Source organism: Myotis yumanensis, unplaced genomic scaffold (genome assembly GCF_028538775.1).
Source record: "Myotis yumanensis isolate MYYU_CA2020_CCGP unplaced genomic scaffold, mMyoYum1.0.hap1 SCAF_2, whole genome shotgun sequence".
NCBI classification, from domain to species: Eukaryota; Metazoa; Chordata; class Mammalia; order Chiroptera; family Vespertilionidae; genus Myotis; species Myotis yumanensis.
The window spans coordinates 117,482,789-117,626,967 of NW_027223753.1; the positions used below are offsets into that span (position 1 = coordinate 117,482,789).

The window sequence follows — 144,179 nt, forward strand, 5'->3', positions numbered from 1 at the left end:
CCCCTGTCACACACAGAGCCACAGGGCGATCAGGGGGTTTGGGCGCTGCTCACTGTCACGCTGATCCCGGTGCTGGGAGGCATATTACCCTTTTACTATATAGAATAGAGGCCTGGTGCACGGGTGGGGGCCGGCTGGTTTGCCCTGAAGGGTGTCCTGGATCAGGGTGGGGGTCCCCATTGGGGTGCCTGGCCAGTCTGGGTGAGGGGCTGAGGGCTGTTTTCAGGCTGGCGGGTGACTGAAGCTCCCAACCGCTCCTTTTTTTCTTTTTTTTTTTATTCTGGGCCAGCTTTAGCTCTGAGGCTCGGCTCCAGCTATGAGACCTCCGCTGCTGAAAGCAGGGATCTGGCCTTTGTTTACCTTCTGTATTTGAAACTTTGTTACAACTCCAGCTCTGAGATCCCGGCTGACTGAAAACAGGTTTCTGGGGTTTGGTTTAGCTTCTATATTTGTTACAATGTTTCTTAGACTTGCAGCTCAGAGGCCGGCAGCGCAGGCGGGGAACATTGGAGTCCTCAGTCACTGAAGCAAGCAAGCCTCCCTGTTCGCTTCAAGCTGCCTGGCTGCCGGCCGCCATCTTGGCTGGCAGTTAATTTGCATATCGCCCTGATTAGCCAATGGGAAGGGTAGCAGAGGTATGGCTAATTACCATGTTTCTCTTTTATTAGATAGGATTAGCAATGACAAAAGGATGAGCAAATATTTTTGCTATATAAAAGCTAGAATTGTGTGTCTCCAGTTCATTTAAATTTTGCCTAATTTATAATAGCCAATAGCAACTATCATAGATATTTGCTGGCTGATACTAAAATAGAATATTAAAATTTTTAATACAGAAGCAATGCAATAGGGTTGGCAATGTAATTGGCAATACTAATTACTAGTAATTACATACTATTATGAATTAAACATGTGTTTTGAGAAAATTTAATAGAGACTATGGGAGCACTTTTTTGGTCTTTGCTATATAGAAAACAAAATGCTTACACTTCTGAACTCACCAACAATAATAAAACTCACTTGGATAGACCTACCAAATCGATACTGCACATTAATCGGTCTTCCATATAAACGAATTCCATTCAGCAAAGCTATGGCATAAGACACTGATTCTGGGTGTTTAAAGCAGACAAATCCAAAGGACTTCGGCTTTCCTTCTCTGTCTTTGCATATAGTCACTTTGGTTAATGGCCCAGCCTAGAAAAAACTTAAAAATTATTTTCTCATAAATCTAAAGATGTTTTTCACAAATAACTCAAGTACATTTAGTTTTAGATTTTAAAAAATCTGTTAGCAATAACAGCTTTATGTAGTTCTGCTAATAATAGATTTTCTTAACAATTAATATTACACTTCATCACACTTTCTTGGTACTTTCTGGCTCATCAAAAAACATTTATGGTGTTAAGAGTAGGAAATTGCCCTAACCGGTTTCGCTCAGTGGATAGAGCGTCGGCCTGCGGACTCAAGAGTCCCAGGTTAGATTCCGGTCAAGGGCATGTACCTTGGCTGCGGGCACATCCCCAGTGGGGGGCGTGCAGGAGGCAGCTGATCAATGTTTCTCGCTCATCGATGTTTCTAACTCTCTATCCCTCTCCCTTCCTCTCTGTAAAAAATCAATTAAATATCTATAAAAAAATAGGAAATTATAGGTAATGGGAAATTCTAGGTAATAGGTCTAAATTTTGAAAGGAATACTATAATACCCTTCAATTAGGTTTAATAAAACAATTTAGAGAGCATTTACCAGTGTATAACTAAAAAATGAAATGACAAACCCAATATTGGTTGAGTTATGACAAAAAACAAAACTAGTAAAAATTTATCACAGCCTAATTTTTTTCTGTAAGAAGTTTTTTCATCAAGAAATGTTTTAATATATAGTGGATTATTTATAATTAGTGAAAAATCAGAAAGGCTCTAAATCCAACTGGAGAATGTTATTCTGTGGTGCATTATTAAAATACTAGAGGCCCGGTGCACAAAATTTGTGCACGGGGCGGTGGGGGGGGGGGGGTGGTGGTGGCGGTGGTGGTCCCTCAGCCTGGCCTGCAACGACGCCAGCATCCCTTGCCCCGGCCTCCGGCCCGAGGCCCCTCCCCTCCCCTCAATCCGCACAGCCGGGACCCCTTCCCTCCACGCTGCTGGGGCACGGACACTGGGCTCGCGTTGCCAGGGCAACGCTGCCAGCATCCCGCCCCGGCCACTATGGGCACTGCCACCTTTGTCGCAGAGTGATGGTTAATTTACACATTACTCTTATTAGATAGGATCATATATGGACATATTCAATATGTGATATTGAACCTGTCATAAGAAATATGGAGTAAAAAAGTGGAGTCAAATATTATAAAACAAATAATTTTGTTAATTATACTAGTAACTAAGAAAAAGTTTGCATCACCATGGTAATGATCAGAGGAGGGAAATACATAAACAGCTAAGATTTGATAAAGAAGGGCTCAAACTTTTAAATTGTACCATAATTAAAACTGATTGCTTTTCTCTGTAGAGATGGATAATTGTAGTAAGAAACTGCTTTTAATCTGAAGAAAAATGTTAATTATCATCTTTCAAATGATGCTGTATTTTAGGAATCAGTTTTCTTTTCATTCTCTGCTTTCTCATGAACTAGCTCGTCCTCCCTTCTGGCTTCAAGGATCACTTCATCAAAAAATCTATTTTTTTCCTACTGATTTTCTTCTTTTGTGCCTCTTTCTAAGAGACAGTCTCCTGGAGACTTCCATGTGATTGTACTTCAAACTCAACATTTTGAAACTTAATTCATTATCTTTCCCCTGGAAATCTATACTCCATTCCTTAGTTAAAAGTACAAAGATATTAAAGCTTACTTTCTCACTTCAAAGGATAATCAGAAATTTGAAAGACACTAGTAAAAAGATAAATGCATTGTAACAAAACCAATTTTAATCAGTACTTTTCTACCACTGGTATTAAATATATGAAATCACAAAGGGACAGAATATCTTAAATGCTTTGAATTTTATAAATTCAAAGATGCCAAAGCATGTTGAAAGATAAAATTCAACAAGAGATGTGCTTGTAGCAACAATCACATTAGCTTAATCTTTTTATCGAAATAAAATACATTAATAGTGTTGTAGTTGTCAAGATTTGCTGGTTGGCTGGGTTGAAGCCTTTCTAAAAGATACCTCACTTTAGCAACCTCTCCTAGAACAGTGATTTTCAACCTTTTTCTTCTTAAGACACACATAAACTAATTACTAAAATTGTGCACACACCAAAAATATATTTTTTACCAATCTGATTTAAAAAGTTGTTATAATTTTGATTCATTCACACCAGATGGCTGTTGTTGTGTTGGCTGTTGTCATTTTTTTATTTGACAATCTAAGGGGAAAGAAGTCAGTGCCCCTGACTAAATTGTCAGGCACTGCATGTTTTAAAATTCTTGTGGCAGAGGTGGAAAATCGCTGTTCTAGAATAGAAAAGGACGTAGGCAAAATAAAAACATATGCTTGGTTGCCTTATCATTAGAAAAGATGAATATTTTGTTTGGGTAGACATAAAAAATGAGACTATAGATCCAGTCCTTACTGAGTAGAAATAACATGTGCATGGGGGCCTTCATGCCTTATTCCTCCCACCCCTCCTTTGTTTTTGGAGGCTCAACATAAAAAAGCCTTCTGGAGAAAAAGAACGATTAAGTTTCCCAACCCCCCTCTCTCCCTCCCTTTCCTCTCCTTTCCTTCTGTTTTTTTAGAGTGACAAGTTCTAATGATATTGGGGGGGGGGGGGTATAACTATAGGAAAAAGACAAGTATTAGAGCAGATTTTAAAAAGCAAGTTTTAAAAGATGGCAAGTTATTGGAAGGATAAGCTTAAAAGGCTTATACTTCATATTTTTCAAATATTAAAAAGGTTTATGTCCAGGACAGGAAACTGTATTCCTGGAAGGGACTGTCTCTATCAAATTGTATCTACTAGTATAATTAACAGAGGGGAACTTTAGTTCAGAGGCAAAGGGCCTTTCAAAAACTAAATGAAGAACCCTTTTCCTGGCTGCTACTCATACTTACTCATGGAAATTCAGGTTTTGCTATTGTCTCAATGGGAACTTGTCCTTATTCCGATAGGGGAACTCCCTCTTTCCTGATTTCTCTTGATGGTAGCATTAGCAGTACTGTCAGCAGTGGTGGCAGCAGCACACAGTGAGTGCCAGGCTCAGTAGTTTTACCTGGATGCATTTATTAATCTTCACACATCATATTGGAGATACTATTGCGCCCGAGCAACATTTCAGGAAATCGAGGCACTGATATTCAGTTACTTGCCCAAGGTCACATTGCTGACGTCAGAACTCACACTTAAAAACAAACAAACGAAAAACTTGGCTATACTATCTATCCGCTCTTCTGTCGATTATCCCAAATCCTGGCAATTAATTTTGTCTTCCCTTTTTAAAAGACCAAAGTCTACCTCTTAAACTGTATGCTTAGTACCTCACTTAGCGTTTGCCATGTAATTCTGGGTCTTTAAACGACGGAATGAACGGCTGAATGAGTATATCCCTTTCGCAAGTGAGAACCAGGTGTACAGAAGAGGAATAGGTGTTTACAGGAGGCAAGAGGCTCAATCCTGGAGGCAGCAGGTCTGGAATATTTCTGGGTCTTCCGGGCATGAGATAAAAGGAACCGACCAGGGAATTAATTGCTCACAGTCATGACTTAGCTGAGCAGATCACCTCAAATCTCACTTATCAGACACCTCCACGTAAAAGGGCCTGCGGATAAAGTAACGGGTGGGGAACCGTTTACAAATCCCATTTCGCGGGATGTGAGGCGTGAGGACGCTATTTTATCGCCTGAAGCAGTGACAGGGCGGTGCTCTGCCTTCGCCGAGCACAGCGCAGGCCCGCAGCCTCCGCGCAGCCCTCGCCCAGGGCGGGCCCATCACTGCCCGGCGCGGTGTGGGGCGCACCCAGCGCCACTTCACCCCGCGGCTGCTCACCTGGGGACGCGCGCCGGGCGGAGCCAAACCAGAGCCCCGCCAAGATTGGGGCGGAGAGGGCGCTGGGCTCCAAGGGTCCACGCACGCCCCGCCTCTGCGGCTGCGCTTCCGGCTGCGCGCGCCCCGCCCCCTCCGCCGCCCCTTCCCCACCGACGGTACCTGAAGGAACAGCTCGTAAAGGATCTCTTCCCGCACTCGGGCCTCTAAATTCCCCACAAACACCGTCCTGTCGGCCTCCTCCTGAGCAGGGAACATCCCTCCGGTCTTGGCGGAGGACTGAGGAGATGCCCACACGCCGCCCTCCTTAGCCGCTTCACGGCGCTGCCCGGGCAAGGGGCGGGGGCACTGGAGCGCCGCGCGGGGGCGGGGCCTGGCTGGGAAGCCACGCCCCCTCTGCCTGAGGAGCCAGCCCACAGCGCTGCACCCGCCCGGGACTGGCTGGGACTGTGGGGGGCAGGTGGGGGGGGGGGTGGGAATAAGTAAGGCCAGTGTGGAAGGGGTTTGCCCTGCTGCTTGTGGAGTGCCTGCAATATTTCTGGGCACAACATTATTCATTGATTCTAGATTTATTCAACCAGCATTTTATATAAAATTTCTATAGAGCTTACCTTATACCAGTGATGGCGAACCTTTTGGCTTGGCGTGTCAGCATTTTGAAAAACCCTAACTTAACTCTGGAGCCATGTCACATATAGAAATTTTTTGATATTTGCAACCATAGTAAAACAAAGATTTATATTTTTGATATTTATTTTATACATTTAAATGCCATTTAACAAAGAAAAATCAACCAAAAAATGAGTTGGCGTGTCACCTCTGACACGCGTGTCATAGGTTCGCCATCACTGCCTTATACTGTCAGGCTAATGGGGGAAAATCAGTTGCCAAAGAGTAAATGAATCATTAGGATTTTAAAATTATATTCTTTATAAAATTCTTTTTTGAAAGAATGAATGTGTGCATGTATGCATGGATTTGGCTACAATAGAATACTAAAACTAAAGTTTATTCACCTAGATAGCATTTCCTAGAAAAGTCTGAAAATGGCTGCAGAGGTTTTAGGTGGACACTAGAAAGCATTTGAACTTGAGAAAACAGCCTATACCAAGGAATACTAGAAAAGTGTATATAGCAAGTTTTGTGACTGAAGCCAGAATTCTTGAGAATGGCTGCTGGGCACTGTAACAGGATACAATATTTGTACCTTGTATTAGGACTGTACTTTGTATATTGTGTCCCAGTGTGGAGAATTGATTCCTTTGGGACAGCATGGATGGACCTGGAGAATATTATGCTAAGTAAAATAAGCCAGTCTGAGAAAGAATGATTTCACTTATTTGTGAAATCTAATGAACAAAATGAATTGATCAATAAAATTAGACCCAAAGCATGAAGGTATGGAACAGACTGACATACCTTGATGTGGGTTTGGGGAAACGAGAAGAGATAAACCAAAGAACTTATATGTGTAGCCCATGGACACCGGCAATAGGGTGGTGAAGACATGGGGGGCGGGTGGTAAGGGCTGGAAGGACAGGGGTAAAGGGGGCAAGTGGGAGACATCTGTAATACTATCAACAGCAAAAAATATACATAAAAAACACAAATAGGAATATTTTAAGATGCCAAACTCATTTGTCAAGTAGATAATCAAGAAGAATAAGTTAAGCCTTGGAAAATTATTCCATTCTATTTTTTAAGTACCTACTTCAAGTAAGCAGTGTGGTATGGTACATGGACTATAGAACACATCTTCAGCATGCTTTCCTTACATCTTTTGCCAGGATTATTTGACATCAGTATTGCATAAAGAAGTGGTCTCCAAACAGTTTTATATAGTAACTAGAGGCCCTGTGCACGGATTTGTGCACTGGTGGGGTCCCTCAGCCTGGCCTGTGGGGATTGGGTGGAAACTGGCTTTCTGACATCCCCCGAGAAGTTCCGGATAGCGAGAGGGTGCAGGCCAGGCCAAGGGACCAGGTCTCCAACATTCCCTTAAGGGTCCGGGGTGTGGGTGAAGCAGATTCGGGGCCAACAGTGCCCCAGCAGCAACCTAACCCACGGCCAATTCCGTGAGGAATCAGCCTCCCTCCTCTACTGGTTGGAGTGGCTGCTCCCTGGTGGTCATTGTGCATCATAGCTACCGGGCAAATAGTCGAACAGTCGGATGGTTGTTTAGGCTTTTATATATATAGATTTTGCAAATGTATATTTTATAAGCTGATAAGATACTAGTACTATACTATGTATGTTTTAAAAGTAATATGAATGAAATAAAGTAAATATAAACGGGGAAATAAAGAATTGATTCCTACTTGAGGAAGATTTTTAAAAGTCTTAAAAAATAATAAAGATAATTTAAAGAAAGGGGGAAGAAAACTTAGAATCTCAGTATTTTGGTAAGGCAATTATCTGTTAACTTGGCTTCCTTTCTGAAGATACCATATGTCCACATAGAAACCTGAAATCATTATGTTAGTATCATTTAAGTAATCAGGATACCATTTGGCCATTAGGTAGGCATGGAGAGAATTCACTTTGATTTGACAAGGCATGCTTTTGCTTGGTTGGTGGACCAAAAAATAAAAACATAAAAATAAATAATAATCTCTTCAAATGAAAAGAGACACATCTTTGGAACCCTGATTTCTAATTGAACTCTGACATTACTTAATTTTATTTTATTTATTTTTTTTTAATTTAAAATTTTTTATTGATTGATTTTAGAGAGAGAAAGGAAGGGAGAGAAAGAGATGGACATTGGTTTTTTTCTTCCACCTATTTACCCATTCATGGGTTGATTCTTGTATTTGCTCTGACCAGGGACTTAATTTTATGATTTTAGATAAGTAAATTTACTTTTTGGAATTCAAGTTCTATTTCTTAATTTGAATGAACTAATATAATTACTTCATTTAAAAGGTATTTTCTGAGTGCTTGTTATGTGCCAGGCACTGCCTTTAATCCTTGGGAAATACAAGTAAGTATAATGATCTGCCTTCCTGAAGCTTACCGCATAATGGGAGAGACATACTTAAATACAAAATAGTGTGCCAGCAACTTTACTAATCACCTTCAGTTGATATATCATAATATAAATCCTGTCTGCATTTGTTCTTTCTTTCCTCTGTCATCAACATTATTATAGTAGGGTAGAAAGGGGTGAAGGAAACTAGCATGTTATAAGTGTATAACAAATACATGTTCATCAAATGAATGCATACTTGCAAGTTTCTATTATGACTGCACCTATTGATTTTTAAAAATTCATTTACCTTATAAATCTTATCCAAACCAATATATTTCCTTATTAACTCCCTTCAGGCACTGCTTACCTGGGAAGTGTATCTTCAGGTTTTATTGTAATCTGGAAAATAACGTGCAAGATTCATATTACCCTGTCACATCGAAAACACAAAGCAAAAGGATAATTTATGTTAAATAGGAAAGACATATCTTTTGATTTGCATATACTCTGGTTAAGAAAAATCTCTTTTAACATGTATGACAATTATGTATTTTTTCTTCCCAGATTTTGAAATGATGTTGTCTATTTATACCTTGGTTAGGAAAGTGCAGTTGATACAGCTAAATAATATGAAAGGACCTAGGTTATTTGGTGGTCTTCAGTGAAATTTTAATGGACACAGACAACAAAGTGGTTAGAGCCAGAGGGAAGGGAGGGCGAGGCTGGCTGGAGAGGGACAAAGTAGGGGCAAGGGGTGGGGAACATCTATAATAATGTCAACAATACAAAAATGTTAATGGTGACACCCTTTTAAAAATGAAGTCTCACAAAATAATGATGAGGCTTCAGCAGCAATTACATTTTTCATTATTTTTAAATGAATAACCCATTCTGTTTGTGAATCCAATGAAACACCTCCCCAGACTGCAGACTGGTTTCTGTTGATCAAGGAAATAATTTAAACACTTCTTTTTGTAAAGTATATTTGGAAATTTACAGACTTAAATTAAAAAAAAAAAACAAGTTTAATTTTGAACTTGTAATGCATGTATTTAGAACAATTCTCTATTTTCCTTGCCTACTGAAGTTCATTGCTGGAAGGAAAATAAGAGAAAAATTAAGTAAATGTGTGAAAATAAAACCTATAATAATTGAAAAATATGTTTGCTATACTAAAAAATATTTTACATTTTCAAATTATAGATTTAGAGAGACAGGCTAGCATTTTAACGTTTAAAATAGCCACTGAGTTTGGGTTACATAGTGACAAACATGAAAAAGCCATATTTTATACTTGATAGTTTTATGGATATGAATTTCATTATTGATTTTATGGTGTATAAAGACAAAATAGTTTATAATCAAAATTAACATAAAACCCAACTTTTTCTGACTCTTTCCATTTCTAGCATTTGTTAACATCACATTTGCTCTAGGTTTTCAACAAATACGTTCTTCCTAACCACTTCTGAAATCCTGAGGTTAAGAGGAATAAAGAAAGATATAATTAGGTTTTTCTTTCCCTTAAATCCAACTTGTATGGTTGAATGTTTGTGACTTATTACGAAGTCTTTGACTTAAAAGTCTTTCTCACAATCACAAGCTAATTGGGTAGAAACAATCTACCTCACCTTTTCAACAAGCAGGGTGGAGCAAAGGTCAGGGATCTTTTACATTAAAACCTAGTAGACTGTAACAGTCCTACCAAAGAGAAACCTCACTGACTATCACAATTTCTTTTCTGGTGAATCTAAGTGCTTCTTTTATCAGATTCCAAATGAGAGTGTATATATTTCTCTGTTTGATGTGCTGGGCAAGATCTGGTAAGAACTTGATAATTTGTATTATCTTTAAAACTTGTGTATAAAATAATCAGTATGGTCTGTATTGTGGGATATAGACTGCAGACATGATATGAAAAATATACTATGATTATGGATACAAATGATATCAAACAGATTACTATGAAGAATATATATAGTGTGTTTTGGTAAAATACATATTTTGTTTTTCCTTTCCAGGTAATAGTAACTAGAAAACCTTTTACAAAAAGACATAAATAGAGAACAAATAGAAATGTTCAAGAGAAATTAGAATAATTAAATTTTTATGTAGATATATTGTCAACTGCCAAACAAACAAAGTAAATATACTACAATTTTCATTTTTTTTTTAAAAAAAAATTTATCCTATTATGCTAAAGTAAAACTAAAACTGATCTGTGGTAATAAAACAGAACTTTCTTCTCCTGGTATACTAGTTTATGGTAATAAAGTTTACTATTTTTAATAATATCACTTATTACTTTATGGCAATAAAGTAGAACTACTTGTTCCACTTTATGATAATAAGAAAAGTAAATTTAAAATTCATGATGAATAGTTTTTTGTTGGGATTTTACGAAAGCAGGTTTTTTCCCCTTTGTTTTGATTTCTTTAAAATTCTTCACTGCATACTTGAATCTCCTTAAAAATATAACCTAAAAATTCAAGTTATTTTTTGTTTCTCTTCCATTAGATATTTCAGGTAATCAGAAATTTTAGAAATGGTTGCTTTTTATATTCTGTGGGGAGGAGGAAACTTTCCTCTACCCTCAAGTTTCTTTCAGCTGATCTGATAATGACAGAGGCATGAGACAGAGTAACAAGAGAACATAGCTAAATTTAATACATGCATATGCATGGGAACCTTCTTTGCATACATGAGAGATTCAAAGAGCAAAAGAGAAAGCAGTATATATGACATTCTAAGCTAAGGATGAGGTAAGGCACCTTGGGCTTCGGAGGGAGGAAAGCCAGGATGACAAGAGCAGGTGTTTAGCAATTGGAAGATAGATTAAAAAAATATCTCTAGATAATCTCTTATTATGGGTAAGGCCCCTAATTAGAATTTCTCTAGATAGTTAAGGGGAGAGGGCAGAAGTTTCCATTAAGCCTATAGCATCTTGATTGTGTTTAGCTCAAGCAATCTGAATACCACAGAATGACATCTGAATCACTCGTCTACACTTCCAAAATTCAAATACAGGACTTAAATGGTACTAATATAGAGTTTATCATCAAATTGGAAGTTTCTTGACAGTATTTTATGTTTCTGTAATGTATAATAGTAGCACATTTACTTGAAAGTCAGAGAAATATGAAGTCTTAGGCTCCTAAGCTTGTATCATATCAAGATTTATATCATTTTAATATCACAGTTTTTACACCAAATTTATATGGTTGACTTTCTGAGATTATTATTATTTTTGTTACTTGCTAAACAGTTGCCTATATTTTCAATTGGAAAAACTCAGATATACTTACTAAGCGTGTTTCTGACTATTGACTAAAATAGAATAGTAGACCTTTTAGTTATTAATAGGAAATAAGGAAATTAAAGATTTCAGTGATTCCCAAAATCACTCTTAACCTATGCAAACTCTTATGCTTCCTTGCATTTTCTTTTTCTTGTTATTGTTGACATTATTACAGATGGCCCCCATTTTCCCCGCTTCACCCTGCCTTCACCACACTGTTGTCTGTGTGTTGGGCATTGCACTACACATATATGTTCTTTGGCAAATCCCTTCATCTTCTTTTATCCAGTCTGCCTTTAAAAAAGGAAAAATACTTTAAAAAACAGATTAGTCAAATGTGTTTTTTTAAAATTTCATTTATTTAATAGAATAAAAGGGGAGTGAAGTGGTAACTAAACAAACTGTATATAAATATGTATGAATATACATCAAAATTGTATGCATATGTATATATATATTCTTAGTATAGTTTCTGATTTATACATATTTTAGGCCTTGAGGGCCAGTCTCTTGCATCTATTCAACTCTGCCATCGTAATATGAAAACAGCCATAGACAATTTGTAAAGAAAGGAGTGTGGCTGGGTTCTGAAAAATTTGTATGGATGCTGAAATTTGAATTTATTATAATTTTACTTGCTATAAAATATTATTTTAATTACCTGAAAATATAAACACCATTCTTAGCTTGCCAGCCAAATTTGGCCCACAGGCCTACTTAGCCAACTCTTGTGTTTCAGTAAGTTGGAAGAGATGTAAAAAATAGATTAATTCATTCTCATTTCACTGTTGAAGAAAGTGAAATTCAGAAAAATAGAGTCATTTTTCTAAGATGGTAGAACTTACAATATGTGATATTGGACATCTAGAATCATATTTAAAATACAGACTCTCATCTATTGGTGGGAGGTGCAACCCAAGATTTTGGAATTCTAATACAAGGTATGGGAACCACACTTTTAGTAGTGGTAAGAGTTTAGAAACTTGTAGAACCTTATTTCCTAGGCTGTTTGCAGGGCAATGATCTTTTAAAAACTTGTGGAATTCTGAGCCCATTGTCTCAACAAATTCTTCATTGTTTTTCTCTAAAATGCATAAAAATATTTTTGATATGACTAGTAATTTATTTCAGTTGATTTACTTGAATCAGATGCCACAAATAATATTAATTTATTTTTAAAATTCATTAATTTACTCTACCAAATTTCTGGAAAATTTGGAAAATGTGAAAGAACATGGGATTGAAGTAGTGGTGGCTTGTTATCCCAGGCCAAATCATTTAACCTCCCTGAACCTCAGTTTTCTTACTTGTAAATGGAAGTAAAATCATAGTACTCTTTTTTTCTGTCCTGTGAAGCTCCAAGGAGATAACATAAATATGTGATTTGGTCAATTATAAAGCAGTATAAATTACTGTTTTCTTCCATGTCCACGTTCTCTGTTATTCTCTCAATATTCAGGTGTAAGGTGTTGCCATTGTGGCCTGTGGACCACCTGTATTAGGATCTCCTGGATTATGCATTTAAAAATGCAGATGTAGCTTTTAATCTAGAAACTCTGGGAATAGCCCCAGGAAGCTACATTTTCAATGACTTTCCCAGTCACTTTACACTCATTTTTAAACCCATATTTAGGAATTCCTGCTCTAAAGACTTACTTTATTTTGCTTGCATAGTCAGCTTCATTTTCAACAGCTTTCCAAACATGTTGCCCAGCTGAATTAGTTACTGGTTGAAAATCTCGATTTCTTAGGAATGTTAAATAATTATATATATTCTAAATGCACTTTGATTGCTTCAGAACTAGAAAAGTATATTTTTACATCATCTGATTTTGTGTTCTGCCACTAGCTTTCCGAGATTTTAAAGTTCTACCTACAGTTTTGCACCTTAACAGGCTTTATGGCCATACAAACCTCTGCCTTTGTAGCATCAAGTCAGTCAATTGCTTGTACCTGGAATTCTGCTGGCCCCAAAAGATTTTCATTTTTACTACACATGAATAAACAACTAAACTAGTGGATTTCTGATAGTCTCATTTATGTTGTTCAACTGTTTACATAATGACATGTGCCATAAATATGTCTATGCTTTTCAGATCTCACCCAGAGATGTCCTCTTGCTTCTAATTATGTGACCTTGGGCAGGTTGTTTAAGCTCATAAAACCTCACTTGCTCTATATATAAAATGAGGGAAAGGATAGCAAACATAAAGTAGTGCAGTGCCTAACATGGAATGATTGCTAATGATCATATACCATTATTATTGTTGATTGATTGGTACAACTGTTAGCAAATACATTTTGTTTTCAGAAATGAGGAAAGAGAAGGAAGGAGGTTTTCATGTGGCTTTTGAGAAGATAGTGGGGTTTGAGAAGATTAACAGAGGAAGAAGGGTTAAATCTTTTCAGAATGTGTTAAGATTGGTAGCTTTTTTAAAATTTATTAATTTATTTTTTAAATTTTATTTTCTTGTTTAAAGTATTACAAATAGTAGCACATATGTCTCTTTTTTTTCCCATTGACCTTCCCCCAGTCTCCCCTACACCCCACCCCCCAAGTGTCTTGTGTCCATTGGTTATGCTTTTTTTTTTTTTTTTTTAAATATATTTTATTGATTTTCCACAGAGAGGAAGGGAGAGGGATAGAGAGCTAGAAACATCGATGAGAGAGACGCATCGATCAGCTGCCTCCCGCACACCCCCCACTGGGGATGTGCCCGCAACCAAGGCACATGCCCTTGACTGGAATCAAACCCGGGACCCCTCAGTCCCCAGGCCGACGCTCTATCCAGTGAGCCAAACCAGCCACGGCTGGTTATGCTTATATGCATGCATATAAGTCCTTCAGTTGATCTCTTACCCCGCCCCCCCCAACCCTCCCCACCTTCCCGCTGTAATTTGACAATCTGTTCGATGCTTCTCTGCCTCTGTATCTATCTTTTTGTTCATTATGTTATAATGTTCTTTATTATTTTTAAATGAGTGAGATCATGTGGTGTTTTTCTTTCACTTCCTGGCTTATTTCACTTAGCATAATGCTCTCCAGTTCCATCCATGCTGCTACAAATGGTAAGAATTCCTTCATTTTTATAGCAGCATAGTATTCCATTGTGTAGATGTAGCACAGTTTTTAATTCACTCATCTGCTGATGGCACTTAGGCTGTTTCCAAATCTTTGCTATTGTAAATTGTGCTGCTATGAACATAGGGGTGCATATATCCTTTCTAATTGGTGTTTCTGTTTTCTTGGGATATATTCCTAGAAGTGGTATTACTGGGTCAAATGGCAGTTCCATTTTTAAATATTTGAGGAAATGCCATACTGTTTTCCACAGTGGCTGTACCAGTCTGCATTCTCACCAGCAGTGAAGGAGAGTTCCTTTTTCTCTGCATCCTCTCCAGCACTTGTCATTTGTTGATTTGTTGATGATAGCCATTCTGATAGGTGTAAGGTGGTACCTCATTGGTGTTTTGATTTGAATCTCTCAGATGATTAGTGACTTTGAGCATGTTTTCATGTGTCTCTTAGCTTTCTGAATGTCCTCTTTCAAAAAGTGTCTAGGTCCGTTGCCCATTTTTTGAATGGATTGTTCATCTTTCTATTGTTAAGTTGTATGAGTTCCCTATAAATGTTGGAGATTAAATCTTATCAGTGATAACATTGGCAAATATGTTCTTCCATGCAGTGGGCTTTCTTGTTTTGTTGATGGTTTCTTTTGCTGTGCAGAAGCTTTTTATTTTGATGTAGTCCTATTTATTTATTTTCTCCTTGATCTTTCTTGCCCTAGGATCTGTATCTGTGAAGATATTGCTATGACATATGTCTGCAATTTTGCTGCCTATGGAGTCTTGTAGGGTTTTTATGGTTTCCCATCTTACATTCAAGTCCTTTAGCCATTTTGAGTTTGCTTTTGTGTATGGTGTAAGTTGGTGATCTAGTTTCTTTCTTTCTTTTTTTTTTTGCATATATATGACCAAATTTCCCAGCACCGTTTATTAAAGATTCTGTTTTGACTCCATTGTATGTTCTTATCTCCTTTGTCAAATATTAATTGAGTATAATGGTTTGGTTGAATTTCTGGATCCTCTATTTTGTTCCATTGGTCTATATGTCTGTTCTTGTGCCAGTACCAGGCAGTTTTGAGAACTGTGGCTTGGTAATATAGTTTGATGTCTGGTATTGTGATCCCTCCAACTTTGTTCTTCTTTCTCAGGACAGCTGTGGCTATTCGTTTTAGTTTTAGTTTTGTTGTTTTTTTCCAGATGAATTTTTGGAGAGTTTGTTCTAGATCTTTGAAATATGCCGTTGGTATTTTAATAGGTATTGCATTGAATCTATAGATTGCTTTAGGTACTATGGACATTTTAATGATGTTGATTCCACCAATCCATGAACATGGGATGTTTTTCCATTTGTTTATGTCTTCCTCTATCTCTTTTTTCAATGTCCTGTAGTTTTCCAAGTACAGGTCTTTTACATCCTTGGTTAAGTTTATTCCTAAGTATCTTAATTTTTTTGGTGCATTGGTAAATGGGATTGGTTTTTTTTTTCATTTCTCTCTCTGTGAGTTCATTATTGGTGTACAAAAAGGCCATAGATTTCTGGGAATTAATTTTGTATCCTGGTACACTGCCAAATTCATTTATTAGGTCTAGTAGTTTTTTGATGGAGTCTTTGGGGTTTTCTATGTATAGTATCATGTCACCTGCAAATAAGGATAGTTTTACTTCTTTTCCAATTTGGATATATTTTATTCATTCTTCTTATCAAATCACTATGGCTAGTACTTCTAGTACTATGTTGAACAGGAGTGGTGAAAGTGGGCATCCATGTCTTGTTCCTGTTCTTAGGGAAAATGGTTTTAGTTTTTGCCCATTGAGTATGATGTTGGCTGTAGGTTTGTCATATAGGGTTTTTATTGTGCTGAGGTATGATCCCTCTATTCCCACTTTGCTGAGAGTTTTTATTAAGAAAGGGTGTTGAATGTTGTCAAATGCTTTTTCTGCATCAAGTGATATGATTATGTGATTTTTGTCTCTCAGTTTGTTTATGTGATGTATCACATTTATTGATTTGCGGATATTGTACCATCCTTGCATCCCTGGAATAAATCCCACTTGATCATGGTGTATGATCTTTCTAATGTATTGCTGAATCTGATTTGTAGAATTTTGTTGAGGATTTTAGCATCTATGTTCATCTAGGATATCAGCCTGTGGTTCTCTCTCTCTCTTTTTGTGTGTGGTGGTGTCTTTATCTGGTTTTGGGATTAGGGTAATGTTGGCTTCATAGAAAGAGCTTGGAAGTGTGCCTTCCTCTCAAATTTTTTGGAATAGTCTGAGGAGGATAGGTTTTAGTTCTTCTTTGAATGCTTATTAGAACTCCCCTGTAAAGCCATCCAGACCAGGGCTTTTGTTTGCTGGAAGATTTTTGATCATTGCTTAAATTTCTTCAGTAGTTATTGGCCTATTCAGGTTTTTTGATTCTTCTTGGTTGAATTTTGGGAGCCTGTATTTTTCTAAGAATATATCCATTTCGTCTAGGTTCTCCTTTTTGTTGGAGTAGAGTTGTTCATAGTATTTCTTCATAATCATTTGTATTTCTGTGGGATTGCTTGTTATTTCACCTCTTTCATTTCTGATTTTGTTTATTTGGATTCTCTCTCTTTGCTTCTTGGTGAGCCTGACTAGAGGTTCCTCAATCGTGTTTATCCTTTCAAAGAACAGCTCTTGGTTTTGTTGATCTTTTGTATTGGTTTTTAGGTCTCTATTTCGTTTATCTCCGCTCTGATCTTTATTATTTCCTTCCTTCTGCTTATGCTGGGCTTTTCTTGTTGCTCTCTTTCTAACTCTTTGAGTTATAGAGTTAGGTAACTTATTACTGTTGTTTCTTGTTTTTTGTGGTAGGGTTGTAGAGCTATGAACTTCCCTCTCAAGACTGCTTTCACTGTGTCCCAAAGATTTTGGATTGTTGTGTTTTCATTGTCATTTGTTGCCATGATGATTTTTATTTCTTCTTTGATCACTCTTGTAACCCAGTCATTGTTTAATAGAATGCTATTTAGCCTCCAGGTGTTTGATTTTTTTATTGCTTTTATTGTAGTTGATTTCTAGTTTTATGCCTTTGTGATCTGAGAGGATGCTTGATATGATATCTATCTTCTTGAATTTGAAGAGACTTTGCCTGTGACCCATTATATGGTCTATCTTTGAAAATGACCCTTATGCACTTGAGAAGATTGTATATTCTGTGGTTTGGGGTGAAATGTCCTGAAGATGTCAATTAAGTCCATCTGATCTAGTGAGTCATTTAGGATTGCTCTTTCTTTGCTGATTTTTTGTTTAGAGGATTTGTCCAATGGTGATAGTGGGGTATTAAAGTCCCCTACTATGACTGTATTGCTGTCAATCTCTCCCTTGATATCCTCCAGAAGTATTTTTATGTATTTGGGTGCTCCTGTATTGGGTGCGTATATGTTTACCAGAGTTATTTCTTCTCGTTGGATTGCTCCCTTTAGTATTATGAAGTGCCCTTCCTCATCTCTTTTTATGTTTTTCACTTTGAGATCTAATTTGTCAGATATAAGTACTGCTACCCCAGCTTTTTTTTCATTTCCATTCACCTGAAAAACCTTTTTCCATCACTTCACCATCAGTCTGCGTGAGTCCTTTTTTGTGAGGTGGGTTTCCTGTAGACAGAAGATATGTGGGTCTGGTTTTCTTATCCACTCAGCTACCCTATGTCTTTTGATTGGGGCATTTTATCCATTTACAGTTAAAGTTATTATTGATAGGTACTTGTTTGTCACCATTTTTATTCTTTATGCCTGTGTTCCTTTTTTGCTTCGTATTTCTTCTTTTTACAGCAGACCCTTTAGCATTTCTTGCATTGTTGGTTTGGTGGTAATAAACTTCTGTAGTGGTAATAAACTACTTTTGGTGGTAATAAACTTTTTTGTCTGTGAAGCTCCTGATTTCACCCTCAATTTTGATTGATAGCCTTGGTGGGTAAAGTATTCTTGGATTCAGACCCTTCCTTTGCATGACTTTGTATATTTCATTCCATTCCCTTCTGACCTGATGTGTTTCTGTTGAGAAATCAGTTGCTAGTCTGATGGGGGATTCTTTGTTGATAACTTTGTGTCTCTCTCTGGCCGCTTTTAAGATTCTTACTTTGTCATTGGTGTTTGCCAATTTAATTATAATGTGCCTTGATATTGGTCTTTTGGGCTTCATTTTGTTTGGGACTCTGTGAGCTTCTTGGATTTGCATGAGTTTTTTCTTCCCTATATCAGGGAAATTTTCTGTCATTATTTCTTCAAACAGGTTTTCTATTCCTTGCTCAGTTTCCTCTCCTTCTGGTATCATTATTATGCAGATGTTGTTCCATTTTGTGTTGTCCCAAAATTCCCTTAGGCTCTCCTCCTTTTTTTTAAGTTTTTTTTTTCTAGATGCTGATCTTCATGGGTGTTTTTTCTTACCTTGTCTTTAGCTCACTGATGTGGTCCTCCACTTCTTCTAGTCTACTGTTGATGCTTTCTATTGAGTTCCTTATAGCAGCAATGTCATTTTTCATTTCTTCTTGGTTCCTCCTCATTTCCTCTTGGTTTTTATACATATTGCTGAATTTATCTTCCATTCTTTTCAGTGACCTTATGACCATTTCTCTTAATCCTTTCTCTAACATATTGCTTGCCTTCATTTCGTTTACTTCCTTTTCTGGTGATGCTTCCTTTTCTTTCATATGTGGGCTGTTTCTTTGTCTCCTCATGATCTCTCTTCTCAGGGTGTCTGGTTATGTAGCTCTCTCTCTCCTGCATTGACTTAACGGCACAAAATACAACACAACAAGGCACAACACACAAGGCACTGAACACAAATGTATTCACGATATTAATAACCCCAAATAAAGGTGACCACCAGAAAAAAGAGAATTAGGGTATAGGAAAAAAATTAAAAAGGATTGCAAAAATGATATTGAGAAAAGGGGAAAAAGTAAGAGAGAAAAGAGAGTAAAATATAATGGGGGAAAAAACTATTTATATGGGGAGAAAACTCCAATAGAACAACCACTAATCCCCCAAAATGCAAACAACAAACACCCAGAGATGAATGCAAACAACAACTAGTAAAAGCAAGGAGAAGAAAAACAGAAGCAAAAAACAAACAGAAACAAAAACATAAAAAAGAGAAACAATCTCACAATCACAATAAAAAAACAATCTAATCAATAATCAAGCAAACAACAACAGGACAGAGAGAAAACAAGGCAAAAAAAAAAAACAAAATAAAACACAAAAACCTATAACAAAACAAAACAAAACAAGAACACAGTAACAACAACAGCAAAAAAACAAAAAAACAAACAAAAAAAACACCCAAAAAAGGAAAGAGAAAAAAATTTTTGGGTGGTGAAGAAAGAGAAGAGAGAGGGGTGTATGGACTTAGAGCAAGGGATCAGAAATTAGATATATATGTAGGATGATTTTTTAATGGGGGTAAAAATAAGGAATAGGTAAAATCTAAAGCAGGAATAAGGTAAGAGAAACAGAACAACAAAATGGGAAAAGTGAGGAAGAGAGTGTTGGCATAAAGGTAAAGTCGAGATAGAGTAAAATGATGCTAAAGGAAAAATGAAAATAGAATGTAGAACACTAATCCCAAAATAAAGAGAAAATAAAATGACACTTTAAAAAATACTGATTAACATTAAAAATAAAAATATAATAATTAAAAAGGTGAAATCAAGTGAGGGAAAAAAGAAAAAAATTAGTTTCTTAAGTAAAGGAGGAGAAAATAAAAATGCACAGTAGTGAAAGTCATTCACTTCCTCTACTGTTCTGTTTGGCATGCCTGTTTCCTGTAGGTACTCAGGACAGTATTGAAGTTCCCTGCGTTCTACTGCTCCTCTGTATTGTAAGCCACAGTCCTGATTTTCAAGCAGGCACTATTTCTTTTTTTCTTAGACTCCTTTATTTGTGTTTACACGAGGGTCAATTTGTGATTCAACCCCTGGGTGGCAGTGTTTCTGGATTGACCTCCGGAGCTATAAGTCCTCTCTAGCTGGTGTTTAGCTTTTGTTTTCCCTGTCGCACTTAATACTGGTTTCCGAGACTGGACTGCGCAGACTGGTTCTCTGATAGTTACTCCCCACTCTGATCCCCAGGTTCCACAGAAACAACTTTCTCCTGCGGTCTCTTAGAGTGTCCCCAGTTGGGTGATCCTATGTACTGGGTTTAGTAATCAAAAACAAGGATTTAATGAGAAAAAAAAGAGCCAGAGTAAGTGCGTGAACTCGCGACTTTTACTCTCTGGCACTGTGCCCTTTTTTCCACTGGCACTAAGCAGCTGATTTACTGGTAAAATTTCAGGGTGCCTTTTTGCTCCCAGTCCCTGCTATGGGTTGATTTTTAGTTCCCTTCTGCCGGAAGCCCTGCGAATCCCCTTCCACATTCGTGGATCACGCTAGCCCCAACGGCCGCGGATTTTGTGGGGCACAGACTTCCCCAAACCTCTAGATCCCATTCTCGAATTTCCCTCTCCTGCCTATATTGCAGACCTCACTTTTCCTAAGGCCAGTGGTCGGCAAACTGCAGCTCGCGAGCCACATGCAGCTCTTTGGCCCCTTGAGCGTGGCTCTTCCTAAGCCTTAGGAGTACCCTAATTAAGTTAATAACAATGTACTTACCTATATAATTTAAGTTTTAAAAATTTGGCTCTCAAAAGAAATTTCAATCATTGTACTGTTGATATTTGGCTCTGTTGACTAATGAGTTTGCTGACCACTGCCCTAGGCAAAATCTTACCTTTCCATGAGAAGGTGCAGAGCTCATCTGAGTCCATGTATTCGAGCTGCTAGAGACCCTGTGTTCCTGGGTTCATAGCTGGTTGCTGGGTATTGTGGTTGTAGAGACCGGGCTGTATAGGCTTCTAATAACAGCCACTTTCCCCTTCAAGGTGGCGTGGTCTCTATGGCAGAGCTCGTCGCTCTGGCGAGATTTCAGCAGCAGTGGAGGCTGCCTGGTCAGGGGAGCCCATTTCAGCAGTCCCCAACAGTCCCTTGGAGTATAGCTGTCCCTCACCCACAAATATACACCCCCATACATCCCCATGCTCTCCTTTTATTCTCTCCCTCTCACACTATCTTGCAGTCTGCCTTCCTGTCGGCATCCATCTTCCCCTTCAGGATTGGTAGCTTTTTATAGCTGAGTTTTGAGACCTCTCTGTTATTGATTTGGTCAATGCTGAAAGTTGCAAGACAGGCTAACTTGTGCCTGAAGGTTACCACCACTAAGATTGGGTTTGAAATCAAAGAAAGTTAGAATAACATGAGTTATTTGAAGAAACCAAGGCTCAGAGATGAGGAGAGAAAGAGAAATTGTTAAGTCATAAGAGATGTTTGAGAGAAGCTAGAGACTCTTGGGTCATAGCTCCCCATGTCTAACACACTGTCCACACATCGAAACTGTCCATTCGATCTCCTTGTCCTCTTCACAGTCATTCTCATTTTAATGGAAATATATTTCAGGGACACAGCTGAATGACTTAGAATGATTGTTCCTAACATCACCATATGTCTTTTATATTTTTAACAGTTTACTGCCAAAACCTCGGAAGATTTTTAGAATTCTCTCTCAGTGTATCTCTGTGTTGAAATATTGCTAGAGTTGTTGTGGCAGAATACACAGGACAACGATCAGCCAGCACTCTGAGGAAGGAAAGTTTAACCTTTATTTCGCAGATCTGCTAGTCCAGGGGAATTCTAGATCCAAAGCCTGAACTGAACTAGTGGGGAGGCTCTGACCTATATATCTCCTCCTGTGGCGGGCCCCTGAGGGTCCCCACAGCTCCATCCAAGTCAGTCTTGGGGGGCCTTGGGGTCATGGTCCACAGCTCTGCCCAAGTCAGTGAGAGTGGGGAAGTAAGACTACAGTTTTAACCAGATACTGAACTAGGTTGCAAGCCCGCCCACCCGCCCCCATTTTCCTTTTCAGAGTCATTATCTTCCTACATACTTGGCAAAGAAATACAATATTTGGTCCCTCTTACTGAGTTTCTAATTACAATATAGTTACTCAGTCTAATTCCCAGACTCTCAATGTCTTAGTTTTCAAACAGGATTTAAAGAATCAATACTTTTCTTTTTGTTTTAGATGTTTTTAATTTTTTGCTAATATTATTTTTGTTATCATTTTTAAATACCTGAAGTCTATTTAAACAACTTTTGTCATTATAAAACTAATAAATAATTTAGATCCAGAACATTCAGAAAATATTGAAATACAGAAAACAAAATAGAGAAAAACATAAAACATCTTCATTAATATTACCATCATTACAAATAACAATAAAGTAATTGTTTTATTTCCTACCAGCCCTATTACAATAAATATGTGTGTATGTATACAAATATGTATCTGTGTATATAGTATACTATATAATCCTATATGATAAAAGGGTAATATGCAAATTGACCAAATGGCAGCACGACCTGTCGCTATGATGTTCATTTTCCACCAGGGGGCAGACATTCAATACAGGAGCTGCCTGCATTGAGCTCCCACAGAGGGAGTGCCGCTCAGCCAGAAGCCGGGCTGAAGGCTGACAAGCCCAGTGGTGGTGGCGGGAGCCTCTCTCACCTCCATTGTAGCACTAAGGATGTCCAACTGACGGCTTAGGCCTGCTCCCTACGAACATCCCCAGAGCGCTCCTGGGCTGAAAAAGGGTGCAGGCCAGGCTGAGAGGACTCTCCCACCCCCCCCCCGCCCGCCACCCCCAGTGCATGAATGTTGTGCACTAGGCTTCTAGTACTGTATAAATATCATACACTCTTGATAACATTATAACTGTATACATGAACTATTAATTGCTGCATATAGTTCCTATCTATAGATATACCATAATTTATGTTTCTAGTTTCTCATTACCATATATTTAGTTAATTTCTAAATGTGCACTATTAAAAATTTTGTGATACATGGTGTTGATGGTCAATGTATATAATGGTAAAATGACATGGTAATATTGTTTAATTCATCTTTATTTGACTTTTAAGAAGGTTAGGTACCTTTTAGTTTATGAGCAATATTTTATTTTGTAAAATTGTCATTCACTTTGTGTTCAATAGGGGTATTTGCTTTCATTCAAAGTATCTTATACATAAGTATATTAATTTCTTCCCTACCTTTTATTTGAAAATATTTCAGAGGGAAGCTTTGTGGGAAGAGATTGACCAAAGAACTTGTATGCATGTATGCTGGAAGCTGGTCCATCCTTGCTGCTTGACACAGTCACTGCAGGGAAGAAACATCTGCACAGCATATGTTTCAAGGGACCTGGCGTATATAGCATACTGTTCTTAATATGTTTGCTCCCCTTAGCACTATGTGTTTTAACCAAGGTCACCTCTCCGAGAAAGGTTGTTTCCCCAGGTAGGGATTTTTCCCTGAAGTTAGGGAGGGGATAAAACCCCTTAACTAAGTGCCAGGCAGGCAGTTAATCACTTTAACTACAAACAATCACGCTTAAGCTACATAATCTTTACTCCCTGGAATGGAGATAAGAAACGCCCTAACCTTTGCAATAGAAATTGACAGGATTAAAATCAACTGGTATAAATACAGATGTAACAAGACAATAAACACCAGAACTTGGCTGGAGATCCTGGATAGAACCTCGCTGGAGATCCTACACAAAACCTGGCTGGAGATCCTGGAGGGAGAACCTCACTATGCTGATCAACTGAATGCTAGAGAACCTAGACAGAACCTGGTTGGAGAACCTAGCGACAGAAACTGGCTGGAGAACCTAGCAAGAGAACATGGCAAGAGAACCTGGACAGAACCTAGCTAGAGAACCTAGCGACAGAACCTGGCTGCAGAACCTGGATAGAACCTGGCTGGAGAATCTTGCTATGCTGATCAACTGAACCTGGCTAGAGAACCCAACTACGCTGATCAACTGAATGCAGCCTCCGTCTCCTTCCTTCTTTGCTGACTTCGTCCCCACCTTTGGGAACCCCTGGACCTGCTGGGGCTGGACCCCAACACATGTATGCATAACACATGGACACTGATAATACTGTGGTGAAGGTGTGGGGCAAGGGGCAGGTGTGGGCTAAAAGGGGTGAATGGGGATAAAAAGAGTACAACTCTAATACTTTCAACAATAAAGATTTAAAACAAGTTTAACAAGCATCTTGATGTGTTTCCCCTGCTAACCTCACTTTGAAAACTACTGTAGCAGCATATCCATCACAGAACATTTTAACTGGCACAAAGTACACTGGGAGAAAAGAAAGAAAATTATTTTCCTAGTTTATTTATTTTTTTGTTATTTGCCTAATGTACAGTGTTTTAATATTTCTAATGTATGCAATTGTATTTTTACTTTTTCCTAATAGGAGTTTCTCATTATTCCATGTTTCATCTTAATCTAGTGTACTTTTAAAAAAATTTTTCTTTATTGATTAAGGTATTACATATGTGTCCTTATCCCTGATTGGCCCCTAACCCCCCACTCATGCCCTCACCCCCCTGGTGTCTGTGTCCATTGGTTAGGCCTATATGCGTGCATACAAGTCCTTTGGTTGATCTCTTTCCCTTACCCCCACCCTCCCCTATCTTCACTCTGAGGTTTGAAGGTCTGATTGATGCTTCTCTGTCTCTGGATCTGTTTTTGTTCATCAGTTTATGTTGTTCATTATATTCCACAAATGAGTGAGAACAAGTGATATTTATCTTTCTCTGACTGGCTTATTTCACCTAGCATAATGCTCTCCAGGTCCATCCATGCTGTGGCAAATGGTAAGAATTCCTTTTTTTTTTTTTTTTTTTTACTGCAGCATAGTATTCCATTGTATAGATGTACCGCTGTTTTTTAATCCATTTATCTGCTGATGGGCACTTAGGCTGTTTCCAAATCTTAGCTATGGTAAATTTTGCTGCTATGAGCATAGGTGTGCATATATCCTTTCACATTGGTGTTTCTAGTTTCTTGGGACATATTTCTAGAAGTGGGATCACTGGGTCAAATAGGAGTTCCATTTTTAGTTTTTTGAGAAAATTCAATACTGTTCTCCACAGTTACTGCACCAGTCTGCATTCCCACCAGCAGTGCATTCCCACCTTTTCTCCACATCCTCGCCAGCACTTGTCATTTGTTCATTTTTGATGACAGACATTCTGACAGGTGTGAGATGGTACTGCATTGTCATTTGATTTGCATCTCCTGGATGATTAGTGACTTTGAGCATGTTTTCATATGTCTCTTGGCATTTCTTATGTTCTCTTTCAAAAGTATCTATCTAGGTCCATTGCCCATTTTTTTTATTGGGTTGTTTATCTTCCTCTTGTTAAGTTGTATGAGTTCCCAGTAAATGTTGGAGATTAAACCCTTATCGATGATAACATTGGCAAATATGTTCTCCCATGCAGTGGGCTTTCTTGTTGTTTTGTTGATGGTTTCTTTTTCTGTACAAAAAGATTTTTATTTTGATGTAGTCCCATTTGTTTATTTTCTCTTTTTTTCCATTACCCTAGGACAGTGATGGCGAACCTATGACACGCGTGACAGAGGTGACACGCGAATTCATTTTTTGGTTGATTTTTCTTTGTTAAATGGCATTTAAATATATAAAATAAATATCAAAAATATACATCTTGTTTTACTATGCTTGCAAATATAAAAAAAAATTTCTATATGTGACACGGCACCAGAGTTAAGTTAGGGTTTTTCAAAATGCTGGCATGCTGAGCTCAAAAGGTTCGCCATCACTGCCTTAGGAGCTGTATTGGTGAAGAAATTGCTTTGGCATATGTCTGAGATTTTGCTGCCTGTGGATTCCCCTAATATTTTTATGGTTTCCTGTCTTACATTTAAGTCCTTTATCTGTTTTGAGTTTATTTTTGTGAATGGTGTAAGTTGGTGGTCTAGTTACATTTTTTTGCACGTATTTGTCCAATTTCCCCACACCATTTTTTTTCCACTTTTTAAACTTTTATTTTACAATAATTATAGATGCTCAGGAAATTGCAAAAAAAAAAAAGTGTGCAGGGGGTCCTGTGACCCTTCAGCTACTTTTTCCTGATGTTGACATCTTAGGTAACTTAACTACTGGTATAGTACAATATCAAAACCAGGAAGTTGATATTGTTACAATTCAGAGCTTATTCAGATTTCACTCATTTTACATGTACACTGTGTGTGTGTATGTATTGCCCACACCATTTTTTGAAGAGGCTGTCTTGACTCCATTGTTCTTGCCTCCTTTGTCAAATATTAACTGAGCATAGTGGGTTTGGGATGATTTCTGGGTTCTCTATTCTATTCCATTGGTCTATATGTCTGTTCTTGTGCCAGTACCAGGCAGTTTTGAGAACAGTGGCTTTGTAATACAGTTTGATATCCGGTATTGAGATCCCTCCTACTTTGTTCTTCTTTCTCAGGATTGCTGCCAGCTATTCTAGGTCTTTTTTCATTCCAGATGAATTTTTGAAGAGTTCATTCTAGGTCTTTGAAATATGACATTGGTATTTTAATGGGGAGTGCATTTAATCTATAGATTGCTTTGGGTAGTATGGACATTTTAATGATGTCGATTCTACCAGTCTATGAACACGGTATGTTCTTGCATCTGTTTATGTCTTCTTCTATCTCTTTTATCAGTGTCCTGTAATTTTCCGAGTACAGTTATTTTACCTCCTTAGTTAAGTTTTTTCTTAAGTATCTTAATTTTTTTGGTGCGATGGTAAATGGGATTTCTTTTTAGTCTTTCTTCCTGTAAGTTCACTATTGGTGTGTAGAAATGCCATAGAATTTTTGGCTTTAATTTTGTATCCTGCTACATTGCCAAATTCATTTATTAAGTCTAATAATTTTTTGATGGAGTCTTTAGGTTTTTCTATGTACAGTATCATGACATCTGCAGATAAGGACAGTTTTACAACTTCTTTTCCCATTTGGATACCTTTTTATTTCTTTTTCTTGTCTAATTGCTATGGCTAGCACTTCCAGAACTATGTTGAACAGCAGTGGTGAAAGTTGGCATCCCTGTCTTGTTCCTGTTCTTAGGTGAAATGGTTTATATTTTTTTCCCATTGAGTATGATGTTGCCTACAGGTTTGTCTTATAATGCTTTTATTATATGACATTGAGGTATGATCCCTCTATTCCCATTTTGCCAAGGGTTTTTTTTTTTGTTTTTTTTTTTAATCAAGAAAGGGTGTTGGATTTTGTCAAATGCTTTTTCTGCATCAATTGATATGACTATGTGGTTTTTTCCTCTCAATTTGTTTATGTGTTGTATCACATTTATTGATTTGCAGAGTCTGGGACCCCTCAGTGGATGACCACCTGCTGGCTTAGGCCTGCTCCCCAGGGGATTAGGCCTAAGCTGTCAGTCAGACATCCCTCTGGCAGCCCAGGGGCCCTTGGGGGATGTCCACTTGCCAGCAGGGAGAAGGCCTAAGCTGCAGTCAGACATGCTTAGGGCTGCTGAGGAGGCAGGAGAGGCTCCCACCACCACCGCTGTACTGGCAGCCATCAGCCTGGCTTGTGGCTGAGCAGAGTTCCCCATGTGGGAGTGCACTGACCACCAGAGGGCAGCTCCTGCATTGATCATCTGCCCCCTGGCAGTCAGTGTGTGTCATAGTGACCAGTCATTCCGAGTGGTTCTGCTGTTAGGGTCAGTTTGCATATTACCCTTTTACTATATAGGATAGAGGCCTGGTGCACAGGTGGGGGCCGGCTGGATTGCCCTGAAGGGTGTCCCACATCAGGGTGGGGGTCCTGCTTGGGTGCCTGGCCAGCCTGGGTGAGGGGCTGATGGCTGTTTGCAGCTGGTCATATCCCTTCAGGGTGGGGGTTCCCACTGGGGTACCTGGCCAGTCTGGGTGAGGGGCTGAAGGCTGTTTTCAGGCTGGCCTGCGACTGAAGCTCCCAGCCTCTCCTTTTTTTCTTTTTTTTTTATTCTGGGATTTATTAACCTTCTATAATTGAAATTCTGTTGCTGTCACTGGCACTCCCAGGTTTGAGGCCGTGGCTGGCTGAAAGCAGGTATATGGGGTTTGTTTGGCTTCTATAATTGAAACTTTGTTGCTCTTGGAGCTGTTGCTTTCGGAGCTTAGAGCTGGGCCATGACAGGTGGGGAACCTTGGCTTCCTCCATCACCAGAGCAAGTAAACCTCCTGCTCGCTTCAGCTGCTTGGCTGCTGGCTGCCATATTTGTTGGCAGTTAATTTGCATATCTTGCTGATTAGCCAATGGGAAGCGTAGTGGCGGTATGGTTAATTACCCTTTTTGTCTTTTATTAGATAGGATATTTATAGTTATCAAATATCTTATATAATAAAAGAGAAACATGTAAATTAACCATGCCTCTGCTATGCTTACTAGCCAATCAGAGTGAGTATGCAAATTAACCTGACAAAGATGGCAGGTTAATTTGCATACACAAGCACCTGGCAGCCATGGCCTTGCTGGGAAAGTTCTGGTCCTGTGGCCGCTTACTCGCGCACTGGCACTGGGGAGCCAGGAGCAGAGCAGCGTGTGTGGAAGCTGGGGGCAGGGCCTGGAGTGCAGGAGCAGGCACCAGCGCCAAAAGGCCTGTGTCCCTGGGACAGGCATACTCAGGAGCCAGGCCACCCCGAGCCTGTAGCCCCGCACCTAGGCCCGGAGCGGCTGGGGTCCCGGAACATGACAGAGGGTGCACATTGGGCTGAGGGGACTCCTCCCACCCCTGTGTACGAATTTCATGCACCAGGCACCTAATATATATCCTATCTAATAAAGAGGGAATATGCTAATTGACCCTCATGCCATTGCAAAGATGGCAGCACCCACAGCCAATAAGGATGAAATATGCTAATTGACTGACCCACCATCAAAGATGGCAACACCGAGGCCAATAAGGAGGGAATATGCTAATTGACTGCCATGCCTTCAAGGATGGCGGCGCCTACAGCCAGAGATGGAGCCCAGTTCCCTCAGACCAACAGGGGGCGCCTGCCTCCAGAGTCCACCAGTCTCCTCAGCCCCCTAGCCACCCAGGGCTGGCCCGAGGTACAGGTAACCAGGGCCTGCTGAGGCTTGTGCTGCCGGCAGTGGCAGCAGCACAGGAGTGATGGGGGTATTGCCTTACCCTGATCGCTCGGTCGCCTCCCACCCCTGAGGGCTCCCAGACTGTGAGAGGGGGTAGACCAGGCTGAGGGATCCCCCCCTCAAGTGCATGAATTTTCATGCACTGGGCCTCTAGTATGTATGTATGTGTGTGTGTGTGTATATATATATATGTATATCCTATCTAATAATAGACAAACATGGTAATTAACCATAACTTCGCTACCCTTCCCATGGGCTAATCAGGGCAATATGCAAATTAACTGCCAACAAAGATGGCGGTTAACCGCCAACAAAGATGGCAGCTAATTTGCATACATAGGCGCAATGATGGGAGGCAAAAGGGGAAAGACGGAAGAATGGTGGCAGGCAAGAGCTGGGGGGCAGTGATCGCCATTGGAAAGCCCAGCAGCAGGCCAGGCGACACTGCCTGACCAGGGGTGCTGGTGATCGCCATGGCGATCGGAGGAAGAGAGAGCCGGGGTGCAGGACCCCTGGGGCCAGGGGTGCCAGCTGGCCTGTGGCCCCCTGATCTGTGATGGCGAAGGGAGGGGCGGGGCCCCAGGCGTGGGGGCACTCCAGGCACCGGGTGCAGCTGTGCCTGCAGTCCCCTGATCTGCTATCGTGAAAGGAGAGGTGGGGCTGCAGGCATGGCTGCACCCGATCCCCCTGTGCAGCCGTGCCTGCGGCCCCCGGATCTGCAATCGAGAAGGGAGGGGGGGGGCAGCAGGCACGGCAGCACCCTGGGCACCTCGTACAGCCCCAGGGTGCAGCCATGCCTGCAGCCCCCTGATCTGCGATCACAAAGGGAGGGCTGGGGGCGCAGGCATAGCGGCACCCGGGCACCGCAGCACCTGACATGCAAAGGTCGGGGATGAAATGACTTTTCCCAACCACATCTGCAAATATCCTGGGGAAGGCATCACTAAAGAGTTCACAACAACTCTCTTACTTGGCAAGGAAGAAAACAGTTGGCAACGGAAACAATCCATTACATCAAAGTTAAGGTCCCTCTGAGTAAAAAAGAATATTTCCAACGTAAAGGAGGGAGCAGGCAAAAATAATAGGTTCTCATGACTTCCACTGAAGATTGACCATATGACAGTCAAAACAAACATACAAATTAAAACAGACAGTGGACATTCAAATGACCCGAATCAACTGTCACTGTTTGTCCCAATAGCAGCAATGCTTATGTGATAATATAGTTTAACAAACATACAAAACAAGTCACATGATAAGAGAGGTTCGGCTTCTAAAGTAAATTGAATATGTTCTTTAAAAATTCTCATGTCCTCCCCTCTGACTATAATTCTTAATTTTCCAATCAGAAAATTACCCCAGGTGATCCAGTAACATGTAGAACTTCAGTAACCTAACTTATTTTAAAAAAACAAACATCCCAACCATTTTTAAAATATTTAAATTGATATTTTAGGGTTAAAATTATAGAAGATATTTAGATCCAAATATATTTTCTGAATAGAAAATATTTCAGTTTTTTATTTAAATAAATAAACATAAAAAATATATGTGACACATTTTCCCAAGGAACTCTGAATTAGTATCTTTCCCTCTAACTTTCTTCAAATTAAGAGAATCTATGGAGTTCCCTATACTGCACAAGTTTTAATGAAAGAAAATAAGACTTTCTAAGAGCATCAAATACATGTTCTGTTATTTACAAATATATATACTCCTCTCTCTCTCTCTCAAATATATTCTTACTGATTCAGAGAGGAAGGGAGAAGGAGAGAGATAGAAACATCAATGATGAGCCCTGGCCGGTTTGGCTCAGTGGATGGAGCGTCGGCCTTCGGACTGAAGGTTCCCAGGTTCGATTCCGGTCAAGGGCATGTACCTTGGTTGCAGGCACATCCCCAGTAGGAGGCGTGCAGGAGGCAGCTGATCGATGTTTCTCTCTCATTGATGTTTCTAACTCTCTATCCCTCTCCCTTCCTCTCTGTAAAAAAACAATAAAATATATTAAAAAAAAAAAAAGAAAGAAACATCAATGATGAGAGAGAATCATTGATTGGCTGCCTCCTACACGCCCCATACTGGGGACCAAGCCCACAACCCAAGCATGTGGCCTGACCTGGAATCAAACTGTGACTTCCTGGTTCATAGGTTGATGCTAAACCACTGAGTCACACTGGCCAGGCTCAATTCTTATTTATAAATTCATTCCAAGGACATATAGAGCTTGAAAAGCTTTGGAAGTAGTTTCAAAAAAACTAGCTTTTAAGTAACAAGAAAACAGTTATAGAAGAAAGTTTAAATTAAAAGGAAAAAATTGTTTTGATTTATTGAAGAGTGGGAACATCCTCCATGAAAATGTGTACCTTGACTGTGGATGGCTGGGAGGCCTTATCACATCTTAGGAATTCAAATGCTTTTTACAATGAAAAGAAAGAGATTTTCATCTCATTTCTCTCCCAGGGTAGATGACTGTCAATAGAAGGTGGACATCAATAAAAGGAGGGGCTTGCACAATCAATCCAGAAAGTCAGCAATCTATGAATAATCCAGAACCGAGTATTTATCTCCTCTGCCACACACCTTCCCTCCCAGCCAGTGAGCAAGATAATTACTCTCAAGTCAAGCTAAGTGCTCCCCAGTCACAGTGGCCCAATGCTGACATACAAAGCATACAAATAATTCTCACTCTGGCATAAAAGTGACAACTTTCTTGGAAGAAAAGCAGATACTGTAAATTTCTCAAAGTCTTCCTGAAACATTTTTTAAAGTAATTTTTACTTCTTTAGAAAAAATGCCATGGGAAACCACCTGTAATAAAATGCCCATTCTATAAAATAATTCATCTATACTAATAAAAGGGTAATATGCTAATTAGACTGGGAGACCTTCCAGATGTTCTTCTGGACAAAGCCATGGTGGCGGGCCGAGGTAGAGGCAGTTAGAGGCCAAGAGGGGAGGGCAGTTGTGGGTGATCAGGCTGGTGGGGAGGCAGGGCCATTGGGGGTAAGCAGACCAGCAGGGGGGCCAGTTGGGGACAAGCAGGCCATCAGTGGAGGTCAGTGGAGGTGATCAGGACAGCGGGGGGGCAATTTGGAGTGAGAAGGCCAGCATGGGGGCAGTTGGGGATGAGCAGGCCAGCGGGGAGGGAAGGTACGGGCGAGCAGGCCAGCAGGGGGGCAGTTTGGGGTGATCAGGCTGGCAGGGGGGGGGCATTTGGGAGCAAGCAGACTGGCAGGCAGAGTGGTTAGAAGCAATCAGGCCGGCAGGCAGGCAAGTGAGTGGTTAGGAGCCAGTAGTCCTGGATTGTGAGAGGGATGTCCGACTGCTGGTTTAGGCCCGATCCTTGTAAACTGGCAGTAGGACATCCTTCGAGGGGTCCCAAATTGGAGAGGGTGCAGGCCAGGCTGAGGAACATACCCTCCCCCGTGCACGAATTTCGTGCACTGGGCCACTAGTATATATATATTTCACTTAATCAAATTATTATTTGGGCATTTATATAACTTTTATTTCTCTAGTTTTGAAATAACTTATATTCGTTAATTTTTTAATGTGTGTGGGGACTCTTGGGAAAATCTCTAAAAAAGTGATATTACTTTGATAAAGTATATTAACACTTCTGTGAATTTTTTATATATTAAGAAAGAGTTTTTTTCACATTTTCTTACCAAGTTAAACTTTCAGAGTAGTACAAGCATATAATCTTATTAAAAATTGGTATTATATACTTATTCTGAAAAATAATTACAATTCTGAAAAACTATAAAAAAGAAAATATAAAGCAGCCATTGTTTCATAACTCAGCAATGACTACTACTATTGATTTGGCTTAGTAATTTATTTTCTGCCCTGTTTCCTTCTAGGTTGGATAGATAGATGGATAGGTAGATAGGTAGGTAGGAGGATAGATAAGATGAACATATGCATGAGAAGACTTATAAGAGGATATTTAAAGTGTCTTAAATTTTGGTGTGCTTATGCTTAACCCTGTGATTAATGACTTTACATTTAATATAATTGCTTATTTTATTAATATAAATCCTAGAAAGAAAATCAGGAAGAATAAATATTTTAAGATCATCTGTGTGATATACACACACATGTAAAATGTCAAAAGGATGCTGTATTATACATCAGTATCCATGTAAATGAATATTTGTTACATTTATCCTCACAAATATTGAGTATTAAAATGATTTTTCTACTATTGCTTAATTTGGTAGGAAGAAAAAGATAACTTATTGTTTTTATTTGTATTTATTTGATCCCTAGTCAGTTAAAATATATTTTTTCTAATGCTTATCTGTATGTAACTATTTTCTGCAGAATAATAGTTAAAGCTCATAATCAACTTATCTACTTTTATTGCTGTTCACACTTTATTAATAATAATAATTTTACTCAAACTATTGCTACTAGTATATTGTACAGATAAAATAATTCTTAATTTTAATCAATTTTATTTATTTCTATATTTTATAGTAAATTTTAAATACTTCTAGTTCAAAAATTCATTTTACATAATCAGCAAATCAACATTGTAGTTACTCAGTAAATTGTGTTGAAGTGCTAATGAAATTAAATTCTCCCCACCCTTCAATTTCAATCTTGCTTTTTGCAAGAGCAATGGGAATGGAATCCAATACTATATCAGTACTCAGCTTGACTGATTTTTTTTTTTTCAGAGAATAAAAGACCATGCCTTAAATTTACAAAGCTATCAATAAAGGATTCCTTCAGTGATTTGTTTAATCCCCACGTGGAGATGTTTTTGTTAATGTATACAAAGAACAACCTAAACTGCCCTGAGCCACTGTTGGAGCGGGATAATTCACTTAATGTTAAGTTCAACACAAGTAAGAAAACAGTCTGGCTTATTCATGGATACAGACCACTGGGCTCCATTCCATCATGGCTTCAGAACTTTCTAAGGATTTTGAATCATCATGATGTGAATATAGTTGTAGTGAACTGGATCCGGGGTGCTACAACATTAATTTACAGTAGAGCCGTTAAAAACACCAGAAAAGTTGCTGTGAGTTTGAGTGAGTGCATTCAGAAGCTGTTGGTAAGTCTGGAATGTTATGTATTATATACGTTATACAATATACAGTGTCTTATTCAAGACTACAAACTGTTAAAGAATGCTTTTTTCATACTTTTAGTGCTTAATGCCTTTTTCTCAGAATTCAGAATTACTGCTTGATGTGCTAATGTATGCAGCCATTCTTTTTTGTTTATGTAAATGGATAATTTTATGCCTAGACATGACCTGTCTTAATTTAAAAAAAATATGTTAAAGACTAAGTTATTGTGTTTTATCTTTTAGGATTTTAACTTGTTAACTCTATACAGATTTCAGGATAAAGTAATGGTTCTATATAGACATAGGGAATAAACTGTATAATCATTAGATACTTTAGATAGTTTTTCTAATGCATGGCTAGTATGTTTATAGTTTATAGCTAATCAAGTGTGAATTGGTAAAAAATAGAGAAAAACAACTGAAAAGTAGTTTATTTCTGCCAAACTTGGAGGCAGGTCTTAGTTTCATTCATATTTGTCCAGCATTTAGGGTCCAGGGTTGGGGTGAGTGAAATAAATTCAGGACAATTTTAGGTCATCTGCCTTTACTAAGTCAATCCATATGGAGATCCATGTCTGTTCCAGAGATAGGTGGTGGTGATGGGCACTCGAGAGAAAGAAGGATGATATTTGATTTGGGGGACATTCATAGCTTTGAAATCTGCCTTTGAATTGTGTTGTGCTTAACTTCCAAGTCTCTGCTCAAATTGAGCACGCATGTCACATCCAAGAAGTTACATGCAGTGGTTAGGAGCTAGACTGGAGGGTTTCAAAGACCCAATCCATCCCATCATCTGTGTGACTTTGAGCAATTGCTTAACCTCTCTGCCTCATTTCCTTAGCTATACATTTGGAATAACAAGACTTTATATCAATATTTAACTTTTAAATAAAATTAATTCTTAACCAGTGCCTGCTATATAATAATCATTGGCAAAAATCATTTATCCTAATTAATATTTATATACTTAAATGTGGACAAACCCAAACCATCCCTCTAGAGAGAGGTAATTGATGCACCTGTTTTTATGGATAGTCTATGAATTTCATAATTAATTTTTTTCCTTACAGCAGTGCTCTTTAATTAACATGTACTCTAAAGTATGGAAAATGTGAATGTGAAATAGAGAAATTTAGGAAAATTTGTAGTTTTAGATATTTTTCTAAGAGTGGCTTTGCTTGCAAAAGCTTCATCTTAAGGGGAAGAGATGAAAGGACCAGTAGTGCTAAACTTGAAAGTGATACTCCCTCAGGTTTCTGGGCACTGCTCTGAAAATTTTGAAGAAAATGATCACCCTGAGCTTGGAAAGCCTACATCTAACTTCTCATTAGAAGTAAATGCTCTATATCTTCAATAAGCCATCGGATGTGTCACTGTGTAAAATGGACCCTCACTTGCTTCTTGAGAACTTGGGGGAAGAAATTCTCCCTCATTTAAGCTCTTAATTGGCCTCCTCTCCCACCAAGGAGGGGTGTTTGAAGCTCAGAGAGGAGTCTAAAATTTGGGCTGGAAAGATCAGATTTCATTGTTCTTTGATGTGATCTGGGGAAATCACTCAAAAACCATGAGTCTCATTTTATCATCTCTGAAATGAGGATGATGATACACACTGTTCAGTCTTCCAAGAATATTTGACACAATCTGATGAGAATATATTTTGGAGTTAAACAGACTTGGACTAGAAGTACACATTTTTCCCTTTTAGAAATAGTACATTTGGCTTTGGGCAACTTAAGATCAAATGATATTTACTCTGCATTTATACATTCTAGGAAAAATAGGATAACAATAAATGACTCACAGAGCTATTGAGAATATCAAATATGAGATTTATAAAGCACTTGTCAAGGTAGCTAGTACAAAGTAAATCCCCAATAATGTCTAATTATTATTGTTATATAATGATTTACTAATTAAATGTGTTATTTTACATATATTATTCTAGATAATAGATAGCAGAGGTTATATATATATATATATATATATATATATATATATATATATATGCCTAAGTGGCCAGAACGACTGGAATGACCAGTCACTATAATGTGCACTGACCACCAGGGGGCAGATACTCAATGCAGGAGCTGCCCCCTGGTGGTCAGTGTGCTCCCACAGCCAACCTCCCCAGGCTGGCCAACCTCCCACAGTCCCTTCCCCCAACCCCCAGGCTGGGACAGGGAACTGGGGGCAAGTGGCGGTGGATTCAGCCCCTTTTCCAGGGGGGCTGAGGGCCAGCTCTCTCCTTGGGGCCAGTGGTCAACCTCCTGTGCCCTGTCCCTGCCCCCAGCCAGCAGACCCTGATTGACCCGCCTGCTCGCCTCAGTGGTGGTGTGGTGGCGAGGGAAGGAGGAGGGGGGAGGCAGGGTACAGCACAGTGGCGAGGAGCTGATGATCTGTGTCCAGCATCTGTTCCTTCCACGCCCAGCCAGGCAACCATCACCTCCTCTCTGGCTCTGCCCTGATCGGCCTGGCCCCAATTGTCCCTGATCGCCAACCAGGCCTAGGGACCCCACCTGTGCATGTATTTCGTGCACCGGGCCTCTAGTTTTTAAATAAAAATTTAATGTAATTATTAAAAATGTGTAGAGAAAAATCAGATATTTCATGGAAGAAGTTGAACAAAGATAGTTGTTTTAAAATTATAAAATCTTATTTTCTATCTTTCAGAAATGGATTAAACTACAAAAAATAACAAATTTTAGAATATTGATGCAAAAGGTATAATTTGTGATTTTATGAAATGAAAATTGTAACATTGCACTTTCTATTGCAGAAACATGGAGCATCTCTTGATAATTTTCATTTCATAGGTATGAGCTTAGGGGCTCATATTAGTGGATTTGTTGGAAAGATATTTCAAGGTCAACTTGGAAGAATAACAGGTAAAAATTTTTAAATAAAATTAATGTGTTCGCATATATTTAAGCATCAGAAGTTACTTTATTTAAACTTTAATAGATATAATATTTAAGCCATAATAATAATGCACAAATATTTATTTTTTCTATATTATATTCAAATGTTAGTATTTATTTTAGTTAGATTTAAAAGTCTTGTTTGGTTCTTAGATGAACATATTACCCTTATAGTATTGAAAAGAATCAGATCAACTTCTGCAGCCCCATTTGAATTTTAAAAACACGTTATAACAATACAAAGAAAAAGTTGTTCCATTAAATATAAAGCTTTTTTAAACTAAAAATATAAAAATGTGCTATATTTAATTTCAGAAAATTTGATGTATTTAAATTCTTTTAAAAATTTTACTTGAACAATAGGAGAGTTGGGAGTTGGTATTTAAATTTAAGGGATTCCAGATCCTCTCATATTTTCATAACAAAGTTACCTCATCCAGTAAGCTTGATTACCAAATAATGCTGACATGGATTTTCATGCTTCCCTTTAGCAATGCTGGTGAAATTTTTTAGAATTATAGATTTTTTTTGTACTGGAAGACTTCCATTTATGGTAGGGATGAATTGGCCATAAGGCCACAGAGCATGGCTGCATTGGTTGAGCTCTGTACATCTGTAGGATACGATGGAAATGGTGCTCCCTTGAGTTCTTGAGTCCACAACCACACAGCACAGCCACCCATCATGGGAGAATCAGGGCCATCTGGTCTTCCTACCTCTGAGGTGTAACCTAATTAGTGAGAGAATCTGAATTTGAATGCAGGGCTTCTTTTTCTCTGCTTGCCATCTTCTACAAGCATGTATCAGTTTTCTGGGGACAGTGACAGAAGTGGCTTAGCAGGCAGGGCAACATGCTTCTACTCCGTTAGTGTAGAGTTGTTACTGGAAGGTGGTATCCAGTTTCTCTCCCTGCCTGTGATGCCATCCAGCCAGTAAGGCCCCATTTCTCATCACCAAGTGGTCTAGGGGTCCAAGTGGTTTTCCAGACCTCACAGTTGACCTAAATGCCAGTCAGTGAGTATTTCATTTTAATTTTTTATTATTTTTAATGTTTATTTTTCAATTACAATTATATAATTTTCAGGTATACAGTATAGTGGTTAGATGGCTATATCATTTCAAAGTGACTTCCTCCAATAATTCTAGTACTCACCTGCCTCTAGAATAATGGTGACTTGAGAACTGGTAGGATATTATCCCTCCCCAACCAGTTTAGCTTTTTAAGAGTTAAGGAGATTGATGTCTATAGAAGATTTTTAATAATTTCAAGTGTAAATAAAAGGTAATAGAGTTTTTAGGGAAGTTAAGCAAAGGGGGAGAGGAGTGGATAACTAGTACAGATTGTTAGGATGTTTACAAGCTTTTATTATACCTTCCTTACCTTGATCAGTTTTAGTGTCATTCTCATTATACAGATGTGAAAACTGAGGTTAATTGAATGAATGTGAAAGTGTTAAAAAGTTAGCAACAGCTAAACCAGAATTTACATGAAGGTCTCTAGCAGCCAAAGCCCATATTATTTTTCAATCGCCATGCTAACTCAGTTTCAACTGGCGGTAAACCTACTTTATTTTAAGGTGTGTTTACTCACATATTAGTCCAATTTAAAAGGTTATACATGTCAAGCAATTATGAAAGTTTACAAGTCCAGGAAATGTGGTGCTTCTACATCAGAATCACTTATAGGAAGAGAGAATTTTCTGCCTTATTCAGTAAGTGGGCTAAATAAACAAGAATAATAGAAGGGCCTGAGATAATCAACATTATATTTTACTTTAAAAATCTCTTTTTAAGATGATGTGTCTTCCATTGTGTTTATTTTATCAAGGCATTGACTTTTATCTCCTCCCTCCTTTTTTTGGCACTATCCAGAAGATCATGAGGCTAGACCAGTGATGGTGAACTTATGACACGCATGTCAGAGGTGACACGCAAACTCATTTTTTTAGTTGATTTTTCTTTTTTAAATGGCATTGAAATATATAAAATAAATATAAAAATATAAGTCTTTGTTTTACTATGGTTGCAAATATCAAAAAATTTCTATATGTGATACAGCATCAGAGTTAAGTTAGGGTTTTTCAAAATGCTGACACACCGAGCTCAAAAGGTTCGCCATCACTGGCCTAGACTTTTTACTCAGAATTTAAAATATATCAGAAATGTATTCATATTTCATGGAACTTTTAATATATTTTTATTATGTGTGTGGTAAACTTTTGTGAGAAGTAAATGATAAATGTTTATTTAAATATAAACAGTAAAAAATGTATCCCATAGCCCAAATTACATCTGATGCCTAACATTATTTTAGACCTATAGATAGATCCAGGATGAACTAATAATGCGCAGGACTGGGATTGATTTTTCCCCCTTCAGAAGTTGTAGTAGTTATTTATTATTAAAGTTCTACCATTTTTTCCTAATTACTTCTTAAATAAAATTGCTAAAACCTACAATATTTTGTTGAGGCACCTCTAGTGATACTTAATACTGTATTGTTGATAAACTCTGAAAATTGATAAAAGTATCCTATATAATAAAACCCTAATATGCAAATAAACCAAATGGTGGAATGACCAGTCGCTATGACAAGTACTGACAACCAGGGGGCAGACATTCAAGGCAGGAGCTGTCCCCTGTGGTCAGTGGAAGTGCCACTCAGTCAGAGGCTGGGCTTATGGCTGGTGAGCCCAGCAGCAGTGGTGGGAGCCTCTCCCGTCTCTGCTACAGGTAGGCGGTAATGAGAGAGGAGTCCAAGACTGCGAGAGCCCTGGACTGCGAAAGGGGTGTCTGACTGCTGGTTTAGGCCCAATCCCCTAACCTGGCAGGCGGACATCCCCTTAGGTGTCCCGGACTTTGAGAAGGCACAGGCCTACGAATTTCATGCACCGGGCCTCTAGTTATTAACATAGTAAAGATACTTGCTATTCATCCAATTTTATTTATCTTTAAATTTGTTTTTAGACAGGTTTAAGCTAAAACTATACAGGTTAATATTTATGATGTAATAATAATGCAAGCATATGATCTGGTGAACATTATAGTAGAACTTGAATAATAGATTTATAGTTTCTTTGTTGACTTTCAGGACTTGACCCTGCTGGGCCAAAATTCTCTGGAAAACCATCAAATGACAGATTACATTACACTGATGCAAAGTTTGTGGATGTCATCCATTCTGATACTAATGGTAACAATGCAGGATTTATTGATTAATTATTTGAAAATAAAAAAGGTATGTAGACACTTAGAAAGGAGAACCTAAGAAGAGAAAGAGTAGGAGATAAAGTGATGATACATCTGTAACTATGTGTAGTGACTGTATTTTCCACAAGCTGTATTTTTTGGAGTTAGTGAAATCCTGTGGTTTCTATTGGCACTCTTTGCCTTCAGTGTCCCTCCTTCAGGTTTCAAGAACTATCATTTCATCCAAAAAAAATATTAAAAATTATAAAAAATATTTCATCTTGATTATTCTATTGAGAGTTTTATTGATTTGATCACAGTTTCCTCCATGCATATTGTATTTAAGTTACCATTCTCTCCACTCATTTTCTAGTTTTATCAACTGGAACTGAGCACAGCAATTCAGGCATAGGGAAGGAATACCTTTCCCTACTGGTAGGAAAATAATTTATTTATTCTTCCTGAAAATGTCTAATAGAATATTGATAGTTTTGGCCAGAATACATTGGACAGACACTTTCAATGAATAATTTAGATATTCATTGAAATCTGATACCTTTGACACTGATTATAATAATATTAGTGGTCTGGTGCATGAATTCGTGCACATTGAAAGGAAATTAATTAGAAGAAATATTTTAATATCATTATTTGCCATTTCTCTATAATAGAAGTGTCAGAGATGAAAGAAAATTAGTAAATGTATATGAAAATAATATATAAATTGATTAATAAATAAATAATAACAGCATGATATAACAACATTTAAAATAGGGTTGAATGTGTCCCAGATGGAGAGATGAAATCCATAACACTGCATTTGTGTGACTCGTGTCCTTACATTTTGTCAAGTATTATTGTTTTTGTTTTTTTGCATTTTTTGTTCTCTTTTATTTTTATTTTTTTATTGCTTAAAGTATTACAAAGGGTATTACATATGTGTCTTTTTTTTTCCCCGCCCTTGACAATCGCCTGGCCTCCCCTACCCCCCATTGTCTTATGTCCATTGGTTATGCTTATATGCATGCATACAAGTCCTTTGGTTGATCTCTTACCCCCCTCCCTCCTGCCTCCCAACCCTCCCCGGCCTTCCCGCTGCAGCTTGACAATCTGTTTGAGGCAGCTCTGCCTCTGTATCTATTATTGTTCAAAAGTTTTTGATGGTCTCTATTATCCATGAATGAGTGAGATCATGTGGTATTTTTCCTTCATTGACTGGCTTATTTCACTTAGCATAATGCTCTCCAGTTCCATCCATGCCGTAGCAAATGATAAGAGTTCCTTCTTTTTTACAACAGCATAGTATTCCATCATGTAGATGTACCACGGTTTTCTAATCCATTCATCTACTGATGGGCACTTAGGCTGTTTCCAGATCTTAGCTATGGTGAATTGTGCTGCTATGAACATATGGGTGCATATATCCTTTGTGATTGGTGTTTCTGGTTTCTTGGGATATATTCCTAGAAGTGGGATCACAGGGTCAAATGGGAGTTCCATTTTTAGTTTTTTGAGGAAACTCCATACTGTCTTTCATAGTGGCTGCACCAGTCTGCATTCCCACCAGCAGTGCACAAGTGTTCCTTTTTCTCCACATCCTCTCCAGCACTTGTCATTTGTTGATTTGTTGATGACAGCCAGTCTGACAGGTGTGAGATGGTACCTCATTGTTGTTTTGATTTGCATCTCTTGGATGATTAGTGACTTTGAGCATGTTTTCATATGTCTCTTGGCTTTCTGAATGTCCTCTTTTGAAAGGTGTCTATGTAGGTCCTTTGCCCATTTTTTGATTGGATTCTTTATCTTCCTTTTGTTAAGTTGTATGAGTTCCCTATAAATTTTGGAGATTAGGCCCTTATCAGATATGTCATTGGCAAATATGTTTTCCCATGCAGTGGGTTTTCTTGTTGTTTTGTTGATGGTTTCTTTTGCTGTGCAGAAGCTTTTTATTTTGATGTAGTCCCATTTGTTCATTTTCTCTTTAGTTTCAACTGCCCTAGGAGCTGTATCAGTGAAGAAATTGCTTTGGCATATGTCTGAGATTTTGTTGCCTTTGTATTCTTCTAGAATTTTTATGGTTTCCCGTTGTATATTTAAGTCCTTTATCCATTTTGAGTTTATTTTTGTGTATGGTGTAAGTTGATTTTCTAGTTTCATTTTCTTGCATATATCTGTCCAATTTTCCAAACACCATTTATTGAAGAGACTATCTTGGCTCCATTGTATGTTCTTGCCTCCTTTGTCAAATATTAATTGAGCATATTGGTTTGGGCCAATTTCTGGGCTCTCTAATCTATTCCATTGATCTATATGTCTGTTCTTGTGCCAGTACCAGGAAGTTTTGAGAACAGTGGCTTTGTAATATAGCTTGATATCTGGTATTGAGATCCCACCTACTTTCTTCTTTCTCAGGATTGCTGCAGCTATTCGGGGTCTTTTTTTATCCCAGATGAATTTTTGGAGAGTTCGTTCTAGGTCTGTGAAGTATGCCATTGGTATTTTAATGGGAAGTGCGTTGAATTTATAGATTGCTTTGGGTAGTATGGACATTTTAATGATGTTGATTCTACCAATCCATGAACACGGTATGTTCTTCCATCTGTTTATGTCTTCCTCAATCTCTTTTTTCAATGTCCTGTAGTTTTCTGAGTAGAGGTCTTTTACCTCTTTAGTTAAGTTTATTCCTAGATATCTTAATTTTTTTGGTGCGATGGTAAATGGGATTGTTTTTATAATCTCTCTTTCTGAAAGTTCACTATTGGTGTATGGAAATGCCTCAGATTTCTTGGGGTTAATTTTGAATCCTGCTACATTGCTAAATTCATGTATTAAGTCTAGTAGTTTTTTGAAGGAGTCTCTAGGGTTTTGTATGTATAATATCATGTCATCTACAAATAAGGACAGTTTTACTTCCTCTTTTCCAATTTGGATGTCTTTTATTTCTTCTTCTTGTCTAATTGCAATGGCTAGTACTTCCAGTACTATGTTGAACAGGAGTGGTGAGAGTGGGCATCCCTGTCTTGTTCCTGTTCTTAGGGGAAATGGTGTTAGTTTTTGTCCATTGAGTATGATGTTGGCTGTGGGCCTGTCATATATGGCTTTTATTATGTTGAGGTATGATCCTTTTACTCCCACCTTGCTGAGAGTTTTTATCAAAAATGGGTGTTGGATTTTGTCAAATGCTTTTTCTGCATCAATTGATATGACCATGTGGTTTTTTTTCTTTCAATTTGTTTATGTGGTGTATCACGTTTATTGATTTGCAGAAATTGTACCATCCTTGCATCCCTGGGATAAATCCTACTTGGTCATGGTGTATGATCTTTCTGATGTACTGCTGGATCCGATTTGCAAAGATTTTGTTGAGGATTTTGGCATCTATGTTCATGAGGGATATTGGCCTGTGATTCTCTTTCATTGTGTTGTCTTTACCTGGTTTTGGTATGAGGGCGATGCTGGCTTCATAGAATGAGCTTGGAAGTGTTCCTTCCTCTTGGAATTTTTGTAGTAGTCTGAGGAGGATAGGTTTTAGTTCTTCCTTGAATCTTTGGTAAAACTCCCCTGTGAAGCCGTCTGGTCCTGGGCTTTTGTTTGCTGGAAGCTTTTTGATGACTGCTTCAGTTTCTTCCATAGTTATTGGAATATTGAGATTTTTAGATTCTTCCTGATTGAGTTTTGGAATGTTGTATTTTTCTAGGAATTTGTCCATTTCCTCCAGGTTGTCTAGTTTGTTGGAGTAGAGCTGTCCATAGTATTTTTTAACAATCATTTGTATTTCTGTGAAGTCTGTTGTTATTTCGCCTCTATCATTTCTGATTTTGTTTATTTGGGTCCTCTCTCTTTGCTTCTTGGTGAGCCTGGCTAGAGGTTTGTCAATCTTATTTATCCTTTCACAGAACCAGCTCTTGGTTTCATTGATTTTCTGTATTGTTTTTTTTGGTCTCTATGTCATTTATTTCTGCTCTAATCTTTATTATCTCCTTCCTTCTGCTCACTCTGGGGTTTTATTGTTGCTCTCTTTCTAATTCTTTGAGTTGTCGAGTTAGATGATTTACTACCATTTTGTCTTGTTTTTTGAGGTAGGCATGTAGAGCTATAAACTTCCCTCTCAGGACTGCTTTCATTGTGTCCCATAGGTTTTGGATTGTTGTGTTTTCATTGTCATTAGTGTCCAGGATGTTTTTAATTTCTTCTTTGATGTCATCGGTAACCCAATCAATATTTAATAACATGCTATTCAGCTTCCAAGTGTTTGAGTATTTTGGGTTGTTTTTATTGTAGTTTATTTCTAATATTATACCATCGTGGTCTGAGAAGATGCTTGGTATGATTTCAATCTTCTTGAATTTGGGGAGACTTTGTTTGTCACCCAATATGTGGTCTATTTTTGAATCTGTCCCATGAGCACTTGAGTAGAATGTATATTCTGTGGCTTTGGGGTGAAGTGTTCTGAAGATGTCAATTAAGTTTATCTGATCTCTTGAGTCATTGAGGATTGCTGTTTCTTTGCTGATAATTTGTCTAGAGGATATATCCAGTGATGTCAGTGGTGTATTAAAGTCCCCTACTATGATTGTATTGTTGTTGATCTCTCCTTTGATATCTTCCAGCAGTTTTTTTATTTTTTTTGGTGCTCCTGCATTGGGTGCATATATGTTTACCAGGATTATATCTTCTTGTTGTATTGATCCCTTTAGTATTATGAAGTGGCCTTCCTTATCTCTTGTTATGGCCTTCACTTTGAGGTCTATTTTGTCCAATATAAGTATTGCTACCCCAGCTTTCTTTTCCTTTCCATTTGCCTGAAAGATATTTTTCCATCCCTTCACTTTCAGTCTGTGGGAGTCCCTTCTAATGAGGTGGGTCTCTTGTAGACAGCAAATGTATGGGTCATGTTTTTTATCCATTCAGCCACTCGATGTCTTTTGTTTGGAGCATTTAGTCCGTTTACGTTTAAAGTTATTATTGAAAGGTACTTGTTTGTAGCCATTTCTTTTTTTGTGTGGCTGTTTTCTTTCTGAGCTTTTTATTTCTTCTTTTTACACCAGTCCCTTTAGCATTTCTTGCATGGCTGGCTTGGTGGTGATAAACTCCCTTAGCATTTTTTTGTCTGTGAAGCTTCTTATTTCCCCTTCAATTTTGAATGATAGCCTTGCGGGATAGAGTATTCTTGGATTCAGTGCTTTGCTTTGCATCACTTTGTAAATTTCCGTCCATTCTTTTCTGGCCTGATGTGTTTCTGTTGAGAAATCATTTGATAATCTAATGGGAGATCCCTTGTATGTAACTTTCCATCTCTCTCTTGCAGCCTGTAAGATTCTCTCTTTGTCCTGAACATTTGCCATGGTAATTATGATGTGTCTTGGTGTGGGTCTTTTCGGGTTCACCTTGTTTGGGACTCTCTGGGCTTGTGTGACTTTTTTCTTCCCCACCTCAGGGAAGTTTTCTGATATTATTTCTTCGAATAGGTTTTCTAATCCTTGTTCATCTTTCTGTTGTTCTGGCACCCCTATTATTTGTATGTTGTTTCGTTTCATGTTGTCCCAAAGCTCCCTTAGGCTCTCCTCCTGTCTTTTAATTTTTTTCTCCAATTGCAGCACAGTTTGGGTGTGTTTTGCTTCCTTGTCTTCTAATTCACTAATTCGGTCCTCTGCTTCTCCTAGTCTACTGTTGATACTTTCAATGTTGTTTTTTATTGCAGCTCTATCGCGCTCTTCATTTCTTCTTGGTTCTTACATAATTTATAGATTTTTTCATCTGTTTCTTCTTGCTTCTTCCGTAAGTTATTGATTTTTCCATCTGTTTCTTCTTGCTTCTTGCATAAGTTATTAATTTTTTCATCTGTTTCTTCTTGCTTCTTGCATGGGTAGTTGATTTTTCATCTGTTTCTTCTTGCTTCTTGCATAAGTTATTGATTTTTTCCTCCATCCGGTTTATGCACTCTAGGACCCTTATTCTGAATTCTTTTTCAGTCATGTTGCATGCCTCTGTATCACTTAGCTGCTTTTCTGGTGAGTCCTCCTTTTCTTTCTTTTGGGGGTTTCTTTGCCTACCCATGTTTGATCTCACTGACATATCTAGACATTGAGTTGTTCAGTGGCTGGTCCCTGGGTGACAGTGGCTCCTTGGGCTATGGTTGCTCCTCGGGCGGTTGCGGTAGAAGCTGCTCCTCAGTTGGCAGCAGCTCCTCTGGTGGGTGCTATTCACAGCTGTGGTGGCTCTTCTGGCTGGTGTGGGGAGGCTTCACGTACAGCTGCTGTTCCTCAGACAGAGGGTGTGGTGCTCAGGAGGCTGCTGTTGCTTTGATCTGTGGCACTGCGTGGTCTGGTCAGCTCTTCAGGCTGCCTCCTTTAGGCTCAGTCCTCCGTGATCGCAGAACCCAGATCTCAAATCCCCCGGTGCCAGGAATCCCGTGGATCTCCTTTCATTTTTTTGTTTTTTAAAATATATTTCTTTATTGATTTCAGAGAGGAAGGGAGAAGGAGAGAGAGATAGAAACATCAATGATGAGAGAGAATCATTGATTGGCTGCCTCCTGCACACACCCTACTGGGGAATGAGCCCACAACCCAGGCATGTGCCCTTGGCTGGAATTGAATATGGGACCCTTCAGTCCGCACGCTGACGCTGTATCCACTGAGCCAAGCCGGCTAGGGCTTGTCTAGTATTATTGTTGATTACACTGTCATCTCTGAGTCTTGATGCAATATCCGTTCTTTTTCACCAGGTGAAAAAGAATAGGACACGTCATTGCATATAATGTAGGAAACAGGATCCTGATTTGTTTCATTTTAGTGACATTTGGATTATTGAAATCCTGTTTACAATGAACGATGCCAGCTTCTTTTGGCTTCAGAGGTACGTGTGGCAAAAGTTGGTCTTCAGACATATTCCGTCAGTGATGCCACTTTCTTTAGGCTTCAGAATGTCAACAAAAACAACCAAATTTATAATCGACAATGACAGATCGAAACACATGCTTGTGATTGGCGCCAGCGGGAGCTTTATATGTATTGTGCATGTGAGAGTCGACTTAGCCTTTTATATATATATAGAATAAACTTGTTTTATTAGACCTGCTTTATGATGTAGCTAAACTTTTTCCAGCCCAGTGAAGCACCCCAACTTCTCTTTCAGGTAATTGTCAGCAACACAGCAGTAAATATCAACACGAAGCAGATTATTATTGTAGATCATGCAGGGAGAACAAAGGATAAAATACTTAACTGTAGCAGTGTTTGACTATATTCTGTGCAGTGAGAAAACTTGAAGTCATTTTCAAGGTCCACCATTTCTTACTTCTTTTCATTTGGGTCAAGTTTCTAAACTTTCCAAATATCTGTTTTTCAGCTAATGAGAAGAAAATAGGATTCTACTGAGTCTCCTACCTACCTACTCCAGGACTTCTGTGAGGATCAAATGAGATGAGGCACATGAAAATGCTTCACAAACATTTGGTTAAACTGTAAAATGTTTGTACCTGGCTATAAAGCAAGTCATGTTCTTGGGCTGAAGAAACTCCAAGGAGGCTAGTCGCTAGGGAGAGGAAGCCGGGCATTGATACATGGTGTCATTACCTGGCGCCCACAGGGACTGTTTCCGGGCTGGACTGGGCTGTGGGCCACATTTTGCACCATGGAGTCTTGGAAGTGTCCAGTGCAATTAGGTGGGGTGTTGCTCCAGGGTGATGGCAGGGCCTGTGTTTCACTTGGGGGAAGCCAAGTGTTGGTTTGTCGGTGCCAGGCCCATAGTGCCGTTTATTTTTAAATGGCCAGTGCACATCATGGCAGCTCCTGCATTAAGCGTCTGCCCTCTGGAGGTCAGTGCACATCATAGCTTCCGGTTGGAGGGAAGGACGACATTTAGCCTTTTATACATATAGATTTATTGAACATTTCCTATACATCAGGCAATGCTTTAGGTGTATGTGAATTAATTATGGACTTCTTCTAGGTCCCTATAGATAAGTAAACACTATCATTCATGTTTTACCAATGGGGAAGCTAGGGTCAAGTCCCAAGACCAGCAAGTGGCAGAGGCAGAATTTAAAATGAAACCTTTGATTACAGAGTCTACACTTCACTAGTATGTTGCTCTGATTAAGGTGTGTTGTGGTTGTGGTCATGGGGAGGAAATGGTGTTAAGACAGAGACAGGAGAAAGTGACCCTTGGACTGCTCATACTTCCCTGTTTCCTCAAGTTTCTTTTTCGTTGGTCCAGGTAATTTATTTGCTCCCATATTACTCTGAATGTGCTTTGTGGCAATGCCTTTGTGAGGAATATAAATGCCATATATGCCATTGATAACAACTTTTCAGCTTCTATGTCTATATGCCAATGGACTGAAACTATAGTGGGAGCAATTCTGCTCCTTATTTGGAATCTAAGTTCACCTACAGTACCCAAAGTTTCATACTCTGAGTACAATAGCCCCAACATCTCAAGTCACCTTTATCTCTAGCTCTGTATATCAGCTTAACATTCCTACACACAGCACACCTGTTGCCCAATTACTCTTAAGTTCTTTGTCTGAACTATTCTTCCTGAAATCCCAATATCTAATCTGCCTACAGCCTTTTGAATTAGTTCTATATTCTTTTTCTTATTTTTGTTTGCATATCTTACTTTTCCTAATAAACTCTTTTGGATTGTCATATACAGTCATCACTTGGTATCCATGGGTATTGGTTCCAGGACCCTCTCAGATACCCAAATTCACAGCTGTTGAAGTCCCATGTATAAAATGGCACAGTATATGCATATAAGCTACACACATCATCCCACATACTTTAAATCATCTCTACCTTACTAATACCTAATATATTGTAAATGTTATGTAAATAACTGTGATACTGTATTGTTTAGGGAATAATGACAAGAAAAAAGTCTGAACTGTTCAGTAGAGTTGCAACCAAAATAGGCCTAACTACATAACACATGTCAGAAACAATGTAACGTATTTTTTTGGAATATTTTTGATCTGTGGTTGGTTGAGTCTATGGATGTGGAACCCATGGATATGGTGAGCCAACTGTACTCAGCATCTTTTGATGAAAAGCTGGTCATATCTTAGTTATCACTAGATGCCACAGAGTTGGTATCTTTGGTAATCTTTTTATGACAATCACAAATGGGGAACAGAGATTTTTTTAATATATATTTTATTGATTTTTTACAGAGAGGAAGGGAGAGAGATAGAGAGTCAGAAACATCGATGAGAGAGAAACATCAATCAGCTGCCTACTGCACACTCCCCACTGGGGAAGTGCCTGCAACCAAGGTACATGCCCTTGACCAGGAATCGAACCCGGGACCCTTGAGTCCGCAGGACGACGCTCTATCCACTGAGCCAAACCGGTCAGGGAGGAACAGAGATTTTGACACTGCATATTCACCTGACAATGTGGATTGATATCAGAAATACAGGGTGGGGAAAAAGTAGGTTTACAGTTGTGAGTACATGAAACACAAAGTTTATTCTTGTGTCATTATTTGTTAAATTTTGTATCATTTTCCATATGAACAACTGTAAACCTACTTTTGCCCCACCCTGTACACTAATAGTCTAAGGAAGCCAGGCACAAAATAATACATGGAGTATGAGTCAATTTATGTATTTTTTCAAAATGGCCAAATCTAAATTGTAGTGTTTTATGAGGTAAGCTGAGATAATAAAGAATATCAAAATGAAGGATTTTATAAATGGAAAAAAATGTTTTTTTTTAGAGGAAAGAAAAACTGGTGATTGGATAGGGTACACTAGGGGCTTCTAAGTTACTATTTCTTGACATGGGCATCAAGTGGCTCAGTGGCTACTGGCTTTATAATTATCACTAGCATCACGTTCTATGTTCCTTCCTGTATTTATGTGTTACATATATAATAAAAGAGCATTAAAAACCCACATCTGCTCTCCCCACCCTGAAGCCAAGTGAATGAATGACCTGAGCAGACCATGCTGCCCTGCCCCCTCCATATGATAAAAGGGACATAATATGCCTGAATTGGCTGCTTGTAAGTTAATAATAAATATATTTTGCTTCTCCATGATTCCTGAGCAGTCTTCTTGGTTTGACTCTACCTCAGTGGCAGATTGGAGAAAATTATGACTCTAAACCTGGAACCCTTACTCTTGGAGTTTCATGTTGAGCTCAGATATAAGGAAATTTTAAAGATCTCACAAACTATTGGACATTTTTTGGCCACATTTAGGAGGTTGTTCATCCTTGCTTAAATTCCACAAGTTAAGCAGATGATGGCATGTAAAGAGGGATTGGTTAGTATACCTTTTCCACTGTCACAATCAAATGACACAATGATTCACGGACTTCTAAGAGGTTCTAATAAAGCATCTAAATCATGCTGTCTCTTTCCTTATATACTGATTTCCTGTCCTTTAATGCACATGCCCAGTGTTCTCATGCCCTGGGGACACCTCACTAGTTGTTGTTTTGTTCTGTGATATACTAGAATTAAATCAAGTTGTTACATTTTTTTTAATCTTAAAATTTTTTTTTATTACTATTAACAGCTTGTGAAAACATTTCCCAAAATTTATTTTTAGTTCACAATAATGTCTCCCAGTAAATGTTTCACTATAAGCAGCACTTTATAAATGTTAAAAGTCCCTAAGAAATTATATTAAAGCTTACAGTATTTTGCAAGTTTATTATGAAACTAGAGGCCCGATGCACAAAATTTGTGCAATGGTAGGCCTACCTTTCCCTGGCTGCCAGCTTCTTGGTCCTGGCTTCATGGCCTCACTCCCCAGCCCCGCCCTGAACCTGCCTTGGCCTGATGCTGCCCATGTCCACTACCACATACCCCCGGTTCCCCAGTTCCCAGAGCCCCCTGATCAATGGCCCCACAGAGGGTGGCCTGAGCTTCACTCTTTGGGGCAATCATGGAGCCACCTAATTGATTGTCCCGCCAGCCAGTGGCCTGGGCCTCCCTCTGTGGGGTGATCATGGGGTGATGGCCTGGCCCCCCTGACCAATTGCATCACACCTGCCTTGGCTGGCCTGGTACCAGTACATGTCATAGTGTGGTCATCCGGATGGTCATTTTGATGTTTGGCTGTTCAGTCTGCCACAACCTTTGCAGCAGAGTTCAGGATCTGAAGGAGGGGCTGAGGCACAAATGAAAATACTATACAAGAAATATGAATTTAGAAGGCACGGGGGCCAGGTGGAAACCTCTCTCTAGGAGAGGCACGCCAACTTCTAGCCAGTCTGCTTTTTATTTACTTGAATACACATTTGCCCTTTAGCAATGCATACAGGCATATCAAAGGTAAAGTTTGGTAAACAGTAAAAGGATTATCAGGTTAGGGAATTGCCTTCAACCATTGAGTCCACAGCAGGGCAATATTATGCTGATTTTTAGCCCTGCTGAATATCAAAGTCCATTGGCCTTCCAATGGGTCTTTTTGCATCAATATGCTAACTACTGTTGGTTTTAGCCTCTGGCACAGTCGATTTGCATATTACGCTTTTATTATTATAGAAGAGCTTTTCTTGGGCGGTCTGTGGTGGCAATGTTTGATCTAATGTTTTGTCCACTCAGGAATGGTGTCCTTTTCATTTTCTAGAGGGTCATCTAACCCTTACTATCTACCTTAGTATTTATCTTTGTTATGCTAAATTTATTACTGATCTCTTTCAAGAATTCATTAAGTTGTAGGATAATTCTTCCACCTGAAGCCAAAGCATTACTATCTTATTTGGCAGCAAAGTTTATATCCAATTACCGTTCTGAATATTGTGAACTTGTTACCCTCTTTATAGACCTGGGTTATAGACTCCATTTTTGTAATGGACCCAAAATTTGTACTCTTCCTAGTACCCCAAGGATCCACAGATGTGCAGAAGCCCTTAAATCACAGCTACATATTTCATGTCATTCTGGCACAACTTGTTCCACCTTAAACAGCATTTTTCGATTTTTTTTTCCAATTTGTGAATCCAGCACCAAGTCCCATGCATTATTATCCAGAATAAGAGTAAGTCATCACACTTGCCTAAAAGGTCCTATATGACTACCCTTCATTTCTTCCAATGCTCCTTCTTACACATTATACTGTAGCTAACCTGGCTTCTTTGAGTACCCTGGGCATGCTCACACAGTTGTCTACTTGGCTCATTGCCTCACACATACCCTTCAGCTCTTTGCTCAACTCTTAACTCCTAAGTGGGAAATTCTATAACTAATTTACTTAAAAGTGCAAACTACCACTTCCACTAGTTACTTACTGTTCCCTTATTCTATTAATTTTTTCTATAGCACTTATCTGACATACTGTATTTTGGGTTTTTTTTATGTCTTACTTCCACTGTCATTTCCAATTTTTTTCATTTATGTTCATAGCACAAAGAATTATGATGGACCCATAGTAAACTGGTGACTGGTAAATGTATTGAATTGATGAACCATACTTTTCATGAGGAATTCATTTGAGGAATTAGTAACAGAAAAACTCATCTTCTTAAAAATTGCATTTATTTTATTTTCAATTTAAATTTTTAAAAGTCTCCTTCAATAGATTTATAGGAGAATTTATTTTACACAGGTGTTGTTGATCTGATTATATGCATTTTGTGATTCTTGGGTGCTTTTCTTCTTAGGTTTAGGCATTTTAGAACCCTTGGGACATATAGATTTTTATCCAAATGGAGGAGAAAAGCAGCCTGGCTGTCCTACAACAATATTTTCAGGTATACAAATAGTATTTTCACATGAATTACATATGATTCAAAATGATGAAAGGAAATCAGTATTTTTTTTCTCCTCTTAAACTGTGGGGCAAAATTTTGATCACTATTGCCATGAATCCGGAGTTATTGGTGAAAAATGGTTAAGTTTTATCCTTCTTAGTTTGTAAAGTTTACCAGTAGATATACTATATGATCATGGATGAGAACTAGTACACTATGGTTTAGCAGTTTTAGTTCTTAATTTTAACATTGGGAAAAGTTTTAAGTCATTGAAGGTGCACATGTAGCCAGCCAAGTATCATATACCACAAGTCTGGCCTCACAATTTAATCTTTACTGTCACCATAATATTGTATAAACACAGATTTATAAATTCTTGCACTTTGTTGTTTTGTACATAAATAGCTTAGAAACTTCTCCATGTATGGGATTGGGCTAACTTCAAAGCCTTAGAGAGTAATGCTCTAAGTTCTACAGTGATTAGGAACACATTGCTAGATGCCACTGCAGCAACAGAAGTTTGGTCAAAGGGATAAGGACGTGAAAAGTTGGCAAAGGAAAAGGGACATGATAATGTTTTTAAAATAATCCTCACCTGTGAATATATTTTTCTAGAGAGAAGAAGTGAGAAAGAGAAAGGGAGAGAGAGGTGAGAGAGAAACATTGATCAGTTGCCTCCCATATGTGAGTGGGGCTTGAACTAGCAACCTTTTGGTGTACAGGACGATGCTCCAACCAACTCAGCCACCTGGCCAGAATGGGACATGATAAAGCTTTAGTATTTCATAGTCATATTTGACATTGAGTAGAAATGTTAAGAGTGTGGGGTTAGAAAAAAGATGTATATACTAGTCATTAAGTATGACTAGAGGCCCGTTGCAGGAAGATTCCTGCAAGAATAGGGCTTCCTGCGGCCGGAGCGAAGCAGAAAAGGGAGGGAAACCCACCAAGGCAGGCTTTACTCCCGCCTCCGCCGCCCTGCTTGCTTCCCTCCTGCCTCCACTACCCCCCTTGCTTCTCTGCAGCTTCGCTCCCTTCTGCAGCTCTTGGGTTCCTTCTATGTTGTCTTCAGTCTTCACTCTGTGCCTGCATATGCAAATTAACCGCCATCTTTGTTGGGTTAATTTGAATACTCATCTGATTGACTGGTGGGCATAGCGGAGTGACACCAATTTGCATGTTTCTCTTTTATTAGTGTAGATAGCACCATGTTTGAGTTTGTTAAATTATTGAAATTAAAAAATTGCTGTTAATGATTAGGAAAATTTCTTATAAATATGATGTAAAAGGAATATTAAACTTAAGTTTTAATTTGTATGACTTATTTAGTTGCTCACAATAACACTGCATTGTAGTCAACACTTTAATATTCATGAAGCAGTATTGAGTAGAACTTAATTTTTAATTTTTCTCCAATTTTCTTGAACTCAGTCTAATGCATTTATAATTCTTTTGCTTGATTTTTAACACTTAAGGAATGCAATTTATTAAATGTGACCACCAGAGAGCAATCCACTTGTTCATGGCAGCTTTGGAAACAAACTGCAATTTTATTTCATTTCCTTGTCATTCATACAAAGATTACAAGACTGGTTCATGTATGGATTGTGACAACTTTAAGAAGAAATCATGTCCTAGGCTAGGTAAGAGAGATTATTATAATTACTATAATTCTTTTTGGGAAATGTATAGCATAATTGTATTAGTATTTTGCTGCTTCAAGCTTTCCTATTTATTTGTATGTCAACATTTTATGGAAAAATTATCTGTGTAGTAACCAGAAAAAAATAGTTCACTTTTTACTAAATATTTTTAATATGTGTAGTGAGGGGAACTTGATCAACTGCCTTTCTATTCTCAATAGAGTGGAAAAATTTGGTGGTTTCATGATGACCCATGTTCTTTATATTCAAAAGGACTCATTATCTATTTGTCATCCATCTACTAGTATATTTCCACTAAAGAAAGAGACTGGTGCATTCTTAGTGGCACTGAGATGTTTTTTAGTGTTAGGAGCAATTGAAGAGGTGTGAATCATAATCATAGTTAGCTTTTCATTTGCTATTAGCAAGTAGACATGACTCATACATGGTTCACACCTTCTGAAGTGATAAAGCTTGGTAAGAGCATTTAAGTGTTGCCACTTCTGAGAACTAAAGCCTGCCAGTGGGAAATTTGGTGAAAAAAAGATTCCACATAAAAATAGAATGTTAGAGCTGGAAAGAATCTCAAAGTCTGTTTGTTCAGAGATTCTAAAGAGAATAGCAAAACCCAAGCGTGTCATGAGCATGTCAACATCTGATCAGTATCATGACAAGGTCTGCCAGATATGCTTCCAAAGCCAAAGGGCTCAATTGAATGGGCAGCAATTACAAAGGCTGAACTGAACAGCCTCCCCCAATTTTCTTTAGCAGGAGGTTTACACTAAGGTACAGAGAATTGCTATGGAGGGATAGGAAATAAGCAAGCTTTGCCAGTTTTATTTTCTCGTAGTCAGTCCACAAGACGTTTTGTAGAATTAGTTTCTTCATACCTTATTTTGGGGGTTGCTTCTCTGGTCCCATTGCTTTTCTATATAAATAAGAAGCCTCCTGTGAACATATGGATTGCTTCAGGGTACAAGTGAGAACTAGCAATAAACCTCTGAATTCCCAGTTAAGTATCCTTTCTACTATATTCAGACCTCAAATTTAGAGGTAGCAATGTGGAAACAGATAAATACAAGAAGTGAGAAGCATTTTAATATGTACCTATTTGTATAATACATGTTCCTCATAATGTATGTATCTACAATATATATCACTTACATAATATATAGTGCATATCAATGCTACCTATACTATATATTATATATAATGTATACATAGGCATACTGTATTTATATGAATGTATATGTAGAAGTATTGGGGGCAGTACTCATAGAGCTAAATTTAGTGTTAAAGTCTTATCTAATTGATTTATTCTGATAACTTTACTAAAAAGAGTTACAGGTACGATTCTGAACTTGTAATACAATAATGAAAATTTGTACAAATGGACTGTAGACATATGGAGTACATTAAGTTCTGATAAGATTTCCAGGGAGTGGATTTATTTGTAAGTCTTCAATTTAAGACTTATTATTGTAATTAAAATATGTGAAATTTGAAAAGTTTTAAGTTATAAAAATCCATGAATAATAATAGCAATAATAATAATAATAATAATGATAATAATATACATTGATGCTTTAGTTTCTTTAGGAAATTGAAGTTTTTACATGCTATTTGATGGAAGTCCAATTTCTAATGTTCTTTTTCTCAAATATCAGGTTATCAAGCTGAGCTATGGAAAGATGTTTTAGAAGAAAGAATGAAAAGATCTCTTAGGACGACTGCGTTTTTGGATACTACTGGCATAAATCCATTCTGTAGTAAGTAAAAAATGTTTTTTTAATATATTTTTTATTTCAGAGAGGAAAGGAGAAGGAAGAGAGAAATGTAAACATCAATGATGGGGAGAATCATCGATCGGTTGCCTCCTGCATGCTCCCCACTGGAGGTTGAGCCCATAACCTGGGCATGTGCAAGTAAATAATAATTTTCCCAACATATTTATAATTACACAAGAGGAAAAATTTGAAGAACAAGAGAGAATCTTTTAGAAATGTATTACATAATGAATTTATAAGGTGATAGATAAGAAAGCAAAATTATTCTGTTTAGAGATGAAAAGCTTGAAGTGGTTTATAAATAAAAGTTTCTAGTCACAGTCATTGACTTTGGTTATTGAGGGATAAATATTTAAAATAGATTCTCATATTTAAACATATGTTTAGGTCAGTTGTAAATGTTTTGTAGTCACAGTTGCTATTCATTATAAGTATTATAATTCTTTAAACATTAGTGATGTCTTCTATCATCCAGAATTGGACCTGTGCATTTATTAACTTAAATTTTTATCAAGTTAAATTTAGATTTACATATAGATATAAGAAATAATACAGAGAGACCCTGTGTACACTTTATCCAGTTTTCCTCAATGGTAAAATTTCATAACACTGTAAAATATAATATCACTGCCAAGATACTGACATTGATACAATCCATATATCTTATTTATATTTCTGCAAAGAATATGCGTGTGTGTGTGTGTGTGTGTGTGTGTGTTTAGCTCACACATATAGAGTTATGTATTTACAACCATACTAAAGATATGAAATAGTTTTATCACAAGTATTCCTTGGGTGGCACTTTTATAACCACATACAACATCTTCCCTCCAATCAGCTGTTCCTAACCCCTATTATCCATCAATAAATTCCTAAAATTAGATTTTGAAAATGTTACAAAAAGGGAATAATTCAGTATGAGACCTTCTAATTGACCTTTTCCCCCCACACAGCATAATTCTCTGGAGGTTCATCCATGTTTTAGTATGTATGAATAATTCATTTGTTTTTATGCTGAGTAGTATTCCATGGCATGTGTGTACTATAGTTTGTTTAATCATTCATCTGTTGAAGAACATTAGGTTTTGGCTATTATTAATATAGCTGCTGTTTAAGTTTTTGTGTAAATTTAAATTTTTATTTATCCTATATAATAAAAGCCTAATATGCTAAGTGTCGGTCATTCAACCAATCAAAGCATAATATGCTAATGATATGCTAAGGCTGCTCAACCATTTGCTATGATGTGCACTGAACACCAGGGGGCAGATGTTCTGATTGGTAGGTTAGCTTGCTGCTGGGGTCCAGCCAATGGGAACTGAGCAAGATGGGCCAGACACGCCCCCCTCCTGCAGTCCCTCCTTGGCTGGCCAACCTCCCGAGTCCCTCCCCAGCCTGATCATGCACCAGTGGGGTCCCTCGGCCTGGCCTGCACCCTTTTGCAATCCAGAACCCCTTGGGGCATGTCAGAGAGTCAGTTTTGGCCCAATCCTGCAGGCCAGGCTGAGGTAACTCACTGGTGCACAAATTTGTGCACCAGGCCTCTAGTCTCTTATAAAAGTCCAGGAATGCAATTGCTGGCTGGGGTCAGAAGCTAATTGCAGATTCAACTTTATAAGAAATGTACAGTGTTTTTCAGAGTGGCAGTACCCTTTTACATTCCTCTCAGCAAGTGATTCAATTCCTCTGATTTCTTACTAATGTTTGATGTTACCATAATTTTAAAAATTGTATTCATTCTGATAAGCAAATAATGATACCTTAGTGCAGTTTTTATTTTTTTGTTGCCCTGACAATTGAATATATTTTCTATATATTCTCTTCAGTGTAATGAGTGTTTGTGTCTTTTGCCCATTTTTCAATTGGATTTTTTAAACTGTTGAGCGTTCAGGGCTCTTAATATATTTTTGATAGTATCCTTTGATGGATAATTGGTTTGCCAATATTTTTTTCCTGTCTGTAATTTGACTGTCTTTTTATCTTCTTCACAAGGGGTTTTGCAAAGTCAAAAGTATTTACTGTTGATGAGGTTTAATTTATCATTTTTTCCATTAATGGAACAAGCTTTTGATGTCAAACTTAGCCCTAGGTCCTGAAGATTTTCTTCTAAAGTTTTATGTGTTATATCTAAGTCTGTAATCCATTTTAGTTTAAATTTTGTATAATATTTGAGATTCAGATTAAAGTTAACTTTTTTTTTTTTTTTTTTTTTTGCCTAAAGATGAACCTTTTTATTAGGCACCATTTGTTGAAAAGGCTATCCTTACTTTATTGAAGTGCTTTTGCACCTTTATAAAGAATAAATTAAGCATATTTGCTTAGGTCTATGTCTACTGGGTCAATATTATGTTCTCTATTCTATTGCATTGATTTATATGTCTAGACCTCACTGTATTAATTACTAGAGGTATGTAGTAAGCCTTATTATCAGGTAGAATTATTATTTATTACTTATTTGTTTTTGTACTGATTATTTTAAATATTCAAAAGTATGTGCCTTTTAATATACATTTTGTGTACAAAAAATGTGACTGAGATTTTGGTAGGGATTACATTAAACCTATAGATCAATTTGGATAAGATTGACATCTTCATTATAAGTCTTTGATTCATGAACATTTGATATATCTCCATTTGCTATCAATCTTTGATTTATTTCATTAGCATTTTGTAATTTTCAGCATACAGATTCTCTGTAACTTTTGTTACATATATACCTAAATATTTCATTTTTCTAAGTGATGGTAAATAATATTTAAAATTTTGTTAACTTCATGTTCATCATTAAAATAAAAAAAGGGAATGAATCTTTTTAAAAGAACTTTATTATTGACTAGAGGCTCGGTGCACAAAAATTGTCACTTGTGGGGGGGGTCCCTCAGCCCGGCCTGTGCCCTCTTGCAGTCTGGGACCCCTCAGGGGATGTGCACCTGCTGACTTAGGACCGCTCCCCAGGGGATTGGACCTAAACTGGCAGTCAGACATCCCTCTGGCAGCCCGGGGGCCCTTGGGGGATGTCCACTTGCCAGCAGGGAGCAGGCCTAAGCTGAAGTCAGACATCCTTAGTGCTGCTGAGGAGGCAGGAGAGGATCCTGCCACCACTGCTGTGCTGGCAGCCATCAGCTTGGATTGTGGCTGAGCAGAGCTCCCCCTGTGTGAGTGCACTGACCACCAGGGGGCAGCTCCTGCATTGAGCATCTACCCCTGGGTAGTCAGTGTGTGTCATAGTGACCAGTCATTCCGAGTGGTTCTGCTGTTAGGGTCAGTTTGCATATTACCCTTTTATTTTACAGGATAGAGACCTGGTGCATGGGTGGGGGCCGGCTGGTTTGCCCTGAAGGGTGTTCTGGATCAGGGTGGGAGTCCCGCAGGGTTTGCCTGGCCAGCCAGGGTGAGGGGCTGAGAGCCGTTTTCAGGCTGGCCACACCCCCTTCAGGGTGGGGGTTCCTACTGGAGTGCCTGACCAGCCTGGGTGAGGGGGTTATGGCTGTTTGCAGGCTGTCCACTCCCCCTTCAGAGTGAGGGGTCCCTCTGGGGTGCCTGGCCAGTCTCGGTGAGGGGCTGAGGGCTGTTTTCAGGCTGGCCACAGCCTCTTCAGTGTCAGGTGCCCTACTGGGGTGCCCGGCCAGCCTGGGTGAGGGGCTGAGGGCTGTTTTCAGGCTGGCCATGGCCCTGGGCTGGAAGCAGGTATCTGGGATTTATTTATCTTCTATAATTGAAAATTTGTAGCCTTGAGTGGAGCTCAGGGCCAGCAGAGCAGGGGGGAAGCTTAGCTTCCTCCACTGCTGGGGACAACTTAAGCCTCCTGCTTGACAAATTAGTTCTACCATGCACTGGTTTCACTTGTCATTTTGCTGATGGTTTCTTGTGCTGTGTAGAAGCTTTTTATTTTTATGTAATCCTATTTGTTTTTCTCCTTACCTTAGTTTCATTTGCCCTAGGAGATGTATTGGTCAACATATTGTTACGAGAGATATCTGAGATTTTGCTGCCCAGGGTGTCTAAGATTTTTATGGTTTTAAGACTTACATTTAAGTCTTTTATCCATTTTGAGTTAATATTGTGTATAGTATAAGTTGGTAGTCTAGTTCAGTGATGGTGAACCTTTTGAGCTTGGTGTTTCAAAATTTTGAAAAACCCTAACTTAACTCTGGTGCCGTGTCACATATAGAAATATTCATTTTTTTTTTGATATTTGCAACCATAGTAAAAAAAAAAGATTTATATTTTTGATATTTATTTTATATATTTAAATGACATTTAACAAAGAAAAATCAACCAAAATATGTATAAAATAAAGAAAAACAGAAAAACAATGTACATTTAGAAAAAAACAATAATAAAAACAATGATAATCAAATGGTATGAAAACTAGAAATTAGTGACTTTTTTGGTGCTGAAGTTTGTCTGCTAATTCTTCGATTGCAGGTTCATACTTGGTGCACTTCAAGGCCAAGCAAGCGCCACTAGTTTCATCTGTTAGCCGGTTTCTTTTGTTCGTTTTAATATTATTTAATGCTGAGAACAAAGTCTCACAAAAATATGTTGATGAAAAAATTGTTAGCAAAGACATCGCTAGGTTTTTTATGTCGCTAAAAGTGTCAGGTACTCTGTTCCAAGCATTCAAAATTTCTTGTTCGTAGTTGCACTCTTCTTCATTATTCAAACGATTTTCAAGTTTCGACCTTAAGTCAACAAACACATGACTCCAAATGCTACCTTGAAAATCTGCAAGTTGCATCTCTAAATCATCAATTTGCATCCATTGGAAATCCTTTAATTCCAAAGTACTCTAAACAACTACTTCCAGATACTTAATTATTTTAATGGTCTGTTCTAGGCTTCTAAATTGGTTGAATCTTTTGCTGAAATGTTCAAATAACGAGTTTACTATATTCTGGTACATAAGTATGGACTCCATTACATTCGTTGTAGTGGCCTTCTCAAAATACTTTTTTATCCAAGGAAAATACTTACAAGTTTTAGTTTCAATATCTCGCTTGAAAATTTTGTTTACTTTCAAAAGATTTGATGTATCCAAACATAACGTCAATACTTTTGCCAAAACCTTGTAATTTTAAGTTCAGTTCATTTATATGAACAGAGAGATCTGTAAAAAACATCAAATTGCTGACCCACTTATGATCATTGATCTGAGGAAAGTTTGCCAGACCCTTATTCTCAATAAATACCGTAATTTCTTCAAAGCACTCCACAAATCGCTCAAGTACTTTACCTCGACTCAGCCATCTCACATTATTGAACATCAGTAGTCCACTGTAGGTTGAATCAACTTCCTGTAAAAGTGCAGAAAATTCTCGCTTGTGAAGGGGTCGAGAAGCTATAAAATTCACAATTTTTGTTACAACTGACATTAAATCATTCAATTCTGAGAATCCTGATTTGGCACACAACACCTCTTGATGGATAATGCAATGAAAAGGTACAAGTGGATGTCTAATAGCTTCCATAAACAATTTCAGGAATCCCACATTTTTTCCCACCATATTTGGTGCCCCATCTGTCGTGACTGACACAATTTTAGAGATATCAATGTTTAGGTCACTGAATGTTTTTATAACAACCTTAAATATTTCGTTTCCTGATGTACTTATTGGCACTGATTCTAACTTTATCAACTCTTCTCTCATCGTGAGACCATCAGAATATCTAGCAATAATGGCCAACCGAGCATTTGATGTGACATCAGTTGTTTCATCAAGAGAAATCAAAAAATATTTACAACTATTTAAGTCTTTTTTTTAATTGATGTTGTATGTTTTTGTTAAGATCTATTATTCTGTCTTTGATAGTATTTCTACTGAGTGGTAACTCAGAAATTCTTTTAATAATATCATCTTTATTTTTCATATCGTGAAATAGAGCTGGTGCACATTTTAGAAATGTTTCCTTAATTAATGCTCCATCACTGAGGGCTTTTCCATGCTGAGCTATGGAGTGAGAAATACAGTAACTTGCTGATGTTAAATTTATAGAGCATCTTACAAATTTAATGATGGAATTTGATTGACTTTTATAGAGCTGTAGCTGCCTGGAAATGTATTCCTTCCTTTCATAGATACTTTTTTCAAGAGCTGACAATGATTAGTTTCAAAATATCTCTTTACATTCCACGTTCTGCTTACTACCGTTTCATTACACAGTATGCACAATGATCTGTTGTTTCTGTCGACAATCCCGTACATCTCGGTCCATATGTCTTGAAAGGGTCGGCTACTGCTACTTCCACTTCCTTTATCATTCAATCTTGCTTTTTTATTTTTTTTATTTTCCATCACAAGGCTGCATAAATAAATAAATATAAATCACGGCGTTTTTTTTTTATAAAAAGTTGATAGGTTTCTTACCTATTAACTTTTTGCAGTGTTGTTGCACTGACTCCTGGTGCAAAACAATTCAAAGATAGCATGTATAACCAAGAAATATATGGCGCTGTAATCAATTATCCGACACGCAGAATGTCTGTTGCACTGTATATCTTTTTCTTCTAACCCTCCCACTCCTGTCTCCTAACAAACATGGCGATCAAGTGCGTCCGTTTGCCAAATGCACCCGAATGCTCGGGAAGCTTACCGGAGGCACATGTTGACAATAACGAGGCCGTTTCCAGAATTGGGCATTTTGTCACTCGAGTAAAAATAAAATGTCATGAGTAAAGATTATAGTGCAATTCTTAACCTTTTTATATTAATGTCAATATTGGAACAATGTATCTTGGATGTTTTCACTATGTATCTTTGCTACGCAACACCGATGTACATGTTTACATCCGGTTTTAGAATTGCATTATTGATCATGAGTAACGTGAGTAATAATATTACTCAAGTGATGCCCAACTCTGGCCTTTGTGAGAGACAAATATTTGAATTATGCAATTTTTTGTCTCTGTCGATGCGTGTCACCCAAAATGAGTTCGAGTGTCACCTCTGACATGCGTGTCATAGGTTCACCATCACTAGGCTAGGCCTTCCTGTACTATGTTGAGCAAGAGTGGTGAAAGAAACTATCCCTCTCTTATTCCTGTTTTTGGGAAAATGGTTTTAGTTTTTGCCCATTTTGTATGATTTTGGCTGTAGGTTTCTCATATGTCGCTTTTATTATGTTGAGGTAAGATCCCTCTATTCCCACATTTTATGAGAGTTTTTATCAAACATGTGCATTGGATTTTATCTAATGCTTTTTCTGCATCAATTGATATGATCATATGATTAATGTCTTGCAAACTGTTTATGTGCTGTATCACTGCAAATATTATACCTGGCTTGCATCCTCAGAATAAATCAGAATTGGTCATGGTATATGATCTTTGTAATGTATTGCTGGTTCTGTTTTGTTAAAATTTGTTGAGGATTTTAGCTTCTATGTTCAACAAGGATATAGGCCTGTAATTCTCTTCCTTTGTAGTGTCTCTATCTGGTTTTGGAATTAGGGTAATGCTGGCCTCATAAAAAGAGCTTGGAAGTGTTCCTTCCTCTTGAATTTTTGGGAATAGTTTGAGGAGGATAAATATTAGTTCTTCTTCGAATAATCAGTAAAACACCCGTGTAAAACCATCTGGACTAGGGCTTTTGTTTGCTGGAAGTTTTTTGATTACTACTTCAATTTCATCAGTAGTTATTGACCTATTCAGGTGTTCTGATTCTTCCTGATTGAATTTTGGAAGGGTTTAATTTTCTAGGAATTTGTCCATTTTATCCAGGTTGTCCAGTTTATTGGAATGTCATCATTCATAGTATTTTTAAAAATGATCTTTATATTTCTCTGGCGTCAGTTTTTACTTCATACCTTTGTTTCTGATTTTGTTTATTTGGGTACTCTCTTTTTTTCTTGATGAATCTGGCTAGAGGTTCACCAATCTTGTTTACCTTTTCAAAGAATCAGCTCTTAGTTTTATTGATCTTTTGTATTGTTTTTTAGTCTCGATATCATTTATTTCTCCTCTGATCTTTATTATTTTCTTCTTTCTAATTACTATGGGCTTTTATTATTTTTCTCTTTCTAATTCTATAACTTGTAGGGTTAGATAACTTATTAACTGTTTTTCTTATTTTTTGAGGTAAGCCTGTAGTGCTATAAACTTCCTTCTCAGGACTGCTTTCACTGAGTCCCATATATTTTGGGTTATTGTGTGTTCATTTTCATTTGTTTCCAGGATGTTTTTTATTTCTTTTTAAATCTGGTAACATATTCATTGTTTAATAGCATGCTATTTAGCCTCCATGTGTTTGTTTTTGAGCATTTTTATTGTAACTTATTTCTTTTTTTAAAAAAATATATTTTATTGATTTTCCACAGAGAGGAAGGGAGAGGAATAGAGAGTTAGAAACATCGATGAGAGAAAAACATCGATCAGCTGCCTCCTGCACATCCCCCACTGGGGATGTGCCCGCAATCAAGGTACATGCCCCCGACCGGAATCAAACCTGGGACCCTTGAGTCCTCAGGCTGACGCTCTATCCACTGAGCCAAACCGGTTAGGGCAACTTATTTCTAATTTCATGCCATTGTGGTCTGAGAAGATGCTTGATAGGATTTCAATCTTCTTGAACTTCTAGAGCAGCGGTTCTCAACCTGTGGGTCGTGACCCCTTTGGGGGTCGAATGACCCTTTCACAGGGGTTGCCTAAGACCATCATAAAACACATATATAATTACATGTTGTTTTTGTGATTAATCACTATGCTTTAATTATGTTCAATTTGTAACAATGACAATACATCCTGCATATCAGATATTTACATTATGATTCATAACAGTAGCAAAATTACAGTTATGAAGTAGCAACGAAAATAATTTTATGGTTGGGGGTCACCACAACATGAGGAACTGTATTAAAGAGTCGCTGCATTAGGAAGGTTGAGAACCACTGTTCTAGAGACTTAGTTTGTGTCGTAACCTGTGGTCTACCTTTGGAAATGTTCCATGTGCACTTGAGCTGTATATTCTGCAGCTTTGGGTGAAATGTTCTAAAAATGTCAATTCTATCTGATGTAGTGTGTCATTTAGGATCACTATTTTCTTGTTGATTTTTTGTTTAGAATATCTATCCAGTGATATCTGTGAGGCATTAAAGTCCCCTATAATGATTGTATTGCTGTGGATCTCTCCCTTGATATCCTCCAGAAGTTTTCTTATATATTTGCTCCTGTATTGAGTGCATATATGTTTACCAGAGTTATAGCCTCTTGTTGTATCAATCCCTTTAGTATTATGAAGTGGTCTTCATTATCACTTGTTATGGCCTTGATATTGAAGAGTATTTTGTCAGATATGAATATTGCTACCCAGCTGTTTTTCATTTCCATTTCCCCAGAAGTTTTTTTTTTCTAACCCTTCACTTTCATTCTGTGTGAGTCCTAATGCTCTGAGGTGGGTATCTTGTAGACGGCATATATGTTGGTCATGTTTTCTTATCCAATCAGCTACCATATGTTGATAAAGCATTTAAGGCATTTAAATGTAAGATTCTTATTGATAGGTACTTATTTGTTGCCATTCTTACTCTTTATGTCTGTGTTCTTTTTCTCTATATTTCTTCTTTTTACACCAGTCCCTTTAGCATTTCTTATAGTGCTGGTTTGGTGATAATAAATTCTTTTAGCCTTTTTTTGTCTGAGAAGCTCTTTATTTCACCTTTGATTTGGACTGATAGCCTTGCTGGATAGAGTAGTATTGGGTTTAGTCCCTTGGTTTTCATTACCTTGTATACTCCATGCCATTCCCTTCTGGCATGAAGTGTTTCTATTGAGAATTCACCTGACAGTCTAATGGGAGATCCCTTGAAGGTAACTTTCTGTCCCTGTCTTTTAGCCTTTAAGTTTCTTTCTTTGTCTTTAATGTTTGCCTAGGTGTGGGTCTTTTGGGACTCATCTTAGCTGGAACTCTCTGTGTTTCCTGAACTTGAATGATTTTTTCCTTCACTAGTTTAAGGAAATTTTCTGCCATAATTTCTCCAAACAGGTTCTCTACTACTTGCTTGGAGTCTTCTCCTTGTGGCACCCCTATAATGTGAATGTTGTCAGATTTTATATCATCCCAAAGCTCTCTTAAACTCTCCTCCTGGTTTTTAATTTTTTTCATTCCAATTGCTGCTCTGAATGGGTGTTTTTTTTTCTACCTTGTCTTCTAATTCACTGATTCAGTCCTCAGCTTCTTCTAGTCTACTGTTGAATCCTTCCAAGATGCTCTTTACTTCAGCTATGTCAGTCCTCATTTACAATTGATTCTTATTTATTCTTTTACCTGCTCTTTTCATGTTGGTGTATCTCTCATTAAGTCCCTTAATATTCTCATTATTTTTCTTATCATTCTCATTAAGTTGCTTGTAGTTCTCACTTAATTGTTTGAGCATCCTTATTACCATTTCTCTGAATTCTTTATATGACAAATTGTTTGCCTCCATTTCATTTAGTTCCTTTTATGGAGATTCTTCCTTTTCTTTCATTTGGGGGTTGTTTCTTTGTCTCCTGTTTTTGCTGTCCCTTTGTATTTGTTTCTATGTATTAGATCAAACTGCTATGCCTTCCGGATTTTGTGGGGTGGTCTTAAGTAATAAGTGGTCTGTGGGACCCACTATTGCATTCTCTTAGATCTTCTCTGCTGGGTGCTCTAGGAAAGCCCTTTACTTTAGTCATTTGGGTTCTCCTATTGTATCTGGGTATTGAATGTTACTGTCCCTTTTGTGAATGGAATCTCCTCTCAGGCTGGCTGACTATGTGGCTTACCCCCTATCATGTTGTGTGAGCTGCTGTAGAGATGCTGCCCAAACAGAACAAAACACAACAAAACAAAGCATGAAACAGAAGAATGAAAACAAAATTGTACACAAGACTCCTACAGCACCAACAAAAGCAACCACCAGAGAAGAGAGAACTAGCAAAGAGGAAAGAGAGCAAGAATGATAGAAAAAAAAGGAAGAAAAAATACTAGGAGAAAACAAAACAAAATAAGCAAACAATAAAAGCACAAACAAAAAACAACAAAGAGGGTTTGAATATCTAAATATGGAGCTGAAATAAAGAAAATAAGAATGAAGAGTTAGAGGAATAGGGGAAGGAAAATGTTTTAAAATAAAGGAGGGGGAAGATAAATGAAAAGATAAGAAAAAGGTTTGAAAAAGATAATAGAGGAGAAAGCAGATAGACCTAAAGGAAGAAAAAAAAAGACAAGAAAGCAGGAGAAAAAGAAAATAGAGAAACAAAACGAGTAATGGAAAAAAGAAAAAAAAAAAGGTAGGAAATGGGCAGAAGAAAATTAGATATATGAACAGAATAATAGACTAGAATAATAAAAAAATCAATAAAGCAGATAAATAAAGAAGATAAACTTAAAAACTGGGAAAAAAGCAAAGAAATAAAAAATAAAAGAGAAGAAAAAAGGTAGGAAAAAAAGATAAAAGAAAAGAATGATAGAAAAAAGAAAAGGAAAAGGTGAAGTGTCTCATTTCAGCCTACTTTAATGCCCCATGGAAGTTTGCTTTGGATCCTTCTGTTCATTCTGTCAGACAATTCTGGGCTTCCTCTTAGGTCAGTGGTTCTCAACCTTCTGGCCCTTTAAATACAGTTCCCAACTGTTGTGACCCAACCATAAAATTATTTTCATTGCTACTTCATAACTGTAATGTTGCTACTGTTATGAATCATAATGTAAATATCTGATATGCAGGATAGTCTTAGGCAACCCCTGTGAAAGGGTGGTTCGACCGCCAAAGGGGTCATGACCCACAGGTTGAGAACCGCTGTCTTAGGAACTTAGGTGCTAACCACTGTCTGACATTCTCTTTTGGCTTTCAGCAACCTGCTTGAAGCCCCAAGCAATCCACCAATCCACCCGCTTGTGTCTGTCTCCACAGGCCTTGGCTGCAAACAGGAGGGGACAATTTTTCCTCTAAAGTAGGTGTTTTAGCAACATGATACCCAGGAGACTTTCCCTGGTTCCTGGGGCTCCACCCCTGCTTGCTTTTGGCTGCTAGCTGCTGTCAATCTTAATCACTCAAAAGCCTGTTTCTGAAAGGGCTTTAGGCAGGAGAGGTGCTGTTTAGCTTTCAGGGAATATGATGGGTGTGTTTCCTGGCTCAGAGCTACTCCTCTGTAAGTGGCCCAAAATATTACTCTGTCCTTGGTTGGACAGAGATCCTTGTATCGAGACCAACAGGATTGGCTGGAAACCTGGAGCTTTTATCATTTTTCCCTTTCAGGGAAAATATCAGTCTAGTTCCCAGGATAGTGGGGCAGATGGCCCATCCCCCAATCCAGTCCCCGAGGGCTCCTTGACACTGTTCAAACCCATAAGCTTGACCTCTGCTTTTGTTTCCTCTGAAAAGCTCAAAATGCAGGGCACCTGTGGGTGAGACAGGCTATAGCCCTAGGGAGGGGCTTTTTCCTTTAACTTGCCCTCTGGCTGCTGGGAGCAGCTAGCTTCCCTCAGGAAAAATGCCCATTTTGGTTTGGTTTGGTTTGGGGGATGACTAAATGATCCTGGCTGCTGTTCCACCAAGTCTCCCTGCAATGCTTCCCATTCCAACCTCTCGTTAAGCACCTTGAGTCCATGTTTCCCTCCCTGCACCAAAGTCTCAGATGAGTAGTTGCAAATGAAAACTCCTAGGCTCTGGGTTTAGAGAAAAACAAAACAAAAAAACAAAACTGCGGCTTTTTTTCCATCCAGCTCTGGTCTATAGGCTCCAGACTCTGCTGTGGCCAGCAGCCCTCCACCTTTCCTGGCTGGATGTTATGGAGGCTTTGGGTCTCAGCTCTGGTGCTCTGTGCTGTGGAGTCCAGCCTGGGTTCCAGGCCTCTATCTTCTGAGGGAACAGACTCCCCCGTAGCTGGGAGTTCCCTTCTCACTCTTGGCCCACCAGCCTGATGCCCCTGGGAGCTGGGTCAGCTCCTCTTGAGACCTCACCCTTCTTACCGGTCTCCAGGTGTTTTGTGTCCTTCCTTGATACATGTCTCCTCCTAAGCTGGATCTCAGTTGGTAATTCCAGGTGAAAGTTCTCCAATTTAGTTGTATTTCCCATCTGGCCCTGGTACAAGGTACATGACAGGTCTGCCTATTTGGCCTCCATTTTTCTCAGAAACATAATTTACCTTACCATAGATGCATTATCTTTTTTGCAGTCAAATATTAGTTGAACAACACCTTTTATTAATGTTTCACTTTTTACCATTCTTGATTTTGTGTTGATATGGATAGAATACAGTACAGATAACAGAAGATAGAATCCATGACCTTGTGGAAAGAACAACAAAATTTACCCAACTCATGGAAAGAGCTGAGTGAATGCCAAAATGAAAAGAAATCTACTTCAAGACACACCATCAGTGAATTTGAAAGTCAAAGATAAAAAAATAATAATAATGGAACTGAATCTTTTGTTTGTAACTTGTTTCCTGGGATCTTTCTGAATTCACTTATAATTTCTTGGAGATAAATATATATATATTTACACATATATAATATGTAAATTAGGCCAGGGTGCCTTAAGAGTCATGACTGACTCAGGAGGAGGGGCTGGGCATGGGCCCGGAGCCAGAGACACAACACACTGGCCGGCCTGTCCCTGGCCCCAGTGGCCTGCAGCAAGGCCTCTGGGGCCCTGGAGTGGAGACACACACTCACACACAGGGGGGCCAGCCCAGCCCCAGCCCCAGCCCCAGCCCCAGTGGTGTGGCTGGGGCTGTTTCAGGCCTGGATTGGAGACACACACACACACACACACACGCACACACACAGGGGGGCAGGCCCGGAGCAGAGACACACACAGGGGGCCTGCCAGCTGCAGCGCGCCAGCAGTCCCGCCTCTGCACATGAGCTACAGAAGAAATACCTTTTCTTATGCTCATTGGCTAAGCTCCCTGTACACCACTTGCAATGTTCTTGGTAACTTGGGTAATAAGAATCCAAGAAGGTGATCTAGAGTTTTTCCACCTCACTCCTGGAGGAAAAAATGAAGGTCTGCTGTTGGAGGGGCTAAGAAATGTCATATCCTGCCCTGGCTGGTTTTGCTCAGTGGATAGAGCCTTGGCCTGCAGACCATAGGGTCTAGGTTTGATTTTGATCAAGGGCATATACCTAGGTTGCAGGCTCCTCCCTGGCTGGGGCCCAGGTCAAGGCTCATGCAGGAGGCAACCAATCGAAGTGTGCCTCTCACATTGATGTTTCTCTCTGTCTTTTCCTCTCTCTTCTATGTTCTCTAAAAATCAATGGAAAAATATCCTCAGGTGAGGATAAAAAAAGGAAAGAAAGAAATGTCATATCCTATGAAAGAGACATCTTGAAAATGCCTAAAGAAAGTTGTTATTTTTTTGTGGTGAAGGGACTGGAGTCCGTGAAAACACCTTGGTGTCTGTGGCAGCCGGCAGTAGCAGCAGTAGCGCGATGATGGGGGTGCCACCTTCCCCTGATCAGCCTGGTGGCCTCCTGCAGAGGGAGGCCAGATTGTGGTTTAGGGCAACCCCTGAGGGCTCCTGGACTGTGAGAGGGGGGCAGGCTGGGCTGAGGGGACCCCCCCCCCCCATCCCAGTGCACAAATTTCGTGCACAGGGCCTCTAGTTTAAAATAAATGTCTTGGAACTTTTATTAATAACTAGAGGCCCGTTGCACGAAGAGATTTGTGCAATAGGCCTTCCCTTCCCCTGGCTGCCGGCACCGGTTTTCCTCCGGCACCTGGGACCCAGGCCTTTGCTCCAGATGGAGCCTTCAGTCTTTGCTCTGCCGCTTCGCCCCTATGTATGCAAATTAACCGCCATCTTTGTTGGGTTAATTTGCATACTCTCCTGATTGGCTGGTGAGCATAGCAGAGGGACAGTTAATTTACATGTTTGTCTATTATTAGGTAAGATCATGTCACCTACAAATAGAGACTTTTATTTTCTTTCTTTCTAATCTGTATGCCTTTTATTTATTTTTATTGACTTACTTTAGTAGCTAAAACTACCAGTACTGTGTTGAATAAGAACAGTGAGAGAAGTCATCTTGCCTTCTTCCTAATCTTAGGGGAAAAACATTTAATATTTCACCATTAAGCATGCTGTTACCTATAAGATTTTTGTATATGATACTTATAGAGATGAAATAATTCCTTTTTGTATCTAACTTGTTAAAACTTTTTCTCATAAATAAATGTGTTTTGGATTTTTTCAAATGCTTCTTTGGGATTATTAATTTAATCATATAAATTCTTCCTTTAATTTATTGAAATAATGGATTACATTGATTATAGAATGTGAATTTATCTTGTGTTCCTATAATATATCCAATTTGATTATAGCAAAATATTTTATACGTTGTTGGATTTGGTTTGTTAATATTTTGTTGAGGACTTTGTGTTGAAGTTCATGAGAGCAATGTTTTCTTTATACAAGAGTAACATAAACTCATAAAATGAGTTGGTATGTGTTCTCTCTTTTATTATTTTCTGGCATACATTGTTCAAAGTTGGTGTTAATTCTTTTTTAGATAATTGATAGAATTTTGAGGACAGCCATCTGGGCCTCAAGATTTTTTTTTTGAGAGAGCTTTTTAACTACAAATTGAATTTCTTTAATGGATATAAGGCTACTCTGATTATCAGTTACATCTTGGTTGAATTTTTGTAGTTTGTGGTTTTCAAGATTTGGCCCATTATTTCTAAGGCATCAAATTTATGAGGATAAACTTGTTTGTACTATTTTTTTATTATATTTTAAATGACTACAGGATCTGTGGTATCTTCTATTTCATTGGTGATAGCGGTGACTTGTGTCTTCTTTGTTTTTATTTTTGTATATGTTGCTGGAAGTTAATCAATTCTGTTACTTCCCCCACCCCCAAAGAGCCAGCTTTTTGTTTAATTGATTTTATATTGTTTTCAGAATTAATTCATTGATTTCTGTTTTATTAGTTATTATATCCTTCCTCCTACATTTTTTGGAATAGTTTTAATTTTTTTTTGTCTTCAGGCAGAATCTTAGATTGTTGGTTTGAGATATTTCATTTCTATTACTATGAATTTTTCTCCAATCACTTTATAGCTGTATTGCACATGTTCTGGTAGATTGTATTTTCATTTTCACTTAGTTTTATATATTTCTTTTTGACACTTCTTTGGCCATGGTTTTTTTAAAAATAAGCATGTTGTTTAATTTCACATGTATAGAGATTTTCCTGTTATCTGTTTTTAATTTATTATATGGTGTCATTAAGGTTGGAGAATGAACTGTACAATTTCAATTTTTTTAAATCAGTGTTGTTGTTTTTTTATAGCCTAGAATATGCTCTATTTGGGTGAATGCTTCATAGGCACCTAAAATTAATGTGTATTCTGCTTTTGTTGGGTGGAATGGTCTATATATATCAATAAAATTTTGTTGGTCGGTCTCAAACATTATCAACTCAAAGTCAAAAATCTCATTTAATCTCATAAGATAAAATAGTCCAAATCTTATAATTTAATTCTAAATGTAAATCAGATTTGGGTGAGACTCTAGATAGTTTCTATCTTTGGGCAAAATTTGTCTCCACTTGTGAGCCTATGAAATTGAAGAATTAAGTTACTTGCTCCCAAAATAGAGTGGTGAAGTAGGCAAAGGAAACTAGTTATAGACATTCCTTTTCAAAAGAGAAAAAATAAAAGGAAAATGCAGTCAATGATCTTAAGCAATTTTACAGTTCAGTGAGACAAATTTCATTTGGTTTCAAGGCCTGCGAATAGTCCCCTTTGGTTCATTCACCCTGGTTCTGCCCTTTGGTTTCACAAGTCCATACTCTAGGCTCTAAGAGTTATCCTTCATTATTTTTTTACTTTTATATGAGTGGTGGCATATAATTCCATCCAAATAGTTCTATTAGCCTACTAGAGGCCTGGTGCATGGATTTGTGCACCAGTGGGGTCCCTCGCTCGGCCTGGCCTGCACCCTCTCGCAATCTGGGACCCCTTCAGGGATGTTAGACTGCCAATTTCAGCCTGATCCCCACAGGCCAGGCTGAGGGACCCCACTGGTGCATGTGCACCAGGCCTCTAGTGTGCATATAAAATCTTTGGTTAATCTCTTCCTGCCCTCTCCGCTCCCCCTTCCCTTCGAGATTCATCAGTCTGTTCCATGTTTCCATGCCTGTGCATTGAGCGTCTGCCCCCTGGTGGTCAATGCGCATCATAGCTACCAGTTGAAGGGTTGAACAGTCGCTTAGGCTTTTATATATATGTAGATTTCTTGCCTGTAGACTTGTGGGAGTCCTATATCTTCTTTCATTTTGTAGTGTCTATGCACTTTTCACTTCAAGCTGGCAGTATTTATATTGCTAAAACATTCTCAGAAACCTTGTAGATCTCCATATATATCACAGAAATGCATTCAATTAGACAAAAGATTCCTGAAAATATGTTTTCTACATTTTTTTGCTTCTGCTTAGAAGTGGCTGAGGGAATCTATGAATCACACACTAATCTTTTCAGAGACATTTGTATTGCTTTTTGATCTTTCTAAAGGCAAAAGATTGTCCAGCTACATTTCTAGCATTTTCTCTCTAGAGCATGGTTTTCTGATGGTGAATCTTTTAGTTAAGGTATCTTTCCAAACTTGGTAAGATAATCATTTTTCAAATCCACAGGATAGGGTTTGCTTCTCTTTAAAACTTTTATTTCAGTTTATGTTTTCCTTTATATTTAGCCATAAACACTAATAGCAAATAAGGCTACACTTTCAATCCTTTGGCAATCCCCTCAGCTAAATGTCCAATTTTTTTTTTTAAATTTGGAATTTCTACTTTCCACATAATATTGGGATATAATTTTGGTAAGCTATTTCTGTGACTGTATAGCAAGGATTCTTTTTCCTTCAATTTCCAATAACATGTTATTCTCTTCTTTCTAAGTCCTCTCTAGTAGAATTATTAACATCTACATTTTTACTAATAATTTAATCAAGGTTATCTAGTTTTTTATGTCATGCTCCTCAAAATTCTTTAAGCTTCTGCTCATTGAGAATTTCTCATTTCAGGTGTTGTAACACCATCTCAGTTTTTATACCAAATTTGGTATTTATTTTCCATCACTGCCATAATAAATTACCACACACTTCAGTGGCTAAAAGCACATAAATTTATTATTGTACTAGAGGCCCAGTGCATGGGATTTGTGCACTGGTGGGGGCGTGGCCTATGGGGATCTGCCTGCTGTGGGAGCACTGCTCATCTGGTCAGCTGAGTGGCTGTGGACCCACCCTCTGAGCTGCTGCTCCTGCTGTGGGGGTACCACTCATCCTGGTCAGCTGAGTAGTGCTCCTACTATGGGAGTGCACTGACCACCTGGGGGCAGCTCCAGAGTTGAGTGTCTGCCCGTTGGTGGTCAGTGCGTGTCATAGCGACTGGTCGACTGGTCATTCTGGTTGTTCTGCCATTTGGTCGTTGGGCTTTTATTATATAGGACTAGAGGCCCAGTGCACAAAAATCCATGCACTCAGCGGGGGGTCCTTCAGCTCAGCCTGTGCCCTCTTGCAGTCTGTGAGCCCTCAGGAAATGTCCAACTGATGGCAGTCTGGCCTCCCTCTGTGGGCCTATTTGGGGGTGGGCCTATCTGCCCGAATCGCCCCACCATGGTCACCAGTGGGCTTTCTCTATAGGAGGCGACCCAGGCGGGCCTATCTGGGGATTGCGAGTGGCTGGCCCCACCCTGAATCGTCCCACCGCTACTACCACCTGTGGCCTCCCTCTATGGGAGGTGACCAGGCGTGTGACCAGGGGATGATGCCAGCCCCTATCACCCCGCCGCTGGTCACTGCCACCCGCCTCTACCCCATCACCACCCCATCACCGTCCCCTCCCTCTGCCTGCTGGCATGCACCTTGGCTGTCCTGGTGCCACCTGCTCGCTGGTCCTGCCCCCCCCGCCCCCCCCGCCCCCCCCCGCCTAGTGGTCGTTCTGCTGTTTGGTCAATTTGCATATTATGCTTTTATTATATAGGAATTATATAGGATGGTTATGTAGATCAGAAGTCTAAAACAAGTGTTACTGTGTAAAATCAAGATGTCAGCAGGACTGAGTTCCTTTCTGGAGGCTCAAGTGGGAGAATCTATTTCCTTGACTTTTTAAGTTTCTAGAGCAGTGATTCTCAACCTTCCTAATGCCGTGACCCTTTAATACAGTTCTTCATGTTGTGGTGACCTCCAACCATAAAATTATTTTCATTGCTACTTCATAACTTAATTTTGCTACTATTATGAATTGTAATGTAAATATCTGATATGCAGGATATATTTTCATTGTTACAAATTGAACATAATTAAAGCATAGTGATTAATCACAAAATCAATATGTAATTATAATGTGTTTTCTGACGGTCTTAGGCGACCCCTGTGAAAGGGTCGTTCGACCCCCAAAGGGGTCGCGACCCACAGGTTGAGAACTGCTGTTCTAAAGGCTGTCTGTATTCGTATTCCTTGGTTTGTGGCGTCATCTTCTAAAATATTGGATTGATTCCTCACACTGTTTCACTTTGACTCTTCTGTATCACATCTATTTTTAGATTCTCTTATTTTGTCTTCCTCTTCTGCTTTTAAGGTCTTGTGATTGCAATTCTTGTGATTACATTGGACCCACTTGGGTAGTTTAGGGTAATCTTTCTATTTTAATGCCAGTTGTTTAGCAACATAAATTACATTTGCTATCTTAATTATCCTTTGGCACTTACTAGTAAAGTAATATATTGAAAAGTTCCAGAGATTAGGACATGACATATTTGGGGATGTATACCACTATTAGAATATGCATATGTGATTTTTCAATCTACTGTTATCAACGTTTTACCACTTTAGTGAAATGTGGGAACCACACTTCCATTTAGGTACCTTTACATTCTTCACTTTTAAATATCATTGTCTTAGTATTAGGTTGTATGATAATTTTTGTTGTAATCATCAAATGAGATTTATAAAACTCATGATAAAAGGAATAATCTATTGTATGTACACATATATCTTATCTTTCCATTGTTCCCTTTTTGTTTCTTATGTTCCAAGAGTATTTATTTTACCAATTAATTTATGTTTGAAGAAATTCACTCTTATAATAACTAAGAATGGGTCTGGTAATGAGAAATTCTTTTAGTTTTTCTTTAAGATTGTCTTTAGTTCTTCTTTGTTCTTAAAGGATAGTTTTGCTGGATATAAGATATTCTTTCTTTTAGCACTTTAAAAATATTGTGCCACTTCCTTTTGGCTTCTGTGGTTTCAGGTAAGGAATCTTTTGTGACTCAAATTGGTGTTCTCCTGTAGGTAATTCATCTTTTCTCTTTGGCTACTTTCAAGATTATATTCTTTATTTGTAATTTTCTAAACTTTAATTATGATATATCTTGGTGAGGATTTCTCTAGGTTTATTCTGTTTTACTCAGCTTCTTGAATCTGTGTGGGGGTTTTTTCTTTACCAAATTTAGAAAGTTTTCAGATATTATTTCTTTGAATATTGTTTTAGTTCCACTCTCTTTTCCATCCTCTTACACTCTGCTAACACACATATTACATCTTTGTTATGGTTCCACCAGTCCCTGAGACTTCATTTTTCTTTCTTAGTCTGTTTTTTCTCTGTTGTACAGAATAAGTGGCAGATTTACCTGTGTTCAAGTTCACTGATTTCTATCCTGTGTCATCTCCACTCTACTAATGAGCATATCCAGTGACTTTTTTATGTTGTTTTATTTTTTATTTATGTAATTTCTACTTTGTTTTCTTTTATAGCTTCTATTTATTTGCTGAGAAATTTCTATTCTTTTATTTTTTAAAAGACTCTGACTTTGAAGTATTTTTATGATGGCTTCCTTAAAATTCTTGTCAGATAATCCTGACATCTGAGTCATCTCAGTGCTAGCAATAGTTGATTGTCTTTTCTCACCAAAGATGTGATTGTCTTTGTTCTAAGTATAATGGATAATTTTCAATCACATCCTGGAAATTTTGTCTATTATGTTAGGATTTTGAGTTATATTTAAACCTCTTTTTTAGCAGGCAGTCACATTGTTTAAGTTTTTGCTTATGCATTCTGATGATGTAATTCTTTAAATGTATAAAGGTTCAGGATTGTTATATTTCCCTGGCAACTTGCTTCTTTTTTGCTTTACATATAAGAATGCATCTTGCCTCGAAAACTATTTATTGGATTCTGTCACAAGAATTTGCCTCGTAGAGCTTTTGAATTGTGTGTATTCTTTTCTATCTTCTATATTATATTCTGTATTATTTTATTTCACTTCTTATCTAACAATCAATATTTATTATGAATATTATTACTATATCAAATGCTCACTTATATTTGATAATTTCATTTTTTTACACTTTATCTTACCCTGTTTCCCCCACTTTTTTCTTCTGGGTCTAACTTCTATCTTGCTGAAATAGATCCTTAGTGACTTTTCACTAGCAGTCCCTCTCAGTTTTTGTTTTGTGTTTTCTTGAAATGACCTTATCTTTCTCTTACTCTGCAATATAAAGTTAGTTCAGGATAGAATTCTACATTGAGAGTTATTTTTGCTAAGCACTTTGAAGATATTAATTTTATTTTTTTCAGATAAATTTATTTATTTTTAAATTTATTGTCAATGCAATTGTTCTATACAGAAATCTGTGGTTTTCTTTTGGTTATATTTGCCTATCTATTCATCTAGACATGATTTATTATAATTTTCTAGTCTTAATGATCAGTCTCTATCAAAAGGAAAGAAAAATATTTATACTATCAAAATAAAAATCCATATCTTCTTCTATTACAGAAAATTCTTAACAGCTCTTCTTCAAAATCTCTCACATAAGAGAAAGTTAGATTTTTCCACCCAAAATATACATTCCATAATCCTGGAGCATTTTTAATACCGATTGGGGAGAGGGGTCTCACCAAGTGGTGAATGTAAATTCCATATTATGTCTGTTTTCTTTAGTGTCAGATAATTGTGTCTTTTTTTACTTAACCTCAGACCCTAATATAAAATACTGTGCAGGGATTTTTATTTTAGCCTTATTACCTGTAGAAAATAAGCCTCTGTGGTCCATCTTCAGTGTAGTTAGCTTTCAGTGGAAATATACTAGCAGCATGCTTACCAGCCAGTTACTGAACCACAGGCTTACACAAATAAAGTCCCAGGGCAAACTGTAATAAGAACAAGGAAATGTGTATGTGACCAACAGCACCTATTCCAGGAAGACCTTCCCAGCACAGGGAGGTGGAGACAGCTAGAAAGGTCCTCAGCCTACTTTTTGAATAACCCAATGGAAAACAGTAAGACCTAGGTGACATTCGCGGGAGAATGTTAACCCATAGTACTCAGCGGATGAGGAACCTGGGGAGAGACTCTTGCGCACTAGGGATAAATTGCTTGTGGTAACTGCTCAAAAGGGTGTGCCTGCTCCACCAGACACCCGATCTTGCAAGACCGCCATTAAAAGTTTTGCTTTCGCTGCCTTTGTGTCTCTGAGTCCTTAATTGACTTCAGACAGGTAAGCATGTTTTTCATGTTACTTAACATCACATCTTCTGTTCCAGCATGGAAGGTGACACTTAAGCCTCTGTTTTCAAGCTACACCCGGTTCTTAAGTGCCTCCTAATATTCCTCTTCTTCATCTGAGCTTTGTTGTAATTTAATTTATGGATTGTACATCCAAAATGTCTATTAGTATGTGCTTTAACTGAAAGAAGTCTTTTTGTAATATCTCAGTATATTATGCTGCCAGAAATCACGTGAGCAAGTCTGAACACCTACCTTTTTTGGGTGAGGTGGACCAAAATATTTTGTCTAAAGTTGGGCAGTCACTTCAAAGTAAGAAGCATTCCTCTTGTGTTAGGAATGGATGAGGTCCAATTATAAATCCATCACCTTATTTGAGGTAGTAATAAGTATCAGACAAGAAATTACATGTATTTCTCACAAGAAAATTTCATGCATTCCATGTCCTGTTTATATATTGTCTTTAGGGCACGGTGTTCAGTACTTGGGAAAACTCACAGAGTCAGAACTTTCTGTTTAGCCCAGTCAGTATAGACTATAGTGGTAAGTTCAGAATCCTTGCCTCTGAAAGATATAGTGTATCAATTTTTAAAAGGAGCATTTTGAATAAGAACTACCATGAGCTTACTCTACCTATGATTATTTAATTTCATAGTCAATCCTAAACAACCAGTGAAATTGGGAATTATATTTGTCAAGCAAGCTTAGCTAGGACTATTAATTTGATAATTAGGGAATGCTATATTTACTTTATAGGTCATATATATATATATATATATATATATATATATAAAATAAATTTTATTGATTTTTTACAGAGAGGAAGGGAGAGGGATAGAGAGCTAGAAGCATCAATGAGAGAAAAACATCCATCAGCTGCCTCCTGCACACCCCCTACTGGGGATGTGCCCGCAACCAAGGTACATGCCCTTGACCGGAATCGAACCTGGGACCTTTCAGTCCGAAGGCTGAGGCTCTATCCACTGAGCCAAACCAGTCAGGGCAATAGGTAATATATTTTAAAAAATAGTTTAATTGACCTAAATTCTGAAAACTTTTGGTTTGCAGAAGAGTTAGTATTCACTAATTATTTGTTCACCCCTTTACCATACCCATGATGTCTGGCAGGCTTTGTCATTTCTTATTTTCATGATTAGTTAAAAATTGATAAGAAGTAAAATATATTATCCATATACCAAATAAGTGCCTCTTGACATTATTTACATATATAATATGTTCTTATGTGCTTATATATATACATGTGTATCTGTGTATGTGCCAAAACAATTTATTTTAAAAATGTGAACTATCTTTTGTATTTTTGTTTTGTAGCCTATTATTTTGTTCTCAGTGTAATTGTAGATAACACAACGATGGATGGCTATATTACATTTAAATTATTAAACCAGCTTGGAAGGGTTGAAGAACCATGGCTCTATAAGTAAGTATAATTTAATATTATTTTTATTCATAAATTAAATGTTTGGTTTTTTTCGAGCATCCAATTTGGAAGATAATCTAAATAGTGTGGGTTTTCTATGCAGGGTGCTTTCAAAGGCATGGAGATAGGAATGTTCCTAATTTCAATAATAACACACAGACTATAGTCCTAGAGCAGTTGTTTCACACTTGTTCAGAAGTCAAATAAATTGTGAGTCTTGATTACCTTTAAAACATCATGTTCTGTGCAGAACACCATGAAATATTAATGTGTTTTACTCAAATACTTGAATTCATGCATTTTAAAATAACAGAATATAAAATGTGGAACACTTACCTATGGTAAATCTGTCCATCTAAACCTGGCCAATTAATTTATGTTTTTATTAACAATTATTTGCTAATAAATTTAGTCATGCTTTGGGATTTAAACTGTTTTAGATCCCAGGGAAGTAAGAGACTTCTACATGATCTTTTATTTCTCCTTTGAGAAATAAAAAATAAAAATATTTTTTTTATTTCTAAATTATATTTATTTCTAAAAATTCAATTTTTATCTCTAAAAATTAAAATAGAAATATTTTCTTGCTGTAAAAAGCATGTCCTATTATATAGCAGCAAATTAGAATCATCTATAATTATATCACCTAGGGATATTTAGATTTACATTTGGTTTACTGGTATAGTCAAATTCTACACCTTTCCTTCTTTACTTCCTCTTTTTCCTCTTATATCTTCTTATACATACCCTTGTGCACACACATGTTTTTATTTAGCAAAATTACGATTTTATTGCAAATGTGTTCTGCATCCTGATTTTTATATAAGCGTTATTGTGTGATCACTTCTCTATGTTATTATAATCACATACATTAGCCCAGCCAATGTGGTTCAGTGGTTAACCATCAACCTATGAACCAGGAAGTCATGGTTAGATTTCTGGTCAGGGCATATGCCTGGATTGTGGGCTACAGCTCTAGTAAGGGGCGTGCAGGAGGCAGTTGATCAATGTTTCTCTCTCATCATTGATGTCTCTATCACTCTCTTCCTCTCCCTTCCTCTCTTTGAAATCAATAAAAACATATTTTTAAAAAATCACATACATTAAATATAGTACCAAATATATTATTATGCCAATATAGGATTTTAAACAGGGGATAGTAATAATGGATATTCAGGTTGGAACAATACCCACTGGATGAGTAATGGGGCAATTAGAGTGGAACAATATTAGAGAGGTGACTATTGTAATAATTGATATGATGGGGTCATAAACCCAGTAAATAGAAATGGGTTTTTAGGATTTAAATAGATCTATTTTTATGATTAAACATGTGAAAATGAAGGAAATAAACCAATCTAGAGTGACTTCAAGTTTTAATCTTTATGACTATTTAAATTATGGTGCCATTCACTGAGCTAGGAGATGTATGGAAAGGAGTCAATTTAATCAATAAAAATTCTTGAGAGCTTCTATAGGACAGGAACTGCACTAAAAATTGGGGGTAAAATTTTGGGCAAATTAGAATTTTTTTGCATAACTTGTCTAGTACAACAGATAGACTTTACAAATATATAGTACAAATAAAATTATGTTCATCATTTTTCTATTCAAAGAATTTTAATGAATATCCACATGGATGTAGGCACTGTGCTAAATGTTGAGGATCCTACATAATAAAAGCCTAATTTGCTAAGTGTCTGGTCATTCAGTTGGCCGTTCAACCAATCAAAGTGTAATATGCTAATAATATGCTAAGGCTGCTCAACCGCTTGCTATGACATGCACTGACCACCACGGGGCAGATGCTCCAGCCAGTAGATTAGTTTGCTGTTGGAGTCTGGCCGATCAGAACTGAGTGAGATGGGCCAGACACACCCTGGAGCCCTCCTGCAGTCCCTTCCCAGCTGGCCTACCTCCTGCGTCCCTCCCCAGCCCCAATTGTGCACCAGTGGGATCCCTCAGCCTAGCCTGCACCTTCTCGAAATCTGGAACCCCTCAGGGGATGTCAGAGAGCCGGTTTTGACCCAACAGCGGAACAACCAGTGACTATGATGCGCACTGACCATGAGGGGGCAGACGCTCAATGCAGGAGCTGCCCCCTGGTGGTCAGTGCGCTCGCACAGGGGGAGTGCTGCTCATCCAGAAGCTGAGCTCACAGCTGGTGAGTGTAGTGGCGAGAAGCCGGCCTAAGCCATCAGTGGGACACCCCCTGAGGGCTCCCAGACTGCAAGAGGGTGCAGGCCAAGCTGAGGGACTCCCCTGCATGCACAAATTTCATGCACTGGGCCTCTAGTGCTGTGATGAGAAAAATAGATATGGTCCTACCCTCATTAAGCTTACAGCCTAATGAAGGCTATAAATATAATGAAATAATAAAATATGTTAATATAATCTATTCATTCAAAATGTCTTGAGGAACATTATAATGTGTAAGGAAACATAAAATTGGGGATGAGGATTATTTAGTGGGGCCACTAAAAGTTTCTTTAAGGGTATTTTACATTTATTGGTTAAGATGAAATGATGAACTAGAGTTAGTCAGCTTTGCTGTATTCCAGGCAGAGACTGATACAGACAAAGATCTTGAAGCAGGAGGGATCATAGGCCATTTCAGGGGCTGAAGGAAGTGCATTATGTCTGCAAATGGAGGCAGGGAGAGAGGTAGAGAGAGAGCACCTAGGTTTTGTAGGAACTAGATTTGTAGGACATGTTTCAGGATTTATATTTTATTCACTGGGAAAATGAAAATCACTCATGTTTCAACTGAGGCAATCTGGTTGGGTCAGGATTGGATTTTTATTTTGTAAAAACAGCTTGGCTACCGTGGATTGGAAGCAGGAAAGACAGGGTACTGTTACAAAAATATGGGCAAGAAACAGTCTTGAGATAGAGGATTTGTAGTGGAGGTGGAGAAATGAGGATGAATTCAAAGCAGATTCAAGAGATTTCACAGGTAAAGTTAGTAGGAATTTATGATAGATTTGATGGAGGGATTGAAAGAGAAGATAATATCAAAAATGAACCCTAGTTGTCTGGTTTGGGCAATAGGCAGTGGTGCAATTTAAAATGGTGAGGAAATTTGTAAATTTAATGTGTTTTTTTTTTAATGAGAGGTAGGTATTGGGGAAGGTATCCTTTAGATTAATGTTCTGGGTACATTATAAATGCTCAGGAAATTGTACTTATTAAATACTAAATTTATTTTTCTTTTGAATATCAGGCTTTTAGAATTATTTACAAATATTTGATAAAGTAGCAGAGAACAACAAAGGATTATTATTTGAATATCCACTCCATGATAGCTGTTCAGGGGTCTATAAAAAGAAGCATAAGATGACTTCTCTAATTTCAGACAAATGAACAATCTAACCATCTAGTCAGAAAGATAAAATTTCCCAATTTACCCCAAAAAAGTATTTCCAAATGTTGTGTATGGGGATGTAAATGTTGTTATTATTTTGTTTTAAATTACTGTATAAATTATTTTAATAAATACTTTAACAAACACTTATTGTTTGGACTTTTCCTAAAAAATTGGCCTTTTTCTATCCTGCATTGTTAATATTATATTGATCTTAGAGTGAAATTATATTTCAAATTACTAATATGCTGAGTATATAAATTTTTCTGTTTAGGAAGAATAAATTATTTTATAAACTTCAAGAAGCCAAGATTCTTGCTCAGTTTTTAAATGATGTTGTAAATATTTCAAGCATTGGTTTGGTATATTATCAGGACTCTAATCAGCAATGTTGCACATGCCAATATAGCATCCAGCGTCTCATGTTAAAATCACTTACATATCCAGAAAGGTAAGAACATTAAAATTTTATTTAAATAGGTCATCTTTTAAATTTGAACATATTGGCTTGCTAAAAAATGGTTAAGAATTCCTGTACTCAAATATCGGTTTATTGTGTATTTCAAGATGTATCTGAAAGGTGTAAAATGAATTCTGGTTGTTGTTTTTTTTTTTTTATTTGGATGAGATTCATTGGAATTGCATTATCCAAGTGAGGGAAAACACACACAATTATCTCATAAGACATAACAAAAATGAAAAAAGTAAGACAAATGTCTGCCTTAGAAGTTTATCAATACTTTCTTTTTTTAAAAAAAATATATTTATTGATTTTTTACAGAGAGGAAGGGAGAGGAATAGAGAGTTAGAAACATCGATGAGAGAGAAACATCGATCAGCTGCCTACTGCACACTCCCCACTGGGGATGTGCCCACAACCAAGGTACATGTCCTTGACCGGAATCGAACCTGGGACCCTTGAGTCCGCACGCCGACGCTCTATCCACTGAGCCAAACTGGCTAGGGCTATCAATAATTTCTTATAATTGCATATGTATTTAGAGTGGTTTAGAGTTCTTAAATACAATCCTTTAGATGAGGTCCAATGGCTAAAAACTCTATAATAAGACATGGTTACAGTAGATGTAAATGATCATGATTTTCAATGATCTTTTCTTTTGCCTAACTTTATAACTTTTTATTTGAGAAGAGAAAAATGTCAATTTTCATCTTCTGTATATAAGATTCTACAGTTTGCTGGAGATTCAACCCAAAGAATATGCTGACAGGAGTGAGACTCTAGCATGTGCACAATAACAGCATGAGGCGAATCTGACTTTACACTCTAATTTTATAGTCACCTGTCTTGGCTTGTCAGAAATATCACAAATATCTTCATTCCTAAAATTGTGACACCATCATTACTGTGCGGGTACCATTTTTTAAAGACAAGAGACTCTATTGGTATTTTTCTAAGATCATTTAATATGTTCTTCTTGGTTTCATGTCCTCACAACCAAAGAGGTCTTCCCACTATCCTTGTCCACCTGGTGTATATGCACATGTTCGCCATGGCAGAATCCGTATTTCCAGAAAAACACCCATGTGAAGCACTCAGAACTACTGAGAGATCTTTAATGAGTTGATCAGCTGCCAGTATGAATATATGAATTGTTCTAATGCTGTGCATCAACCAAGACAGGTTTTTGGATTGCTAGAAATCTCTCCTCTTTAGCTGATTGCAGCACTTCAACTTTATGTCTCTGTATATTTCTGTGTTGATATATTTGAATTCCTAAATGTCTTTCTATGAATGTTGAATTTAGTAAATAAGAATTTTTGAATAATCAATAATAAAAATATTCATTTAGTTGACATTCATATCAGCAGAGGGGAGTTGGGAAAATTATTTGAAAAGTAAGTTATTTTGTAACTTTTGGTAGAAGATTATTTGTCATTCAAAAGTCAATAAATAAGATGTAATTATAATGGAAAAAATCTTGGGATAATTTTACTGTCCTTTTTCTTTGATTTAAATACTTACAAAAATATAAAAATATATGAATATTCTTAAGAATATTAGCAACATCATTCCATGACAAAGTATATTGGAGGGGGTTATAGGGTCATGTTTGAAGGGCTAAAGGGTTGAATGGCATGGTTTCACTTATATATGGGTACTATTTTAAAAATAAATACACTGGAAAAATTTTTGAAGATTTGTGACAATTTGAAAAACTGCAGATGAACCACATAGCCTAGAAATAAAAAAATTAAAAGTTAAGTATGTCATGAATGCATATATATGTAAATAGCTTCTCTTCCTTGTGATTTTTCTAATATTTTATTTTTTGTAGCTTACTTTATTGTAAGAATACAGTATATAAAACATATAACATACAAAATATGTGTTAATTGACTGTTCACATTATCTATTAGTAAGGCTTTTGGTCAATAGTATGCTTTTAGTAGTCAAGTTTTAGGAGGGTCAAAAGTTAAACACAGCCCAGTGGGTGTGGCTCGGTGTTTGAGCATGAAGCCATGTGTCCAAAGATTGCTGATTCCATTCCTGGTTGCAGGATTGATCCCTGGTTGGGGTGTGCAGTAGGCAGCTGATCAATGTTTTCCTCTCTCTCTCCCTTATCCTTCCCCTCTCTCTAAGAATCAACATTTTTTTAAAAAAGTTAAACAGATTTTTGACTGCTCAGGAGATCTGTACTCCTAACCCCTGCATTGTTCAAGAACAACTGTATTTTTATAATCCCCCAAAACTAGGTTTAAAGAAGCCAGGGTTGTTGCACCATCATATTTTCCTATTCTCCCCCATTAATACTTCTGTGAGCATAAGAAATGTGAGTATGCCTAATATATGGTGACAGAAGATGGTTTGACTTTGGGTGGTGGGCACACAGTGCAGTATACTGATATTTTATTAAAAAAAAAGTACACTTTAAACCTATATGACCCTGTTAAACACTGTCATCCCAACAAATTAAATAATTAAAAATATCCATAAATAAAAAGAAAGGTGAGTATGAACACTTGGGTTGCGGGAAACGAGTTAAGTCGGCTCGCGTGAATTGCGCGTACTTCGCGGGAGCCGTCTTAAACTCGGTTCATATAGATTTGCGGTGGAGTGCGGGAAACGTGTAAACTCGGGCCGATTGTAACTGCGTATTACCAAATATTTCATTTCAATCGAACCCATACTTCAAAAGATATAGGCATTTTAACGCGCCATCTTATATTTTGGCGGGAAATTCACCCGCAACCCAAGTGTGAAGAGTGAAGTTAGAGGCTATAGTTATCATTCTCTGTTTCTGTTTATTCCAGGAATAAAGTCTTCTTCCTATACTAGTATATCATAAATGGAAAGAGAAACAAAAAAGATAACTCCATAGTGTAGAAGAAACATATAATGTAAATCTTGGCCAGATACCAGACATTTAGCTAGAATCTCTACATAAAACAACATAGAAGCTTTAATGAGAAAGATACATTTAGTTCTATACATGTGAACAGTGAAAGGAACCAAAGGTAATCCATCCATGTGTATCTAGGCAAATGCTAGAACTGGATACTCTTGTCATTATTTAAATCTTTGTAGAATCGTGAAGCTTATTCATTGCAGTAGCTTCAAGGGTCACTGTCATATAGATAACAATATGACCATAATGTCCCTGAAGCTTTGCAACATTGTAGATTTGATTATAAGCAATTTTCTCTTTCTAACTATAAGTAAACTGCTGCCATCTTTTGTGGAATATTCAACTTAGTTTTTCCTTTATTGTTGGACTAGAAGCCTGGTGCACAAAATTTGTGCATGGAGGGTATGTGTGTCCCTCAGCCCAGCCTGCACCCTCTTCAATTTGGGACATCCCTCTCACAATCCAGGACTGCTGGCTCCTAACCACTCGCCTGCCTGCCTGCCTGATTGCCCCTAACCCCTCTGCCTGCCGGCCTATGCCTCTAACTACTCCCCTGCCTGCCTGATGGCCCCTAACTGCCTCTGCCTGCCAGCCTGATGGCCCCTAACTTCTCCCCTGCCAGCCTGATTGTGCCCTAACTGCTCCCCTGCCAGCCTGATCACCTCTAACTGCTCCCCTGCTGGCCTGATCACCCCTAACTGCCTCTGCTTCGGCTTCTGCCACCGTGGCTTTGTCCAGAATGACATCCAGAAGGTTGTTTGGTCTAATTAGCATATTACACTTTTATTAGTATAGATACTTTATTTTTTCTCAATGTTTGCTTATCAGAAACAAAGGCTATGCATAGACAACTCTCTGCACTTTGAACACTTTCCTTGTTTTATATTCATAAAAGAAATATCAAGGTGGGAGAACCTTTTCATTATTTTTTAAAATATGTCATTGATTTTTTACAGAGAGGAAGGGAGAGAGATAGAGAGTTAGAAACATTGATGAGAGAGAAACATCCATCAGCTGCCTCCTGCACACCTCCTACTGGGGATGCGCCCGCAACCAAGGTACATGCCTTTGACCGGAATCGAACCTGGGACCCTTCAGTCTGCAGGCCAACGCTCCATCCACTGAGCCAAACCGGTTACGGCGGGAGAACCTTTTCAAATCTTCCCCCTCAATTCATGATGCTTTCTTTTTGATACAGAAAGTTGGTGAGTTAATAGACAGCTATTGCTTTCTCTAAGCACTTATCTTTTTTAAGTGACTTATTATAAGGGAAAGGAAAGGCAGACAGATGTGACCACTGTTATATTTGACTCATTATCTTCTTAATTATGGGTTATGTAGAGACATTATATATAATGCATTCATTAGGGTGAAGTCATAGGGATATGCCACAGAGAAAAAGGTAGCATGCATTGTAATTTTAATAGACTATGAATATTTACTAAATTTATAAAATATAAGTACAATTATTTTCTACCCAGGGGGAAAAAAACTAAAATACATTGTACTGTTTAGCAAAACTCTTACTATTTCCTGCTGGCTGGAGATGCTAACAGATGCTTAGACAAAATGTACGCTTTAAGTTTAATTACCTAGATAATTGTCATAACAATTTAGTTGCTTTTCCTATTTAGATCTGTCCAAACAGATAATGTGCAATTAATGAGAATTAGCACTGCTAAATTATTGGGAACATGTGTAATAAAAATGCAATGCCTTATGGTACAGATTAAACTGTTAAGCACTCAACCAGTAATTATCTCTCTGCAACAGACTGTGATAGAGACTGCAACATAGTTCTCTTCTAGGTTTTTCCAGGAGAGCAGTGCCTTCGAATGTAGGGACTGAGAAGGATATTCACAGTGGAGGGACCTGGTATAACTTCCTGCGAAAAGTTGGACTAAAGTTACCTTTAGAAACTTAACAGTAAAGCGTACTCTTTTAGGCATAGAGTTCCATGAGTTTGATAAATTCACTGAGTCATATAACCAACCACCACCATCCAGATCCAGAGCATTTCCATCATTCACAGAAACTGCCTTGTGCTGTTTCTTTTTTTCAACCTCATTCCCCACTCCTACTCCCTGGCAACCACTGTACCTGGTTTTGCCTTTTTCAAGACATTATATAAATGGAATCATATAGTTGTAGCCTTTTAAGTATGGCTTCTTCCACTTAGTTTCATATATTTAAAATGTACCCATATTATTTCTGATATCCATGGAAATTTTGGATGAATAGTACTTTATGTATGGATATGCCAGAGTTAATTTATCCATTCACCAGTTGGAGGGCATATGATTTGTTCACAGTTTTTGATATTTGTCTCTGAATAAATCCAACATAAATATTTGCATGCAGATTTTTATGTTAATATAAGTTTTTATTTTTGCTGAATAAATATATATCAGTGAGATTGCTGGGTCATATTGTAAGTATATGTTTAACTTTATAAGAAATTGCCAGGCTGTTTTTTAAGTGATAGTACATTTTGCATTCCCACTGACATTTGTCAGAATTCCACTGTTCTCCTGCACCCAATACTATACTTCTGCCAGATTTATTGTTTGTTTTGTTTCTGTTTTCACTATTCTAATAGGTATTAAGATATCTCTTTGTGTTTTTAATTTGCATTTCTCTAATGACAAATTATGTTATGACCTCTGCCACTTTATTAAGGGTATTTACATCTCTTAACGTAATATGATTGTTATGTGGTTGGGTTTCAATTTATCATCTTGCTATTTTGCTTCATATTTTTCCTATCTGTTCTTTGTTTCCATTTTTCTCATTGTCTGCCTTCTTTTGTGTACATTGAGTAGTCTTATGCTTTCATTTTCTCTTTTGTGGGTTTATTATCTATAACTCTTTAAAATTTATTTTAGAGGTTTTTTGGGGGGATTTCTATTATAATCTTTAGTTTATTGCAGTCTACCTTTAAGTGAATGTTACCACTTACCATATAACATAAAAACTGTATATAATATAATTCCACTTTTTTCATTCTAGCTTTTGTTGTGTTGTTGGCATACATTTTACTTGTACATATGCTAAAAATTCCAAAATGCAATGTATCATATTTTTAAAGAGTAAAACTATTAAAATATTATAAATAATTAGGAAAACTCATATATTTATTCACTTTGTTATCATTTCTGGTGTACTTCTAAACCTTATGTGGATGTATACTTTTATGTGGTACAATTTATATTTTGACTAAAGGAGTTCCTTTAAGATTTTGTAGTATGGGTCTGCTAGTTGTTATTTTTTTTTTCAGACTTCTGTCTGAAAAAGTTTTTTGATGCCTTCTTTTAAAAGATAATTTACCTGGTTATAGAATTCTAGTTTGACAGATTTTTTTTCATTTGACTTTAAAGATGTTGCTGTGCTGTCTTTTACCATGGATTTATCCAATTGAGAAATTTGTTACTATCCTTCCTTTGTTCCTATAAAGAAAATATGCTTCTCCTCCCCCCCCCCCCCCCGGCTAGTTTTAAGATTTTTCTCATCACTGATATTAAAGAGTTTGATTATGTGACATGTAATTTTATTCATACCTCTTGTGTTTTGAGTTTTTGACCTTCTTGGGTCTATGATCTTATAGATTTCATCAAGTTTTATTAAAATTTGTAACTATTTTTTGGAATATATTTTTCTGTGTCCTTTCTTTCTCCTCTCCCTTTGGCGACCATTTCAAGTTTATTAGGCTGCTTGAAATTATCCCACAGCTCACTTATGGTCTGTTAATTTTTAAATTTGATTCCTCTTTTACTTCCTTTTGAATATATTTTGTTGCTATGTCTTTAAGACCACTATTCTTTTCTTCTAGAATGTCTAATCAGGCATGAATCTCATCCAGGGTACTTTTCATATCAGACATTGTAGTTTTCACCTCTAGAAGTTGGATTTGGCTTGATTTTTTAATCTTTTATGTCTCTACTTAACTATTTGAATGCATGGAATACAGTTATAATAATTCTTTTAAGGTCCTTGCCTGCTGATTCTTATATCTGTGCTAGTTTTGGGTTAGTTTCAATTGATTGACCATCATGTGGGTCCATTTTCTTGCTTCTTTGCATGTTTGGTAATTCTAATATTATATTATAAACTAGAGGCCTGATGCATAAAATTCATGCATGAGGGGGGGGACTCCCTCATCCCGGCCTGCACCCTCTCCAATCCGGAACCCCTTGCAGCAGTCAGACATCCCTCTCACACTACAGGACCTCTGGCTCCTAACCGTTCACCTGCCTGCCGGCCTGATCCTCCTAACTGCTCTCCCCTGCTGGTCTGATCCCCATATTTGCTCTCCCCTACCAGCCTGATCCTCTTAACTGCTCTCCCCTGCTGGCCTGATCCCCCTGACTGCTCTCCCCTGCTGGCCTGATCCCCCTGACTGCTCTCCCCTGCTGGCCTGATCCCCCTGACTTCTCTCCCCTGCCAGCCTGATTGCCCCTAACCACCTCTGCCTTGGCCCCGCCACCATGGCTTTGTCCAGAAGGATATCCAGAAGGTCGTCTGGAAGATGTCTGGTCTAATTAGCATATTATCCTTTTATAAGTTATAGATATGTGAATAGCAGAATCACTTAATGGCAGAGGTAATTTATCCATTAGTAAGTTTAATGACATAGTTGTCCTACTGTGGCAAGTTAAAAAATGAGGTGGAGCCCTGGATGGGTGGCTCAGTTGGTTGGAGTGTCATCTTGTACAAGAAAAGGTTGCAGGTTTGATTCCTGGTCAAGGCACATACCTAAGTTGTGGTTCAAAGCCTAATCAGGGCACATACTGGAGGTAACAGATCACTGTTTGTATCTCACATTTATGTTTTTCTCTCTCTCTCTCTCTCTCTCTGTCTGTCTTAAAACCATTAAAAAAACATAATCACATGAGAATTTTTAAAGAAATGAGGTGGAGGGAGATCCAGAACACTGAAGGCACATTCAGTGAATAAGGGATGTAGCAGAATAAATAATTGATATAAATTTGGGTGGGGGAATGATAAAGTCATTCCTCTACTTAATTCTTAATAATGGAGAAAGGATGAATCTGATTTTTCAATGATATTCTGATCTCTAATTTATAATAATAAAAGTGTAATTTGCTAATTAGACCAGACATCCTTCCAGACAACCTTACAGACGAAGCCAGGGCTGCAAGGGAAGCCCGGGTCCCGGGTGCCTGTCGGCGGCCAGAGGGAAGCCCAGGTCCTGGATGCCAGAGGGAAGCCGGTGTCACCACCCGGGGGGAGAAAGGCCTACTCTTGCAAGAATTTCGTGCATTGGGCCTCTAGTAATGTAATAAAAAGATATTTTTGCTAAATCTAAAAAATCTTATGAGATTAAGATACTATCATTTTACACTTACTGCTATATTATCTATGATAATAAAAGCGAAATATGCAAATCGACCAAATGGCTGAATATTGGAATGACTTCCGGACGTTCTTCTAGACGACCTTACAGATGATCTTTCAGATGAAGCTGGGTCTGCAGCCATGGGATCGAGGCAGCTGCCGGAACTGTGAGGGAGGGATCGAGGCTGTGAAGGCCTACTCTCGGATGAATTTCGTGCATTGGGCCTCTAGTTAACAATAAAGTTTTAACATACCTTTATTATTTTAAATGTAAAATACTGTAGTATTGTATATCAGGTTCTATAATTAGATATGAATGTCTATATTTTATCATTTTCAAATATATTAGCAGAAATAGAAAATAGCTTTATTTAAAAATTGAATAATTTAACCTACCTGTTGAATATTTTAAAACTTTATTCAATGATGTCTTAACCAAGCTAGAAGAAGACTGGGAGCAATGTGTCTCCTGAACTAGATAAGTGCAAATGACCATTTAAGGTGAACTACCAGCACCTATGAAGTTGAATTACCCCATTTTCCTTGACTAAGTTCTGTTGCTGATACAGAAAATTTGTATTTATTGCTACCATTTTTTTTCTTTAGCTACTTTTCTGAACCTTTGCCAATCTTGTCTTATTCCAGTTAATTACTTTTTTTAAGGTTTTCAAGATATTAACAAGAAGATAACTAGACAAGATGCCTGATTTACTTGACTTCTCAGAAATCTTCAAATACCAACTACACAATCTCTCCAAGATATAGAATACTTTACACATTACTTCCATTTTAGTGGGTGGCAAAAATAATTGATTAAATCATATTGCAACATTTGTCTATGCTGTTCAACCTAACTCTTCCATAGTGACTATCAGTGATGCAAGAGGTGGCCTGACTATTGAGATGAGTTCAGGTTTCAGTTATTCAATTATCTGAGTATCCAACAATATCTACCACACATTGTAAATATTCCAATGAAGCAGCAAAGAGATAAGTGGAAACACACAGAATCTCCCCTCCTGCCCCATGTGTCTACTTTATCCCAGTATAGCCCAATAAGAGAGTGGAAACCATGACATAGGCATGTTCCAATGCCCAGCATTTGGAGAACTAGTTGGTTATAGGCATAACATATTCTAATATTTATGACAAGAAAATAAACTTTGTCGTTTTACCAAGAGTTTTTATTCCTTTCTCTTTCTCTCTCACAGACCACCACTCTGCATGTACGATATTGTACTTAGAGAAAATGAGGAGGTATTTCTCAATCCACACACCTGTATAGCAGAGGAAATATAGCATGCCTTCTTCCATCAGTTGTAACAACTTGTTTGTGAAGTAAAGAAGTTGTAATGGGAACAGTGTAATCAGTATTTTTTTTAGAATGTACTGTTCAATCTGGGATTCAGATATTTCTACTTCTTAAAAATGCATATGGCAAAACATTCTGAATATATACTAAAAGCTGTTTATTTCTGTTTACCTCAATCAACTTTTTATCATCTAATTTTCCCTTAACTGCTTATCCTATATAATAAAAGCCTAATATGCTAAGTGTCTGGTCGTCTGGTCATCCATTCAACCAATTGAAGTGTAATATATTAATGATATGCTAAGGCCGCTCAACCACTCACTATGATGTGCACTGACCACCAGGGGACAGACAGTCAACTGGTCAACCAGTTACTATGATGTGCACTGGCCACCAGGGGGCAGATGCTCTGAATGGTAGGTTAGCTTGCTGCTGGGGTCTGGCTGGCCCCACCCCTGATCAGTCCCCACCATGGGACCCCACCCATGCATGAATTTGTGCACCAGGCTTCTAGTTAATAGATAATGTCATTAGAATAAAGAGAAACATTGTTCCAATACACAGTCTAAACATTCTCCACTGCTCAGACTGCAGTGGTAAAATAAATGAATATTTTTAAATTGTAAATTTGTCACTTGGATAAGTCAATTGGATTAATGCAAATCTTTTTTTTTTTTTTAAATCTTTATTGTTCAGATTATTACATTTGTTCCTCTTTTTTCCCCCCATAACTCCCCTCCTTCCAGCTCCCACCCCACCCTCCACCCTCACTCCCCACCCACTGTCCTCATCCATAGGTGCATGATTTTAGTCCAGTCACTTCCCGCATCTCCCACACCCCTTTTCCCCCCAAGAATAGTCAGTCTATTCCCTTTCTATGTCCCTGATTCTGTTATAATCACCAGTTCATTCTGTACATCAGGTTATTTATTCACTTGATTCTTAGATTCATTTGTTGATAGATGCATGTTTGTTGTTCATAATTTGTATCTTTACCTTTTTCTTCTTCTTCCTCTTCTTAAAGGATACCTTTCAGCATTTCATATAATACTGGTTTGGCGGTGATGAACTCCTTTAGCTTTTCCTTATCTGTGAAGCTCTTTATCTGACCTTCAATTCTGAATGATAGCTTTGCTGGATAAAGTAATCTTGGTTGTAGGTTCTTGTATTCAGCACTTTGAATATTTCTTGCCATTCCCTTCTGGCCTGCAAAGTTTCTGTTGAGAAATCAGCTGACAGTCGTATGGGTATTCCCTTGTAGGTAATTGAGCCTCTTTCTCTTGCTGCTTTTAAGATTTTCTCTTTGTCTTTTGCTCTTGGCATTTTAATGATGATATGTCTTGGTGTGGTCCTCTTTGGATTCCTTTTGTTTGGGGTTCTCTGCGCTTCTTGGACCTGTAAGTCCATTTCTTTCTCCAGATGGGGGAAGTTTTCTGCCATTATTTCTTGAAATAGGTTTTCAATATCTTGCTGTCTCTCATCTTCTGGCACTCCAATAATTCTGATATTAGTCCGCTTAAAGCTGTCCCAGAGGCTCCTTACACTATCTTCACACTTTCGGATTCTTTTTTCATTTTGCTTTTCCAATTGGGTGTTTTTTGTCGAATCTTTGGTTTGATTCTTGTGCTCCTCTGGTCTGCTATTGGGTATAATATTCTTTATTTCAGTCCGTGTATGCTTACTTTCTAATTTCTTTATCGTAGCATCGAAGGTCTCATTAGTTTTCGTGAGGCTCTGCACAAATTTATGGCAAGCCCTCAAAATTGCGATTCTTAGCTCCATATCCTCCATTTCTGTCATGTTTTTTTGTCTCCGCATCTTTTATGCTTTCTTGGTGTACTCCCTTGTGGTCTCTGTCGGATTAATGCAAATCTTATAAACACAAATACACCTGTTTAGTGGTCTATTTAGAATTTTTATGATGCTTTGTACATAAAGATTTTGTTCCTATGGAGCATAATAATCTATGGGTCCAAATATTTAAGGCCAAATCTTAGGTCCACTACTACTGATGGTGTTATCATAAGTAATTAAATTTACCTCACCATGTTTCAGTCACCTAAGAATTTTTGTGAAGATTGATTCAATACTTTGACTAGTATCTGCTTATAATAATAATAATAAAAATGATAGATAACACATACATTACTATATTCCTATTCATTTAATTGTTACAAAAATCCTATGCAATTGGCCTTGTTATCTCCACTGATAAAGAAACTGAGGCACATAAATGTTAACTAACTTACCCAGGATCATAAACAAAACCAGAATTGTAAGCTAAAAAGTGTGGGTCATGTGTCCATATTTTTAAACCCTATAATATATGTTTCTCCACAGTTTAATATGTTAGTAGCTATATTTACAAGTATTACTTTCAGAGTAAATAATGTAAATGTCCTTGGCATTGTCCTTTTTACCTGTTCAGTCCAGGAATCCCTGGCCTCAGGTCTCTCACTTATGTGTGAATGCTCCCAAGGTTTCTTTTATGTATGTTTTAAACCAATCTATCAACTTAGTCTCTAAGCTTCCGAATTCCTCCTTTATTAAGGGGAATTATTGGGGCTGCCTTAACAAACTATCACAGACAGAGTGGCCCAAACAACATATATTTTCTCAAGTTCTGTAGGCTAGAAGTTCAAGATAGGTGTCATCAGGTGTGGTTTTCTCTAAGGCCTCTTTCCTTGAGTTGCAGATAGCCATCTTTTAAAAAAATAATTTGTTTTTATTGATTTTTAGAGAGAGGAAGGGAGAGAGAGATAGAAGTATTGATGAGAAAGAAACAACATCAATCGGTTGCCTCCTGCACACTCCCTGCTGGGGATCGAGCCTGCAACTGGGCATGTGCCCTGATCAGGAATCAAACCAGTGACCTTTTGGTGCAAGAGTGGAAGCTCAACCACTGAGCCACACAGGCTAGGCAATAGCCACTATCTTGCTGTGTTCTCATGGTCTTTCCTTTGTGCATGCTGTCTCTAAATTTCCTCTTATAAGGACACCAGTCAGATTAGAGTAGGGCCCACCCCAATGAATTCATTTTAATTTAGTCACCTCTAAAGGCCCTATCCAAATATAGTCACATTCTGAGATACTGAGGGTTAGGAGTTTAGCATATGAATTTGGGGAGGGGTCATAGTTCAGCCCATAATACCTTTTATGACTCATTGGCAATGCTGCCTGCACCTCTACTGTCTGACAGTCATTGAAAAGAGCTCCTTCAGTTGTAACTACAGCCATTCACTTCAGGCCTCCGACTCCAGACCCCAGAGACACGTTCTCTATCACCTCTGTCACTTAGGCATTTGCTCACAAATTTCCCACATTATTAAACAAAACCAAGAAATGTTAGGTAGTTTCACTTTTATAATCCCTTCCCACCCAATTTCTTGGCAAATATCCCCAGAAATGTTTGAATCTCAGTCAGTTACATTAATTACATATAAAATGGGGGAAAAAAAGCATTATACGTATGTTGCTAGTAGCCTCTTGATAACAGAGAATCAGTAGCCAACTTGTCTTCCAACATATTAAATGACTCCATAACCCTCATAATGAAAGTTCTTTGACATGGGTGATAGAAGCTTTCAAGGATAACTCGAAGATATAAACTTATAAAGTGTTGTTAGGTTTTCGGTATCCTAATTATTTACACTTTTATTTTGTTTGTTTGTTTTTTCAAGGTAAAAGTTAACAAGGGAAGGAAGCCTTGGAACTTGTCTTGGTGGTGAGAAAAATAAACTCTGACACTCAAGTTTATAATCTTCTAGGAATATTTTAATCAAATTTATTTTTTTCTGAAATTTGTGGAGATCAGAGATCAAAAAAAGAAGAAGAAAAATATGTATTTTCCAGAGGCCCATAAAGAAGTACAGATGTTCTATAGCAGTGATGGCGAACCTATGACACATCTGTCAGAGGTGACACGTGAACTCATTTTGGGTGACATGCATCGACAGAGACAAAAAATTGCATAATTCAAATATTTGTCTCTCACAAAGGCCAGAGTTGGGCATCACTCGAGTAATATTATTACTCACGTTACTCATGATCAATAATGCAATTCTAAAACCGGATGTAAACATGTACATCGGTGTTGCGTAGCAAAGATACATAGTGAAAACATCCAAGATACATTGTTCCAATATTGACATTAATATAAAAAGGTTAAGAATTGCACTCTAAAGGTTAAGAATTGCACTATAATCTTTACTCATGACATTTTATTTTTACTCGAGTGACAAAATGCCCAATTCTGGAAACGGCCTCGTTATTGTCAACATGTGCCTCCGGTAAGCTTCCCGTGCATTCGGGTGCATTTGGCAACCGGACGCACTTGATCGCCATGTTCGTTAGGAGACAGGAGTGGGAGGGTTAGAAGAAAAAGATATACAGTGCAACAGACATTCTGCCTGTCGGATAATTGATTACAGCACCATATATTTCTTGGTTATACATGCTATCTTTGAATTGTTTTGCACCAGGAGTCAGTGCAACAACACTGCAAAAAGTTAATAGGTAAGAAACCTATCAACTTTTTATAAAAAAAAAGCTGTGATTTATATTTATTTATTTTTGCAGCCTTGTGATGGAAAATAAAAAAAATAAAAAAACAAAATTGAATGATAAAGGAAGTGGAAGTAGCAGTAGCCGACCCTTTCAAGACATATGGACCGAGATGTATGGGATTGTCGACAGAAACAACAGATCATTGTGCATACTGTGTAATGAAACGGTAGTAAGCAGAACGTGGAATGTAAAGAGATATTTTGAAACTAATCATTGTCAGCTCTTGAAAAAAGTATCTATGAAAGGAAGGAATACATTTCCAGGCAGCTACAGCTCTATAAAAGTCAATCAAATTCCATCATTAAATTTGTAAGATGCTCTACAAATTTGACATCAGCAAGTTACTGTATTTCTCACTCCATAGCTCAGCATGGAAAAGCCCTCAGTGATGGAGCATTTATTAAGGAAACATTTCTAAAATGTGCACCAGCTCTATTTCACGATATGAAAAATAAAGATGATATTATTAAAAGAATTTCTGAGTTACCACTCAGTAGAAATACTATCAAAGACAGAATAATAGATCTTAACAAAAACGTACAACATCAATTAAAAAAAGACTTAAATAGTTGTAAATATTTTTTGATTTCTCTTGATGAAACAACTGATGTTACGTCAAATGCTCGGTTGGCCATTATTGCTAGATATTCTGATGGTCTCACGATGAGAGAAGAGTTGATAAAGTTAGAATCAGTGCCAATAAGTACATCAGGAAACAAAATATTTAAGGTTGTTATAAAAACATTCAGTGACCTAAACATTGATATCTCTAAAATTGTGTCAGTCACGACAGATGGGGCACCAAATATGGTGGGAAAAAATGTGGGATTCCTGAAATTGTTTATGGAAGCTATTAGACATCCACTTGTACCTTTTCATTGCATTATCCATCAGGAGGTGTTGTGTGCCAAATCGGGATTCTCAGAATTGAATGATTTAATGTCAGTTGTAACAAAATTGTGAATTTTATAGCTTCTCGACCCCTTCACAAGCGAGAATTTTCTGCACTTTTACAGGAAGTTGATTCAACCTACAGTGGACTACTGATGTTCAATAATGTGAGATGGCTGAGTCGAGGTAAAGTACTTGAGCGATTTGTGGAGTGCTTTGAAGAAATTACGGTATTTATTGAGAATAAGGATCTGGCAAACTTTCCTCAGATCAATGATCATAAGTGGGTCAGCAATTTGATGTTTTTTACAGATCTCTCTGTTCATATGAATGAACTGAACTTAAAATTACAAGGTTTTGGAAAAGTATTGACGTTATGTTTGGATACATCAAATCTTTTGAAAGTAAACAAAATTTTCAAGCGAGATATTGAAACTAAAACTTGTAAGTATTTTCCTTGGATAAAAAAGTATTTTGAGAAGGCCACTACAACGAGTGTAATGGAGTCCATATTTATATACCAGAATATAGTAAACTCGTTATTTGAACATTTCAGCGAAAGATTCAACCAATTTAGAAGCCTAGAACAGACCATTAAAATAATTAAGTATCTGGAAGTAGTTGTTTAGAATACTTTGGAATTAAAGGATTTCCAATGGATGCAAATTGATGATTTAGAGATGCAACTTGCAGATTTTCAAGGTAGCATTTGGAGTCATGTGTTTGTTGACTTAAGGTCGAAACTTGAAAATCTGGAACGAAATCATTTGAATAATGAAGAAGAGTACAACTACGAACAAGAAATTTTGAGTGCTTGGAACAGAGTACCTGACACTTTTAGCAACATAAAAAATCTAGCGATGGCTTTGCTAACAATTTTTTCATCAACATATTTTTGTGAGACTTTGTTCTCAGCATTAAATAATATTAAAACAAACAAGAGAAACCGGCTAACAGATGAAGTTAGTGGCGCTTGCTTGGCCTTGATGTGCACCAAGTATGAACCTGCAATCGAAGAATTAGCAGACAAACTTCAGCACCAAAAAAGGCACTAATTTCTAGTTTTCATACCATTTGATTATCATTGTTTTTACTATTATTTTTTCCTAAATGTCCATTGTTTTTGTTTTTGTTCATTTTATAGGAAGTTGATTCAACCTACAGTGGACTACTGATGTTCAATAATGTGAGATGGCTGAGTCGAGGTAAAGTACTTGATAAATATTTTGGTTGATTTTTCTTTGTTAAATGTCATTTAAATATATAAAATAAATATCAAAAATATAAATCTTTTTTTTACTATGGTTGCAAATATAAAAAAAATTTATGAATATTTCTATATGTGACACGGCACCAGAGTTAAGTAAGGGTTTTTCAAAATTTTGATATGCCGAGCTCAAAAGGTTCACCATTACTGTTCTATAGCAATTATCTGGTCAACAAAGAGAACAAATAGCTGTTATTTGCAAAATATGTTACTCCAGGCTGCTTTGAAGACATGAAGTTCTGGATCAGATACAAAGAAAGTGGAGAGATGAGGTGTTTAAAACCTTTATCCTTAAGAATGTCTTCTTGGCACAGGTCACAGAATCAACTCAACACGGTCTTTAAAAGTTCCTTCACAAATGCAGCTTGAAGATTTTAGGTCAAGATAACAGAGTGGGCAAATGCTGTGCTCATCTCCTCGCATGACCACATTGAAATTACAACTAAATTACAGAACAGCCACCCATGAGAACCATGTGAAGATTGGCTGAACAGAACTCCTATAACTAAGGATATAAAGAATAAGCAATGTCGAGATTGGTAAGGAAGGACAGAGATGTGAATCAGGAGGGATATCTTGGCTGCACATGTCCCCACTGAGGAGAAAGGGGTAGTAGTCCCAAACTGGGTTCCCTAGCCTGGAGTACCAGTGTGAGAAATAGAATTCCCCCAAACAGTTGGCTGTGAAAGCCAGCAGGGTCTCCATCCAAGTGAGACAGGGCTGCTGTGAACCCAGGTGTCTACAAACACTAGCCCTAAACTCTAGAGACAGCTCCAAAAAGCCTGGGACAGTAGAGGAACTGAATTGTCTGGCTTCAGGGTGAGGGCTGGAGGGGCAGCTCTCTCTGAACTAAAGGGCTGGCAAGCGCCATTGCTTTTGTTGACCCCTTCCCACACAGCTGGCAGGTGCAAGTAAACACCACATCTGATTCTCCATTAATCTGGCTAAAGCCACTCTCGCCCCACACTGGTGATACTGACCCAATTTAACCACCCGACCCAAATCTTTTTCAGAGGCTAATTCACCTAAAGCACAGATGTTTTATAGCAATTACCTGGTCCCAAAATGCAGACTTTCATATCCCAAACAAGCAGTCTGGTAACTCTTGGCGAGTGGCCCCAAGTCTGGCACCAGTAGCAGCAGGCCTCAGTCACTTCCAAGGCCAGCACAGGCAGCTACCAACCACAGATAAGTTTAAAGCTCTTACCAGATGACCACAGGCAGGCATAGGCAGCCGCTAATCTTAGCCTTCACCAGAGCCTTTCCAAAGAGGTCCCAGTACCAACATACCATTGGCCAGCTTTAGATCACACCAGAGCACTATCTAATAAGATCCACAAATAGCACATGCCAAAGGTGGGCTTGTCAGGCACCAGAGACCTGCTAAAGCAAATCCCACTCTATGGAGTCATCACACACACAGTAGCTTTTCTGCTATTGTCATAGCTAGTCGACCTGAGGGTCAGTCCCACCAATTGATGTGCAAACAGCAATCAAGGTCAACTCTAACAGGAGAGTACATATAACCCACACAAAAGACACCCCTAGAGAATTCAGCATAGGTGACCAGGAGCAATGAATCACTGGACCAATCAGGACACTACTATATAAGGCGACTCTGCCAAGACTGGGAGAAGTGGCAGATCTACTAATTATATAAAAACAAATTCAAAGAGATAGCCAAAATGAGAGAGTCCCAATCAAGATGAACCCAAAAAGACCTACATCAAGACACATTATAATTAAATTGGCAAATGTAAAAGACAAAGAAAATCTTAAAGGCAGCAAAAGAGAGTCAGAAAGTTACCTACGAGGGATCTCCCATTAGAACATCTACTGATTTCTCAATAGAAACACATCAAACCAGAAGGGAGTGGCATGAAGTATATAAAGTGATGAAAAGTGGAATAGAAGATGGTGGTTGGCAGGATGGAGGTGAGGAGAGGATATGAGCGAGTGAGGGGGTGAAAGAAGATTGTGTGGATGTGTGTGGTGTGTGGTGTGTGTGTGTGTGTGTAACAGTTAAATCTGGCAGGAGTAGCAGGGGCTAGCTACTGGACAGGGAGAACCTACCACAACTGCGGACATTCTCCAGGCTGTGGGACTTGGGTACGGAACCTACGCCATCTTGAAGGGGAGAGCGGCCTCTTCTAGGAACTCATCAGCACCACCACCCAGACAGCCCTTGCACACTGCCTGCGACCCTGCAGCCACTCCAACCAAAATCCTGCTGCCTCACCTGCAGGCCTGCAGAGCCTAGGACCTCCACCTCCAAAGGTACACACCTCCTGCAGCAGTAAGTGTGACTTCCCCCTTCCCCAGTGGCAGACCTCTGGACACCACAGTTGTGCGTTTCTAGTGCACAGGCCTCCTGAGCCCATTGCTCCACAGGCAGCTCTTGGGTGCCGCTATGAGCCCCTGCTGGGTGTGATCTTATACAAACAAGGCTGCACTGCCCCAGCAATAGAAATTCTGAATTCGCTCTTCCTGGATACCTACCCACAGACACCTTGGTTGCATGACGTCAGTGCCAGGGCCCCTCAGAATGGGTCAGTACACTGCGCTGGCAAACACACCTGCACAGTCGCACTTTTCCAGAGTGCAGGTCTCCTGAGCCCCACCACCCCCACAGATGGCTCCTGGGTGCCTCTGTGAGCCCCCACTGGGTATGCGCAATTTTAACCAAGGGTGCAAGGCAGCAAAAAATGGGACATCCCCCTCCCAGGCTGCTGACTTCTGGATACTGCAGTTGTGCCTTTCTAGCATGCAGGCCTACTGAGCCTGCTGCCCCTATAGGTGGATCCTGGGTGCCTCCTTGAGCCCTGGATGGATGTGCTCATATCCAAACAAGGACGCATGACCTGGCAGTAGAAATTTGGACTTCCCTCTTCCCAGCTGCATGCCCACAGACACTGTGGTCGTGTGGTTTCAGCACGAATGCCTCTGGAGGCCACCGCCCCAGCAGGCCACTCCTGGGTGCCTCTGTGAGCTGCCACTAGGTGCACTCATATCCCGCTAAGGGCTCAAGGCCCCGGCAGCAGAAATTCGGACTTCCTCCTCCTCAGCTGCTGACCTCCGGTCACTGCAGTAGCACTGATCCAGCGTGCAAGGCCCCTGAGCCCACTGCCCCAGCAAGCGGACCCTGGGTACTTCTTGAGCTGCCAAAAGGCACAATCCTAGCTGCTGGCATCCAGTCCCTGCAGTAGTACCACTCCAGCACAAGGGGTCCGTGAGCCCATTGCCCCAGCAGACGGCTCCTGGGCACCTCTGTAAGCAGCCATTGGGCATCCATATTTAAGCAAGGGCACATATCCCCCAAAGCAGAAACTGGGACTTCTCCCTCCATGGGGCCGGTGGCACACCACAATCACTCTGATCCAGCATGTGGGCTCCAGAAGCACACACCCCTTGCAGACAGCTCCTGCACCCCTCTGTGTGCTGCCACTGGGCATGTGCCTCTCCAACCAAGGGCGAATGGCTTCCTCAGTAGGATTCAGGACATCCCCCTCACGGCTACCTACCTCTGGAAAGCCTGCTGCTGGATCCTGAACCACTTTGTGATTCAGAGAGGGAAATCACTTTGGCCAGAGTCCCACTGCTTCAACCACAGAATACAAGACACCTGCCCCTCACTGTCACAGGCTCAGGGCCCCTCATAGTGAGTTGCAGAGTGATGTTAATCCAGCAAGAGTCACACCACACCAGCCAAAGTCACAGTTCCTGAGTCTCAGGCCCCAAGACTTCTTCCTCCCAGGCCATGGACCCTGTGAATCCACAGCAAACACATACCAGTGAGACCTCAGAAAAACTTTTCCACAAGAGCCAGAACCACAATCATATCCAAAACTGCTTGCACAATGAAGCTTGGGGTGAGTCACCTTGCTAACCCGTGACAAGACATCATCCATGAATAAGAAACTAACATTCAAGATCCAACTACATCAAGAGAACCCAAATAGCTCAAGTAGGGAGCTATGCTAGGTTACCAAGCCCAGGAGATCTGAGAGATCACACCAGGAGCACCATCCCCAAAAGAACCTGGGTAGCAAAGCAGTCGGATCTAGGACACAGAAACAATTAAAATGCTACAGCAAAACAGGGAGAGACAAAAAATCAATCCCCAAAGGAAAGAAAAAGGTCACCAGAGAGGAAGTTAAAATGAAATGGAGGCAAGTAACATGTCAGAGAAAGAATTCAGAGTAATGGTTATAAGGATGCTCAAACGGCTGGATAACAAATACACACAACTCAATGAGAATTATAAGGAGCTGAATAAGAATGTCACCCACATGAAAAGGAACCAAGAGGAAATGAAGAACGACATAGCTTCAATAAAGAACACAATGGAAAGCTTAAACAGTAGACTAGAAGGGGCTGAGGACCGCATCAGCTAATTAGAAGACAAGGTAGGAAAAAACACACAAACACAGCAGCAACTGGAAAGAAGAATTAAAAAGCAAGAGGAGAGCCTAAGGGAGCTTTGGGACAACACAAAATGAAACAACATCCACATAATAGGGGTACCAGAAGGAGAGTAAGCAAAGCAAGGAATAGGAAACCTGTTTGAAGAAATAATGACAGAAAACTTCCCTGTTATTGGCAAGAAAAAAACTACACAAGTCCAAGAAGCACATAGAGTCCCAAACAAGATGAACCTAAAAAGACTAACACCAAGACACATCATAATTAAATTACCAAACATCAACTACAAAGTAAGAATCTTAAAGGCTGCCAGAGAGAGACTGAAGTTACCTACAAAGGATCTCCCATTAGAATATCAACTGATTTCTCAACAGAAACACACCAGGCCAGAGGAAATGGAATGAAATATACAAAGTGATGCAAAGAAAGTGACTGAATCCAAGAATACTATAACCAGCGAGGCTATCTTTCAAAATTGAAGGTGGAATCAGGATCTTCACAGACAAAAAAGGGTTAAGAGAGAATTACCACCAAGCCAGCAATGCAACAAATGCTAAAGTGACTGCTGTAAAAAGAAGAAACAGAAAGGCAAGAAGAAACACAAACATTAAGAATAAAAATGATGACAAACAAGTACTTATCAATAATACCATTAAGTGTAAATGGATTAAATGTTCCAATAAAAAGACATAAGGTAGCTGAATGGATAAGAAAACATGACCCATACATTTGCTGTCTGCAAGAGACCCACCTCAGAACAAAAAATTCACACAGATTGATAGTGAAGGGATGGAAAAAAATTTTCAGGCAAATGGAAATGAGAAAAAAGCTTGGGTTGCAATACTTATATCTGAGAAAATAGACCTCAAAGTAAAGGCCATAAAAAGAGATAAGGAAGATCACTACATAATACTAAAGAGAGCAATTCAACAAGAAGATATAACTCTGGTAAACATATATGCACCCAATACAGGAGCACCCAAAGACATAAAAATACTTCTGGAAGATATAAAGGTAGAGATCAATAGCAATACAGTCATAGTAGGGGACTTTATTACCCTACTGACACCACTGGATAAATCCTCTAGACAAACAATCAGCAAAGAAACAGCAATACTAAATGACTCACTGGATCAGATGGACTTAATTGACATCTTCAGAACATTTCACCCCAAAGCTACAGAATATACATTCTTCTCAAGTGTGCATGGAACATTTTAAAAGATAGACCACGTATTAGGACACAGGCAAATTCTCTTCAAATTCAAGAAGATAGAAATCATAACAAGCATCTTCTCAGATCATAATGGCATAAAACTAGAAATCAACTAAAATAAAAACAATGAAAAAATCAGACACTTGGAGGCTAAATAGCATGCTATTAAACAATGATTGGATTACCAAAGAGATCAAAGAAGAAATTACATTACAACCTGCTTCTCCTGGTGGCATAAACAACATTGTTAGGAAATAGTAGGGGAATAAATATGGAGCTAGAAAATGTAGGACTTCAAAGCACAGATAACTTTTTCATTCATAATTTCTTTGTTCCTATAAACACGTGGTACATGAAAAAAGGATATATGGGAATGGAGGTGAATAGCTGGCGATTCAGATGGTATTGATGAATTGAATTTGGATTTCTTATCATGGCTGACATTTTTGGAATCCTAGGTTCTTGTCTAGGATTTGAATTATATCTCACAGGGACATGGAGGAATACATTTGCATATAGACTAGCAGTAATGACAAAGTGCTTAAAATGTAACATAATATTACAGACAGTGTTTGAAGACTGAAACAACAGATAACTCATTCAGATTCACTAGGACCCTATAGAATATTCTTCCAGCTTTATGCTTTATCTCCATCAGCTCCTTCCAGTTCTTAACTCATAATTTGCACTCACACTTTTCTTCTCTCTTGGGCCCTTTCTTGCATTTTTCCATAGTTAACTTGTTATCTCTCCCAGTGTCACTCCTTCCTTTGCCTTTGCCTCCTCTTCTGTTTCCCGGAGATGGCATTTTATATCTGTTACAGCACAAGGCATTAAAACTCTGGGCTTACTTGTCTGTATCCATCACAAGAATGGAATTTTCCTGAGATTAGGAAGTTTTGTATTATACATATTTGTATTTTCAGGGTCCATGTGAATGACTGGCCTATTTCAGGGGCTCCATAAAAACATGTTGAATGATAAATGAAAAAAATTAAATAAGCAGAACAGTAAGTTCTTAGCTTACTTGGGGAAGAGTGGGCAGAGACCAGTGTGTGCAGGCTATTTAGAAGAACAAAATGTTAAAAGTGGTTCTGGTTAGAGATCAGAGAGCTCTCCTAGCACAACAAATTAAAAATTATCTATGTCTTAAGCTCTTTTCTAAGAATTAAGTAAAACCAGATTTTAATATAGTATTTAAGAATACTTTTCATTTAGAACTAAATTTAAAAAAATTCTTCCACTATATCATTATACTCTAAACACATGGAAGAATTTTAAGTTTCAGGTCTTGCTTTAATAACTCTCTGGGTAGAGAGACCATTTAAAGGTTTTCTTAAAAAGTCTACTGCAGGCCCAGATTCTGAAATCACTGGATTTTTCCAGTTGAAGTTGTCATGTTTTTCATTTTTTTTTTACTCTCCAATATTTGTTAGTGTTGTTTTACCTGTTACCCTTGATAGACATATTTAATTGGGAAAATGTCTTTCAAGATAAGGGTTGTCAAAGTGAATGGCAAATGGAGAACTAGAAAGTAGGATTATTCTTATCAAGACAATATTTAAGTATGGAGATATAGGATGAGAGAGAGACAAAGAGAGAAAGTTAGAATTTATTAAGAATATATTTTATTCTAATGATCAAACTAAATGTATTCTCAGAACCACATGACCTAAGATACTGTCCCCAAGAAACTGTCCTTCTAAAAGACAACATACAGTTTCTGTTAATAGTGAGTTATTGAACATATAGGAACAATCTTATTTCAACCTTTCCCCCCAACAAGCTGTACCAAAAATAACCCTTGATTAATTTATACACTTGTATATAAACACAGTTTTATATTGGGTAAAGCAAAATGATTTGGAAGACTCCCCAGAGATATGATGGCCACCAACAGTGCTGGATGACCAAGTCAAGAAAATAAACATTTATTATTAGTACTGGATAATATTTCATTGTCCAGATGTATCACAGTTGATTTATATATTTTCCTACTGGAGGACATCTAATCTGCTTCCAAGTTTTAGAAACTATGAATAAAACTATTATAACATCCATGTGTAGGTTTTTGTATAGACACATGTTTTCAATGTCTTTGGATAACCACCAAGTAGCACAATTGTTGGATCATATGATAAGAGTATGTTTAGGTTTGTAAGAAACTTCCAAACTGTCTTACAAAATGGTTTTGCCATTTGCATTGTCACCAGCAGTGGATGAGAGTTCCTGTTGTTCCACATCCTCACCCACATTTGGTGTTGTCAGTGTTCTGAATTTTTGTCATTCTAATAGATGTGTAGTGGAATATCACTGATCTTTTAATTTGCATTTCCATGATGACATATAATGTTCAGCATATTTTCACATGCTTATTTGCCACCTTTTGGTAAAGTGTCTGTTAAGGTGTTTGGACATTTTTCATTTTTTTTTTCTTATTGTTGAGTTTTAAGAATTCTTTTTTGGATAAGTCCTTCATCAGATGTATCTTTTACAAGTATTTTCTCCCAGTCTGTAGCTTGTTTCATTCTCTTGACATTGCCTTTCAAAGAGCAAAAGTTTTTAATTTTAATGAAGTTCAACTTGTCAGTTATTACTTTTATGGATCATGCCTTTAGTGTTGTATCTAAAAAGTCATGGCCATGCCAAAGGTCATTTAAGCTTCTTTCTATGTTATCCTGGAGGAGTTTAATGGTGTTGCATTTTATATTTAGGTCTATGATCTCTTTTGAGTTAATTTTTGTGACAGGTGAGGCATTTGTCTAGATTTCTTTATTTACATATGGATGTCCAGTTGTTCCAGCACCATTTTCTCCATTGTATTGTTTTTGCTCCTCTGTCAAAATCATTTGACTATATTTACGTGGGTCCATTTCTGGATTTCCTATTCTGTTCCATTGATTTATTAGTCTATTCTTTTGCCACACTATCTTGATTCCTATGGCTTTATAGTAAGTCTTGAATTTGGGTAGTGTCAGTCCTCCAACTTTGTTCATCTTCTATCTTGTGCTGGCTATTCCTTGAAACATTTTTTAGAATATATCGCTGAAGACTTGCTTTTTAAATATTTTGCAGACACTCAAGTATTCATCATGCATCTCCTTAAAAGAAGTGGGGTTACTGTATACTTAAATATTGCAATCAATCTCTTGGGATACAAAATGGGAAAAGTTCAAATTCCTAATTCAAGGAACTTGTGTTGTATTAAGAGAGCTACCATATAAACACTAGAGGCTCGGTGCATGAAAATTCATGCACTCAGGGGAGTCCCTCAGCCCAGCCTACATCCTCTCACAATCTGGGACCCCTTGGGTAGGGTCCCTAGGCCTGGCCTGAGATCAGGGCCTATCAGGGCTTTCCTGCCCTGGATGCAGGCAGCTGGCCCCACCCCCACCGCTGCCGCTGCTTGCCATCTGTGCAGTGTTGCGCCCCCTCCCCCCCCCCCCCCCCGCCGTCCCTTGCCAATGGTGGCCTCCCTCTGCAGGCAACAGGAATGGGGTGTGATGGCTTGGATGGCCTGGGCCTCCCTCTGTTGGGCGATCCCTGGCTGGCAGCACATGCCCTGGGCCTCCCTCTTTCTTTGCTGGGGGGCAGGGCCAGCTCTGGGTGGGGCTGTCTGCCCACCTGATTACCCCCAATCACTGGCCTACCTACTGGATCACCCTTAAGCACTTGCCTGCCTACCTGATCACCCCTAACTGCTTGCTGGGGTCAGGGCCAGCCCTGCAAGGGGCAATCTGCTTACTTGATCACCCCTAACCTCTGGCCTGCCTACCAGATTGCCCCTAACCACTTTCTGCCTACATGATCATCCCTAACTGCTGGTCTGCCTACAAGTCTTCAGAGATATACTCTAAAAAATGTTTCAAGGAATAGCCAACCTTAACCTAATCAACCTTAACCACTCTGCCTGCCTGCCTGATCACCACTAACTGCTTGTTTGGGGGCAGGGCCAGTCTAGCGAGGGGCCGTGGTGGTTCTGGTCTCTGGTCATTCCAGTTGTTAGGCTTATGGTGGCAGGCCTTTTATTATATAGAATATGCTGCAATACTGTGTGATGCTTGCAGAAATACTAGTAATTATTATTCTAAGGTGTGGTGTGGAAAAAGCTGAGTATCAGCTGCAGTGGAAGAGGTTAGGGAAGGCATGACTGATAATAGAGATGATTACATTGATCTTGAATGTTTAGGGATTAGCATATGCAAGGAGAGATATATAGAAAAATATATCTTGGTGCGCTTTGCAGACTATGAGGCAAGAAGGGAAGACGTGATGCAGGCAGGTCAGATTCTGTGATTTCTGTATTGTCATAGAAAATGAATTATTCCAGTCAGGGGGTATTTAACATTCTTGTGTAAGGACAGGGCATATTTGTGATTTTTCTAAAGATACTAGTTTCCCGGTGCATGATATTTGTGAATGGCGGGGGCTGGGGGGGAGGGATTCCCTCAGCCCAGCCTGCACCCTGTTCAATTGGGGACCCCTTTGGGGATGTCTGACTGCCAGCAGTCGGACATCCCTCTCGCAATCTGGGACCACTGGCTCCTAACCGCTCAACTGCCTGCCTGCCTAATCACCCCTAACTGCCTCTGCCTGCCTGCCTGATTGCCCCTAACTTCCCTCCCCTGCCAGCTTGATCTTGCTCCCAACTGCCCTCCCCTGCCAGCTTGATCTTGCTCCCAACTGCCCTCCCCTGTCTGCCTGACCTCGCCCCCAACTTCCCTCCCCTGCTGGCCTGATCTCGCCTCTAATTGCTCTTCCCTGCTGGCCTGATCACCCCTAACTGCCTCTGCCTGCCTGATTGCCCTAACTGCCCTCCTCTGCCAGCCTGATTCCCCCTAAGCCCCTGCCGGCCTGATCTCACCCCCAACTGCCCTCCCCTGCTGGCCTGATCACCCCTAACTGCCTCTGCCTCAGCCTCCACCACCATGGCTTTGTCTGGAAGGAAATTGGACATCTGGAAGATGGTCAGTCAACCCAGTCTAATTAGCATATTACCCTTTTATTAGTATAGATAGATTATATAGGATAGGGTTGCTTAAAATGGCAGGGGGGAGTCTTTTTCAGCAGGAGGAGATGCTCTTGGGAGACAAAAATACACAATCCTTATATCTGGACTGATAGCCAGCTTTATTCACTATACTGCCAAACCGGTCATTAAAAAATTGAACTACTTTCTTACACCTTACACCAAACAGCTATTGCCCTTAAAACCCCTCCTCAGCCCCCACTTTAGGTTCTGCCTTCACAGTTCACCCACATTAGGTTCTGATTGGTTGGTTTCTATGCCAGTCAGGATCAAAAGCTCCACCTCCTAAACAGCCATTGTCTCCTCTCAGTTCACCCACATTTGGTTCTGATTGGTTGGTTTCTATGCCAGTCAGTGTCTTTGGGCCTATCTCCAGGCCTGATCAGAGTGGCGGGGCTGATCAGCAGCCCCCATGCTGCTGGTGAGGCCTGGAGAGAAGGAGAGGCAAGGGCTGATCAATAGATGCCACAGAGGCTGTGGATAAGACCCTGCTTCTCTCTCCGGGCCTCTCTCTGGGCCTCATCCGCAGCCCCTTTGGCAGTCAGGGCTGGCGACCCAGCACTGATTGCAGGACTGACTGCTGGTGTTCGGTCATCCATTAGATCATTTTGGATGTTACAGACCCTGGCTCTTTATATATATAGATATCTCTCATGTACCTTACTGGAAAGGTTATTAATAACCTCTCTGCCAGAGTCCTGGACATGCCAAGGAAGGAAGATAAAAAATGTTAGGTAAGTAAGGACATAGATGATGTGCTGAAGTTTTGTGCTGAAGTTTTGCTACAACAGTCTGGCGAGAGCAAAAGCAAAGTTCATGCTTTATGAAAATGTGGCCCTCTAATGTGGCATAATTTTCTCCATCCCTTCCCTAAAACATGTTGAGATCCTCACCTCCATTCCAACTCCATCAAAGGGAAAACCTAGTGGAGGTTCTGTAAGTGGTCTCAAGTGGAATAAGGGGCAACACAAGAGAAACAATTAAGAATTGCTCACCATCCACTTGAAAATTGTATGGGGTTTATTTTACAGAACACAGTACATGTTTTTGAAGGATTGCTAGTAGAAGTGGTTTTAAAATTCATGCCTGCCAAACATATATATCCTAAATGAGTTAGACCCATACTCACTAGGCCCAAACTACAGCATATCTCTGCCATTCCTTCTCCAGAATAAGGGTATTTTTTGTTTGTTCATTTTTTTAAAGAGAGATCATGATAAGAGAACTTATATGTGAAAGGATTAAAGAGAATAAAACGGGGCAGAGAAAAACTTATTGTGCTTAGCAGATATCTTGCAGAAAGCTTGTAGCCTTGAGCACAGCATAGCTCAGATAACCAGAAGACACCTGGCATGGGAGGAACCAAGGACGGACCTGAGCCTTAAATCAGCAGAGAGGCTTGGTGCCTGGAATAAAATCTCTTCTGATACATTATGGCTCATGTCATAGGTGCATGATCCCAGCCCACTTTAAACATTTCAATATGTCATTTTTCTTTTTCTTTATTCCTGGAAAAAATCATCTCTCTCTCATTCTCTCTCTCTCTCTCTCTCTCTCTCTCTCTCTCTCTCATTCTCTCTGGGTGGGTGAAGGGAAATAGGTTAGAGATCTTTCAAATTTCCCATTGAGAAAATCTAAGTTTTCAGGTGAGCAAAATTAAATGTATAAGTTGTGCTTTGAATAAAGTCAATTATCTACTTATATTTATTAATTATATCAATTATTTATGACATACTGATTTAGAAATTATCACATTTCATTAAACAATTTAATCAAACTCTTCAAATGCATTTTTATATAAATGTCTTTTTATCAATTAAGCTCCCTTTAGAGTTATCTGACAGGGTTTTCTAGACTATAATCTTCATGTCTATTGAAGTTGTCTGCATTATAGAACTTTTAGAATCTCTATATCTAATGTTGTCCAGGGATCTTCCTAATTGCTTATTTAAGGGTTTCTTTCAATAAGATGCAGCATCAAAATGCACTAAAAGGACATAATATCCAGTGTTTCCTGCTTTGGAATCACATTATGCCACATTAGAGGGCCGGATTTTCATAAAGCATGAACTTTGCTTTTGCTCTTACCAATTTCTTACGTATCCCACTGGAGTTAAACTATTAATTTTAAATAATCATTAAATGACATGTTTAGTTACAATTTTGATAATAATTAGAAATAATTATTATCTTTGATAAATTCACTTTTCTCCTTTTTTGTAGCTGGACTCTCTTTGTTCTAAAACTGTCCTGAATTGGGATAAAGGAGCCAGGCCTTTATATGCCCACATTGACCAGTCCTTAGGTATAGGCTGTCACTGGGAAAGGGTTGTGAACCTACTTGAATGAGATGATTTTATTCAGCTGTGGGCATTATGTCAACACTCCCAGAAGCTGGGAGAAAGATGCTTCAGTCTGAAGAAGGCATCTGGGTGGCAGAACGCAGCCTTGGTAAGCGGTGCTAGAACTTAGGGGACAAACGATGGGTAGGCATATAGTGCTTAGCCATCTGTCTACACAATCTGCTGCTGGCCTCTTCTTTGTTCACCCCTGTGTGGTCCATTTAGGCTCAGGAGCTCTCTCATACTTCTTTATCATATTTGGAGTGCAAAAATCCTATCACGAGTTTGCCCAGGGCCCCGTATACCTAGGCAACCTTGTAGCTATTTTTTTTCCTGGGATCTTTACATCCCTTGGAATGTTTCTAGATAACTGCTCCTAGGTCTCTACTGTTCACCAAGGGGCCCCTTTGTTTTCCATTCTCTCAATGACGTGGAAGGATGGAAAATGATTTTTTCCTAACCTGGGGAAAAACATTTTCTTTTTCACATTTATACAGTGTTTTTCACACTGCAAAATACTTCTTTCCACCAGTTTCATGATCCTTCTACATTCTCCCAAAGGCGTCACATTCTAAAAAACAAAAGTCAGAAAGAATTGCAGGTTACTATTCCTTTCTATGAAATGCTTTGTTTCTGTTCCTCTAAATCAGTGAGCCCAGAATAGTTTTTCTCCTAGAACTGGAGAAGAAGACCTAGGTAAGTACAGTACTGGAAGGAAAAAAGGGAACCTAAAGTTATCATGAAGACATTGTAGTCACTGTATTTATACTGTGAAGTTGTGATGAAATGAAAAGAAGGGGGAAGTTTCAGGAGATAATAAAGGGAGAAAATCCATGACATTTAACCCTTATCACATTGCATTTACATTGTTTACAGTATGGTTTCTCCATTATTCTGAGTTCATTAAGTGTAGGGACTAAATATTTTCATTAAGATATCCTCAAATTCTAGAGGGTACTTAGCATATAATAAATTGTGTGTCTTCTTAAAATTTTAATAATATCCCCAGTGTTAACTTACCCTAGTGAATTTCCCTGGTTCTCTATAGCAAAGCGAAATGCTTTCTCTTCTATGTTTCCAGGAGTAGTATATCCATCTGTACTATAGCATTTACACTTCTTCTTTGTAAGTGTTTGGTTACATCAGCTATCTCCTGCATCAGACCAAGAGCTCTTCAAAGCCAGAAGACATACTATTTATCTTTCCATTAGTAATGTTTATTGTTTAATTATTCACTCTGAGGGTAACATTCATAGTTATGATAACATAGATGACAACTTAATTTATTACATTTTATGATATATGTCACCTAAATATATAGAGAAATTTGACTAATTTGTTAAGAGCAGAGAAGTGAGTTGTATATGTTAGAAATAAATTAAGTGAGTTAAATACTGAGATGTATTTAAATTTTCAGATCCCTGGAACATCTGTCTAATCAGTACTATTCATTATCTAAAGTTGCCATATAAGTAAGATATACACATTTTAAATTAAAAACTTTATCAAGGTTTTACTTCTTTTTAATAGTATTATCAGTTTGATTCAAGAAGGTATGAGGCTGATTTTCCAGTAGTACATACAATAATTGTCACAAGAGGGCAGCCTTTTAACAAGAATTGTTCTTCAATTTGTAGGCATTCCTTCAATTTTAGACAGTTACTTTAATTCACACAACTCAGTAAGAATAAAAGCAACACAAAACATTCAAACAGATGTTTGGTATTATGTATGCTGTTTTTTTTTTGCATTACTTATTCCAAATACTATTTATAATCCATAAAGGAAACAAGGGCAGAATTGTCTCAGGTAGAAAGGTGTGTTTAAATAGATTGTGCTTTAAACATCAAGCCAGTAGGTCAATGGCTGAGTAGAGTGCATTAAGATTTCTCATGACCAAAGTTGAATTCTCTGATCTACTCAAAATTCTAACCAAGCAAGAACAAGCTGGAAGCATCCAGATTGATATATTAGCCAAGGGCAAATGAATGTCATTAGATTGCATGTTTCTAATTTTTAACTTTTGAAGTGTGTAAAAAGACACGTTGCTATTGGACATATTGATGATGAGTAAATTGCAAGATGTATTGGTGCACGGCTGGTCTTGGTCTGTTTTACAGCTGGATAGAGCTCCCTCTCCCAGACTCATGATCCCTTTCTAGGAGAGGTCAGTGGCATGGTAAATGCCTGGCCCCAACTTGCCCACCTTTCTGCAATTTGTGTTTCCCTCCTTACTGAACTGGACAACTGTGGTTTCACCATCCTTCCAGGAGATTCTGATTGAGAACTATGGGCAGCTACTGGCAGATAGCAACAAAGGCCAAATCCCCTTGTGTGGTTTAAAGACTGCGTCTAGTTTTCAGCTTTAATGCCTCTCTCCTATTCACAGCCTTGTCCTTTAAGTCCAACTCTGTCCTCTAACACACAATTAACTGTAGTCTATACTTGCCTCCCTGTCTCTAGGACCAATCTGACTATGGTAGAGTTGTTGAAAGAGCTCACATTTGAAATTTTTTCTGCATCACCTCTGACAGTTATGGAGTATGCTGGTTGTGATCATGAGGTTAAACCATTTGTATCCTGTCCTATGACCTTCTTCTCTACAACTGTCTTCCTTATAATTACCTCAGTGATTTGGTAAGTAAGCTCTTGCCCACCCTCCCCAAATCCTATTCCTAAATTTCTATTTCGGTAATTGGTTCAGTAATCCAGTTGTTCTCACTGCCTGGAAACCCCAGAATACAGCCTTCTGCTTTGTATTCTTCTGAGTATTTGAATTATAAACCTTCCTTCTTGCTAGTTTCAGTCTAGCGAGGGGTCCAATTTCTGTCTAAATTTCAAAGTACTGACTATTTTAAACTTACATTTTCATCTTAGACATCATTGCCAATCAATTCATATTACATGCAATTGAAATAGTTTAATCTTTATTACTTCCCAGTAGCAAGGACCTTCTTTACTAAATCTGGAAGTGAGGGCGGTCAGTGTCACAGCTAGTATCCCACTCCTTGTGTGAATTTATGTCAGAGCCAGGCCGTTCCTTTGCCCCCAGCTGGGTTCTCAGTAGCTAAATCTTCCCCACAAAGTTCCAAGATACAGCTCATGAGGCAGGGCCATGTTTGGGGCTGATAAAAGCTGTGAAATAGACCTGCCTTAAATATGGACTTACAGCAGGATGGGATTATTTTTTATGATGCATATTAAATTATTCACCTTTACTCACTGATTAATGAGTTTTGAAAGTTGTTTCTTTTTTTTAATTGTTTAAAGTATTACATATGTCTCCTTTTTACACAATTGACCTCCGCCCTCCCCCACACCACTCCCACCCCCCAGGACAAGCCCCCACTTCCCCAGTGTCAATGTCCATTGCTTATGCTAATATGCACGCATACAAGTCCTTTGGTTGATCTCTAAAAATCTCCCTGGCCTTCTCTCTGAGGTTGGATGGTCTGTTCAGTGTTATCTTGTTTCTGGATCTATTTTTGTTCATCAGTTTATGTTGTTCATTATATTCCACATATGAGTGAGTTCATGTGATATTTATCTTTCTCCAACTGGCTTATTTCGCTTAGCATAATGCTCTCTAGTTCCATCCTGTTGCAAATGGTAAAAGTTCCTTCTTTTTTTATAATAGCATAGTATTCTATTGTGTAGGGGTACCACAGTTTTTTAATCCACTCATTTGCCGATGGGCATTTAGGCTGTTTCCAAATCTTAGCTATTGTAAATTGTGCTGCTATGAACATAGGGGTGTATGTATCCTTTCTGATTGGTGTTTCTGGTTTCTTGGGATATATTCCTAGAAGTGGGATCACTGGGTCAAATGGGAGCTCCATTTTTAACTTTTTTTGAAGAAAATCCATATTTTTTTCCACAGTGGCTGCACCAGTCTGCATTCCCACCAGCAGTGCATGAGGGTTCCTTTTTCTCCACATCCTCGCCAGTACTTGTCGTTTGTTGATTTGTTGATGATAACCATTCTGACAGGTGTGAGATGGTACCTCATTGCTTTTTGTTTTGCATCATACTCAATGGTCAAAAACTAAAACCATTTCCCCTAAGAACAGGAACAAGATAGGGATGCCCACTCTCACCACTCCTGTTTGACATAGTACTGGAAGTGCAAGCCATAGTGATCAGACAAGAAGAAGAAATAAAAGGCATCCAAATTGGAAAAGAAGAAGTAAAATTGTCATTATTCACAGATAACATGATATTGTACATAGAAACCCCAAAGACTCCATCAAAAAACTACTAGACTTAATAAATGAATTCGCAAATGTAGCAGGATACAAAATTAACACCCAGAAATCTATGGCTTTTTTATACACCAATAGTGAACTTACAGAAAGAGAGACTAAAAAAAAATCCCATTTACCATCACATCAAAACAATTAAGATACCTAGGAATAAACTTAACCAAGGAGGTAAAAGACCGGTACTTAGAAAAATACAGGACACTGAAAATGAGATAGAGGAAGACACAAACAGATGGTAGAACATACCGTGTTTGTGTTTATGGATTGGTAAAATCAACATCATTAAAATGTCCATACTACATAAAGCAATTTATAGATTCAATGCAATCCCCATTAAAATACCAATGGCATATTTCACAGACCTAAAACAAAAATTCATCTGAAATAAAAAAAAGACCCCTAATAGCTGCAGTAATCCTGAGAAAGAAGAACAAAGTTGGAGGGATCACAATACCAGACATCAAGCTATATTACAAAGCCATGATTCTCAAAACTGCCTGATACTGGCACAAGAACAGACATATAGACCAATGGAAAAGAATAGAGAACCCAGAAATAGATCCAAGCCATTATGCTCAATTAACATTTGACAAAGGAGGCAAGAGCATACAATGGAGTCAAGACAATCTCTTCAATAAATGGTGCTGGGAAAATTGGTCAGATACATGCAAAAAAATGAAACTAGATCACCAACTTACACCATACACAAAAACAAACTCAAAATGGTTAAAGGTCTTAAATGTAAGACGGGAAACCATAAAAATCTTAGAAGACTCCATAGGCAGCAAAATATCAAACATATGTCATAGCAATATCTTTACCTATACAGCTCCTAAGGCAATGGAAACTGAGGAGAAAATAAACAAATAGGACTACATCAAAATAAAAAGCTTCTGCACAGCAAAAGAAACCATCAGCAAAACAAGAAAGCCCACTGTGTGGGAGAATGTATTTGCCAATGCTATCTCAGATGAGGGTTTAATCTCCAAAATTTACAGTGAACTCATACAACTAAACAAAAGGAAGGTAAACAATCCAATCAAAAAATGGGCAAAGGACCTAAATAGACACTTTTTGAAAGAGGACATACAGAAGTCTCTTGGAATCATGCTCATTGATTCTTAATAACAAAGGACCAGTAGCGATTTATGAAGTTATGTTCTCATTTGCTTTTTACAAATATGTGAAGTGATTTTGTCTTTAATTTCACCTCTAGAACTAATTGTGCATTCTAGGGTAACAAAAATTCCTAATCATGCTATCATTGGTTTAAACTTTAAAATGAACTCATTATTTCCATTTATAACTAGACTGCATTATGGCAATCTGTGGCTGAGTTCTCAAAATATTTTTCAAGAGGTTAAAGAGTGCCTCATATAAATGCCAAAGTTAATTTATCTGGATTATTAAAAAGTTGTTTTTAATTTCAAAGGACACTAAGGAAATTAAGCTATAAGCACTCTCTGGTTAAAAAAATTGCAAAAGTTAAAATGGATTATTTCACTTTTTCCTTATACTTTGATGATTACATTATTTTTAAATCAGTGAACATGTTTAATTCTTTTTTTAAATTTTATTTTATTGATTTTTTATAGAGTGGAAGGGAGAGGGATAGAGAGTTATAAACATCAATGAGAGAGAAACATCAGTCAGCTAGCTGCCTCCTACACACCTCCTACTGGGGATGTGCCTGCAACCAAGGTACATACCCTTGACCAGAATCGAACCTGGGACCTTTCAGTCTGCAGACCGATGCTCTATCCACTGAGCCAAACCAGTTAGGGCACATGTTTAATTCTTAAAGGCTTATGGTGTGTGATCTATTCAAATGGGTGAGCTTCTGAGTTTAGCTGGTTGTTGAAGTTTGAGCAACCTTTCCTTTGTTTAATATAGTTATCCCTCCAGGCTTCCAGAGTTACTGGTATATATGAAATCATATAAACAGCAGCCAGACACATCTATAAAGCTTTCTGTAGCAAACTTTGAGCTTATATTATAAATCCTATGTAACTAGACATTGATTGTTTCAATTCATAAATTGTGAAACACAAATGGAAGCACTGTATAGTAACAATAACAGAATTTAAATTATGCACAATTTTGCTTTTGAAGAAAAGTCTTTTAAAAGTGCATGTGGATTAACAGCACTTGGAACTTATAAATAGTTATGTATAGGTAAGTAGGCAAAGACATCTGTGAATAAAACAAAGTTTGATAGAGATATTTTATTTTCCACATGTAATATCTGTGTGTTGAATGATTTTGACAAATATGCAATGCTGCAGGGAACTGATCCTGAGGTAGAGGCAGGAGACAAAGGATGGAGTGAATGTGAAAATGAGGAGCAAATAGAAACAAGCCTTTAAGTGGAAATGTTGTTATGAGAAAATTATCAGATTGGAGGTAATTTTAAAACTTGACTTTACCTTCTGTCTAAAGGTGTGACAGAAGATGATGGATCACCTATTTGTGTGGATCATGCCAGCACAACAGGCACTAAAAGCTGTTTACTGATGTCTTCAAAGTGGCTGATAGTGGATAAGTTATTTATATTTATGTTAAAAACAGTAACCCTGATTTTAGGGGATGTAATGATTTAAAAAAATTCTCCATCAGGTTTTTTTGGGTGTCTAATTGCCAACCTCCAAAGAGTGACATCCATCAAAGTCTATAAAACATTTAAATTAGTGTGATTTCAGCAAGTTTCAAATTCTACTATTTTTACAACTTTATAAGATGAATGTCTACCAAGCTAAAATATTAGTAAAATTAGTTGGATCCTACAAGTGAAAAGGTAGGCCACCATAGTTCTTCATTCTTAATAATTGATTTTTTAATGAGTATCTTCATTTATGCCTTTGTAGGTGGAGCAACATTCTTGAGACTTTCTTGTGAGACCTATGGCCACCAATAAAACCATCCTATATAATAAAAGCCTAATTTCAATATGCAAATTGTCCCCACAACCGGGAGTTCGACCACTTGCTATAACATGTGTTGACCACCAGGGGGTGGCATGGAACATGGAGGGCATTGGCAATGCTGCGCTGGCAACAGGCGGCAGTGGAGGTGCTGCTGGCCCCATGGGCCCTGACAAGAGCAGGACCACAGCTGGATGGTGGAGGAGGTAAGCAGGAAGCACCAGGCCAAGGGAGGTGCAAGCGGGGGCCAGTCGCCCCACCAATCGCCCCGCAGACAGCGACCAGTGGCAGTGGTGGGGGGTGGGGCTGCCACACAACTCCCTGGTGTTGAGGGAGCTGGGTAGGCCCTCCGGGCTTCCCCCCATCCCCCGGCCCTGATCTATCGCCCCACAGACTGTGACCAGTGGCATTGGCAGGGGGCAGGGCAAGGGGGCAGCACCAGGCCGAGGCAGGGTGCTAGGCAGGGCTGCGGGGCTGCGAGGTTAGGGGTGCAAGCTGGGGCTGTGAGGCTTGGGGTGCGAGCTAGGGCCCGATTGTTGCAGGCCACCCCGAGGTACCCCACCCATGCACAAATTTCATTCACTGGGCCTCTAGTCATGTATAACTAACTAGTCCACCTGTAAGAGGCTGGCTAAATAAAATTGGAACAAATTTTCTAATTGGTACATCCTAGAGTTAAAAAAGTCTAAGAACAGTGTTTATAAGAAGCTTAAATACATTTTTATTAAATTTTATAAAACACAACATATAAAATTTGGTCTCCTGTTTTGTTTTGTTTTTCCTTTTTATTGAATTTGTTGGGGTGATAGTGGTTAACAAAATTATACAGGTTTCAGGGGCATAATTCCATAATACATAATCTGTACACTGATTGTATGTTCACCACTCCAAGTCAAGTCTCCTTCCTTCACCATTTCCCAACCCCCATACCTTCCTCTACCTTCCCCCAACTCTCCTCCCCATCCTGCAATCCTCACACTGTTGTCCATGTCAATGAGTTTTCTCTCTCTTTTTTTTCTTGTGTGTATTGTACAGTAAATGTGTCAATGAACAACATTTGCTGATTAAGCAAGTTTATGCAAAAGTTTTGGAATAGGTCCAGCTCTAAGTAAAGTTGTACAGTATCTGAGTTTCTTTCTCTCTCTCAGAGGTAACCCACATATCAAAAGATCTATGAACTTTCTAAAATTGCTAGTGGGAAATGTGCCATGCATAAACAAGCCTCAGTAGCCTGAATACCCATCAATCTCATAGGTGACAATTACAATGTTACAGGTCATTCTACCTCTACACTCTTGTACATAGCAAAACAAAGGAACATATCTGGTTAAAATGTGTCTCAGTTATAAGACATGTTTATTTATTAGCAAGAAATTTATCAGTTTCATTGTAGAATTCAATAACTCGATTATCAGTATAACAATACTCAAGAAACAAACAGTCTTAACAACTCTACCTTATCAAGGTAAGTACAATTTAAGGTCAACTCCAAGTTAGATAACTGGAACACACAAGTTATATCATTGGTACTCAAAGGCACAGAACCAGGTTATAAATAGTCAGTGGTATTTTCCATACATTTAGCAGCCTTAGCAGTGGAGGTGCAGCCCAGAAAATCAATAGATTTGGAACTGTTGAAGAGACATAAATGGCATAAGCACTTTGAATCTATTTGGGTTCAGGTTAAGTAGGAGGCTGGGTAGCCCATTTATTCTGCATCAGCCACTCATTACTGCTGTTTTATTTATGGGTTCTCCCTTTTCAGTGTCTCTAGATGGCAGTAGGTATGTCTGCCTTGGTGTTGGTGGAAAACAGTGCCATCATAGTAAGACTTCACTGGCCAGCATCTATGTCATCTCACTGCACGAGCTCTATTTTTTGTTGCAAGATGGCAACAGTTATATAATACAAAACAGTCATTGGAAAGCTGATGTTATACACTTCTCTAACAACTGATAAAATGACGACATCAATGTGAACAAGTGAAACTTCGAGAAAGCTGTTCAAACAGTTTGTGATCTAAGTAAAATATCTGGAAGAAGTGTGATCTTGAAAATGTGCTTTCATGTAGTTCTTATCATATACAAGACCTTGTTGCTCCAATTTGAAGCTATAATGTCCATTTCTTATGAAGTTCCTAAGTTGTTATCTAATAAAAGTATTAATTAATGATAGTATTGAAGTGTCCATTGTAATTTAAATAAAAGAAAGATGTTTGCTTAATTGTGATCACTTGAAATGAAAGTTGACTTCCTGCCTGCTCTCATGGCTGTCCTGTTGAAATACTGCAGCATCCTGAGAATCTGGAATCTCTTATAAATCCTGGAATTCTCTGTTGTTGAATAAATGAAGATCACCTGGTATCAAATGAAGCAAAACTTTTCCTTATAAGGACATGTGCTTTCTTACTAATCACTAAACAGAATGTGTGTTTGTCTTGAATGTTTCTGCAGCTATGGACTAAACTTGGGTCATAATTTTCTGCCTATTTATCAAAAAAGACAATATTTAGTTTTGGAAATATTCTTTTAGTATTTGATGTAAACAGTAAGTGTCAGTTATGAGAGTCTATCTCCCAGCATTTTAATTGTCAAATCCAGTGAAATCAAATGTTACTATGGAAAGCAGTCTGGCAATTCCTCAAAAAATTAAGAATAGAGATACCATGCCAAACCGGTTTGGCTCAGTGGATAGAGCGTTGGCCTGCGGACTGAGGGGTCCCAGGTTTGATTCCGGTCAAGGGCATGTACCTTGGTTGCGGGCACATCCCCAGTGGGGGGTGTGCAGGAGGCAGCTAATCGATGTTTCTCTCTCGTCGATGTTTCTAGCTCTCTATCCCTCTCCCTTCCCTTCTGTAAAAAATCAATAAAATATATTAAAAAAAAAAAAGAATAGAGATACCATACAACCCAGCAACCCTACTCCTGGATACATACCCAAAAAAACTCGAAATCACTTAAACACAAACACATATGCACCAATATGTTCATTGCAACAGCATTATTCACGGTGGCCAAAACATGGAAACAACCAAAGTGCCCTGCAATAGAGGACTGGATAAAGAATATGTGATACATATACACAATGCAATACTACTCAGACATAAGAAAGGATGAAATAGCATCATCTATCTACACTAATAAAAGAGAAACATGGTAATTGGCGTACGACCGCTACCCTTTTCATTGGCTATCAGTGAGTATATGCAAATTAACTGTCAGCCAAGATGGCGGCCGGCAGCCAGGCACTGAAGCGAGCATGAGGCTTGCTTGCTGAGAACTCCAACGTTCCCTGCCTCACTTGCCGGCCTCTCAGTTGCAACTCTAAGCAACTATGTACTATGTTGCAAATAAGAAGCTAAACAAAACACCAGAAACCAGCTGGACTGAAAGCCAGCGGACCGAAACTTTGTATCCATGTTTTCAGCAGCGAGGCCTCAGAGCTAAAGCTGGCCCAGAACAAAAAAAAAAAGAAAACAAGGAGCGGTTGGAAGCTTCAGTCACTCACTTCCGGAAAACAGCCCTCAGCCCGTCACCCAGGCTGGCCAGGCACCCCAGTGGGGACCCCCACCCTGATTCAGGACACCCTTCAGGGCAAACCAGCCGGCCCCCACCCATGCACCAGGCCTCTATCCTATATAGTAAAAGGGTAATATGCCTCCCAGCACCGGGATCAGCGGAGCAGCGAAGCTCCCGGCACCAGGATCAGCGTGACAGGGGGCAGTGCCCAAACCCCCTGATTGCCCTGCGGCTTTGTGTGTGACAGGGTGCAGCACACCAACCCCCTGATCAACCCTGCTCTGTGTGTGACAGGGTAGAGCCATAACCTCTCCATCGGTCCTGCCCCGAGTGTGACAGTGGTGGCGCCCAACCCCCTGATCAGCCCTGCTCTGTGGGTGATAGAGGGTGGCGCCTCAACCCCCTCCACGGGCCCTGCTCTGTGTGTGACAGGGTAGAGCCATAACCTCCCCATTGGCCCTGCCCTGAGTGTGACAGGGTGCAGCGCCCCAACCCCCTGATACGCCCTGCTCTGTGTGTGACAGGGGGTGGTGCCCCAACTCCCCTATCGGCCTTACTCTGTGAGTGACAGGGGGCAGCGCCCCAACCCCCTGACCGGCCCTGCTCTGTGAGTGACAGGGGGCAGCACCCCAACCCCCTGATGGGCCCTGCTCTGTGAGTGACAGGGGGCAGCGCCCCAACCCCCTGATGGGCCCTGCTCTGTGAGTGACAGGGGGCAGCACCCCAACCTCCAGATCTGCCCTGCTCTGTGCATGACAGGGGGCGGTGCCCCAACTCCCCAATCGGCCCTGCTCTGAGCCTGACTAGGGGCTGCACTTAGGGATTGGGCCTGCCCTCTGCCACCCGGGAGCAGGCCTAAGCCAGCAGGTTGTTATCTCCTGAGGGGTCCCAGACTGTGAGAGGGCACAGGCTGGGCTGGGGGACCCTCTCCCCCCGCCCCCTGAGTGCACAAATTTTTGTGCACTGGGCCTCTAGTATATATATAAAAGGCTAATATGCAAAGTGTCCCCTCAGGAGTTCAACTGGCAGTTTGATCACTCGCTATGACATGTGCTGACCACCAGGGTGTGGTGCAGAATGAAGGGAGGCTCCAGCTGGCAGCTGGAAGGCCCCAATTGGCCCTGATCGCCTGCCAGGTCTAGGGACTCTAACCGTGCACAAATTTCTTGCACCGGGCCTATAGTTTACAATAACATGGATGGACCTTGAGAACATAATGCTAAGTGAAATAAGTCAAACAGAAAAAGCTAAGAAACATATGATTTCACTCATATGTGGGATATAAAGTTGAAACTTATGAACACAAACAATAGTGTGGTAGTTTTAGAAGGAGAGGGATCGAGGGAAAGGGCATCTTAATATGAAGTGAGAGGAGAAGATTTGACTTTAGGTGGTGGGCACATGGTGTTATATACAGATTTTGTAACTTCGAAATTCACACATGAAACCTATAAGTGCATGTTGACCAATGTCACTCCAATAACATTTACTTTTAAAAAAAGAGTCACTGTTAGAGATCTTCACTGACAACACTGTATAGTAATAGATATATAAAGATACTTATCTGTCTATCTATCTATCTATCTATCTATCTATCTACCTATCTATCTCTGATTTGGCAGGATTTTGACCTTTCTCTTAGAGCTCTGGGTTAGGGATCTGGTCATATGTATATCTTTTGCATGTCCTTCAAAATTATCCTATGTAGACATTCCATAGGCTTGCATTTGGGAACCACTGATGAAGGAAATCATTAGAATTGCTTTGCTCAAGTAGATTCCTCCATTCATTTATATATGCAATGGTAATTTTCTGAAACCAATGTTTTTCTTTTGAAATTGTAAATTGTAAATATTGACCGATAAGTGCAATACCATAAATTAGCAATGTTTGACTCAAGTAAATTGTGTTTTATGCTGAAGTGGTGCAGATTCTGAGCCACTATTCACTCTTCTTATGTTTTTTAAGTTTCAGGGCAAGATTGAAGCCTCTCTCCTATATTAAAATCATGTGTCAGAATGACTAAAACAAACCGTCCATATATTAGAAACACATCCTCCAAAGCCAGCATTGAATATGTGGCGATCTTTGAAAAGGCATCAATTTAATCATCACAACATTTACTACCAATTACATTCATATTATTGGTGTTCATAATATTTAATTAAATGTTGTGTGCATAATGATAAGAGAAAATAGTGTATATATGGTGGGGAACAATTTAGCACCTTGGTAAACCTATAACTTAGCTGGGGGTAGCAGAAATGTCTGGTTATAATAGCAAGAAACAAGCCAGCCATAAGTGGGTAGTAGTTTTTCAGGCAGAAAAGTATGTTAATTCAGAGCCAACAATAAGTAGTGGTCAGTTAAAAGATCAAGTATTTGGTAAGAATTGCTTAGATTTCTACTAAAAAGGAAATATAACACTGTAGTTATTTTTCCCATACTTTTCTGGTTGTTATTTCTCAATCCTTAGTGAAAGCTGCCACCAGCCACTGAGTCATCCAAGATCTATGGGTCATACTCAACATTTCATTTTCTCAAAACTTTTTTAAATTCTCAGGGTCTCCATCAGAACATTCCAGGCACTCAACAGTTTCCAGTCACTGATTGATTCACCATTGTGATCTCATCCTTAGAGACTTTCCCTTCCTCCTCTCAATTTAGCATACTTTCAAATATATTTTCCAGTAAAATGGGGTTGTTTATATGGTTTTATATTTCTTCCTGTTGTCTTTATATATACTTATCCATTTTGACATTGATTTAATCAGGTCATGAACTACTCAGGTGAAGAAAATGATATAAAATGGCTAATATTTATTAAGAGTCAGGTACTGTTCTAAGTGTTCTACAAGCATAGACTACTATAATATTCACCAGGTCATTAGAAAGGTAAAAATTGATTCCTATAGAAAATTAAGGCCCAGAGGGGTAAGAATCACAGAATCACACAGCTACTAATGGGATGACCCAGCATTTGATAAGAGCCCATGCTTTCAGCCATCACTTGTACTGCCTCCCTAAATTATACTCTACTAGTCAGTGACTTCAAATCTCAATTATGCTACTGATTATCTGGGTATCATTACAATTTATTCTCTATATGACTCAATTTCCTTCTCTGTAAAATGATAAAGTCAGTACAAACCTCATAGATTTCTTGGAAAAATTGCACAAAATATCACATGTAAAGATGGTGGAAAGAACGAGAAGATAATAAGCTCTTATTTTCTCAATAGTCTATCAATGTTCTGTATAGTTAATGTTAAGCGAGCTTGGCTCAATGAATAAATGAAATGTTAATGATAATATTGAATATTAGTAACATGAAACTTATTAATATAACATTAATAAATGTAGTTATTTAATTGATTATATATATATATATATATATATATATATATAGTGCTTTTTTGGGGGCAGGGACTTAAGTTCTCAATAGTGTATACATTTCTTAAGATTGGTAGAAGGATTCGCATGAGCATTTAAAAAAATTATCTTTATTTTTGAAAGTATTACAGATATCCCCCTTTTCCCCTCTGACCCCCTTCACCCTGCACCTGCACTCCCCAAATGCTAAATTCTGTCATGCATGAGAAAGAGTTTTTTTTATTGTTGGCACAATGGTTTAATAGTTCTTTTATTTCCTGTGTGGTGGTTCTGATTTAATTGGTGTTTAGAATAAAGGTCTCTCCTTTTTATAAATCTTCATAATTGCAAATTTGTATCTTAATACCTTTTGCACATATACTGTGTTTTTCTTTATTTCCTTAAGTTTTTTACTGGTTTATAATCATGGCATTTGAAATCTCATAAAATGTTATTTTGGGGGCCTGCTAGAAATATCATCTAAATAGTAATGGCTCACATTTACAGTATCTTTAAAGCATAATAAGAAATAGAATTCATAGCAGAATAATAAATATCTCTTTTTAGGGTATGTATTTGTGATGGGTATGACTTTACTTTCCAGAGGGCAGTTAGTAACACAGCACATGACTGTGTAAAGAAAAATAAAACAAAAACCCTCTTTTTAAATTCAATACATAATAATAATTATTATTTAATATATTTTTATTGTTTTCAGAGGGGAAGGAAGAATGAGAAAGTGATAGAAACATCAATGATGAGAGAGGATCATTGATTTGCTGCCTCCTGCATGCCCCACACTAGCAATCCAGCCCACAACCGGGCTTGTGCCCTGACTGGGACTGGAACAGTGACCTCCTGGTTCATACATCAATGCTCAACCACTGAACCATGCCAGCAAGGCAATACAGAATTATTACTATTACTTTTGGCCAGAATCTGAAGTCTGTGAATGCTAGACTTGTGACTTTTTTAATTTAGCTTTGCAAGTGCCATGAAGTGATCAGATTTTTCAGGGCACATTTGAGTGAATAATCTGAATCCAGAAGAGCATTGTTTGGAGGACACATGTTTATAAAGTGATCTAGCTGAGCAGAATTAAGCATAATAATCCCTATTGGGTGCAGGGCTCTTCACCTCTTCCTATGAAAGGAGCTCTTGACATACAGTTAGAAGGCAGGATGGATATTTACCACACACTAGAGGCCCAGCATGCGAAATAGCACGAGTCTCAGACCCGCTGCTCTGGCGGGACCCCATTCCCACCATGCATGAGTAGCTTGCTGCTGCGAGCCCACGTGAGCCGCGAGCCCTGCCCTGCTGTCATGAGTGGCTTGTTGGCTGGGGGGAGGGACTGAGAGGTGCTCCATGCACCTCCTGGTGACGGTCGTTTGGTTGTTCTGGCGTTACAGTGTTACGGCCACTGGCCTTTTATAATATAGATGATCTGCAAAGGAGAGAGTTTAAGAGAAGTACTAAATTTAATCCAGAAGAATGCCAAATCAAAAAATAATGAGCTTTACATGTGCTCTTTTCCCCATATGTGCTACTCACAAGATAGCTTAAATATGTTAGAATTCTATTAATAATTACAAAAGTCTACACTGGTGACATCTAAACAAGCTGAATGTTCTTGTTTTGTGAGTCCAAGCATAAGGCCACATGGTTTCCTTTGGATATCATAAAGGCAATGTTTAGCAAGTCAGCAGTTGAAGTTTTCCCCTGTTATGTTCACACCAGAGGCCTGATGCACGAAATTTGTGCAAGGGGCTCGGCCTTTGCAGCCCAGGCTTCATCCGGAAGGTCGTTTGGCTGTCTGGTCTAATTAGCATATTACTCTTTTATTATTATAGATGTCTGCATTATAATTTAGAAACTATTTAGATAAACTCCGCTTGTTGTATCAAGTCTCTCAGAATCTCAGAGCCTAATGCTTAAATCGGCTCGTATTTTTTTCATGAGAAATCAGGATCTCTGCCTAACTATGAAAAATGGAGGAAAAAACATATTTCTATTTCCAAATGAGCCTAATCACAAAATTGGACAGTTTTTAGCCTCCATTATATTACGTCACTCTGGCAATAGCAGGATTTCAGTTAAATTCATACAGATGCTAATAGAAATAATTTCTAAAGCTAAACTTTATAAAAGAAGAGATCTCTGGTATAGAGAATAAGGTCCTCAAAAATGATCCAGAATTTGTAATTGTGAGTTTAGGTTGGAGGAGGAGACAATATTAGTTTTGCATTGTTCTGACAGAGTTCAAGTGTCACATAAATATACTCAATTAAAAAATCTTCTCGGAATTGTGTTGGAAATAATATTGATGGTTTTGAGAGAGTCATGAAAAGAGGTTAAAATGTTAAAATTCTGAAGATAGGTTAACGATCCCAGGTATAATAAAGGAACACATGGTAAATTAATAAAATGCTATATCCATGTGCTTCATATTGATCCTGTGTAGAATTTCAGGAAGGCCCATTAAATGGTGTTTTGAGAGCACTTAGGATGAAAAGTTGGCAGCAGAGATTCTCTATAGTGACTTGTGCCAAGCTTACCTCTATGACCTTGTTACCTGATAGAAAAAAAGCAGACATTAGGGATAGATAATCTGAATATTTCCAGGGTAAAGTTACTGTGGGGCTATAATTGCCCTTTGAAATTACCCTCAGCTTCTCTTCGGGCCAGTCCCAGAAAGGATAGTACTTTTCATCTAGAAATTTATATTGCTTAGTAAATAAATAAATTCATAAGTGAAATAGTATACTCTCCTTTAGGCTGCTCTACTCTCAGTTAATATTAGATCATATGAATGTTCCCTTAACAGGATGCGCAGTAAGGCCACACTGCAGACACTGCTCTAGGGGAGAGTTTCTTACATTCTGACTGCTCAATGTTTTTCAGAAGGCCTGTTACTTTATATCAGCAATCAGACCTCCAACTACTTGAAAGGAGGGAGCATATTTTTTGCTTTGAAGTCTTATCAAATATCTTCCACATTATGGGGCTTTAAATTTTAATTATGTGATTGTTAATTAATATAATTATTATTGTTATAAACCATAGAAGACACACTTGTTAGCTCACAAGAGACATTTTCTCTTTCTCTGATTAGCAGAACTCCCACTCCCTATAGGAATTGGACACCATGTGCTTTAACAGGCCCTCCTCTGCCTCAGAAGATATTGTGACAACTCTAAGCCAATGGTTCTCATCCAATACTTGTAATTCATAACGGAATCTTTACTGGCCTCTTCACTACTCTAAAATGTTAGTGAAAGCATAATGTATGTATTTAAGTAATTAAAAATATTATAATGCCACTAGTAATATGAAGAGGAAATAATTTTACTAGTACAGCAATGCATGTGAGTTTTACTGGAGAGCTCAAATACTGAACATGCCACCCCCATTGTCGATATGGTCGATATGATTGATTTGGACTGTCATATGTTGTGGATATCTTCTGTTTGTCCCTCATCCCCAGTTGTACTCCAGCCTATAACCTGTTTTTATCCAAGTGAATGGCTTCTGTTGAATATATCAGTAAACCCCTCCTCCCGCCCCCGCACTCTTGGCTTATGTTTGTGTGCAAAATATTGGAGGTAAGGAGGAAAAAGGGTTAGGTATTATCTCCAAAACTTGTTTCCTACTAGATCTTCTTGGCCACTCTGTGTCTCTCATAAGGTTAGTGCTTCCTTCTTCTTTTAAAGTGATCTATTCTCTGTGATCCTCTCTGCTGCTGCTAACCCAGCATTACAGTGCTACTTATTATGGCTCCTGTACTCCTATTCCCATATGTTTTTGTAAGTAGTCTTTTTGTCAATAAACTTTTGTTAAAGTATCTTAAATTGAGAATGCTCTTTCCTTATGTATGTATGTATGTATGTATGTATGTATTTATTTTTATGTGTGTTCATGGGAGTACAGCTATCTCTTTGTGATAATGATATTGTTTAGGATCAGGCAATTTGAATATAAACATATTTGATCTTATCTTACTTCACAATATCTTTTATTTTTTTGACCTGCAAAATTATCCCGTGATAATTGCATCAAAGATCAATTTTCTTGTTTGAAAAGCAAGGACATATTATACATCCGATATTAGATTATATTATCTATGGAAATATTGTTTAAATCTATGATGTTCTTTAGTATTGACTGTGAGGCAAAATTTAGAAACAATTATAAATATTCAATTTCATCTGAGTTTTTGATTTTTGATATTAAGATTATGGAATCTCAAGAGGAAAAGAGTCAGTATCTGTTTCTGTTCTGAGAATCATGATTTGATCAACCATCCAACAATGTGTGTTAACTTTCCTTTGCAATGCACATATACATAATACTATGCTGACTAATGTTGGAAAAGGTGCATTGTCAGTTATGCTTTTATGAGATTGTCAAATCACCTCACCTAGGTATTTTCTTTTTATACCCTTCTTTCTTCTCTTCTATCAATAAGTATCTTCTAAAAAATGGGCAACTAGAAAAGAACCTTAATCTAATTAACTAGCTCTCTTTCAATATTTTTTTAAAAAATACACTGTTCATTTTTTCTTTGCAAGCTTTATTTTTCTATGTTTTTAAAGACACCTATACTCAAGATAAAAAAATACTATGACATTTCCAATGCAGCTGCAAATTTTGCACTGCTACTGACAAAAAGTATTATTTATTTTAAAGAAAAAAACCAAAATATGAACCAAGAAAGCACAGAAGGTAGTAACCACATTTAGTTGTTTATGATGGAATCATTTTTATAATCCATCTGTTTCGATTCCACAGAGCAAATTACATGTAATTAGGAAGTCTCTCCTCATTTTATAGATTTTTGCTTGGAAGCTTATCAGGCCAGTGCAACTTAAATTTTATTTACTTGTTTGGTATTTAGGTTTTAGCTCAGGTAAATGGCCACCAGGTAGATGATGGAGGCTTCTGAGACATACAGCTAGTCTTTGTACAGCTTTGATGATATAAATATTATAGTGTGTTTCCATTCCCCTTTTTTTAAAAAAAAGCACACTTTGTTAGAAAAGATAACATCATAGCAACAAATCATTAAATTTAAAAGATATAAGGAAAAGAAAAACACAAGGAAAGCAATATGTTAAAAAAGTTCCTGTGTAAAATTAATTATCACTGTTTTCTTCAAATAATTTTAGCCCCTTTAAATGTAAGCCTAATTCGATCCCAGGTATATGGTCCTGATGATATCATAAATTATCTTTACTGGGCGTTGCCTACATAACAGCTTTTCTAGATGCCAAAATCTCCCCCCCGCCCCCCCCCCCCCACCTCATTTTTTGCCACTATAATGGCAGCATGCCTCTAGTTTGGTCTATTTGGTCATAATTGAAGTTGGCTGTGATGAGAGCTCGTCTGAGATGCATGACTGGGCAGCTGGGCTTAAACTGAGGTGCTGGGAGGTTGCTTTCAGATGTAAGTAAAGCAGGAGAGAAAAAGATTGGGCAAAGTTAAGATTTTTAAACTATAGGTTGTTAAGAATCAAGCTTTCAACATCATCAAGCACCCAGAGAGGGAGAAACAAAGGATGATGCGATGAACCTTTGATTTGTTTGGCTTAGTAGTTAAGTTAGGCAAATTTTGGATATACAACTTGCCATCTTTATTCCTGTACTCAGGGCCAATTTGATATTGGAGGGCTAAATGTAAACATTGTGAAATCCAGCAGGAATATCCATTGGAGCATAGAGGATAGTCATTTTGGCCCAAATGATGCTCCTTTCCCTTTTGTCATGTAGAGTGCGATTTCTTCTTGCTGATTGTTGTCCTGAGTGAACGCTGGCCAGAGGACAAGTTGGTAGCGCTGGAGGATGGAAAGAAGTTCTACCAATTGAGAGCCACAAGAGTGCCCCTGTGTGGACCAGGGGAGAGGGCTGTGGAACGCAAAAGAAGAGGAGCCAAGAGGCCAGGTAACTCACTGCCTTCTCTACCTTGTGAGAGTGAAATTGTGAGCAATGCATATCAATAATTAATTAGCAGCTTTTTAGAAAGTATAAATTCTGATGCCTTAATAGCTGAAGTCCCTTCTCAGTACCACACATGACCTATGGTCAGATTTTAGTCACTGTTAATTATTCATTTACTCAAGAAAAAAATATTAAGTTTAAGGCATAGCCCTAAACTATGGAGAAAGTTAAAACCCCAGCTTCTAACTAAGAAAAGCAAGGAACCAATGTAATATACTGAGCCTCCAGTTATAACTGGGCTTCTGTTATTGATCTGTTTCTTTTTTTTTTCTTTCTAATATCCTGCCTATCTTTTGGTTCACTCTTTCCACTGCCATGGCCAACTCACCTGTGGATGGACCTCCCTCACCATAACCACCTACCCAGATCTTTTATTGCTTGTTTCTTTTTCAATGTATGGTGATTATAGAGCCACAGTAGAATGTGATTTGGGACATGATACTCTAAATCAGTGGTTCTCAACCTTCCTAATGCCACGACACCTTAATACAGTTCCTCATGTTGTGGTGACCCCCAACCATAAAATTATTTTCGTTGCTACTTCATAACTGTAATTTTGCTACTGTTATGAATCCTAATGTAAATATCTGATATGCAGGATGTATTTTCAGGGGTCGTGACCCACAGGTTGAGAACCGCTGCATAGGTAATGGCTGAAGCTATCTTGACTCAAAGATCTTTTGGGGAAGGAATTTAGTTCCCAACTCCTTTGAAAAATTTCTCTGTTCTTCATACATCTGGGGCTAAATATATTGTTTGATTTCTACATCAATTATATTTTAAGCTGCATTTGTGCAAACCAATTCTGATGAGAGTTTATTATTCTCCTTTGATAGCTAGCAATATATTCTTTACTTAAAATCAGTGAAAGTATAAATTCCATATGGTATGTAAAACTATATTTTTGAATTATTGCTATAAACATACTAGACTAGGGGCCCAGTGCACGGATTTGTGCACCTTGAAAGGAACTGTGGGCCATGAGGCTACGGTGGGCACAGGGGCGGGTCTCAGCCCATCCTCTGTGTCCCCGCCTGGCCCGTCCTGCCACTACCCCTGGTCCCCTGTCTACTGGCAGCCCTGTTCCACCCGCTGCCACTCACACCTGCTGATGGCGCAGAGTGATTGAGGCCAGTGCCAGCAGTGAGTGCAAGCGGGGCCGACACTGTCAGTGGGTGTGAGTGGCGGCTGCTGTTGTGATTGCCCCTCAGGAGCAAGGGGAGGTGGAGAAGCCCTGAGGGGTAATTGGGGCCGGCAGCTGCCACTTGAACCTGCTGATGGTGCTGAGCAATTGGAGCCAGTGCCAGGTGCCAGCAGCGGGTGCAAGCAGTAGCTCCGGCACTGGCAACGGATGCGAGCGGGGCCGGTGCCAGCAGCAGGTGTGAGCACCTGGTGGGACTGCAGTGTGCAGGAGCAAGAATTTTCAGTAACCACCAGAGCCTCGCCCCGATGACAGCAACCAGCGTCCTGTCTTGGACTGGTGACCCCACTCACCTCTTCCACCATCCTGCCGTTGCCAAAGCCCACTATGTTCTGCGCTCTACCGCCTGTTGCCGAGGCCTGCCATGTTCCGTGTGCACTCCCTGGTGGTTAGCGCACTTCATAGTGACCAGTTGCTTGGTTATTTGGTTGTTCTGCTTTTTGGTCTATTTGCATATTAGGGTTTTATATACTAGTATATAGATAGTTTGCATTTTAGGAAAGTATTGGTAATTTTCAAGCATTTTAACATTTTTAGGAAAGTGTCCCTTTCATTTAAGATTAGAGGCCTTATGCACAAAATTCGTGCACAGGTAGAGTTCCCTAGGCCTGGCAAGTGATCAGGGCCAATGGGGGCCTTCTAGTTGCCGGCCGGGACCTTCCTTCATTCCACACTGTCCCCTGGTGTTCAGAGCACATCATAGCAAGTGATCGAACTCCCGGTCTCCCAGTCGAACTCCCAAGGGGACACTGCATATTAGCCTTTTATATATAGAGATTATAGGACTTTAAAACTTATAATTTAAAATCTACAAGTTTGATCACTACTTAATTCTGCATTCCTAATTTTATTTTCCTATTTGCCAAATTATCTAGATGCTTTTTTGAACCTGTTCTATGGCTTCTTGAAAATAAAAAAGCAATAATTTTAAATTGTCTTTTAAAATCTGAATCATATAGTGAGAGACATTTATGTTCCTTTTTCTTGTCCATAAAGGATACTTTTCTCTTTTTGTGTAATAGTTTATCATTACAAATAATCACTCAATGTTGATTTTCACCTAATAGTGTTTTATAAAATGAGGTTATTCAGTGAAAGTCTACATACCATCATCTTTAGTTCATATATTATATACTGCCAATCATCAACTTTGAAAGCCTGTTCCTAACTGTGGAACATCTCTTTACCTGTCAGGAGTTATACCAAATTTTGATATTGAAACAATAGCTAATTTGTTGTGTTAAGCCATAAGGGTAAACCTACATGGCATTTGAACTGCGTAATATGAAATCTACAATAGACCAAGAAAGATAATTTCTGGTCTCTCAAGAATGCGTATCATTTCCAAAGATTTAAGAGGAAACTGCCCTAAAACCCCAACTAGTAAATTAATCTCCAGAGGGGCCTTAGAACTGCCTATTTCAACGGAAGCTTCTCCAGAAGAAGGCCACATCTTTCAACCCCTAGATGGCGTCTTCCAAGTTGGCTTTAAGTGCTAATTGGTAAATTTTTGGTTTAAATACACATGGGATACTACATCACTCTCTATCTTTACCAACTGCCTTTGTGAATAAAAACTGATGTCAGCAATGATGGTCTTCATGGTGCAAGTGGTTAGTTAGGGTTTTTTAGTACCAAAGATCCTCTTGTTACTAGGTCATCACACTAGTCTTATAATGGTATCCATAACCTACTGCCCACTCCTATATGTTGACTTTTTTTTTCTTTAAGACAATGTTAAATGTAGAGGTTTTATGCTCTTAATTTACACACATGGCTTATTTATAAAATAATAATCCCTTCAAATATTTCTCTTTTGATAACTAGACATCCAAGGTATTTTTTTTTCTGTAAGAAAAATGATACCCAAATATAGAATAATACATCCTGAAATAACATTTATTCTTGTGACCCTTAAATGCTTTCAATTGGCACTTTTAATTTATCCCTGGAAAAGTGTATATAATTGTAATGTTAGTCAGAAGCATTTGTTATGGTTAACTTTCATAGGGGTAGAACAAATTTTCTTTCTTCCTTTCTAGGTTCTTTGGCTGGTCTAATAATTAAATTGGCATAGACAGGTTGACAGGAGAAGAACAAATTTAATTTCATGCATATGGGACCTCCAAAGATATGAGACTCAAACGCAAGTTGGCAATTCAGACTTATATGCCATCCTGAGCTAAGAAATGGATAGGGGTCGGGCTTCAAGAGGAAGGAGGGCATATCAGAGAAGATAAGAACAGATATTTGGTACTAGGATGTTTACCCTGCCATGCAAATAATCTTTCAGATAAAAAAGTTATCTCTGGCGAAAGCTGTCTTTCTGGGCCAGCTCCCCTATCTAAAATTTTTTAGGTCCTTAAGAGAGAGGTAACAGTTCTTGAGTCTGCAGGGTCTTTATTGCCTCTATTTCAAAATAATTTACATGCCAAAGTGGTACATTTTGGGATGGCTTACTCTGTTCTCCTTCCCATTTAAAAAGTGCATGATAAATAAAAATGTGCTTGAGTAGCAATAGTATTCTGCAAATATTGCTCTTATTAGAACTGCTGATTTTTCAAAAGATTAAAGTGCCCCAAATCTGTCTTTAACTGTCAACTTTGGATCATAGGCACATCTTATTCTAATGAGCCAAAGGCCTATTTGATAATTAATGACAATAATTTTGACACTTCTGAATAACTGCATAGTATACAGCTAATTTATAACAGGAATTTGAAGTATGAATTACATATTATTCTTTAAATAATTATAGTAGAATATAGATACTACCAATTTATACTCCATATATACAACCAACTTTAATTTGTCCTTAAAAGAAAGGCTTAATTTTGCAGGTACAATTCAAAAAATGAGGTGTAAATAACCTACACACTTATTTTCCCTTTTAAGTGATTTCTTTGTAATCATGGTACAACACTACTACAACATTTCACACTTACGTTACTTAAGGAGATCATTTACCTTCAGTCATAATTATTAATGCAAAAGCATAGCTTATCCATAAAATTTAGTATATAAATAGTTTCACTTAGTAAGAACATAATGAATTATCAAAGCAATTTTAGTCATTCCCAGATTTACCATAGAAGAAATAAAACACACTGACAAAAATTTCTCAGCACTTAAGTCCATTTGAAGTCTATTTCATATGCCCTTAAGTTCTTCATATCTTATTGCCAGTAAAAGGAGAGCACCTGATAATAAAACCACTCATCTCTCCTATTCCTCTTCTCTCCCTTATGAGTACACAGAACACTGTCTCCATTCTTGTGGGAACGCTTTCTCCCTGTCTCCTTAGACTCGAGTTTGTGTAGGTTTGAGGATAATGTTGGTTCATTTTACTTCTTATAAAGTAAGGTCTCAATGGTTGAAGGTCTGCCAACAAACTTTTCTTTTATCATCTTACTAATTAATATCTTATAACTGCAAGCTGGTTTTTATTTAGATGGTGAGCTATTGTGATTTATAATAAATATATACTTTGATCTTTTCCCACACTTCCTGGCTCACAGCTACTGCAAACCTTGGAATGACTTGAGCAATAAGAGCAATGGGCACTTCATTTGTTACAGTATTTGGTCTTCCTCAGTTCTTAAAGTCACTTCAGAGCTGTAAGGGTGAAATGAGTGTCTTGTTATTCATAAGTGCCTTTCAACAACCACACCTGAGTTTGTCAGTGAGTTGACTTTTGGAAATCCCTTAAATTTGGTGCAAGGCTGGTTTCCAAGGGAACCAACCAAGAACAGAAAATTGAAACTTTCAGTCCTACCCTGTGGCTTCTGGAGATTAAAGAGGGGCTGGTGGCCGAATAAATCACCAATGGCCAATGATTTAATAAATCATGCCTCTTTAATGAAGCTTCCATAAAACCCAAAAAGAAGTGTGTGTTGGTGAGCTGCTGTGTAGCTGAACATGTGGCAATCTGGGGAGGGTAGCACACTCGGAGTGCATGGAAGCTCAGTGCCCTTTCCTATTCCTTGCTCTCTGAATTCCTTCATCTGGCTGTTGATTTGTATCCTTTTTTATAAACCCATAATCTAGTGGATAAATTGGTTTGCTGAGTTCTGTGAGCTGCACTAGCAAATTAATCAAACACATGGAGGAAATCTTGGAAAGTTTTAATTTATAGCCAATTTTTAAAAAGCACATGTAACAACTGGACTTGTGATTAGCATCTGAAGTAGGAGAAATCTTGTGGGGTCTGATAATCAGTGGTCAATCTTTGTTGTAAAATGTCAGGATTAAGTTGAATTGTAGGACACCCAGCTGGCATAAAAGCATTGCTTGGTAGGGGCAAAAAACTCATACATCAGTATTGGGTACAGATCATTAGATGTTGAATCATATAAGAAAGTTAACATTTATAAGAACTATATTCCAGAGATTGTATTGATATTTTTTTTTAAATTATCACACTCATTTTTACAATTTACAATTAGTGTTATTGTTTCCTGCTTTGAAAGGTTCACTAACTTGCTGTATATTTCATAGTTTACAACAGAAAGAAACCACAGTAAAAATCAAGTTTGTCAGGCTTCAAAAGTCAAATGCTGTTGTATCCTCATACTGAACAGAGAAGAAAAAACTAAACTCTTTTGTAACAAAAAAAAAAATTTCAATCAGAAAAAATGAATTATCTTTAAACTTTGAAGGTGAAATGGGTCGCAAAACCTCAACTCAAAATTACATTTGAAAGTAATAAATTGGTACCTGGGATATACGTTCAGTGACATAGTAACATAAGATTGCTATGAACACCTGACCAAAATCTCCCTCATAGTTCCTAAATTATATGTACAGCTGCATTTAATGAGAGTTCCATGAATCATTCATATCAGGCTATGAAAGCTGAATTATCAAAGGAAGATTAAGATTTACAACAGCAAAGATCTTGTCTAACTAGTAAGAAAATTGTATTGAACAGAGGACTTTATTCCCCAGGCAGTCTGGTTAACAATTCAGCTTGCTCAATTATATAAAATATGGCAACTGAAAAAAATATGGAAGTTTTAACTTCGTGCTCAATGTTCAGGACAGATGCAACCACTGTAGGCCTAACTACAGTTAGGACAGCAACAATGTAAAAGTTTTTTTTCCAAATATTTTAGATCTATGACTGGTTGAATCTGCAGATGCAAAATTCTGGGATAAAGAGTGCAGACTTCTATATATGTTCCCATCCACTCACTTTCTAAGTCACTTAGGTAATGTTTTTACTTCTTCTGTCTCTTCTTATACCTCCAACACCTCCCCAGAAATAATTTTTGTTTCGGTTTCTACTTCCCTGAGAACACTGAGTCAACCAGAAGAGAACTTTCATGGACTCCTAGAACCATTTTTCCCCACTTTACTATATCTGCACCCATATACTTTGCCTTCTCTCTATTATTATCAGACCCCTATCTGTGCATTCTTTGATGATCCTTATTTTACAGTTGAAAGTAGTGAGAATGGAGTTATAGCTTTGATTCACATCTACAGAGTCTGTTTCCAAAGCTGGGGTTCAAAATCAGAGGGCTGGAATGAATGAAGCGGCTGACTAAGCAAACACACGTTTAATTCTATGAGCCCCTTGAAATAGATCATCAGCATTCTCATTTGGGCCAAATGAGGAAGCTGACTAGGGTTTGAGATTTCAAAGTTCATCAAGGGTCAATGAACAATTACTCTCACTCAGAAATTAGAGATGAAATGCTTACCAGGCACATTATCTTAAGGAAATTGAATTTAAAACATTTCATTGTTCAAATGCAACTGTAATCATTGCCTGCTATCTGATCAATTGCTATCTCTATCAGTGGTAGAAGTGGAGAACACCCAGAGATTTCCCAGATACCTGCTAAGGAAAATTTTATATCCCATGGAAGGAAAGGGCTCAGAAAAGGAAGGTTGAAGACATAGAAAATAAACTAATTTTTTAACCTTTTTGATAAAATGTCAATACTATGCAGGAACTTTTTTTTAAATAATTAAATTTTATTGTTCAGATTATTACATTTGTTCCTCTTTTTTTCCCCCCATAACTCCCCTACTCCCAGTTCCCACCCGACCCTCCACCCTCACTCCCCACTCACTGTCCTCATCCATAAGTGCATAATTTTTGTCCAGTCTCTTCCTGCATTTCCCACACCCCGTCCCCCCCCCAAGCATAGTCAGTCCATTCCCTTTCTATGTCCCTGATTCTATTATAATCACCAGTTCATTCTGTTCATCAGATTATTTATTCACTTGATTCTTAGATTCACTTGTTGATAGATGCGTATTTGTTGTTCATAATTTGTATCTTTATCTTTTTCTTCTTCTTCCTCTTCTTAAAGGATACCTTTCAGCATTTCATATAATACTGGTTTGGTGGTGATGAACTCCTTTAGTTTTTCCTTATCTGTGAAGCTCTTTATCTGACCTTCAATTCTGAATGATAGCTTTGCTGGATAAAGTACTCTTGGTTGTAGGTTCTTGGTATTCATCACTTTGAATATTTCTTGCCATTCCCTTCTGGCCTGCAAAGTTTCTGTTGAGAAATCAGCTGACAGTCGTATGGGTACTCCCTTGTAGGTAACTGAGTCTCTTTCTCTTGCTGCTTTTAAGATTCTCTCTTTGTCTTTTGCTCTTGGCATTTTAATTATGATGTGTCTTGGTGTGGTCCTCTTTGGATTCCTTTTGTTTGGGGTTCTCTGCGCTTCCTGGACTTGTAAATCTATTTCTTTCACCAAGTAGGGGAAGGTTTCTGCCATTATTTCTTCAAATAGGTTTTCAATATCTTGCTGTCTCTCATCTTCTGGCACCCCTATTATTCTGATGTTGGTACCCTTGTAGCTGTCCCAGAGGCTCCTTACACTATCTTCACATTTTCGGATTCTTTTTTCATTTTGCTTTTCTGGTTGGGTGTTTTTTGCTTCCTTGCATTTCAAATCTTTGACTTGATTCTTGCGCTCCTCTGGTCTGCTGTTGGGAGTCTGTATAATATTCTTTATTTCAGTCAATGTATGCTTATTTCCTAGTTGGTCCTTTATCACACCATCGAGGGTCTCATTAGATTTCCTGTACATCTCATCAAGTTTATCAACAGCCTCTAGAAGCCTCTTGAGACCTCAAAAGTGTGGTTTTGAATTCTATATCCAGTAGCCTCCTTTCCTCTGGTTCTGTCCTTTGTGGCCTGTTTCTTTGTCTTGGCATTTTTTTATGCTTCGCTGTGTCGATAGAGTGGCTTTCCGTGTTAAGTGTCCCAATTACCTGAGGTAGACACTCTTGGTGCACCCCCTTGTGGTCTCTATGAGCAGTCTTGTAGTCAAGCTTTGATTGTTGTAGGTAATTACTACTTGACCTCCAGGCCAACTGGCTGTGAGAATCAGCTGTGTTTGCAGTGGGAGAACTTCTGTCCTCTAGGGAGGTGCTAATCTAGCTTTTGCCTGAGGCTATCCGGCAAATGGCTCTGTGCAGGGCTTGGGCAGGGCGGGTCCCACAGGATCAACAGGGCGGAGGAGGGAGCAGTTATGGCTGCTCTCAGTCCGTCCCCAGGGGCTCTGCCTCTCTGTCCTAGCAACTGCTGCAAACCTCGGAGGGACCGAAGCCAGACAGTCTCGCTTCTCCCGTTTGAGTCTGGGTCCCTAGAGACTCACCCGGATCTGGAGCTCAGAGTTTGAGGCTCCCTCCGGATTGAAACAGTCAACCGCGCCCTCAGCCACCAGCCCGCGCTGCACGCACTCCGCACTTTAGTATTTTACTTCAGCACTGCACCTCCTCTGATTCTCGGTTCCTCCTAGTTGTAGAACTTCCACTCAGCCAGCCTTCCTGTGGTTCTGGATGATGTCCGTTCGGTCTTTTAGTTGTATTTTTGAAGTGGTTGTTCGAGGCAGCAAACTCCCGCATTAACCTATGCCGCCATCTTCCTGGGACCTTCCCCACTATGCAGGAACTATTTTTTTAAAATATATTTTATTGATTTTTTACAGAGAGGAAGGGAGAGGAATAGAGAGTTAGAAACATCAATGAGAGAGAAACATCGATCAGCTGCCTCCTGCACACTCCCCACTGGGGATGTGCCCGCAACCAAGGTACATGCCCTTGATCAGAATTGAACCCGGGACTCTTCAGTCCGTGGGTCAATGCTCTAACCACTGAGCCAAACCGGTCAGGGCTATGCAGGAACTATTGATGATTGTATGAAAATAAGGTTGTCATTCACATCTGTCAATGTGCTCAGTAATATTTCATAAAATGTATATGCTCATTTTTAACAGTAGTTTAACAAAAAGCTTTGTTTCTGAGAAATGTACTCATTGTGTTCTCCAGAAATTGTTAAAAGGCTAAAATTGTCAATTTAAATATTATCAAACTTTTCTACATATAAGTAACTTTATACAATGTGTTTGCTCCATGACAATGCCACTATAAATATTGGCTTATGATTTTGCTTTGATTTCATTTTACAATGGCAAATGTAGCTAAACCCAGACTCTGAACTGAATTTCAGAAAAAAGTATCTTAAAGATACTTTTAAAAGATTTGAATATATATATATATATATATATATATATATATATATATATATTTTTTTTTTTTAGAAGCCCAGTGCACGAATTTGCATACCAGTGGGGTCCCTCAGCCTGGCCTGCGGGATTGGGCCGAAACCAGCTCTCTGACATCCCTGAGAGGTCCTGGATTGCCAGAGGGTGCAGGCCAGGCCGAGGGACCCCATGAGTGCATGATCGGGGCTGGAGAGGGACATGGGAGTTTGGCCAGAGGGCTCCAGGGTGTGTTAGGCCTGTCTCAGTCCTGATTGGCCAGACCCCAACAGCAAATTAACCTACCAGTCGACTGTCTGCCCCCTGATGGTCAGTGCACGTCATAGTGAGTGGTTGAGTGGCCTTAGCATATCATTAGCATATTATGCTTTGATTGGTTGAATGGACAACTAGACAACCAGACACTTAGCATATTAGGCTTTTATTATATAGGACATACTAGAGGCCTGGTGCACAAAATTTGTACACTGATGCAGTCCCTAGGCCTGGCCAGTGATTGAAGTGTGAGCATCTGGCATAGAAGGGCAGGTCCCAGCTGTCCTGTGGGCCCTGGGCAGCACCTGGACACCTGAGCCCCCATGCACCCCCCTATGCCTGAGTCAATTGACCCTTGCCCAGCTCCGTCAG

General features: G+C 38.4%; 2 protein-coding genes across 2 annotated transcripts in view; one reads left to right on the top strand and one right to left on the bottom strand.

The window, feature by feature from the left end:
* The window catches only part of RBM11 (RNA binding motif protein 11), a 13,797-nt gene extending 8,496 nt beyond the window's left edge, over positions 1–5,301 (bottom strand). Inside the window, exons 1-2 of the mRNA XM_070403496.1 lie at positions 5,152–5,301; positions 1,035–1,197 (exon numbers count right to left, since the gene is read on the bottom strand). Coding sequence (XP_070259597.1) covers positions 1,035–1,197; positions 5,152–5,247 — 259 coding nt within the window. The 5' untranslated portion in view covers positions 5,248–5,301. The remainder of the gene's footprint in view (positions 1–1,034; positions 1,198–5,151) is intronic.
* A 28,749-nt stretch (positions 5,302–34,050) lies between these two features.
* On the top strand, positions 34,051–94,005 carry LIPI (lipase I). Its single transcript, XM_070403754.1, has 9 exons — positions 34,051–34,425; positions 37,220–37,328; positions 40,453–40,554; positions 53,174–53,263; positions 54,739–54,906; positions 56,574–56,675; positions 80,511–80,619; positions 84,258–84,434; positions 93,918–94,005. Exons 1-9 carry the CDS (start codon positions 34,123–34,125, stop codon positions 94,003–94,005), a joined length of 1,248 nt encoding a protein of 415 aa, XP_070259855.1. The 5' UTR covers positions 34,051–34,122.
* The last annotated feature ends 50,174 nt before the right edge of the window (positions 94,006–144,179 follow it).

Excerpts from the sequence above, each read along its gene's own strand:
- LIPI (XM_070403754.1), top strand. The coding sequence starts at position 34,123 with ATGTTTTTGTTAATGTATACAAAGAACAACCTAAACTGCCCTGAGCCA. Across the intron at positions 53,264-54,738 it reads TCCTACAACAATATTTTCAG|GAATGCAATTTATTAAATGT; the intron begins GTATACAAATAG and ends TTAACACTTAAG. Across the intron at positions 84,435-93,917 it reads TCACTTACATATCCAGAAAG|ACCACCACTCTGCATGTACG; the intron begins GTAAGAACATTA and ends TCTCTCTCACAG.